This window comes from Chelonoidis abingdonii, chromosome 21 (genome assembly GCF_003597395.2).
Source record: "Chelonoidis abingdonii isolate Lonesome George chromosome 21, CheloAbing_2.0, whole genome shotgun sequence".
Classification (NCBI taxonomy): Eukaryota; Metazoa; Chordata; order Testudines; family Testudinidae; genus Chelonoidis; species Chelonoidis abingdonii.
Genome location: NC_133789.1, coordinates 6011762 through 6154470, shown reverse-complemented (window position 1 = coordinate 6154470; position 142709 = coordinate 6011762). Strand labels below are relative to the sequence as shown.

The following is a 142709-nucleotide window of genomic DNA, read 5'->3' as shown; positions in this document are numbered from 1 at the left end:
GACAGGATTTCAACATGGGACTTGAATGGTCCTTAAAGATGAGGGCCATTCCTGGAATTATCCTTGGAAAGTGAAGTTGGATTCCTTAGAGTTGCAGACTAATTGTCTGGCTCTTTGTTCACAGGTCATGTGGCTTCAGAGCAGTGCAAATCTGTCCTGAGGTTTTCTCCAGCAGTTGAACAGGGACCTTAGTACTACTTTGACTAGGATAAAAATAAGGGTCATCTCCCTGAGGACACTCATGGATTTAGTAGACTATATTGAGGCTCAGATGCTACATTTCTAATCCCTTCCAGACCACCTCATATTTATAGTTATCATGCCAGGCAAGTCCTCCTACGGCTGATTTGGGTTTGAAACAGTTCATGCCTGCACGGCTTTGTGCACGATTGTAAACATGAAGAAGAATATGGTGGCCTGGACCCAAATTTTAGACAAAGGTGTTGTGATTTCCCTTTGATGGTCCACTAGAGGGTGTCACTAGACCTTTTTGTTATTACTTGGATAGGCATGATTTTTGGTGTTTATTTCACTAGTGAGTGTTGTATAAAACTGTACCCCTGCCCAGCATTGGGAAATGAGATCATGTAGGACATGACACTTTTTGGAATATTTTCGTTTTCATGTGTGATATCTTTTTGTAGGTCAAAACAGCAAGATACAAAAAGCTGGTGTTTCTGTGTTATTGACACTCAGATGGTGAATCATGAAATAACCTATACAGAAGGATGGATGGCGGGCATCTTTTTCTTATATTGCTTGTGTCTCATAGATCTTGACTGGGGCTTCTAGGTGCTACCTTATTGCAAATAAGAATGTAGTTGAGATCCCCCCATCCCCAAATTTTCTATTTGAAACCTCCTTTCATGGTTTATATATCTAGGGACATCCTTAAATAAAATTACCTTGTGGTGAAATTTGGCATGCCAAATCCCGGCTGACATGGGAAAGACTGAGAGTGGGGCAGAGAAAGTGGCAGAACTTAAAGTGTAAATAAATAGGAATTATTGAAACTGGCTTCTGAACAAGAGACGAGGTTTGTGATACTTAAAGGAATTATTCTCTTTTAATTCCAAAGGTGTTTCTGGTTTGTTGTTGTCAGGTGTGTTTGTTTATATACCTTGCAAGGGGTCACACAACTCACCTGTACCTGATTGAGACCTTTGCTTACTCACCTGAGACCTGACTGCAGCACCTGTCAACGAAGTGCTCTCATTGTCTGTTAGGGCAGGGGTTCTCAGCTGTTTTCTTTCTGAGGCCCCCCCAACATGCTATAAAAACTCCACAGCCCACTTGTGCCACATATAAAAGCCAGGGCTGGCTTTCAGGGGTAGCAAGCGGGGCAGTTGCCTGGGGCCCCATACCACAGGGGCACGTAAAAAGCTACATTGCTCAGGCTTTGGCTTCAGCCCCATGCAGTGGGCCTTTGACTTTCTGTCCTGGGCCCCAGTGCATCCAGGGGCTCCCAAACCCCTCGTTTACAACCACTGGGCTAGGGCATAGTACCAACATCTACAATTGTGAGTCACGCAATCAAGGTTATAAGGAAAGCAAATCATGATAAAAGAATTCAGGGCACATTATTTCAAACCTTTTTTTTACTGTGACCCTCTTACAGTGTCTGTTCACAAAGTTTAATATCTATTGCTTCTGATGTGGTTGTGTGTGTGTTCATCACACATTTTGTGTAACATGTGGGAGTGCTGAAAAGCCAAGAATTTCATGGGTAATTGAGCCATAATGAGAATCAGAACACTATCCTGCTTGTTTTCGAGACACAAAATGTGCTATGCTCATGAAGAACAAATTCTGAACAACCAGAAAGTTCTTTCTATATTATTAAGCTGCTTTTTTCCCCTTTACCCTCTCTACATCCAGAATTGCTCCTTTACTGTTCCAAACAACCATGCTGCTATAGCATTTGTTTTACAGTGACACCTAGTGGCTCCTAGCGGTAAGTGCTTAGGTGCATTACCGACGCAAAGTAGCAGACAATCTAGTCCTCAAACAACTAACAATCTACAGAGGCAAGGGGGAGGAAGTGACATACTCCCATCAGCTGCAGAGCCAGGAATGGAACCAAGGTCTGCTGATCCCAGATCAGTTGCTCCAGCCACAAGCCCCCTGTATCTCTCCATGATCATCTCTTTCTGTCCTAGACATGGGATGACACTGAGTTTCTTTGTTCTTGTCCTTTTCTATCGAGACCATCAGCCGGAAAAATGACAGACAATGGGCTCTACGCCTCTCATTACTGTACGACTCGGGAAGAAGCAGCCGCATGCAAACGCTGTCCGAATGAGACATAAGGGCCCAGCCTGGAGTAGCAGCCACATGATGCGCTCCCATAGTGAGGCTCTGGCAGTGACCTTCACGTGCAAGCAACACACCATTGTGTCTCCACCCAGGGACAGGGCAGGCAAAAGGGAGACAGAGCCACTCTTAATGCTGTTCAAAGTAGCTTTAATCTCTGATCTGTGATGAATTCTAACTCCCCGCCGAACATTCATCCAGACACTGGGAGACCACTAGTAGCCCAGACACCACATCAACCTGGTTTCCAGAGATGGAGGGATGGGACCACTGCCAAGGGACAAACACTCCATATCGCTGCTCTGAGAGCTGTAATGTTATGGCCAGGTTTCTCCCATAATTAGGGCAGCCCTTCCACATGCTCAATCTCATCACTACCTTGGCGAGGGCAAGAATGACTTGGGGTTTAATCAGCCTTGTCCATTTTTTAATGTAACATTCCCCCTATTTGAGATCATTCTCCTACTTATTCTGTCTGCTGGTGGTGGTTGCGGATGTCAGCAGGGTTATGGGTGAAGATTGATTCCAGATGTTCTTTCCACATTGCAGTAGAACCTCATTGTTACGTCCTAGGGAATGGAGGTTGTTCGTAACTCTAAAATGGTCATAACTCTGAACAAAATGTTCTAGTTGATCTTTCAAAAGTTTTCAGCTGAACATTGACTCAATACAGCTTTGAAACTTTACTACGCTGAAGAAAAGTGTGGATTTTAACCATCTTAATTTAAATGAAACAAGCACAGAAACAGTATCCTCGCTTTGTCAAAAAGAAATTTTTAACTTCTTTCTTTCTTTCTTTCTAGTTCATATTTAACATGCTATTTTACTGTACTTATGTTTTTTTCTTTGTCTCTGTGCTGCCTCATTGGGTACTTCTGGTTCCAAATGAGGTGTATGGTTAACTGGTCAGTTTGTAACTCTGTTGTTCCTGACTCTGAGGTGCTACTGTAGTAGTTTTCTTATATTTGAAAGATTCATTTTAAAAAAAATATGTAATTTTCCCCCTTCTGTGGGTTTTTCTACAGAAGGGGATGGATTCCTAGATGTTAAGGTCAGAAGGACCCACAATGATCATGGTCTGCTGCACATCACAGGCCTTAGTGGAAGTATTGTGATTAGGGGATTAGGCTAGTACTTAAGAGAGCTAGGTTTCAACCCTTAATCTGCTATTGACTTTCTGTATGACTTTAGCTTAGTCACTTAGCTTGGCTGCAAAATGGGAATATTAGCAATTCTCTATTGTGTGGGATTGTTGCGAGGATAAATGCGTTAAAGATTGTGTGGCACTTAGATACTATGATGATACAGGCTCCCTTACTACTTCAGGCAGAATTTCACCATGTTGTTCATGCCATGGAAGGAGTTATTCTTCCCTGAACACTCTGAAACCCAATAACTCACTGTTGAACTGTTTCAGAAAAACATTGTAGATACCGAGATTGTAAACTCTTGGGGGCAGAAACCATCTTTTTGTTCTGTGTTTGTACAGTATCTAGCACACCATAGGTTCTTGGTCTACGACTGTGGCCCCTTGATGCTATCCAATGAAACTAATAAATAATAACATCCAATAACTATTTAAATATCCCTTTCCATGTTTTGAGCCCATGCATTGTGTGTTGCCAGACTGCTTTCCACCCATTTTAAAATACTACATTTATTAAAGGTGTCATGCTGTCCTGTCTGGGGGATGTAGCGAGGCAATGACTCACTGGTGTGGTGCCTCCTGCTGGTCATCTTGGGAATTAGCTCTCCAGCATATGGAGTGCCCTCTGCAGGCTGGTGTCTCACCTGCTGCTGGCCCGTCTCGCTCCTGGAACCTGGTGCTCTTTACCTCAGGGTTCTGCCCCAGCAATACCCCCACACTTTGGATCTCCTCTCCCAGGAGATCCCCCACCCCTCTATACCCACCTTGCCTCAGTGGCTTCTGCCAGTCGTCATCCGGCCCCTGCTCACTGGGGCAGACTGTAGTCTGTAAAGGCCACTCATCCTTAGCAAGGGCTAGGATCCGCTGCCTCACCTAACCCCAGGCTGCACCTCTGCAACCCCAGTACCTGTTTAGGGGGGTTTACCAGGCTGGAGCTCCCCAGCTCCCTTGCCCTATTCCCCAGCACTGCTCTAGTTTCAGGTACTGTATGTTCCCCAGCAGCTAGGCCTGGTGACACACTCTCTACCTTCTGGCCCACAACCCTCTTATCAGGGACAGCTGGGCCCTAACTGAGCTGGCCACAGCTGTGGTTGCTACTCCAGTCAGCCTAGGTTGGCTGTTTTAACCCTTTTTCCCCAGTCGTCTCCAGGGCTGCTTTTACTGTCGGCTACCCAGGGCTGTTTTAATCCCTTCAGGGTTGGAGATGGGTAACCACCCTGCTACAGGGGATCATAGGTGATTTGTTTGGAATCTTTTGTAATATTCCTCTTCATCAGTAGATCAACTAGACACCTATATGCCAGGCTGAACAAAGCTGCTCACCCTTCAATCAATAAATGTTTCCACTTAGCGGAGTGACCTTTGATAGATCATGATAGAGTCTTCCAATAAATCAGTTATGCAACTGCTGCTACAAATCGCTTAACTGGATCTCTCTCTAACCATATATACTAACTCTGGGCAAAGGTTTTCTCTGGGCAAATATGAAATTTATGACCTTCCTGGTCACGGGAGTTCCATGCTAACTGCAGATGTAAGAGAGTAAACTAGGAGTTCATGTTTTGTATGCGTGAGTGTTTCATTAAAGTACCTCGTAAATTCATCCAGGCTTTAATGTGTTTGTCTTTGCTTCTATGTTATAGTGGGGTGGGTGTTGTTGGTTTTTGCCTTTCCAAAGCACCTCATTTTGATTGATATTGATTTAAGCTCTGTTCCATAGAGTTGGGTACACAATATTTATGCTTGTGTGAGTTAAATAAGGGTAATTTCTTGTCATATAAGATGAGAAAAAATGCTCAGTGATGTGATATCCCTTATAGTAACATGATGGCCTATATCTTCAAAGGTGACAAGTGATTTTGCATGCCCCGGTCTTCAAAAAAAGCAAGGTTCTGGCACAGCCTTCCAATAAACATAGTGGGGGTGAGGGGGAAAGAACCTACCTAGTTTTAAGGTGGAATTGTGTCTTTGGCAGGCCAGGTGCCAGTTCATGCCAATGTCCCCATGTCTCTACTGGACACTAGCAGAAACATTGCTGGAATCTGTCTGGCTCACTTGTGGGTTAATATTGATAAAATATAGATTAGAAATATAAGTAAGTGTTTAGATGCTCTTGCATGCTTGCGAGTTGCTTCCTGCATTAATCTTACTCATAATATTTGTGATGCATACTGTAATATGCTGTTTGAGCGGTTGTATTGTGAGCCTCTGTGACCCTATCACTCAGCCTACAGAAAAGGGACATTCATTAGTGTAAAAAACTGCTCTTCTACAGAAATTGTTATGCCCCTCCCGAAAGAGGAGACCCATCAATGCCAGAAGGGTTCTGGTTGGATCTTACAACTGGAAACGCTCTACATCTGGATTGAGGAATCGTCAACAACAGGTTTACATACTTTTATTGCTCTGCTCTCCTCCCTGTGAAGATGAGTCATGCAAATGAACTCCTCCCAACAGCTGCGTTTGCAGCTCAGAGCACATGGCAGGAGGGGGATAAAAAACCCGAAACAAAAGGAATTATGTGGCTGTATGATGCTTGGACTCTGGAGGAGCAAGGTGTTTCTAAGCATAAGCAAAAGATCCTCCTCTGCTTAGCATGAGTTAGCCCTAAAGGACAAATGAAGCTTGCTGATTATAGAGACCTATATTCACTTTTGAAACCTAAGACTGTAATTCATAGAATCATAGAAATGTAGGACTAGAAGGGACCTTGACAGGTCATATAGTCCAATCTCATGCACTGAGGCAGGACCAAGTATTATCTAGACCCTCCCTGGGAGGTTTTTGTCTAAACAGTTCTTAAAAACCTCCAGTGATAGAAATTCCACAGCCTCCCTAGGTAATTTGTTTCAGTGCTTAACTACACTTCTAGTTAGGAAGTTTTTCCTAATGTCTAACCTAAATCTTCCTTGCTGCAATTTAAGCCCATTGCTTCTTGTCTTGTCGGCAATGGATGAGAACAATTTATCACCTTCCTCTTTATAACCACCTTTTATTGTCTCCCCTCAGTCTTCTCTTTCCCAGACGAAACAAACCCACTTTTTTCAATCTTTCCTCGTAGGTCATGTTTTCTAGACCTTTTATCATTTTTGTTGCTCTCCTTTGTACTTTCTCCAATTTATCCACATCTTTCCCAAAGTGTGGTGCCCAGAACTGGACACAGTACTCCAGTTCAGGCCTTACCAGTGATGAGTAGAGAGGAAGAATTACTTCTAGTGTCTTGTTTTCAACATTCCTTCTAATACATCCCAGAATGAAGTTTGGTTTTTTTTCTTATTCTTTTTTGGTGCAACAGTCTTACATTGTTGACTCATATTTTGTTTGTGATCCACTATAACCCCCACACTCTATTCTGCAGTACTCCTTCCTAGACAGTCATTTTCCATTTTGTTTTTGTGCGACTGATTATTTCTTTCTAAGTATAGTACTTTGCATTTGTCCTTATTGAATTTCATCCTGTTTATTTCAGACCATTTCCCTAGCCTGTCAAGACCATTTTGAATTCTAATCCAGTCTTCCAAAGCACTTGCAACCCCTCACAGCTTGGTATACTTTATAAGTGTGCTTCATATGCCATTGTCCAAATAATTTCTAAAGCTATTGAATAGAAGCAGGCCCAGGATAGATCCCTGTGGGATCCCATTCAATTTGCCCTTCCAGCTCAATTGTGAACCACTGTGAACTTCTCTCTGAGTATGCTTGTCCAACCAGTTGGGCACCCACCTTACAGTAACTTCAAGTAGGGTAAGTTATATTTTTCTAGTTTGTTTATGAGATAGTCACATGAGACTGTACCAAAAGCCTTACTAAAGTCGAGATATACCACATCTACCACTTCCCCCCATCCACAAGGCTTGTTACACTGTCAGAGAAGATATTTGGTTGGTTTGACATGATTTGTTCTTGACAAATCCATGCTGACTGTTACTTATCCCCTTATTTTCTGCTAGATGCTTACCAGCTGAATGGTTATTTGCACCATTATCTTTCCGGTTACCGAAGTTAACCTGACTGGTCTATAATTCTCTGGATTGTCCTTATTCCTATTTTTATAAATAGGCATTATCTTGGCCCTTTTCCAGACCTCTGGGATCTCCCTGTCCTCCACAAGTTCTCAATGATACTCACTAATGGCTCAGAGATCTCTTTAGCTAAGTCCCTAAGTATTCTAGGATGCCCTGCTGACTTGAAGACATCTAATGTCTCTTTTAGGCTCCCTGGAAAATCCCACCTTAAACAAGCACTAGATGTTATCATGACTAATTTTTATGATTAAAAATATCATAACTGACTATGAAATAGGAGGCTAAAACTGGAGAGCTGCTCAGGAGGCTGGATTTATCACATTGCATAAAACATTCATCAGCATGATTGAGCTTCCTGTTACCTCTTTACAGCTTGCTGGGTGAAAGTTGAGAGTAGACTTTGCCCAGGCTCTGAAACCCACAGAGGTAAAGGTGCTCCTGATTGTTATCGCTGTTCTCTAGACTTCAAGGAGTTAACTCCTGACTTGACTCTGTCTCCATCGCTCCCCTTGTGAATTTTATGGGCTCCTTTAACTCACAGCACAGAGATTTGACACTCTGGCCTTTTAAAATAATCCTCTCACTCATGTTATTTCTTCTGGAAACGTCTCTTGCTGGCCTGTGCCATAAAGCCCACATTCCAGTCCTCCCGGGCCAAGGTGGTTTGATCTGAGCCTTGCTTTCCTTTTGCACTTAACTCTTAGCAAGAATGAGAGAGAGACAAGCACTCAGGATTTTTTACCATGGTTTTCTACATTTATTTTCCTAATACCCCTTCTCTCATCACTCACCAACAACTTTGATCATAGCCTAGCAGCAGGACCCCAGCGGGAATAAACAGACATCACTCCATGCCCAGACATTTGTATTTGTAATTTCAGTTTCCCACACACTCTTCTTGAAATAGCCACCAAGCCACGAGGGTTCATCAGCTGTTTAATCACACATCATAATGGTGCTGGTGGGCCCTGTACTCTGATGAAGCATTTAGGTTCCCAGCCCAGTAAATACTTAAGCTTAACTTCATGTTTAACTTCATGCATATGAGTAATGCCATTGAAACCAACAGGACTACTCATATGCTCAAAAACAACCACATGGATCATGACCTTAGTTCAGAAGAGAGTAGTACTGATGAAAAATACCTAGCTCTTGTATAGTGCTTTTCATCAGTAGATCTCAAAGCTCTGTACAAAGAAGCTCAGTATCTTTATCTCCATTTTACAGATAGGAAAGCTGAGGCCTAGATCAGGGAAAGTAACTTGCCCATAGTGACTCAGCAGGCCAATGACAGAGCCAGAATAGAACTCCTGATCAGCACCTTATCCACCATACCACACTGGCCATCTCTATTTCAGATCAAGCGGTGTGTGTTTTAAGTGCAGGAGAGCATGTTGCTTTAAATAAAACAAAATGTGTGGCTGCAATCAACTATTTTGGAACATTTTGATAGCTAGCTGCATACAGGTGTGCATGTGTTTTCCAGAGAATGTACATGCGCCTAGAGTTTCAGAGAGACTCTTTTAATTATATCAAAATAAATGAAGTAATTTAGTTCATCGATTAAATGGGAGCGTCATGAAAAGAAAAGATTAACTCCAATAATTAGGTCACTTGCTTGTTGTGGCCAATTAGAAAAAAAATCTTCTAGTTATTTTGACGGTTTCCATTTAACTGCAAATAAAAGCAATTTGTAATTACAGAGTGCTGCATGGTAAATAAATACAAACCTTTCCCCTCCTCCTTTTTGCAATCTTACAAAACCTTCCTCCACCACTATAATTGAGTCCTGGCTTGGAGAGGGCAGCGAATGACAAGAGACATCTGACCAAGGCCTTTAATTTACCAGTGTGCCGCCGTTCAGTTTTAATCAGAGACTGCCCCCTCCTGGACTCAGAAGGGAATTCATGTCCCACACTCTTGCAATCTCTCCAAAGTCTTGGTTGTATCACCCTAAACCTCTCTCAGACAATCTGTTAGGTGAAGGGAGAATTCACCAGCATTATTGACAGTTTGGCTTCCCTGGATGTGACCTGGGAAGAGATCACCCTCTGCTGGACTGGGAAGGTCCCCTACTGTCACATTTTACACTTGAGAACTGTGTTAAACCAAAAGTCCATTAGAGTCAGCCGGTGACGCTGATCTTATGGAACTATTGATTACAATGACATTGATGATACTCACATATGTCTCTGTCTTTGCCTCTCCCTCTCTGGCTTTGTCTGCACTAGAGATATTTAACACATTAGCCACTGTTTGGTTCCCCTGGCACATTTGCAGCACACATTCAAAAGTTTGAAGCACATAGATGGTCCAACCACCATGCGAAACAGCCATGCAGTGCTAACCAGCATGTGATCCTCCAGCACACCAATTTTCCACCACTCCACTGCCAGCATCGATGGAGATCTTGGGTGCAATGGTCCCAACAGTTGTGAATAGTCCTACAACAGCAGTCTTACAGCCTCCTAGTGGCTGGTCTGAATTATGCTGATTGTGAGTCCTTCCTGGCTGTGCCATTAACTTGCTCTGTGCCTCAGTTTCCCCATCTGAATAGTGGAGGAGAATAACATTTACCTACTTCACAGGGGGATTGTTAGGTGTGAATGAAGTTTCATAATGTGATTTGAGCTCATCAGTTGACAGATGCTATAGAAATGCAAAATTATATTCTTTAGGTGTTTGTTCATTATAATTGAAGCTGAAATCTCCATTTGGCCACTGTCCTGGTGCCCTAGAGAGCTAGTCTGATATGAAACAGATTTTTTAAATGTTGTTGTTTGTGTAAGGGCACCATCAGGAGAGAAAGCCCATTTCTCTGCCTAATGGTGCTTCAAACACTCCTGTGAAGTTGAATTAACACCACTAAAGGGAAAGATTAGAAGTCTCTTTAAAACGGCTCTTGGGAAAGTTTTCAACCCAATCTATCTGCACCCATGACACAGTATAAAGATCCAGATAATGTGAGTGCAATAAAGCCATAAACACAAGCAGCCTTGGTTTTAAATTAACAGGAGCGTTATTTACATCTGGGCAATTGGATACAGTAGGGCTATTGCATAATTTCCATTATTTTAGAGAGGATTTTTTTTTTCCATGTGTGCAGGGAATGTTCAGGTTTGTTAATTAAAAAGGCAATATAGAAACTTTAGTGGGGAAGGGGGTGATTTCCCCCTTTTCCTCTTTTTTTAATTGAGTGCTTCATTTTTATTAAGGTTGGTTGGTTTCTGTCTAGGTCAATACATAATACCAGCATTTAATTCTCAAAGGAGCAGCTGGATAGGAAGCTAATAACATTAAAATGATAATAAATCAGCCCCACGGTAGGTTTTATCATCTCATTTTGGTTCAATTTTCTTAATGAACAAGTCAGGCTTTCCATCCACCAAATAGCTTTTCAGTCAGAGGTTTCTTTACTGAAGCTAGTTTGCCTTTTTGGGCCTTTCTGGCCCAAATCTTCAGGTATTTAGGCTCCTAACTGCTACAGAAATCAGGGGCAGTTAGGAGCCTACATATGTCTGAGGATCTGGGCCTTTCTCCTCTCCCCAGCTGCAGCCTGATCCAAAGCCCAATGATGGCAACTGGAGTCTTTCCATTGACTTCCATAGATTTTGTATCAGGTCCTATATTAATTTCTGCTTCATGTCATACAGGAAATGTAATTGCCTGGATTAGTGCTTCATGTGAAGGAAGAGGTTAGTAGGAACATAGGAACTGCCATACAGTTCTCAACATTTTTCCTACTGGGAACCCCACTCCTGGCATCATCCTCCCACATAGCTGGGCCCGCTCTCCCATTTAGCCATATGGAAAGGGAAGTGAGTGTTTGCAAGGCCCTGACACCTGTCTGTGACTCACCCATGTCATGCGCTCTACATCTGCAGTGGGACCCATGTAGACCAGCCTTTTGACACCAACCGTGACCAATGCCACTTAACTTCACTGAAAGCTGCAAGTGGGCAACTATGGCATAACCTGTCCTGAAGGGAAGTTTCTTCCTAACAGACTGACTTGTGTCACTTAGGGGTTGGCTTATGCCCTGAGACAACTAATGAGCCAACTGATGAAAACAAATGACTGGGTCTACCTGCATTGCATTGCATATGAGGCTGGATCAAACCCCTTGCATTCCATTTTGGAGTGTTCTTTTATCATATTTATTAGTGGCTGGCGATTTCAAAAGTATACACAAGTTGATCTGGGACCTAACACCTGTAGCATCCCCATAATGAGCCAGGGTAAGCCTGCCATTACGCACTATCTATTCACTCAGGCCCAGTTCAGCAGAGGACTTATTACGCATGTGTTTAGATTAGCTTCCAAGGGACTTAAGCATTTGCTTAAAGTTAAGCACATTCTTAAGCCATTTGCAAAATGGGGGCCTAAAAAAGGATGTGAAGGTAGACAGCCAGACCTAATAATGTGTTTATGAAAGGCCTGGTGAACAAAATCTTGCCACTCACCTTGGGCCTTAGGTTTTTCCTGAAGTCTTTCCATTTACTTCAATGGACTTGGGGTCTGTCCCAGACAGAGAGGTTAGACCGCAAGGAATTTTTTGAATATACATTGTGGCAGGTGTGTGTACTCTCTGCTATGCCTGTTTATGCCTGTGTCATAGTTAATGGTTCTGTTGTGAAACGTGTGTTAGATCTCTTGCTTTCTTTTATGTCATAGACACATTCCTCCAGAGACATTACAAATACATTTTCAAAGCAAATTTATGGGCCATTATTTTATCTGAATGCATCAAAGCAAAGAATCAAAAAAGAAGTAGAGAAAAAAAAAGGTGGGGTTTTGTGCCAGCCACTTAAACCAAATTGCCTTGAATAAGATTACAAGTGCACTGGGACATGGCCTTTGGAGTGTTTGGATTACTGTCGTTTGAATCCTATTGCTGCACAATCTTTTCATGTAAATCAAGATAAATCCAGCATGAAATCCCGATGAAAGCACTGGTAATCTTTTAGCTCTGATTTGTTTCCTTGCTTCAGGTTTGTGCTCTGGATTGGTAAACCTTTCTCGAATTAATTAAACTGAAACCAGGGCGCCCTCTAGCGTCGCCCCGCTCTCAAACTGCAGTTAGCAAAGACTTGGAACGCATTCGAAACCTCAAGTTTTTGCATCTCCTTTCCACTCAGTGGAAACCTGAGCCATAAAACGAAAGAAAATTATACTAGACCCAGTGTTAGGGGAAAGTGCCGCATTTCAGCAAGGGCAGCGATATGTATTTTTCGCTCTCACTGTTTACCGCAGTCCAAAGAATTCAGCAACTGTTGGACCTGTAATGATTTGGTATGTACTGTGGCCTAAAGTTGTCTTTGCTTTCTGGTGTCACGTGTATTGCATGGGCCGACGTACACCTTTCCCATGCACAAATCTGTATACCCAAACCCCAGCTGAAAAGGTCTCGCTAGTAACTGCCCTGTAGTGATAATAATTGGAACAAACTTGCCTCTAAAAAAGGATATAAGTAGGATTGGAAGGATTAGATTTTTGTAGGTAAATGTTTCATCGTACATACACAAACTGATGTTTCCCGCCGCCCCCCCAGCCCCAGTAAGGATCAAAATATAAAGGTAGTCACAGTAAGAAAAGTGTTGCTTGAGAGCTTATTAGAGTTTGATTTAAGGCTATTACCTTAACATCTTTGGACATGTGACATTGGCAATTTGTCTTTAAATTATAAGGCTTTAACTCTTTCAATCTCAGTGTCTACTGTCATTAAGTCACTATTGTCTGATCCCTGATGCAGGACCCCTGCCCCATAATTTCCCACAACTATGAAAATGTAAATTGGAAAAAAATGAGGGGAAATGCCTAAAACCCATAATTCTGCGCAGCTGTGAAAATGTAAATCAATGCAAATAAAAATTAAAAAATAACTCAACATAAGCATTATCCACTGGAATTATATATATATGTGTGTGTGTATAAACATTGGATTCTGACAAGCCTGCATATAAAATGTAAAGGAAAGATTGAGACCACAGGCTGACGACAAGAATTTGAAACAGGCAAAGGAATAACTGGGTAATGGCAAACCAGAAGATTGGCTGCAAATGTAGCAATAATTCACACGTCATTCTGCACTGTGTAAACAATAAACAGCGACAAAAATTCTCCTTACACTTATTTTCCTCCAGCTGTATCTGTAAAATCAATTTCTCCGAACAGTAAAGAGAAGTGGAGGGACTGTGTGCTTGTATGCATGACTCTGTCTGTGTGTATCTAGGATGTATGTGCAGGACTTAATACTTAATCGGGTTTCGTTGCACAGAGTCTGGACTAGATGACCCCTTGAGCTCCCTTCCAGCTCTATATTTCTACGATTTCAGTGACTGTATGTGTACGTAGGAACATAGGACTCGCCATCCTGGCCGGACCAGTGACTCATTTAGCCCAGTATCCTGTCCCCAAAGGGCCCAGTGCTAGATGCCTCAGAGGAAGGTGTAAAAACCCACAGTAGGCGGTTGAGGGGTAATCCTAAGGGTGATGGGACCAGGGGCAGTGCAGGCTGGCACCCTCACAATGGAAACACTGTGACGGGCTGATCTGTTCTCATCCCCACGCCAGTTGTTTCACATGATCAGGCCAGGTGGGACTCTGCAGCTGCTGGGGGCAGAGGTGAGAGTGGGACCTGGAGGGGTAGGGTGACCATATGTCCCATTTAGGCCAGGACAGTCCCCTTTTTAAGCCATGTACCAGACATCCTAACTTCTCTGGCAAAACTGGACAATTGTCCCATTTTCCCTTGCCCAGTGGGGGTATGGAGGAATTTTTCAGGCAAGCGCAAATAGGACAAATGCCCAGTTTTGCCAAAAAAGTCCTGACATCCATCTGTTATGTCAGTTCAGGCAAGGAGTGATGCCAGGCGGCTCGGGTGGATGGTCCCGCATGGCAGAGCTCAGGCAATCAGTGACACCAGGTGGCTGAAGCTAGCCCTGTGTGGTTTACCCAGTGCCCCCTTTTCAGCTGAGGGAAATATGGTCACCCTACGGATGGGCTGAATCTAACCCCACAGTGTCCAGGAACAAGTAGGCACCAGGGTGACAGGGCCGAGCCTGGGAGCAGCTACCCACCCTGCCAGCCCCCTGTCCATATCTCCCCCTCCCAAGTGTCAGTGGTGGCATCTCTCATTTACCATGCTGAGCACCCACTCCACTCTCCTTCCTATCCCTGACAGCCCTCCCTCTCTACCCCTGACTCACCCTGGTTCTCATCCCAACTTCCCCCAGCACCCTGTCTTCCCCCCGCTACCCCTCACTCTCCCTGGTTCCCACCTCTATTTCCCCCAACACTCTGTTTCCCGCCCCCTACCCATGACTCCCCCTGGTTCCCACCCCAACTTCCCGTCTTCCCCCCTCTGCCCCTCACTCTCCCACCCTGCTCCTCATACTTCATACAGAACTGTAGCATGTTTAGATTTCAGTATGCACCTCTGCCCCTCACATCCCCCATTCAAAGCGAGTTTCGTTAAGTCTCTAATAGAGATTGGTTTTAAACCGTAAAGCACATGCAGGTTAGTAGCCGACACAAGAGTTTTTGTTAGCTGTAGCAGCGATAGCCTTGGATATACTTGTTACCCATACAAATGTCCAGTCCCATTTTTAGACGTGCTAAATTCTTTCCTCTTGTGTATGGATGACTATATATGTGTGTGTATGCGTGTAGCATGTGTATGCATGACATGATATTCTGTGTGTGTGTGTCTGTATGTGTGTTGCTGACTGTCTGCCTTCACCGTCTAATCTCTGGAGGTCACAGCTATCAGGGCTTCCTTCAAAAGAAAGGAGAGTGACATTAACTTTTTCAAATATTTTTCCTCAGCTGATACCTGATAACTGCAGTGTTCTGAATGATCTTTGGAAGTATAGTTCCTACCATTGCTCTCCTTGCCTTGATAAACTCCTTGATCAACCCAGTCATGTCAATGGAGCTACCCTGATTTACATCATCTGAGCGACTCGCCCAGTCAGTTCTGGTTTACTGCAATTTTCAGGTGTACTGAATGCTCTTTCTCTGAAAGCAACTTACTATTTGTCGCTAAACAAGAAGCAAACCCACCATTTCTTCTTCAAATAATCCAGTGTGCAGTGTGAAGAAAGGTGACTGCATAGTGCCAGCCAGCATCTGCCACCGTTAAAGATACGACAATAGCTACCTCAGATATTTATACCTCAATATCTACCTGCACATGTGTGAAATACAGGGAGACAGTTTTATGCAATTCATCAGCCTCCTAGTTCTTCAAATATGTACGCATGTGTTTAATTTTAATGCAATTGAACACAGTGGGAATACTCGCCTGCATAAAGTTAAGCAGCTACTTAACTAATTGCAGGAGTGGGCCCAAATGGCTTCAGTGATATACACTGGTACTCAGCTCTCCTGAAAATCAGACCATAACATTATAAAATTACTTATTTTTCAAAGGGTACATTAAGCTCCTGGTCCTGCATGCACTCAAGCACCCGAGTAACTTCAATTTATGCGAGTAGCCCCATGGAACTTGATAGAACTCCTCATCTATATAAAGCTACGCATATGGGTAACAGTGTAAAGGATGTGGACTTGGTGAACGGTGCCTAATTAAACAATCCTGGAGAGTGAAGTCCTCTTTGTCCTCAAACTGGTACCTTTCAGATGACTCAGACATTAAATATACTCCATTCCTGATTTGGAGGGACCACCTCTAGGGATGCCTATAGAGAATTCAGTTTTCTTGGCCCACTCACTCCCTTGGGCTCTTTGCTGAGACAACATAGGGCAATTTCTAATTGTGATTTGTACACAAGAATTCCTCTCCAAACTGGACTGGCATTGCCAGTTCATTTTCACATAAACAACCTACCAGTCATGAACTGGCAACAATTTTTGGTCCTATATGTTTCGTGTCTCTGTAACCCTTACCAAGCTCCTAAACCATTAGAACTCATGGAAAGGTGCATCACTGCTGATTGAAGTAGTTTTGTGTTGTTTAATATAGGGCTTTAATCATTGAATTTCTGTGACATCCACCTCTCTCCACTTGGGAATATTTATGATACTTGTAATACCTTCATGTACAGACCTAGCACCATTTGCAAACATGAAAGAAGTTTCACAACAATGCTGTAAAGGAGGCATGTATCATTATCACCATTTCACAGGTGAGGAAACTGAGGCACAGAATGGTGATGTGATTTGCCTAGGGCAGCACAGTAATCCCATAGCCCAGTGGGAAGAGAAGAAGGGTGTTTGTGTAGGGAGGCCATTGGACAGGGATTTAGGATGCATGGACTTGGCTACTGGTTCTCCCACAAACTTCCTGGGGGACCTTGGGTGCATCACTTCATCTTTCTTGCCCTCTATAAAATGGGGATAATGATGCTTCCTTTCCCCTAGCAGTGTATTTAGAATAAAATCCATGTCAGTTAGGCACCTAAATATCTTTGAGGATCTGGGCCTAAACTCTGTGGGCAGAATTCTCTTTCTCTGTGTCTGTACCTAACCCAATGAGACCCTCTTCTCAGCTGTAGCCACTGAGCCCTCCTAGCACACAAATAATAAATAATAAGATCTTGTGGCTCCAGCCCTCTTTCCCTCTCCCCCTCACACCTCCAGCAAATGTGTCAACATGTTTATTTTGCTTTATCTGCAGGTATTTGATCACCTTGAGGACTCCGAGGTCCATAATTCTTGAGGGCGGAGTCTGGTTCTAGTACGGAACAAAAGGGGTTCTTTTTGTTGGCAGCCTGGCTAGTCCAACTTAGTCTTCTGTAAGAGTCTGTTCCTTATTCAAGACCATGACCTGTGACCTTCAAGGTCAGACATTTCTAATCCCAAGAACAACTATCCTTGGTCAACTGGGGATTCTGTCTCCAAATTCCTAGCAATGGAAGGAGCTGTCTATACAAATCCCACCCCCTACACAAGAGAGAACAACCTCACATTAGCCCAAATAACATATGAGAGCCAGTGGTGTTTGGGGAGGGGGGGGGAAAGAGTCTTTTCAAAGACCCCATTTCAGAGAGATGCTTGTTAAATAGTTTCAGGGTGATGTAGTGGATTGGCCCTCCGCCACTGAAGTAGACAACCAGCCAGCCTGAAACTCCTGGAGGTTCTCTGTGCCTATGGATTTTTGGATCCGCCTTTTTATTTTATTTTATTTTTCATGGAGGAAAAGAGGAAATCCATACGCCTTCCTGACTAGAGAGCGGAACTAGAGATTGAGAAGCTAGATACGGCCAAGTTTAGCCGCCTGTCTGCTCGGTACGCAGCTCTGTAGTAACAAGGGTCCATTCCACTTTAGGTGCGGCGAAGCTTTGACACTGCACAGGGAGGAATCATAAAAACTCCCAGGGAAGGACCTCAGACGAAGCAGGGGAGGAGAGCAAAAGAGGGCTCAAATCTCTTCACTTTAAAGAGGACTTTAGCTATGGTTTTTGTTTGTTTTTTTTTTTTATGGCATCGGCCTTAAAAGGAAGGATCAAAGACACCTTTTGCAGAAGTCATGGCGTCTGAGCCACAGGAGGAAAAAAATGTATCTGATTACTTTCCTGCTCGAGGTGTTGAAACTGTGGCTGGTTGAGGTGTTCTTCTGGTTATTATTTTCCTCCTCCTTTTCCCTGCCTTGAGGCTGATTCGAGTGGCAAGCTAAAGGCTGAAAATCCACCCAGCTGAGAGCAGGATTCAACGCCAGATGTTCAGACAATACTGCGGTTTCAGACCAAATCGCGAGTCAATTCCCGTTGAAAGGTTTGAGTGTTTAAATTCGTGCTAAATCTCTAGGCATCTGAGTGAAAAATCAAACGCACAAAGAGAGAAAAAGTTAAATGAACGAATGATATGAAACTGTGTCCCGTAACTTGGGTCATAAAATAATTGTTACCTTGTAGTTTTCGGTGTAAAACTCAGGTAATGTGACTTTTTACAAGAAAGATTTGTGAGTTTGGTTTTTGTTTTTTGTTTTTTTAAAAAACAGGCCTCTAGCTTTAAAGATTACACCCCTTTAGTGAGAGCCGTGGCTATGATAGACAGATAGATAGGATATTTCTAATATAGGCAAGATATTTTAATACTTTAGTTACCATCACAGTTTGCCAATGAAAGCAGTTTAAGGACTTACATTTTAGGCTGGAAATGAAGTCTTAGTCAGAAGCAACTTTGTCAACATCTGTTTTCTGATTATCATGTGGCATCATTTTCAAAACCCTGCACTTTCCATGTCTTCAGAGCAGCTCAGTAGACCCTTGCAAAGGGTGGAGGTGGGGGAGGGAATCCACTGAGAAAAAGGAGGATATTTAAAATGTTACGTGAACAACGTCAAACAAATCGTTTCAACATGTCCTATATGATATAATCTCCCGTGCTTGATCAAGTAGCAAGTCTATAATATAATGTAATGTAATATAATATAATACGGATCACAAGAATATCTGTCGATTCTCAGAAGTGTGACTCCATGCGGGGAGAGGGTGGAGGGAGATTAAAGACTGTGGAATTAGTGGGTAATTAACTGGCCGGCTGCAATCGGAATACGGCCCATTGTGGAGTGTGTCCATTTAGCGATGACCATCATGTGACTAGACTCTACCGTCTGCTTCACCGAATGTCACAGGGGTAGTAGATTTGCTAAGATTTCGATTTTCGTAGTCAAAAGCTTAGTTTAAAAGGGGAGGGGAAGGCTGCTTTTAAAATAAAATTACTTTCCTCTTGCCTTCTGCTACTGGAATACAGGCGCTTTTATTAATATTGATCCGTCCCCCGTCTTTCAAAGTATAGATTTTTTGATGAACTTGAAGGGGATAATTAAATTATAAGGCGAGATGGTTTTCTTCTTCTTCTAGTAAGGCCAATAGCAATGCTATGTCATAGATTTCCCCAGGCTATCCCCTTTCCTGGATCTTGTCCAATTACCTTCCTCGCTCCCCCCTCCAGAAAAATTAACTGCTAAAAATGTCTGCCACACTAACAGATTTGTACGGGTCATTCAGAAAACACATCGAGTTGAATACGCTCTGAAAAATTTGCAATACTTATCCGCCACGTATAACCATATCTGGTGGCACGAGTGTACTTCATGCTGAGGGATACTCTTAATTCTCTTTATCATGTTGCTACCCTTAAACCAGATTGAGATGATATTTTGAGACACAAAGTAAGCCTGCAAAGTAACTCAAAACTTTTGTTAGCAGCAAAGGCCCGATCCCGAAGGCAAAACTCTCGCTGAACTACAGAGTCCAGCATCCAAGTGTTCTGATGGGAACGGGTGTTTGGAAAGGTCCGACCATTAGAGAAAATGTTTTGTCTATGTTTGCAAAATCCCGTGTAGACAGCAAAGGCGGAGATATTTTTGACCCAAGAACGCCTAGAAAGTAAACACTGTAGTGGGGGGAAAAAAAACTTCCACCGGGTGTGTGTAGTTTGCAGCCACGATTTAAATACATTTATTAGAGTCAGTTACTAATTATCCTTAATTTAAGACTATTTTAAATTCTTCTAATTGCCAGAAATCTATTATCTAAGTAGGAAAATCTCACCCATGAACGCCTTCTTCACATTCCGTGTCCGAAGCATTAATTCAACATTCAGTGTTAATATTAACAAAATATCTCATATGCAGTCTGGATCAGTTTGAAGCATTTAAAAATTATACTTTAGAGGCGAACGACAACTAGAGGATTCTGTGCACAGGCACGGCTAGTTTATAACCAATGCTTTGCTTCTCTGGGAAGTTTTGTTAAATAGTTTGTCGAGTTCTCAAACAGCTAGGCAGATTGTCTTTCTTTGAGTGTATTAGCCGCTGCGATTTACTAATCTCTTACTTTTTAAAAGACTCAGATAAAATAACCCTATGTGTGTGTGAGAGGGAGAGAGAACAAGTAAGACATCACATGTTATCGCAAGATTAGCTTCAATCAATCTGCGGCGAAATATCTTCCCTACCTGCTTATTCCTTAGAGGGCGGCTGTATTTAAAGACGAAATTGGATAAGCAGTTTCCAAAGATTGCCTCCATCCTGCAGTTTATAACTCTCTGATCCAAACTGCTGAGTTTGGAAAGTGCCCATTCAACCACCTGAAAACCTAAAGTTTTTTCAATGAGAGCAGGGGGAGGATTTTGTCACGGATATCTTTTTTTTTCTCAGTAGCAGAGTTAGGATTCATTCCGAAAGTTTTTTAAATGGCCTGTGCGGGCCCTCGTCGAAACCTACATATAATTCATTAAAAAAAATGCACACGTATAATACATACTTCTGTAGGGAGTGCAGAACTTGGCTTCCTTCTTTCTTCCAAGGCAAGATTTCTATTTTTTTAAAAAAAGAAAGATACAATCTGAAGCAGTTTATGCAACAAATGCGTTTCTCATAGGGGCTGGCTCTGATCCAGTGTTAGTGGGTTTACACCTCCATTACTCTATTTATTTCATCGGGGTTATTGCTGATTTACATAGATCGGAGGTCAGAATCAGACCCGCAGCGTTTGCCGTTGCTAGAGCATTGAACTTTTCTTATTTTTGCGCTATGTCTTGGACAATCGGCCAAGACCTTGAATTTCTGTGGGGAGTTAATTAAGAAAGTTAGCCTATTGCAAAAACCAATGGGAATAAATATGCACATACCAAGTGAGACCATTTCTCTGTGTGAGTCTATTAGGGACTAAAATCTACGTAGCGCCACCACAAATATTTATACTGAAATTTAACACTTGTTTCATTTCACAGTCCAGCCATCGTAAATACATAATGGCCTGCTCCCAAAAGTATTAGAATTCTTTTTTGCTGACATGCTCAATTCCAGCTGCTCATAACTAACAACGGTGGAAAAAACAGCTAGATGATCCAGAAAAAAAACTACATCAGGGAATGCAGGACGAGTCACTCCGCCTTTTCTATAGCGAAAAACTTTCCGAAGGGGGATTAGTTTTAAAAATGCAATTATTTACTTATTGGTTCATTTATATAGTCCCCATCAGTATGGAAAATGAAAAAAAATATAAGACAAATTCAGAATAGGAGGCCGCGTCATCTTGACTTTAATGTGCTAGGTACAGTTTGTATGGGCCATATGAGTATATATTTAATGCGTGTTCCAGTTGTATGTCTATTTTAATAGTTATACCATAGGTGTATGTATATTTCTCTCTTTGCATGTGTGGCTAAAGCTAATGAATTGTTAAGGTTACCTTCTCCATTCAGTTCCTTTAACCCTAACTTCCAAAGGCAGGGTTAAAAACCTATGACTGGGAAATCAACGTCTTGTTAAGATTTAGTTCTGTGTACAGGGAAGAGGTCTGCAGTCCATGATCAGATATACATTCCCGCCCTCTTCACAGCTCAGATCCCTTCTCCTTTTCCCATCAAAGGTTTCATGCAATAAGCCTTTCCTAAAAAAAACCCAGTAACATCCCATAATATTATTGGGGAGGTTAATAATAATTGTACTGGAGTCACGCGCCTGGAGGCAGAGACAAGGAGAAGCTCAACTTTAGCTACAGATGTTTGCTTTTTGGGAGGGGAAACACCCTAGTCCTCTTGAAAAAAAAAAAACTAGTTAAGTTTCCCATTAAAATTGACACCATGGGGATGGCCCTAGCGGTCATGTCCACCTCGGATTGGCTCGCTCACCGGAAGTTGCTCGCAGACGCCTTTTCTAGCAGATAAGTCAACTGCCAGAGACCCTTTTTCCCTTCCTCCAAAAGTATACTTTGTCACAGCCTCAGCCCCACAGATCCCGGTGCAGCTCCTCCTGCAGCCTACCCTCCCATCGGTGCCAGTACCCAAAGCAAATAGTGACAGCTGCTTCTCGGCCCCCATCTTCCCCCACTTCACACTCCCCTTCTTCCCATTGCAAACTGGGGGGGAAACATTTCCCCTTACCTCCTTTGGGAGTGAGATGAGTCGCCACCAGCCAGGACTGCTGCGGTACCTTCCGCCGTCCTTCCACCCAGGTTGGGGGGACCCGGCAGGGCACGGTGGCCCGGAGCACAGAGATCCCTGTGGGTGTGCACCCAGAGGCAAAGACGAGGCGTCCAGTTTGGGATCTAATGCTGCGAACTATCCAGCCCCCCAGGCAGAGGGGGCCATCTTCTCCAGGCTTGAGTCCACCACCAGCCCCGGGACTGGACCTTGTCAACGCATCGGCAGCTCTTCACAGCCTCAGGTAGCCATCAAGCCAGCAGATTCCCAGGTGCTGTCGTTGCCTACTGATTTCACCCCCCCTGCCGCTAATGGGCATCGGCGAGAAAGTAGTCCTTCGTCATCCTGCTCGGACTCTGTAGAGGGGGATTATGAAGCGTCCATTAGACTGAAACCCGGCTCTGGGTCATCTGGGAAGGGTAAAACGGAAGAGCAGCGTTTTTTTCTCCAGGAGGCTCCACTGTTAGACAGGCCTAAAGACGACATAACATCGCAAGAAATACGAGGTGGGTACAGAAAGAAAAGAAATGCCACTGTATAGCGAAAGAAGGTAAAAAAGCAGGTTTGCAGTCAAAACAAGGTGATTTTAGCCAGACTGCCAAGGAGCGAGGGGTGACGTGGGGGGGGAAAGGGGCTTCCCCCCCTGCTAACACAATGATCCTTTAGTTTAAAATTAATTTACAGCACCCAAGCATGCATGCCAGACTCAGTTACAGCCCTCATTCCTGAGTGGGCCCATCGGAAAGATTTCAAAATAAAATAAAATAACCCAGCGCTTGGAAAGAATGATTTTTTTCGCGATGGCTAGGCGGTACCCTGAACGAAAAAAGCATTTCCCCCCGTGATATTCTTCTAGCTAAGAAGAATATCTTAGCCAAAGTCACAGGCAGACAGGTAAGTCAGTTATGGACACGGTACATTTGGAATAAAGGTGAGTAGGCGACCGGGGAACTAATTTGGAGGGTTTGTTTCATAACCTGCTGAGCGCTGGTCATTTCCCATGTGTAAAGTCCAAAGAATATTGCATTCTTCTCATCAGACTTGCAGTCACCTGTGTAGGAAACTCCAAGGCAGTTTAGCCACGTGCACTGCCAGTTAGACCTGATCTTTTTAATGATCATTTCGTTCCAATTCTCCGAAATATTTACCTAAAGCCACCCTTGCCTTCCTTTTCCCCCAGTGTCAGGATCTGAGGCAAAATTCCCACCCCATTTTTGTCTCCGTTAGCGTGTCTGTATTTGGGGGAGAGGGAGGTCATCGTTCCAGTCCATAATCAAACATGGCTTTAAAAAAAAACCAAACTATCTCTTTCGACTCTAGAAATCGAATTAAAATGAAATAACCAAGGCTATGCAAAAATGTGGACTCGTCCCAACTATTTAAATGCCAAAAGAGGACTTTTCTACCGCGGGGTGTATGTGAGGGTGGGGATTTCTTAAACTGCAACCAGGATCTTCATCATAAAAATACCAAATAAGAAATTGTGAGGTTGCACTTTTAATGGACTACCTAGCTTTAACCAAGTTCTCTTTTTTATTTTCACGAAGCCATCCTAATGTCTTTTGCTTTCTGATATATTTTTAACGACGCTCTTTATACTGGTTATTTCATTGCTGTCATTTTAGTGGACAAGAAGGACTGGCTCTCAGTTTAGACTTGAAACGATGCGGTCATTTCAACTGGACTGCCAAGTCCACTTACTTCGGGAGAACTAGTCCGGCTCATGTTCCTCTCCATGTCTATAGTGCCGTTTCTCCATAAAGCTAAGCTAGTCGATATACATTTGCTTCATTATTCTTGTAACTTTAAATTCAATTTCCTGGCAGTTCCCTACTTCTTATAGTTTTCCACTAAGCAATGAAAACCGCGAAAAAGACCTCTTAGTGCAACCAGATTATTTAAACAAATTAATCTATGAATTCTTAACTGTATTCCTCTCTGAACCTAACCCGACGTTGGAAATTCGACTATTTTATTGAAATGAGCATCGTTTTGTATGTTAACTTGAATGCCTTTCAGCATTTCTAATTCTTGACAACGGGGAATTATTAGAAAGATTTTAAACCTCTGTTAAAAATATCCCTGGAATCAATGTAACTGAATGAAGGTAATGGAAGCAAAAAAGCCGACCCTGAAAATAGATAATAGTGTGATCGTTCGATTTTTTATTTTTTTTTAGTAGGTTAAGGCCTGGGAAAAAAAAAAGTCTGCACTATGATCCCTTGAGGCTATATGTGAAGCAACTAGACTAAAAGTTTAATTTGATGAAGTTAAATGTACAGATTGACTGCTCATTGGATCATAAAATAAGTTTGTTTAAAACATTTTGGTAAGTTCCTTTATTTAATGGCAATCAACCTAATGTTTCCTATATTATGCTGTACCTGCTGCTAAATTACTTTTTAAGGCTTAGCCACTGTGCTAAAATACTCTACTACTAATTAAAGAACATTTCAATTGACTGAGTCAGTAACTTTGCAGCATCTGCAGAGACCAATAAAGATTTAAAAATAAAGTTTGGTTGAGTTTTTTTTCCTTCACACGGAGAGCTCGATCCTACCAAGCACATGAAATACTTTACTCATGTGAGTTGTCTAAAGTTCCGTGCTGAATTTAAGGATTGGAGTTCATATGACAATCAATTTAACCCCAACTGCATTTAAAACTCAATTATTTATGTTTAAATCAGTCCATATTAGCCACAGAAACAAGGCTATTGACCTCTAAGACATTAAAAAGAAAGCAGCAAACAAAACCTGAAGGATGCTGCTGCTGGAATGTAGTTTAGTGTTTGTGCTTTGCTATAGAGGAACATTTTTTTTTATCTTCCTTACAAAGCGTTCACTTATATTTAGCGTCTGCGGACAATAAGAGATGTATTCTGAGAAAACTTAACTGTAACGGAACCACGTCCATAGGTTTCTTTTTTATATATTTCTTAGTGTCTGAGAAATCCCTCCCCCTCCCCCGCAGCTGGGAGACCTGATTTTGCTCTTCTGTACAATATATCCCGGAGAGCAGAATTTACTCCCACTTTTCGATTTGCTTAATTCTTCAGATCCTGGGGGGCCGTGATCATGCTATCATGACATATCAAGTATGGGTCGGATTCTAGGATTTTCTATCCAGAAAATGACTCAGTCTAGAAATGATTTTAGTCCCTGGAAACATATTTACTGACAGCTGTTTTTCAATATGTTCAGGTGTATGCCGGACGGACCAAAATGGCGTGTCGAATGGCTTCCTATTCTGTTCTTTGACTCCCTTAAATGGACACCGTCGCTTTTTTTAAAAAAATTACTCTTTTCTCTGAATCATATTGGCTTTCTATTGTTGCACCTATCTCCTAAAATGACTAAAAGACATTAGACTGAGAATTTTAACTGGGGTTATTTGACAGCAGCAACTTGTGTCTAGTCAGGTTCACTTTTCATAGTCAATTTCTCCGTTGCTTTGTGGAAAACTTTCCCACCACAGGAGGTCAAATATTATTACTATTAATAATGGTTTAGAAGATAATAAAATATATATCTGAAACCTCTTAATAATTATTAACATGTAATTGTAAAGCCACAAAAAAATTGGCAGGGGGATTCAGGAGCAGCTCTAATACCTGAAGCTACCTTTAGCTCTTTTCTTTAAAAAATGACCAAAAATTACAAACTGATAGTCTCTTTCAATTTTACAAAGATGACATTGTATCTTTCCCCCCCTCCATTTTTTTCCACCACTCTTTTATTCTGGCACATGTTCACATAAAGATGGGGTATGACATTTTATACTGGATATGATTTTCACTGATTCTCGGAGTCTTACATAGTCTGTGGACATTTCCAGCCAATCTTTTTCGCTTCTAAATTTCGGGGATGAAGGCTGTGTGGCGTCATTATCTCTGATCATGGTTATTTCACTGCGCACCTTGTATTAATTTGCTAACCGCCATGTGTGTTAGTCTTTGAGTCTGTATTGCAAGACTGGCCCTCGCAAACTGTGACGCATTTGCTTATTTTATGTACGTCTGAACATCAGTGAATTAATAATATAATAAAGTGGCTTGCGCTGGTAAAAAGAAAAAGGTAAAAATATGCAGTTGTGTAATATAAAGGCTTCTGGTTTAAATTTAATTCCTGGGTTGCTATCTCATGTAAAACTGCTTGTGACTGGAAAATCTTGGTTATTCCATGCCGTACAGAAACTTTTTTTAAAAGCATAATTCAATTTCGTTTATCTTGGGTTTAGAACAGATACCTGAGTTCAGTGAAAAAGGAGCTAACAGACTGTTATTGACAGTCTAAATTCAAGAACCTTCCTCTGAATTTGGTTCACAGAGAGCTAATTTTGATTTTTAAGTGGACAAATTAGTCGCTTTTTCTGATTTTTTTTAATGAATAGAAAATTAATCTAATTTTGTCCAAGTCATTTTCTTTCTTTCTTTCTTTCTTTCTTTCCTTCCATCAAAACACAGTTACACATGTTTGTCTTATACTTGGCAGAGGATACAAAAGCTGAACCTATAGCTGGCAGCTGGCTGACTGCAAAGGGTGGAAAGGAAAGAAAAGAAGCCCTTATACTAAATACCAGACGCTGGAGCTGGGAAAGAAATTCTTCTTTATGTATTTGAACAGAGAGCGCCGCCTAGAGGTCAGACGAAGTGTCAACTTCACAGATTAGACAAGTCAAAATCTGGTTCCAAAACCGCAGGATGAAACTGAGAAAAAACGACTAGAGATAATAGGGTACTACCAGAATTAAACAGCTCAGTTCTCATTGTGACAAGTGACTAAATAAAACCAACGCAAATCAATTTGGGGGGAAGAAAGGGAGGGGTAATATTTATTTATGTTGTTGTTACCGCGGCTGTAAAAATGTTAAGAGGTTTCAGATATATATTTTATTATCTTCTAAACCATGTGGTTAAGAAATATTCCGACGTAGGGCTTTTTTGTTTGTGAAAGCAGAGATAAAAAGAATTAACTCTAAAGTAATAGCCCCGCTGACATTTCTTTGGAATGGAGCTCGTAGAACGCTAGACTGTAAGGGTTTTTTTTTTTTTAAGCCAACTTTTTAATCTTATCCATATAAATGCGATAAGCGCCTTCCATATGTAACATATTCTGGTTGAAAATATTTCACCACTCTTACGGAACTGATGACAAATACTCCCAGAGGCTATTTCTGATGGATGGGAACCTTGACAAACAGCTGTTATAACAATATTTCAATAAAAACATAGCGTTGTGAAGGTCTAAATAAAGCACAAGGAAACCCATAATGAGAACTTGAGAGTCAAAAGCATATATATATATATATATATATATATATATAAGAAACATACACAGATATACAGATATTGATATAAACGCATACACTTTCATTTCCCCTTGCCTATTGATTATGTTAGCACATATCTCTTGATGAGTAGAAGTTGTCCTATAGCTAAGATACCTATTAACTATGTAAGGGCACTAGCTGGGCTGTGATGCCTAAATTTAAAACATTTTGAAGAACTTTCGCAACAGCCAGGGGGGAGGAGGGGAGGTCGGGAGTCCCATTATTGTAAAGTGTTATTCCAGCTCAAGGATTAAACCCGATATACAGTTTACGTAGCTTTATGATGATTATTATTAAACTCTACGTTATTTATTTTAAACCTGGTCCTGAAACTATATGGCACAGGAAGTTTTGTATTTCACACTTATCTAGATCGTTTCAGTCTGTAATTTGATGGGGGGAGGGTGTCTTTAATTTCCAAATTTGAGCAGCGAAAGCTCAATTATAAACATATTCTTCCTGCTTGTTGTTTTGTATAAGTGGATGAGTTCTCAGTACCAAAGTCACTCTAGTGCTGGAAGCTTCGAAGAAGGGGAATGAAAATGTCTGATCTAGTGGTTTCAATTTTTAAAAAGTCTCTGTAGCAAATAGAATTCAATATAGACATTTTGACACGTGTGGGGTGCGGATTATTTGTCAGTGACACGCAAATAAAGTTTGATGGTAATACAGCCTTTTGATTTTTCCCCAGAGTTTGATTTAAACTTGAACCTGCTCCTTCTCTGGTGCACAATCATGACTATGGTCAAAAGTGAAATGATGCATTTGAAATAAAAAGTACATCTTGATTTTAAATCGCAGTCGCCGCCTAAGGTGTCTACTAATATTTTTTTCCCTCTGTCTTGTAATTTTCAAAAAGAGGTCTAATATTGCACAGAAATAAAAACCCAGCATGCTTAATATTCTGATCCTAAGTTATTTCCCCTTTTATAATATATGGTTGGATGGTGGTGTTGCGGTGTTTTCTTTTAAATCTGTGTTTTCTTTCTCTTCACCGCCTGATGGGATGTAAACTGTTTGAAGCTGAAGTTCAACAACATGGCTAAGTTTTATTGTATTTCCGGTACAATAGATTTATACACCACCCCAGCCAGTCTTTTAAAGGCTTTGCTAATGAAATGAAGCTAAGTTATAGTCAAGTTTCAGGCTCCTCCCTGCATCTCTTGAACTCGGACTCGTTGTGGTGCGTCTGGTTTGTTTGGTTTTTCTTCTAATGAACTTTTAAACGCTAGGAAACTTTAGAAACACGGCTATCTTTGCTTTATTGCCTTTCGAGTGAGTTGGTTTATTTATTTAATCCACTTATAGAAGTATACAGCACACGAGGTAAGACATTTAATTTATATTTTAGAACACTTAAAAATGATGGCAGCGGGAAAACTGAAGTAGAAAATTTCAGTGTTATAGATTTTGAAAGGAATCTATATTTAAATCGTGTCATGTGCTTGAAAAGTTCTAAGAGTCTTCTAAGAATTAAGGAAATCTCACAGAACCTTGAGCCTCAGCAAAAACTCCTTTTCCGGCTGTTATCCAACCACCTTCCCTCACCCTCTCTTCAGCTTACTAGGCGTAATGCTTCCCTTTTATAAAATTGGTAATTATTTTATATAATCACTATAAACACATCATTTATATAGTCAATGCAAAAAAGGGGCAAGTTCCTTAGAGTTGCTAAATTATAGCTATAGAATAGATGTGGTGATGCTTTTCCTATTGCTCCCATCGATTCAAACTTGATTGGATCAAGTTATATTTACTTTTTTGGGCTGTGTGAAAGAGAAATTAATTATGATTTTTGAAGTCCAGAATTCACTGTTTTTATGTTTTTGTAAGAAGGACATTATCCAAATACTTGAGGTTTTTAAAACAAAAAAATCAGATTATTCAAAAAATATTTCCACAATGGAAAAAGATGCTTTTATTAAAAGCTTGAGGAATTTTTGTGCTCTATTTATAGCTGAGACAATCGTTTGTTTCTCAAAGTCAATAGTATTTTACTGTTTCCTCTAGTCTATTTGTAAACTATTTGTAAACTCCTGCAGGACAGATCCGTTCTAGACACTGTACATAGGAAATAATCTGAATAGATATTTCGTGAAATCGTAGGGGTTTTTTGTCTTTGAAAAGATCCTTTTGTTGCTTTTGTTTCCTAGCAACTGTTTTCTATTATAAAAGTTCAGATTGCAAGTGATGTCAAACAAAATGGCCGCCCAGGCGCCTTTCTTGGTAATTTTAGCCTTTGACCCAGGAATGAACTAGAACTGCTTTGTGAATTAGGTAGTTTCATGTTGTTGGGGTTTTATTTTTAAACACAAGAACATAAAACTACCTGATTTACTCCAGTTATTCTCCTCGATTTTGTTTATTCAGGGCAGTTGGATCAGAGGAAAATGATAGGTACGTTTATTTATTTATTTATTTATTTATTTATTCATATTTATTTATTTATTTTCAGCTCAAGCTATATTAACGAATTTTTTAGCATCTAGGGGCTAAGCAAGTTGGCAACAGTCCCTATTAGTTTTGCAAAAAATAATAATAAAAATCAGAGATTATGTATGCAGGGTTGTTTGTTTTGTTTTTTTCAAAATTCTATTTCAGTACCATTTTGCAAGAATGTATAAGGATGCACAAAACAATTAACAACTTATAAAAGGCTCTATCCTACTCCTGCTAAATTCAGTGGGATCAGGATCCGTTCCCGACAGGAGACTTCTTAAAAAAATATTCTCTAATTTCTTTATGTAGATAAAGGAAAGGAAGTTTTTCATTTTTGGAATAAGAAATCCACATCTATGCTTAAATTATAAAATATTAGTTCAGGGAACACACTAAAATTCCCAATTTTTTTCAGTTGCCCCATATTATTAAGTTATGTTCATTATAAACCCTATTCTAAAAATGCATACAGCTATAACTTTCTATTTCAGTTATTTCACTATGATCAGACATAGTTTGAATGATAACATGCAGTCGGTTGTCTGTGAGTTTTCCTGTTTCTTCTCCACTTAAATTCGAAATAGACATGATAGCTACTATGTGTTTAACATAATATGGAGTATAGAAGATGCTACTTATGTACTCCAGATGCTATACAGCACATTGGTGTTTTCGATACTAATAAATGAAAAATATTGGTACAGGTGGGTACACACGCGCCTGCATGTGTGGCTGTAGATAATTTGCTTTCATTTTAGTAGTAAAACAAAAGTTTATCGTTTAACTTAAAACATATGATCTTCAAATGAAGCTAACCAAGAATAATGCATGCAAAAGTGTGTAAACACAAGCCTTCCACTGTGGTAGAAATATTGGTCAAAGTTATTTCTCGGTAACCTAAGATATTCCACGTTAGTAGGCTCCTAAAAACTATATCTATATACTATGTAACGATATCAAAGAATGGAAATACCTTTCTGTATATCAGTTTATGAAATGAGCATAAAAGTAAATATTATATCGTCTGGGACGAGATTTTTTTTTACACTCACACTTTGAGTTTCGAATTACTAAAGTTAGAGGTGATATACAAGCTTCGAATACCATCTGCTATTTCTTCTGTAGCCGAGGGATTGCTGTGAATTCAGTTTATTCTAGGGTAGGAATAGTAAAAAACTGTTTTATAGCCTTTAACCGAGGGCATGCTTCATCCCTGCAACTAGTGATTGTTGTAGGCAATGTGCCTATCTTCCCTATTAAACTAGCAGCCATTGAGAAAAAAAGGGGGGGGTCAGCATAAAACTATCTGCATTCCATACTTTTAACAAGTTCTGTGAGTCTTTCTAATAGAAACACGGTGATATTTATATTATCACCAGAACTTCGCGCCGGAAATGAACAATCTTGCAAAGTTAATAATCAGCGATTAGGTAACAGTATCCCCATAAGGCGAACACTAACCTGTCTTGTAAACGCATGGCCTCCAGATTTTGATCTCACTTGTACCAATGTAAAGACAGCAGCAAGGTTCATTGAAGCTGATGGAGTTACAGGGCTGTAACTGAGATCAGAATCTGCCCCCTCTCCCTCGCCCCCGGTTGAAAACAGAACCGAGTCTATTTCCCAAAGGGCGGTGGGAAGGAAAAAGGGGAAACATCCTATTTGTGAATTACACACTAGTTGCCATGATGCGTCTGATTTGCCTGGCTTATATCTGAAGCGGTTTGTTTTCTTTTCATTCCAAATCAGAAGGATAAGAGCGACTTCACCTGAAGAAGCAGCGATGTTGGGATTGCTACAGAAAGCTCCGCATAATAACTGATTCGCTTCCAAAATGAGATCAGCTCCTGCTTTCCTTCCCTCCACCCACCTCGCCACAAACACAAATGACAATGAACAACAACTGTTAAATGCAAAAATAAACCCCAACTTCTTTCGCAGTGCCTAAAATTCTCTCGACCCCATTCAGTATGAGTCTAAGCTGTTGGCAAAGTGCTGTAAAAATAGCTATTTGAAAGACCCCCCCCTTTTTTTTTTTGCAGGGTCTCATGCCATAGATTTTATTGAAGCAATTATTTAACTACCTAATTCTAGTGTGCTTTTCTTTTCCTTCTATCCCTGAATGGAAGCCACCGGCCTTCTCTCACTCCCAAGGCTTGTTAATTCCATTTCCCTCTTCCCCTCCAATAATATGTTTGGGTCCCAATTATGTCCCAAGTCCCAGTTCGGATCCCCACTAACCCAGCAGCCACTCTACTGAAGTCAATGGAGTTCCATGTGTGTGAAAATCCATACGCAACCAGAGGAGACGCAGAACCCCACTTATTTCAAACAACTTACAATACTATTTCAAAGGGGGAAAGACTCTAGCATCCACAATACTGGTTCAAAGCAACCATGCCACTTTATTTTAATTTTTTTCCCCCACAGCTTGTACTTTAAAAGGCACACAAGGTTTTACTGTACCAGAGGTCTCAATGGGTTATTAACTGCTAAGATTACAAACCTCATTTCGGATTGTGTTTTTAGCCAGAGTAAAGTTTCGTTACTTGGAAAATTGCCCACATGTGTAAGTTGTTTTGCTTCTCTTCAGACCAGGATTCCCCCGCCTCCCCTCACTCACCACTTGCGGATTTTGAACAGACGGCGGTATTCAGACTCAGAGGCAGCACAGGAAATGGTAAAGGTAGATCATTCTGCTTTTAGGCTACAGAAACTTATTTCACTTTTTTAAAGAAAGGTTTTACTCTTCAGGACCTTTTTGATGATGATGATGATGATTATTCGCCCTCCTCATGAGTTTTGCAAGCACCCCAGACTGAATTTCCTTTCATAACCTCTTAGATTTGTGTACATGTAAAAATTCTGTTTGTTTAATGCTGAGTTTTGATTTCTGTTTCCTGTCTCTTTTTATTCCTTTTCAATCAGTTATTAGCTGGATTATTTTTATTTAATGCTGAATGTTCTTCACAGCTGCAGAATGAACGCTAGGATATTTGGGATTTGGGGTTATCTTGGAATCTCGCCCTTCAATCTCTCGATAGCTATGAAGTTCACTCCCAACTTTTTATTCACTCTATGTTGCCCTTATCTACTGAAAAGAAAAACTACATGACACAGTGAATTTCTCTTAAATGAAAGGATAGGATACATATTGTGCACAGACGCCATATTGGCCTCTTGGCTCAGAAATCCTGGCTCAAATCCTACAATCCTTACCCAATTCTGGTTTAAGATAAAACTGTTATTGAGGTCAATGTTTTTATTTTGCCAGAGAAAGGAATACCTGATCAGAGCTTTTATGTCCGCAGAACTTTTCCATCTTCTTCAAGTGGATGTTAAGGAAGAAAAATCTCATGGAAAAAGGTGCCATTTCTAATAAATGACAACAACAGTTTTTTTCCTTTTCTTTTCTTTTCTTTTTAAATAGTGGTTAAATATGTTTCCGGTAAGCAATGGATCATCTGTTTTTTCTTGTGCCAGAGCTTATAAATCAGTAAAATGTGACTGTTACACAGAGTTACACTCTGCGTATTTAAAACACACTTTATATTTGTCTGTTTTCAACATAGAATTTTCAGCCCAAGTAGCTGGTTGTTCAGGGTGAAATTTGGCAGACGTGTATTTCAATGGGCAGAGCTATTTAGGAATTATTTCTTCCCCTCTCGCAAACAATAAATGTAATTTATAAACAGCATCTGGGTTAAAAAAGCTTTGGCTCTCCAGTTCAAGCACAAAATATTTAACATTTTTCCTCACAGCCAAAAAGATTTGGGAAGTTTGGCAGGGATGTTGAAAACAAAACAAAACAAAACAAAACAAAAAAGCTGCTCTTCTAGATTTCTGGGAAATAACTGTTCCCAGTTCCGCTTCCTGTATCCAGTTCATAAATGCACAGCTCTAAAATGAATCCAGCTAGTATATAAATCAAGCAGAACTTGTACATCGTCTGTGCAAATATATCAAAGTTGTACCAATGCAATGTACATGGGGAATCTCGAATGAGGTCAATTTCTCTTTTGCTTTTCCTGATCCAAGTTATTTGCAAAGCACTTAACTTTTCATGCAGTTCTTGGTGTGTGCCGTTATTATTATTCAATTCTCTAAAATGTACACCAAACAAAACAGTACACACACAAAAGTGCATTCTCACAACAGATAGATTTGGTATTAAAATATAGCTGTGAAGAAGAACACAGACTATCCTCCAACCCCCCGGTCCCCCCAAAAGGATACAAGAAGATGAAATATGGTGGTGTAAATTAAAAATAAACCAGTGGACAAACAGAAACCTCCAAAGTAGCCAAAATAGATTAATTCTGCAGCTCTCCTTGCGTGGTTTCCATTCACTAGGGATCGCAAGACCTTTGGATTCTGTTTCAGAGTTACACTTTTGCAGCCTTTGGGGTTTTAATTTATATACTACAGAAAAGTATCTACTCAGCAGCTGACATGCGTCATAATTATTTATAGGAAGTGCACTAGGATTTTTCCAAGAATATATTTATTACAGGTAAGACATGCTCAATTCATCTTGCAAACCCAGAACAGGTGTTTGGCTTCAATTAATGTTCAATAGGTTCATACACACTTATTCACCATCACCACCATCATTTATATCATAAACACGCTCCCACCAGCCAACCAAGTTTGAGCGGCACAATGCGCTTAAATCTGTCCACTCCTTTTCAAGCTATCATAACATTTCGAAAGTTCCTCCGAAACCGTTATGAGAGAGAGAGAGTTTTGGAAATCATTCCTGGAAGGCAATAAAGCTGAGGAAGATGACAAAGTGCGCAGCAAACTCGTATTTCACTTTTAATAACATGAGGGGTATTTTCATTTCGGAGCCTCTTCGACTCTTAGGGAAGTTTTAAAAACGCAAGGATTACCCAAGGCGTTTCATACAAACCCAGTTTGTTACTGGTACACACTGGAGATTGTTCCTGAAGGAGCCCGGTCCCGCACACTTACCCAAGAGAATAACTATGATTAGATGAGTAGCCCCATGGAACTCAGTGGGTCAGAATTCTGTTCTTCCATCGATTTATATCCAGTTGAAAATGGAGTTATTTCGGATTTACCCTGATGTGAGTGAGGGCAGAGTCTGAACCAGTGGGACTCCTCACCCGTGTAAACGTATTCACGGCACTGTTTCAAGATCCCAGACCAGTAGATATGAAAAATATTATAAAAGGGGCCGGCAAACCGTGAAAGAAATCGCGCTTTTGTTGTTATTGCCAGAGGTATGTATTGATGTGATTAAAAATATGAAATACAGGATTGAATATTTACTATCCTTACACACCCACCAGACCGATATATTTTAGACAAGAGTCTGTTTACTAACAAGAACTCATCTAGAAGAAGACACATCCAGGAGATTTAGACATGTCATTCTACACATTCTATAGCTGACTTGCATAAGACGCATTTTGTAGGAATTAAGGGAAAATGTAAAGGTTTGGAGGTTGGTTTTTAAGTACCTTTAGCATTTTCCACTAGTAAAATGCCTTTGTCTTGGAGATATTTCACGCACATCTATAGCTCTATCTCTATCTCTATAGTAAGAGAGAGAGAGGAGAAAGATTTGTTTTGTTTTCTCTTAATTTGAAGATGGTCACTTAATACCCAATATCTGATTATTAGTCCTCTCCTAAAGACATATCAAATATGCATCAGAGCCAATTTAGAAAATATTCTTAATGGGTAATATTAGCAAATTAGATTCTATTAACTTTAAAAATAATTCTGTGTTAGGAGAAGAACTCTAGAGAGATACAAGGAGGCAAATCCATCCAGACTGTAGCTCAGATGAAGTTCCGGGAATAATTTTGCACATAGTCACAATTAGAATTTAACCGACCTTTAAAATCTTAGTGTCACTCTCTTGCAAAGAATACACCTCACATAATTTGGCTGAACGGACGCTGTTGCCTCTGCGCTCCAGACTAGTGAGTAGCTGTATCTCGTTAAAGCCTGTTACTCATTTCCTGAGCTATTAGCAAAAAGAAATCCACCCCATTTAAAAAAAAATCATGTTTACATACAAGTGGGATATTTTTTCATATATGTGAATGTGGCGAGCCACAAGCTGCAGCCTAAAATGTGAAAGACTCCTTCCCCCACCCCTTTCTTTTCCACAGGCAATAAATTCGAGGCTATAAAAATCAAAGAAAGCAAATGTAAGTGTTATTAAACTATTTAACCGTCCCAAGTATAACGGGTTCTGTAACAATGCAGGATCCGTGCCACACTGTATTTTACTAGCCTTGTAAAGTTAAAGGAAAGCTTCAAGGTTCAAGCGGTGTATGCGACCATCTGAGCCCTAGCAACGCAATCCTGGGCTTACACTGGTGAAGTACAGAGACATACATTCTGACTTTTTCCATGTTAGACAAACCCAGCTATAGACAATGGAGGTATTATGGTCCGCCCGACAACGTTATGATGTCCGATACATTACAAGGACATATGAAATTTCAAAGATACTCTGGTCATTTTCCTGTCTTAAGAATCCAATTTTTGACCCATTCCAGACGGGTTAGTGCTTTATAACCAGCCCCTTCCCTAGTTTAACAGCGCATGAATCTCTCTCTTTAATAACTAACTTTTTGGCCGAATTGTACATATTCTCCGGCTTGTTACAGTTGCACATGGGTAACTGAATGGCAAAGAATTGCTTCCCCCTCTCTCTTCTCAGCCACCCAGCGGTTATTAAAGCCAGAGAGATCCGCGTGTTGGTGCTTTCCCCTCGTTTATATTTCAGAAGCAAAATGTATGAAGAAATATTAGCCCCACACTCTATGTTTCGTGGCTTTCTAAACTACTGACGTTTTGCAACATTGCATAAACATAAAACAATCCATCCTTGATATGGAATGCAAGGGCGAATGACAGCGCTGTTCAGCCCCCTCGCCTTCGATTGATTTACGTCTCTACTGACGCTTTATCAGGCGCACGAAAAAAGTTTGACCAATCATTTTGCTAGGAGCTCACAACACAGCAGCCCAACTGTACTTTGTTGTCTAGGAAGTTGGAGAAGGGGGTAGAGTACAAATCTAGATCTGTCCTATATATATAGATATATATATTATTTTTTTCCCTTCATTGAACCGTGCTTTGTATGATGTCTGAGAATGTCCATTTCTGGGACTCTTAGCAATTACTATGTCGACTCTATTATAAGTCATGACAGCGAAGATTCGCCTTCAGCTAAATTTTCAACTGGGCAATATACAAGTTCCAGGCAAGCTGGACATAATGAGCATCTAGAATTCCCCTCTTGTAGTTTCCAGCCAAAACCTCCAGTTTTCAGCGCCTCCTGGACTCCTTTGAATCCACATTCTTCTGGTACCCTTCCTTCGGTCTATCATCCATATATTCAACATCAAAGCGTCCCTTCTGATAGCAGGTATCTACGAAGCTGGCTGGATCCAGTGCCCAGAACAGAGAACATACCCGGGCAGGGATCAGTTAAATCAGAGCCTCTGCTGGGGCACCCCGGGGAAGTCCATAAACCCGGAGCACAGGAGTACAATTTAGAAACTTCTGCTGGAAGGGAGGCGATCGTTTCCAATCAAAGGCCCAGCTTCGAGGACAATAAAGTTTGTGAAGGAAGCGAGGACAAAGACAGGCCAGATCAAAGTAAGTTATAAAAGTGAGGAAGTAAACAGTATAAAAGCTGAGGCGGTGCCATAAAACGGGACAATGCAAAGCAAAGTTAAAAATCATGTCTGAAAAGAAAACGCTCAGATTACTGGTGCCAACCGAAAGGGCAGGAGAGGGTGGTGGTGGAAAGTGGTGGTGGTGCTGGGGTAGAGAATGGCATTGCTTTGATTAAAACTCCTTAAGCAGCGTCGAACCCAGAGCAAATGCAAAAAGCGTGGTCAAACCTTCCTCTTTGCTGCCATGCACTCAAAGCTCCACAGCCGTCGCTTTCCTAGCAAAGGGTGATTTTTGTGGGGAAAGGGAGGAAAAACGGAAATATTGGGAGGAAAGGGAATGGAGGCTGAAAAGTGGAATAAAGCCGAGGGAGGGGGTGAGAAAAGGAAAAGGTGGAAGAGTTCACGTGGAGAAGTAAACAGCAACAATGTCTATTTCATGCTAGCTGCTCTTATTTACCTTGAGAGATCCGAAGTTGACGGTCTGCCTCGTTGTTTCATCTGTCACGCTGCCTCTTTTTTTTTGTTTGTTTGTTTATGAAATGTAACGGTAGGGTCTGAATCCTTCAGAACCAGGTTTCCAAAGAGGAAAAGGGGGTCGGAACTTAATTAGGTCTTTATTTGTACTGTAGCAGATTGGTGAACTGTGCAACCTAACCATGTGCCTCTTTCGTGAATTGTTTTCTGCAAAGTGGAGCAAACGTTTGCATTTACAATACATGCATCTATCTATATAAAACTCTGCATTTATATGCACACACACACACAGCTCTAAATACAGAACAAGGACATTCAAGCAAAATATCACGCGTGTTAGCTTCTCGCTAGCTCCTGCTTCTTCATTGTACCTGAAAGGTAAAGCAGGGCTCCTCTCAGTCTAGAAAGAGGAGGGTGAAACCAGTCAGGATTGAGCACCGTTATCAATATTTTGCATGGAATGCACACGTTTTTAAAACGAACTTGACAGCCCAATTCATAGTGTATCCAGCCGCAATGCTTGCCGAAGGAATATCTCTCCAGCACGTTTGGCACGTGTAATTACACATTGATTTCTCCCCTCTCTTAAATTATCGTTATTATTTCTTTATTTGCAACGTGTAACAGATCTTGCAATTGCAACTACGTGATTACAAATAAAACTATACATTCTCCCGGTGTGCAGTGGTGGCGTTATGTCTATCAGTTAACTTAACCCCGTGCACAAAAAAGAAAGTCCTATTCTATTGTACTGGGCAGAGATCCAGAACAAACTGCGAGCGAGGTGAATGAGTTGAGAGAATTACAGAGCCCAGGCTCGGTGCTCAATGTCCCAGAAACGGAATAAATACAAATCTTGTCCAGGACAGCGTTATGAAAGTGCAGGCATCCACGCTAATAGGCTACTCTGTGGTTTCTACGGGTCGTGGTTAAGACGCAAATTTTGTTTTAAATAACAGTTTGATTTTGGTGGAGGTTGATAGAATGCCAGCAAAAACTCTGTAACAGGACTGGAAGAGGGAACTGTTTTTCAGAGAGCGTTCCCACTGGCTGTTTCAATTTTTCGAAAATATTACATAATAAGGACGCTAGTGCCGCCATAAGATTTTCATTTATTTGTTGGATTTTAAAATCATTTCTCATTGGCTTTCCTGATTAAAGGATTGTAGAGAGTCACGAGATCAACCTCTTTTCCTGTATAAAATGTCATGATTTTTCCAAGAAGATCTTTTATGAAGAAGAGCCTCTCCGTTGCTATTAAAAGATAGGTAGCAGGACTAACGGTATCAATTATTAACAGTTTTCTTCCTCTTTAATAATTAATTCTGCATATTAGATCAAGTCAATTACATTAAGGAAATAGCCGTGCAAATTTGTAAGATGCAGTACTTACAGTGGGACAGTAACAGGATTATTTTTAAAATATTCAATACCTTCCCTTTTACGTAGAGGAAGCATTCTGTTGGTGTGTTGTTGTTTTTTTAAATATAATACTCCATTTAATTTACTGTTAAGGTTTATGGCTTTATCTATAATTTCAGAAGAGGCAAAGGAAGTAAAACAGAAGAATGTGATCTGGTCATAATCTTTTCATTTTATTCCCCCAAGTAATTAGTAGAAGTGTGCAAAGCATTTCTTCCCCCCAAAAATATTTCAGCACACCTTCTCGGTGGCAAATTCACCAGCATGCCTTTGGCACCTAAAGCTGATGTGTGGTTAATGCGAATGGTCTAGGATACTGTATTCAGACTTTCTTTCTGATCTTTGTTCCAAAGCCTTTTTGTCTCCACCTTGATTAGATGAAATTATTGGGAAGTATTTATAAAATGTTCTTAGTTCCAATGCCACGTCAAGCGGGGAGGGGGATTATGCGTAGGCAACTTTGCTCTTTTCTATTGCATTACTTACATTTATAATACAACTGCAAATGCAATTGTGTTTCTGGAGAACATTGACCAGAGCCCACCGAAGTGGTGTTTATTATATTAGGACTATTGCTTGGCACTTAGCAAAAATAGGCATGATTTACTGATGCCTTTTTCAGAAGTAATCTATGTATTTCTTAAGTACAATGCAGATAGGAATGGATATAGTCATGCGTATACACACATATCTGCAAAATATGCCTATAGATGCATAAATGACTCTCTATCCATCCACAGACGCACATGTGTGTGGATTTATGCACAAACACACTTACATGCATCTATACACGTATAGGTCCCGATCCTGCAAACACTTTAGCGCGTGCTTAATTGTACTACCTTGGAAAACGCTGGGGTCGCTCCAGGTGGTCAAGTTAAGCACGTGCGTAATTGTTTCCAGGATCGGGGTCCTATACATCAGCCACACGCACAGGTGCGTGGATAGACTTTTGTGAACATATATGTTTTTCACGTAGCCTTTTCCCGGTAACTCATAACTCAGTGGACATTTATTCATATATATATATTTGATGGTATTATTGATTAAGACCATTCTGAGAAACGAACAGGATATAGAGTATTGATCTTGCTGCTTGTCTTTCAGCCAACCCAGCGGCCAACTGGCTCCATGCTCGCTCCTCCAGAAAAAAAAGATGCCCTTACACCAAATACCAGACCCTGGAGCTAGAGAAGGAATTTTTGTTCAATATGTACCTCACCAGGGACCGTAGACACGAAGTGGCCAGACTCCTCAACCTGAGTGAAAGACAAGTCAAAATCTGGTTTCAGAACCGAAGAATGAAAATGAAGAAAATGAACAAGGAACAGGGCAAAGAATAAGATACAGAAGGCAAAAGCCATGCTCTGTCTCACAGCTTACTCAATATTTATGGGTAATAGCTTCCGAACTATACTCATGATGATAAATAAAACATGGGGTGTCTTTTTGGTTCCAACTTCGCAAGCTGGAAGTTTATAATTTTTTTTTCTTATTGATGCCAGTTAGAAAGCTACTTATGTGAAGGTGCAAATCCTGATTTAGGACATATTCTGGGTTTTGTTTTTATTCCTTGTCTTTTTGTTTTGTTTTGTTTTGTTTTTTCATACAGTGTAGACATAGCAGGTCCATAGGCTGTATTGCCATCCGGATATGATGCCTCTATTTTTTAAATGAAAGACAAACAAAAAAAAATCCAACAACCACCACCACCTTGTCACAAATAAACACAATCCATGCCCATGACACATCCCATTGTCTTTCTGTAACCGCATTAAGGAGAATGATTGTGTCTCTTAACCGATCCCCACCACACACCCACATACATAAGTTGAAGTGGCAAAGAAACCAGACCATTTACTAGACGACAGACACATTCTTAAGATTTGAGTTTAATTGCATACAACAAAGCATTTTCAATTCACCAACTTTATAGCAGTGTAGTCGGATTAATGACAGTCAAATATCCCACTGCACCTCTGTTTTTGTTTATTTTATTTTATTGTTTTAATCGCTCTGTGGTGGATCAGTGACGTTGACCAGAGAATTTAATATAATCTTAGAAATAATCCTCCCAACCTGGTAGTTTTATACTGGATAATTTGAAAAGTCTATCAGAACAAAAGTGTTAATTGTTTAGCCAAAAAACAAACAAACAACCCCCCCCAAAAAAACCACAAATAAAAAGAAAAAAGAAAAACAAAAAAGACATCCCTTCCAACTTATTCCTAACTTTTAGAGGAGAAAACATGACATTTTTCTAGTTAAAAACAAACAGAAAACAAACAAAAAAAATCCTACCTAAGTAGATCTATAAGAGAAGGTAAACTTGTGTTCTTAGGGTTAGAGTATTTATAATTTATTGTGAAATGAATTTGCCTAAATAATTAGAATGTTTCAGAGGTAAAGTGCCAAGGCTGTTGGTTGTACATTGCTTTCCCCTGATATTTCAGATGAGAAGTTTATACTTGAATATTCCCTTCTGATCTGTTAGAAATGAGTTTTACACTTATACCTTGTTTACATGACATTATAATACGTGCTGTTGCATTTTCACACGAAAAAGAACACTCTTACTGGTGGCGTGACATAAAAGAATTGTGATTGTCTTGTGATTGCCTTTTTTTTGTGGGGGGGGTGCATTTAATGTAACAAATATGTATCCTAATTGTTTACAAAAGAGGTCTCATTTCATGCTGGAAGGAACTGAATTCTCATCTGAAAGATCTCCTGGAAGTTTCTCTATAACCAGTCCAACCAGGACTGTGATTCTCTTATCTCTCTGTAAGATTTAACTTTTTTGGGGGGGAGGGGGGACGGGATAAGGGTGGGAGAGGAGAGGGAGGGAGAGAGGGAGGTGGGGGAGTAACTTTAGTACAAGTTGACTATATGGTGGGTATTGTAAAATGTGTCTGTGATTGTGTTTCTGTGAACGTTGACGCTTGTTTTATGTTTCCAGTGTGGCTTTTTGAGTATATGTTGAGATCTTAAAGTGTTACTTTTCAAAGAACGATGACGAATATCAAAATAAACCTATCTTTTTTTTTCCGTGTGTACATTTGTATACCAAGCTACCAGAAGTCTTTCTAGGAATAACACAGTGTATGCTGGCAAGTTTCAATAGCAAAAAACCAAACAAACAAAGAAAAGAAATATATTTCTGGTGATGTGTGAGCAAAACAATACAAATCTAATTTCATAGACAAGAAAACTGCTTGTACTCTTAGGAGAAGATTTTTATACTACTTTTATCTGCTGATAAGCGATTGCCCTGTAGAGATTCCAGAGTGATATTGTCATTTTCGGAGAGTGTGCCTGCTTTTCAGATTGTCCAAAGATCAGAGGCAATGGCGGTGCATTTCTGTGCACTGCAATTTACACAAGTTTAGTTTCCCCCCATTTAAAAAAAAAATCTTTCAGGCGACTAGAAACCAGATCTAAAAATGTTTAAGCCCAATCTTCAAACACTTTTTAAGCCTACACTTTCTCACGTCAAACTTTCCATCTGTAGCTGCTAGGGAGCCACAGTGGGTTAAATCTAACCTAACTTCACATTGTATAGAAATTTTCTTTCTCAATAGAAATTCCAAAACCAGGATTTCCCCCCATTTTAAACTGAAAAAAAGGGGGAAAGGATCATTAGTCTAAATCTGGGTTTACTTTCAAAATCATCTGAAATGAAAAGCAACGACTGGGTCTGTTAAAGTTTGGGGTTTTATATTTTGTTTTCTCTCTCTCTTCATTTAACGAATGACAAATGAACCTAAAGTCTAGTTTTAACGGACTGAATATACTGTCTAAATCTGACGTATGGTTCTAAACTGATCCCAGACAGGCTTATCTAAACACTTACTATTTAAAAACAAACAAACGATCAAATACTACCCATAACTTAATTCACTGGACTCTAGGATATAACATCCCTTTTCACTTTCCTTAGCATTGTGGTAATGAGCGGATATCTTTAAGGCAACCATGAAATAAGCTTTTTAAATACGGTAAAAAAGTGTTACTTCATTTTAGTAGAGGATTTGTGTTTTTTTTAAAAGAACAGATTGTTGGAAAACCTGTTTTCTGTTGCACAAGCCCAAATGTATTTTCCACGGATGTTTAATGCTACAGAATAAAAATCGATTTTAGAACAACACCACCCATATCTCACTGTGTTATACTGCTTCATCTAAAATTTCAGAAATATTTCATGTGTGTTTCCCTGAGTTCTACAGTGGATCGTTAAGTGTATTATAAAGATCTTTTTTTTTTTTGCCTGTGTAGGGGAAAAAAAGTGTCCATGGAAGAAATGAAATGAATTAATTTCCAGGGTGTTAGGTCTTTCCTGGCTTCCACTTTAACCTACTCTGTTTCTAAGTCAGTTTCGTAAAGTATTTCTGAGACCTCCCTTTTTGGGTTAGATGCACCGTTATTTTAAACCCTGATAGGCTACAATGGCCCAGAGGTGAGTGGGGAGTTAAGAAAAATAATCTTTGCAAACGAAATAAAATATTCCCACCTTTGGTAGGAAAGATCAGAATCTATAACACAGGATTCCGTTCCCCTAGGACTGGATAAGTAACTCATGATTGAGAAGTCGTTTTTGCACGTTATGTCTCATGCAGACACATAAGTGCCTGGAAAGTAAAACAAACAAACAAACAAAAAATTAGACCCTAAAGTTCAGATCAGCGGGTAACAACGAGAAATACAGCCAAGAGTCTCTTTCCCCTCATTTTGTTAACATTGCTCTAAAAGGCAACATTTTACTTGTAAAAGCTGGGGGGCGGGAGAGGGAAGAAATCCTCTTTCTATGGGGTAGCCCAAAGAAAACAAAAGAAGTTGAAAGATTTTGGGAGCTTACTGGAGAAAGAGAGGAAAGGAAGTAACTTGTCATAAAAAAAATACGCGCAGTGCGCTGCAATAAAAGAATATGACCGCTATAAAACTTTACAGGGTATAAATTTCTGAAGGTTAAAGAACTAAACGGCTGTAAAGCAAACAGTGCAAGAAAACTTTCAGGAGCTCCTAAATTACCATCACGACTTGGGGATGTGGGGAAAGCCAACACGTAAATACTCTTCTTTCAGCCTCAATCACACACAAAGTTTTTGTTTAAGGGTTGTTTTTTTTAAGGGGTGGAGGTGGGGGGAAGGGAGTATGTTAATTTATTCTTCTTTATTCTTTTCTTGTAGATGCCGTGAAAATCCAGCACTCTGGATGCTTCCCTTTGTTCTTTCTTTCTTAGCCATTCCAGGCTGCCAGAATCCCGAGCCATAAACTCACAACAACAACAACACACATACACGCACACGCATATACACAGAAGTTCTGGCGAGACGTCTGGGCTTGGGAAGCTCTTTATCTGTTTACAGCCCTAGCCTTCCCCCTCCAGAGGAGAATGTTCAATTGTTTAGTCTCGGAATTTGGAACAATAGAGGTTTTCAGAAGCAAAATCATTTCCCCTGCTTTATTGCTGCTAAAATGACTGGATGGTAGGGATACTTTGCAGAAAACTCTGGGGCTTGCTTTTACTTTTTTATAACCATCTATCCGCAAAATTTCATTAACCGTTTCTTGATTTCCATGCTTCACCCCTCCCCCCCACAAATAAGTTTTCTCTCCCCGTCCCCACCCCCTCTATCGCTCCACCTTTCCTCTTGTCTATTTTTATTGGATTCATCTGTTTGTGTGGCTAGGGGGATTTTTAATTCGCGTGGTCGCTAGATGGCGTTGTTGCTCCATGTTAAAAATCACAGGCGGCCAGTTCCTCAGCATTAAGGCTTTTTAATAACACCTTGATTTCATTAGAAACAACAAACTGGATATTGCAGAAGAGTATGAATAATCCTGAGAGATAAAATATAGGGTTAATTATAGCTATTTTGCCGATTTTATAGGCTACATCTATTTTTTCCTCGAGTGTGTAAATTATATGAGATTTAAAAGAAGGTAAATCTGAGAATCTGGATGCTTGCAGGATTTGGGATGAAACACGCATCTATTTTAAACGTTCATCTGAAAAACAGCTATTTTTGTCTTCTACGCGATTAGTTCGGTTTGTTAGACGACAACATTTTAATTATGCTAACATCTAAGATTTACATTTTCAGAAATGAAAAAGAATGAATCAAAGATTTCGGGGGGGGCGTGTTTTTTTCTTTTAAAAATGCTTGCACGGTGTACTTTCTCATTTGTTTATTTAAAATTGTTTACAGTCGTGGACATTAAATTATTTATAAATAACACATGTTTTATGGGTATTGAACCACTGTATTTTTGCTCAACGGTTCGATTACATTGTTGATGGCTTGCTCAACTGATGCCCATAGATATTTAAGAAAATGTAAGAAAGGAGCCTAACCTCAGTATAAAGTTAATAAAAAATAGTAAATTTACCGTGCTGAAATACTTAGAAAGATTCCACTGCTCCAGCAACAACAACGATACAAAGTTTTGTATCTGTAAATTCATTTTCATTCTGATCTTTCCCCCTCTCCAAATTATAAAGCAATAATGGTTAAAATATAGTCTCACACATATAGCTAAGGAAGAAGCAAAACAAGGAAACACAATGATACAATTTTAATATAAGATTTCTTTGAAACTTTTATATCAAAACATTTTCCGGATAAATACTTCTCTTCACAGATACAACAAATTTATGACTTTTCAAGTAGAATTTTCTGGAACGGAATATAACAAAAGTAAAAGGATACATTACCGAAAGCAATAATTTTCCATGCAGAATTTAATATGTTGTTTACAAATCCAAAATTTAAATAGCTCTAAATTGTATTTAAATACGCTAAAAACCCCAATACATATTTAAATAGAAATACCTGTAAAATTAATAAAAGCCCATTCTATACACTCAATAAAATGCTAGATAATGAAAAGTTATGTTTTCCGTTGTATGCTTTTTTTCTCTGTTATTTCCTAATAAATCTTTCCTCTACTGGGTATTTATAAATTATCTTCTCTCTCTCTTGTTTTTTCTTATAATAGAAACATTTTCCTTTCATCAGGAATCACCAGTACAGTATATGAATGATTTAAGGTCGGCCATTGATTTCTGATGCATTGATGAGTTATACCACATGATGACTATAAAATTCTACTGCACTGGATAAAAATGTTAACTTCCAAGAACTACTGAAGTGACCTCTTCTCTGTCTCTATCTATACCAACATCTGAGTTAATAATATGTTTTATTTTATATAAATATATACAGACGCACAAGAACGTAAGTTCCTTTCTGAAAATACTTTTGCCTTTTTATTTGTGATTTTTGTTTGTCGCTGAAAATAATCATCCTAATTTTTCTAACAAAACACATACATACACACAAAACTCAGATGTTTTGCTGTTACTCAGGTGAACCATCTATCTATCTATCTAACTATCTAGTCAACTTCAACGATGAAAACAAACTGTACTCAATCGACAGTAAAATTGTCTAGAAAAATAAAATCTTTACTTGTCTTTTAGGGGAGAAAAAATCGTATTTATGCTTCTGCAAACACTCCAACAACAATCATTACCTGAAAAGGATTTTGGAATAGGATGAAATTATCCCTATGCAAAATAAAGGAAAAGAAATACTAAGAATGGTTTGCAACTTTTATTTTCTGATCTTAACTTTCTTTCTTTCTTTCTTTCGTAAAATGTTTCTACTGTCAGTTTTTAATGCAGGTTCTTACGCAAAACAGTAGAAAGAGTGACTGTCTAGCTGGAACATTTTAACTTTTTCTTATTAGCATTTTGGAAGCAGATGATTGAAAATTGTCCCCCAGTTTGAGGGTGGGCACGAAATAATGTTTCATTCACCTTTTGTGTGTAAGTATAAGGTAGTTAGATGGAACGGAAAGAAATTTACATGTAAGCAGGGCGGAAAGAAAGATACAGAAGTGTCTCTGTACATCCTATTGAAGGTTGAAAGACTGAAAAATATAGCTGAAAGTATATGGGGGATGTCAGGAGAGAGGGTGTTAGGGACACTGGGAAGCGTTTAAATTGGGAGGGTTTTGTGCAGTTATTATCTGAAATATGTTTCCGCAATATTTGCTGACTGCGATAAATGAATTTCAAAATCTACCCCCTGTGTGTTTATATTGTGGAAAACTGCAGCGTTGGCATGTTGGGGTAACTTTGCTCGGTTGTTACCAAATGTCAATAAAATAGAAAGTCTTTCTATCTCATTCCCCCCAATCCCACCCCCTCTTCTTCTCAGCTTCCGTAAGCACCATGTAAAAAAAATAAATAAAAGTTTAAGTTGGTGGGGGTGTGGAGATGGGGGACCAGGCATCAGTTAATGTCCATAAAGGTTCTGTTTTGGATGTGATAAGCGAAACAATTCTTTAATTTGCCATCATGCCCAGTCACATCTTCAACAAATCCTCTACGGTGGGAGGAAGGGAGGGGGAGATGGGATGGGGCGGGGGGAGCCACAAAAAGTCAATGTTATATATGAAAAACTATAATCATTTTAATTCAATATTGACACCCCAACATCTTGCAATAATGCGAAAGGTTCCAATCGAAACCTCTGTTTTATAGCAGTAGAGGAAGGAACTCGTAAAATCCTAACAGCTTTTATGTAGTGCGGTATAAACAACAACAACATCCCTGGCTTTATGGCGCTTTATAGTTTGTTAAACAGTTTACAGCCTTTTTTGGGGCTATTACAAATGCAATTCCCTTCATGTGATAGTTAAACCTTTATCAATAATAAGGAAATTGATCATTAAAATGTTAAATATGACTACCTCGTTTGTTTTAAAATATGTTTAGGATAAGAAGCTGTATGATTTGATAACTTGTATTAAAATACCAATTACATTTATAGGACCTTTTAAAACTGGTGGCAATTAAATCGTGTTCTTTTACAGTTTTCCAAAGCGACCCTGACATTTAAAAAGGCTAAAACTGCCTCGTTAAAATTTTGAAATTAACGACTGAGCGCGCCTCTCTTTGATTTTCCAACACTCCCCAAAAATCAATCTTTTGGGTGGTCTAGGTATTTGATTTGTTGTGAGGCGAGAGATATCTCATTAATGTAGGTAGTTAAACATATTTAATCCGTATATTCACCCCACCTCTCTTTCTCTCTCTCTCTCCCTCTCTCTCCCTCCCTCTCTCCCTCTCTGGCTTTTCCTTCTTTATTCTCTCACACTCTTCTTTTCACAATCATGCAGTGCAGAGTCCGTGTGGAGTAAGGAGAAGCCAATGGGATGAGGTTTTGGTAATAGATGCAAATGATCATGAAAAGACACTGCAAAATATGAAACAACTCATTTGCGCCGAAGTAAATCACTGAAAACTGTTTATGAACTGGCATCTCTTCTTGGAAATGTAAAGCGAGAACTCTATAAGTGGCGATTTTTTTAGGGGGGGGGAAGCGAGAATTCAATATCATGCAGGCTTAGAGTTTTGATTATATCCTCCTTTTATATTCCTGGAAATCACAAACTGTTGTTGCTTAGCATCTTAGCTCTTTCTGCGCTAATAGATTCCCGTGGTTTAAAAAAAAATTAAAATGAGCTCCTATTTTGTCAACTCACTGTTCTCCAAATACAAAACCGGGGACTCTCTGCGCCCCAACTACTATGACTGTGGCTTTGCTCAGGATCTTGGAGGTAGACCCACAGTTGTATATGGACCCAGCACTGGTGGTACCTTCCAGCATCCGACCCAAATTCAGGAGTTTTACCACGGAGCATCCTCTCTCTCCAGCTCCCCTTACCAACAGAATCCCTGCGCTGTAGCGTGCCATGGGGACCCAAGCAACTTCTATGGATACGACCCATTGCAAAGACAAAGCCTGTTCGGTGCCCAGGAATCGGACCTGGTGCAGTACACGGATTGCAAGCTAGCTTCCAGCGGCCTGGGGGAAGAGGCGGAGAATTCAGAGCAGAGTCCTTCTCCTACACAGCTTTTCCCTTGGATGCGACCGCAAGGTGAGGCGAAATAGAAAGGGCAGAGAGGAGGCATTTCCTGAACCCATAAAGTATCCCCTTTCCACAGTTACTTTTTTACTGCTTTATGGGGGTAAACTTTTGCACTTGTAAATTGCTTTATAGTTTAATTACCCTGAAGGAGACCTTTTCTTCTTCTTGTGGAGAGCTGGGCTTTCAATGTGGGGCGCTTCCCCTAAAGTTTATTGCACTTTTATAGCCTGAAAGCGCCTTCATTTGAGGGTGGGTTTTTTTGTGTTTCGCTTTGTTTTTGGTCTTCGCCCGGGCTCCAGCTATACGCTGTGCTTTGACTACAAAGGAGTGGGGAGAGATGATGATGATGATTTTTGCAAGTGAACCCATTTTTGCTAGCCCCGCTCTGGGAGGGTGGGTTGTGTGATTTTTCCACCCCCACGCGCTTTCCTTGAGAGTCACCCCCCCCCCTTTGTAATATTATAGAAGAGTCGGGTCTGTCTCTGTGTTTGTTTCCTGCTTTTGCTTCTGTCTCCGCTCTCCTCCCCCCACCCCTTTCTATTCCGGAGCCTGGTTTATGTATCTTTCAACCTCCTTCTCTTCTCCCCCATCCTTTGCCACCCCCCAGCAGCCGCTGGACGCAGAAGAGGGCGGCAGACCTACAGCCGTTACCAAACCCTGGAGCTGGAGAAGGAATTTCTCTTTAATCCCTACCTGACCCGCAAGCGGAGGATCGAGGTGTCGCACGCCCTGGGACTGACAGAAAGGCAGGTCAAAATCTGGTTCCAGAACAGGAGGATGAAATGGAAAAAGGAAAACAACAAAGACAAGTTTCCCAGCAGCAAATGCGAGCAGGAAGAACTGGAAAAACAGAAAATGGAAAGAGCCCAGGAGGTGGACGAGGAAGGGGACGGACAGAAGGGGGACAAGAAATAAGATTTTTAAGAACTGAGAGGCAAGCACTGAGGGTCTGATGGGATCCTGACTCTTACATTAATGGCAGTTAATGTAAGGGGTGGGGGGGAGGGGAACAATGCATAGAAAAGAGAAGAAAAAAACAACCCTTTTATTGCCGTAAAACAATATAGCTCTAAGCACCCACTTTTCCTGATTGTCCTTTGGTACAATGAACAGTATGCAAAAGAGATCCGGAGGTCTTTCTAGCCTTTCGCCAGTTATTAACTAGTGGTAGTGTATCGCAATAGCTTATGTAAAACATGTCTATGAATTTTCTCTCTCTCTCTTCTTTATTGGGGGGGTGGTGGTTGGTTAACTCTGCTTTCAGTGCTATAGGAGTTTATGTGGAATTATATTGTGCACTTTTGAATCCTCCTCCTTTTTGTTGTGGTTCACTGTATGTACCGGAGGTAGCTATTGAAACAGACATCCCGACAACATGAAACTGCCTATTTATGCTGTAGTTCTCTCTTCCTACTCTCTCGCTCTCTCCCGCTCTTTTAAGTCGATTATTTTGTCACGTTCCTTGCTTCTGTTCTTGGGTTTTGGTTTGGGGTTTGTTTGGTTTTTTTTTTTTTGTTTGTTTACAGTTTTGTGTCTCTTCCAAAAAGCCTTTTTTTTCTCTCTCTCCTTCTCTCTCTCTCCTTTAGTTAGCATGCGCACAGTGGAGCAAGTTGTAAAGTGATCCTTAGGTTTACTGTGAAAAAGAATGTATACTGTATACGTGAATTACTTTATGGGGGAACTAATGATATATTTTGTTGTTCTTTCATCACTTTGTTCTATTGTCTAAACCTGGAAGCGGCGGAAGAAAGTTACAATAAAGTTTACAAGCGAGAATCCCGTGACATCATTCATTTACCCTGCTTCATTTCCTCCAGGACTACTTTGATAGAAAGGAAATAAAAGTCAATTGTGTCAGAATTGCAGCCCTTGCAGTCACAGGATTGCTTAGCCTTTAGCGAGACTGGAGAGTTTAGGTTGCTGTTAAGGCTGGAGGAGGCAGTGGATGAAGTATGCTAGCAGGGTTTTTCTTCTTTCGGGGTGCGGGGAAGGGGGGGGGAGGCAATGGATTGTTTTGTTGTTGTTTTTTAACAGTTCATATATGTTGACAGATTAGGTGGCTGTGTGGAAATCCTTCCTCAAGGTAAATTTTTCTTTCATTGCTTACTCCCGGGTTCCCAGAGATGAATCCCAATCACTCAGAAATGAATCACCCCCCCCCACCCCAATCTGTTTGCAGAATTGTCAGTTGTGCAATTGAGTGGCTGACATGCTAACCCTTCCTGCTTTGCCTGATATCTTCCACCATGGAACTACTGAAGTGTATGTGCGTGAGGTTTGTTTTCCCTTTCAACATAACCTTGGGAAGGCGGAACAGCGAAAATCTGAGATGCAGATGAATCATCATCTTCTCATTTGCCAGTGATGCTTTGATTTAAAAAATGAGAAGGGGAGAGAGAGAGATAGGTTACTTTTTGGAAGATCTCCCTGCTTCCCCAGCAGAAAGCTAAGCAGCCAGCTGGTAACGCTTTACTTATAGCTGTAATTGGCTGTCCTAGAACCGCTGACAAGCTAAACAAGGGATCTGTATAGTCTTTATTTTTCGCAACAAGGAAAGCAAATGCCAGCTCAATGCGCAGCTCAACGCCTGTGGCACGAGAATGAATTCAATATACAGCTGAATAGCATTTTTTTTTTTTTCAAAAAACCCTCTAGTATGAGGTATCAATGAGGCATTTGTTTTTTTTTCAGGGCTACAGATAAGGGGTAGGGGGAAGGGTGTACACTCTCCCGAAAAAATTATGACAAAGACAGTGGAGAGCTTATGGGGCGAAGGAAGGAATTTTACACAGAATCAATAAAGGAATACATAGAACTCAGTTCATTTATTTCTCCCAGCAAAGAGAGAGAGAGAGAGAGAGAGAGATATGCTGTTTTATAACCAACGTGTTTCCACCCTGCTCCCCCACCCCTCTTCTTTCTTCGTCTCATTTGAAAACTGATTACAGGTTGCTTATCGACTCCGGCACAATTCCACCCCATTCTCGCATAGATCTTGGAGGGTTTATATCACATACATTATTTATCATATTTTATAAATCCAACAGCACTCCAATTTTTTTTCCACACTACCAGGAGCCAGTGGGGAAGCTGGCTGCTGATTGGAGCGGGCAAAATCACGTGCCCCGGAGTCACATGGTCAGGGAGGAAAAAGGGGGTCCTTTTTGGTGTAAATCTGGACTCTTAATTCCGTAATATATCACGGTACCTCGTAAAACCGACACTAAAACGTCCCGGCCTACAAATCACCCGGCCAAATTATGAGTTCATTGTATTATGCGAATGCTTTATTTTCTAAATATCAAGCTGCAAGTTCAGTTTTCCCATCCGGCGTCTTTCCTGAGCAAACTTCGTGCGCGTTTGCCTCCAATACCCAGCGAACGGGGTATGGATCTGGATCCAGCGCCTCTTTCGCTGCTTCCATGCCCGGGCTGTACGCCAATGGGAGTAGCATGCACCCCCAAACCTCTAGCATGTATTCCACCAGCTACGGCCTGGAAGCCAGTTCTTTCAACATGCACTGTTCTCCGTTTGAGCAAAACCTCTCGATTATGTGCCCGGGAGATGCCTCCAAGCAGACGTGCAGCAAAACGGATCAGAGGGACTCAGACTTGCAAAGCGAAAGCAACTTCCGGATCTATCCCTGGATGAGGAGTACAGGTAAGTCAGAAGGCTCCTTAAAGAAAGACGCCTTAGGGGGAAAAAATGTAAATTATTTTATGGCGTGCGGGAAGGGGTGGGGGGAAGGGGAGGGGGGAATTGTCCCCAACTCCTTTTATGACATTTCGCCGAAAATGAAGCACTCTTTTGCCCTGCCTTCTAGAGAGAGAGAGAGAGAGGGAGAGAGAGAGAGACACCCCCCCCTCCAAAGCCATCATTTTAGCTTTAAATATTTATTAGAGCTGCTGGTGCTGCGGTGTATGCGATGCAAGAGGCAGTTTGTCTTAGTGAGGAAAGGCAAGGCTGCAAAATCATTGCCATTAGCTTCTTGTCCCCATAGTTAACTCTGTTTAAAAAAAACAGTGTTTTTGTTTGCTTGTTCCTGAAGAAACTCTGTAGAGGCGGCTCGCAGGGGTTTTTTGATGTATTTATTTATTTGCTTGCTTGTTTAAAATTGCTAGATCTCTAATTGCCAGAGCCTTAGCATAACGTCCCAGACAGCGCAATTAAGCCCTGAATGTGACCATTAGTCTAATAGAAACGGCAACACATCCTTCCACTTGGCAATTAAATCCCTGCGTTCAAAATTCTGAAATTTCAGACGGGGAATAAACAATAAATAAATAAATGCAGGTCTCGTGTCAATCACGCAGCGGCTAGAACCCCTGGTTAATCAGTCGGCTTGTTTATGCTTTTGCATTGCCTGTTGGAGATGCTCTGGGTAAGGTGCTGATCCGCGGTCATGGAACTGCATTCGGGTTATTAGACAAAGTGCCTGGACCAGCTTCCAAAAGTTGTTAGACTCACATGATGCTGTCAGAGCGCTGAACAAACACGGGTCGTGGAACTGTGGATTCTGTTTCCTCACCACAAGATAAGGGGAGAGGGACAGGGTCTCATTGAGCGAAGATGCCTACTTAGCATATGTATTTAAAATACAAATCTGCCTAATGCACCCATCCCGGCTGGCATACGTATATTTCATTCACAAGCACGCTTCCTCTCAGCATATTAGTCCCAGTTAACATTTAATAAACACACTTATTCATTACAAGAGATAGTGTTCTAACATACCCTTGGTTTCCCAATAAACTGAAATCATTTCAAGAATTAAGAAATGCACGGGTTATAAGGCGTGAAAACGCTGGCCTGTCTTTTTTTTGTTGTTGTTGGACGAAATCACTTCTAATTCTTATCTTGTCTTTCTCAGATCACTACCTAGCAAACTGAAGTATTAATATCTCATTTTTACTCTAAATGGAAGTGTTGTTTTTTTTAAAAAGGATTGCTGCCCCATTGAAAGTAGTGTGGAACATGTGAGCTCATTTCGTTGCTACTCATAAGCTCTGGTTTTCCTATGATTTGCCAGGTTGCAACTTGATAGCCTCCTAACTAATGAGTTAACTTTAAGCCAGATAGTCTGAATGTGTCTTGGTAGGAAACTTTAGGGGAGAACAAACTCCGGCCCAGTGTATGTGCCAGTTGAAGGAAACCCAGTGCAAGCGCTTGATTCAAGCAGGAGTTTACCCTACACTTGTTTGTGGTTAGTATTTTCCATTACCTGCTCCATAATTCATTCACTTTTACAGTTGATGTATCAAAGACCAAATATTTCTGGTTGTGAACACTTCATCTCTGCCTTTCGATGTAAGGATCCCCCCCACTCTTTCTTTCTAGTGCCACTGGATATCGAGAAGACTAGGGAGGATTTTGGAGTACTGCGAATATGCTGGATTCCTGCGAATACAAGCCCTCCAAGATGCATATTTTGTGGTTTGCAGTGCCTAAAACTAAAACACTACCTGCTCCTAGAGATTTCCCCCACCCCAGCTTTACCCACTGTGTAATTGGGTTTGTGGAATTTCATCAGCGATGAAAAGATAGTATTGCCATTCCCATTCAACAACAGTTTATGGCTCTTCCCTCAACGGATTTTACAACCCACATTCCACAGAATTGCACATTTTACTTCCTTGCCTCTTTTACAGCTAGCCTGGCCATTTTCCTTTTCTTTTCTTTAATAACCGTCTTTTCTTCCTTACCCCCCGCCCCCAAAAAAAATCCACTGGAATGTTTTGGATGCATGTTGAGGGCTTGTACTGGCCATCCTGGGTATCAAGTGAATAGAAAAAAAATAGAAACCACAAACATGTTGCTGCATAATTATTTCCAATTGAATTCCAACAAATGGCACGAAAATGTGCTCTGGTTTCATTCCAGTCCCCTTTCACAGACAACTAAATAGTTGCGGGTAATGCCGGATGACTGCCGAGTCTTTGTTTCAGCCTGTTCCCATGTAGATAAAAATATTCCTCTTCAAAAACTTCTGGTTATGCAGCCCCATCTTTCTGACAGATTTTTTAAAAAAATACCCCACTTTCATCTGAGGAAGTAACATTATCCATGTCAACCGCTGACTGCGCGTTTCCAGTAGACCAGAGCAATGTAATACAGAAAGTATTCCGTTAAATAATTAAGACCATTGCGCAGTTTACAAACAGGGCTTAATGATGACAGCTTTAACAGAGGACAAATAATTGAGATGGTATATTTAGCAGATGCTTCTATCTAGGTAGGGAATGTATTTATTAATTTATTTATTCCCTTGTTAATGGAAAATGTCTTAGGTTAAAAAAAAATAAAAACATGCTTTCATATGAAAGTGGCAGCTGAAGTTCTCTCCTGCACAAACGCAATCTGAAAATAGGGAACACCTTCCACCCCCGCCCCCACCCAGATACAAAAATAATTCAATATGTGATGGATGTGTGGGTGTTCTGTTGGAATGATATGTTCTTCCAAAATAAAGGCTCAGATTCTAAGCCGATGTAAAATTGTCAGTGCTCTATTGAGGAAACAACTGGGGAATCTGCCGGTGGTGGATTAAATAGCTATGCTATTATGGACAACATCTAGAATAGGTTTGAACCAAAAAGACACACAAAAAAAGCAACCCAGCAACCACCCAGAGTTCATTTGATTCCAATTTATTGTTTCACAGGGACTGACAGAAAAAGAGGACGTCAGACCTACACCAGGTACCAAACCCTGGAACTGGAGAAAGAATTCCACTATAACCGCTATTTGACCAGAAGAAGACGCATCGAAATTGCTCATGCTTTGTGCCTGACAGAGAGGCAGATCAAAATCTGGTTCCAGAACAGACGCATGAAGTGGAAAAAAGAAAACAAAACGGCATGCACCGGTTCAAATAGCCAGGAGAAACCAGACGCGGAAGATGATGAAGAAGAATGAAAGGGATGGGCTTTGGGTGTAGGGGGACTTGAGTCCAGAAAGCGAATCCAGGAAACGTGAAACCTAAACATACGGGACTATATATATATAAATGAAATCAAAATAAAAAACAAGCCTGAGAATGATGCATTCTGTTTCCTGATACTGAAAAAAATACTACCTATATTACAGTCTTGGGTTTTTTTTGTACAATAGAATGGATAATAATATCTACCTATTAAATGTGGCTTTAGAGTCAGATAGATACATTTTTCTATGTGGGTCTTCATATCGTACAAGTATTTGTAAATCTCTCTGTTTGTATTTCCTTGTGTATTTTTTTGGTATGACGTAATGTGGTCGTGTTAGCACCTTTAATTAGAAAAAATGTGATCTGAAAGTATGAGGGGAAATTATACATAGCGTATATAGTACTCTGTACATAATATGAATGATCATTACCGCTTGTTCTGTTGTAACCTCTGTGGTTCTTTTCTGGTTGCGATGCTGTTTTGTCTGTGTATATTTTTACCTGGACCACTTCCTTGTTCAAGTCATTAGGAAAAAAAAAAGAATTAATATTGTGCTGAGTAAAGCGGTGTATATCAAAGTAGAAGATTATTTAATAGCGGCGCGTTTCTTTTTCCTGGTTTGTGATTATTATTCTTCAAAATAATAATAAAAAACACCCACCAATAGTCTAAAACGGTGTTCAGTTCATTGCACTTTTCTTATGTGTTTGCATTATTATAATTCAGTTGTTTATTTCAGGATATAAAGAAAATATCCCTTTTAATTTCCCCTGATACGTCATCTTATTCGTGCCCGATACTTTTCAGCATAACAGTCGTATTTAACATTTTAATGACATTTCTACAGAAGTTAATTATTTAAAACATTTAGCGAAATAAAACTCAGAGTCGGGTATAAAAAACAGTTGCCAAGAATATGGATTTGCAGATTTCACTCTTTTCCCTTCCTCCAAATATCTGCACAGATTAGTCTACTGGGAAAAAGACGGGAAAGGTAAAAGCAGAGAAGCAAGAAACAATTAAAAAAAAAACCCTATCTATATATTATATATAGATTCGTGTGACTAATCTGACCCTTTCCCAAGGACACAAGATATTTTGCGATGGTTTGGGGTTTGTTGTCCCCTCCCCCCCTTTCGAATGCTTTATTGTGGACTGTAACTATTTCATTAGCATCAAATAATGTTTAACATCAAAGCACACATAAAATAAATTAAGCCAATTAAACTCAGGAAAATCAACAATGCAAAACAATGGTAACTAATTTTAAGCACTTGCGAGCATCTCTCTCTCGCTCGCTCTCTTTAACATTTCCAGTGTGCGCAATAAACGACCATATTCTTCAAGTGGGAGATGTACGCAGTTTTAGAAATATGTGCGTAACAGGAATACGAATAAAGCAGACCGCGTGGAATTAGGTGTAGCTGTTAAATGGCTTCTTTCTTTCTTTCTTTCTTTCTTTCTCATCTCATCACGGAAGCTGAAACATTTAATAAAATATCTTTCTTTCATTTTAATCTCAGTACACACTTATTGAGACAGAAGCGTGGGATGCCGAAATAAGAATATAAAAGCTTTTAGATAAAAGAATGTAGCACATTACTGAAAAAAAATCATGGTGCTGGCCACTTATTATGTGTCTCATATATTATGGCGTTTACACAGAAATCCCACTTGATCAGAGAATAAAAGAAGGTGAAAACTAAAATTTCCCTTATCAAATTCCCCCCTTGTCATTTGTTTTCTTACGCACTCTTTCCAGAGCGAAAACTGAGTTCCAGAAAATTCCTATTGCTGGTGAAACGTGTTTTGCTGCATTGGGCCAGATCTATTGTCCCTGTGACATGTACCTCTGCAGCGCCTGGCATCTCCGAAATAAGGATTTTTTTAAAAAATCTCTATTCTGCTCAATCTATTGAAGCACATCTTATCAGCGTAATGCCCGCTGGTGATTTTCACACACAAAAATTACCTAGTGTCAGGGTTTCCAATTAATGTTCTGAGTGTGTGGGGTGCTTGATCCTAAACACGTAGTGCAACATAAATACATATGTTTAGATTATGGTATAGATACACTCAGCATTTCAATATATTTATCTTGATCTATTTCTAAATTCTCCGACGCCTGCAATGGCTAATCTTCTGTTTTAGCAGAAGGATTCGTAATTACACAGCTAAATCATGTTAAAATAAAACCCGCTGCTTTAACATCGCTTATCCTTTAAAAATCTTTTTTTAGCCTTATGTGTAAGGTGTGATTCAGACACCTCCATTAAATCCCCCACCAGGAGGCAAAAAAAGATCTTTGCATATTCTTTTATTTTTGTTTAAAAAGTAAAAGATGGCGGCTAAGAAAAAGACTGCTGTTAAAGCAGTCATGAAGAAATGCAATAAATTCCTTGTTGTTTTATGAAAATTTACAACTTTGTGATAGAACTTTATGAGTGGCTGGGTTCTGGGATTGGCCAGAGCCGGTCATGTGGACTGCTAACCGTGAACATGAACTTTTTATGATTTCCCATGTGGTTATATTGCACCATTCTTTTGGCCGCTGTACCTTGGGTCGGATCAGTGTCCTCTATAGGGCTCTTGCTTCTTTACATTTTTTTACTTTCGTGTATAAACTCGATAGGGCTAAACGGGGGAGGAGGTGGTGGAGGGGGGTAAACACATACACACACACTCTCACCCCCCAAAAGAGAGCGAGAGAGAGAGAGTTAAAAGATTTTTTTGTTTTTAATTCCTGTGTTAATTTGCCTGCTGATTTTGGAATCTCAGTAGTAATGGAGGGGCAGTGGAGATTCTGTGCCGAGTGGAGGCTGATATTTTTCAAAGAGGGAAGTTACTCCATTTTCTATGCAAATGACAGCAATGCAAGAAGCTATCACAAGTCAGAGAGACAATCGACGGCTCTCAGGTTGGGACAATATTTGTCAGCTAAAAGATAAACAAACGCTATTTGCTTAAAAAAAAAACTTATACCACAGAAATGGACATCAAAAGGTAAGGGAATAATATATGTTTCTCTTCGTTTGATTTTTTTTCCTTTCTGCTTTGAGAAAATGCAGTTATAAAACTCCCTCTCTCCCTCCCCCTCCCCCAAAAAGAAAGAAAGAAAGAATAACAGAGACAGTAAGACAGTAATATCACCTGGATATAGTAGATATCTGACTTGGAACCAAGGCTGCTTTGGACTTTGGTCACGGTGTCTTTTAGCTACTGCCTTAAAAAAATAATAACCAGCCAAACCCTATGTGGGTTGTTGCCGCGGATATATTTTATTTTTCACCCCTCCCGAGCAGAATTATCCTGCCAGTTTGCCTGTCTTCAGGCGAGCCCAGTCATTTGGCGAAGTTTGCATTGAAGCCAGTTGGGTTTTGTTTTGCTCTCCGGGGTCATTATTACGTGGGTGGTTTCTTCAAGGAGGGCAGTTCACCGCAGTCCTGGAGCACAAGGTTCTGGAAACCAGAAAACATAATAAGAATAATAACAGCTACCAGGCTGCAACGTTATGATCACATTTATTTTTGTAAAGTGAAACTCCCAAATGAAAGAGGACGCTGTGAGGGAATGAAGATGGGTGGGATTCACTGCGTTCTGCAATGCTCCTGTAAATGTAACGTGTCTGTGGAGCAGTAGGTCCCTAAATATCGTTTATTGTTTATTTATGTCTTCCTTTCCCTCCACTTGCTACTGTGTGGTGTGAAAATATCCTTTTATTTGAATATCTTCTCCTCTAAAGGAAATGGTTGCGTTGGCATTGAGAAAAGACTTCTTCGGGGATGCACGGCATTTTGAATGTTCCTTTTCATTATTGCAGGACTAAAAAAAAGACACGTTGCTACTGTTTTCTGATGCTTTTCAAATAACACTGTATACGAGGTTTGTGCATGGAAAGGGATATTGATTAAGGAAGGCATGTATATGAGTTAACCATTAAAAATAGATGACAGGGCGACTTATATCACCCGGCGTTACAATTCCTGAATATTGGGCGGGCAAGAGTCAATTATAGCAACAGTGGAAATAGCAAACAAAAATTAATTTTCAAAAGATATTTTGGAAGGAGCTGTTACGTGTTCCTGCATAACAGGAAAAAATAAAAGCTAGCTGAAGTGCTTTTTCTTTTAGGTCCATAAATGTTATACAATCCGTGGTTACCGCAGTTCTTAAAAAAAGGCAAATGATTATTTTATTTCATTTAAATAACATAATTCCAGAATCAATTTCTGCTGAAATTTTTAAAATGCGGTGTGAGAAACCACTTGTAGAACCCAAGAGATAAATGTCACTCCAAGTAAGTCTTTTTAATCACTTTACCCCGGGCACCCTTTAATGTCTGATTGTCTATGAAATCTAAATGTTTTCGCTAGGACATAGATAAGTTGCTAATTAAGGAATTCCTGTAGTTTAAACATCACCTACTTGTTTATTTTTAAAAACGGAAGGTCTATTTCTCTTTATGTCTTTTCTGTTATAAATTGCTTTCCAGCCCATTTTATGCTGTCTGCTGCCATCTACCGTCCAATGCAAGAAAACTTCCGTTTGCTTAAATATTTCTCGGTGATTAATCTCCCTTGAATCTGGTTAACAAATTCCGTTTTCTACATTTTTTTTTGAGTAGTGGATTATAAATGCATTGCATGTTTGTATATCTCCTGGAAATGGAACAAATGTGACCTCTCATTTGGTACAGGAACCTCAGACCAGATCCATTTTTATTCTGAGGCCTGCTACGTTGCCCAGGATTTCAAGTTATATATGTTCATTAACTACAAGTTATCAATTATGTAGTACAAAACCAAAAGAGGAAATTAAGCTGGCTAGTTCTTGACAGCAAACACAGCGAGTGAGCTTGTGAAAGGAGAGCCGTAATTAGATGAGGAGACAACAAGGCAGTGAGCAAATTATAAAGTCAATGAACTATTTCTTTGTTTGTTTGTTTATTGTTTCGAATGATCATTTTGGAGTGGTCTGTAAAAGGTAGGTCTAGTGGTGTGCACAAAGCTGAGGTGATGGTTGGGGCGGGGAGCAGAAAGTGATAGCGTAAGAGGAATCTTTTTTAAGATACAGTAGGCTTTGAAAGGACAATGCACGCCTGTTATTTTAAAAGTTCTCTCTCTCTCTCTCGTTTTCTCCTACTACCACACAGTTTCCTGGCAACTGTTTATGTCTAGACTAGTGACATTCCCCTATATGAAAGTGAGATGCCCAGAGACTATGTTAAAATAAATAAAAAGTTTCTCTTTTTGACTAATAACAGCCATGATTAACTTGTTCCATTCTGTAACTGCTCACACTCAGTAACATTCTCCAGGCAACCTACATGCTTCATGCTTTGATTTCTCTTCCACTCGTTCCTGTTCCCCTATTTTTAGTTTTCCTAGCAAGATTTCTTTCCCCTAAACCCTCTCAAGGTTTCCTTTAGCGGAAATAAGGTAATATGGATACATTTTTACAATCCCAAGGTCTTTCCCGCAACCCCCCCCCTCACTTTTTTTTTGTTAATTATTAGCTGCACTCTTTAATGGAACAATGGTAGATTATTATTGCTTCTTTTCAAAGATCCCATTAACGAGGTTATTATGCACTGCACGGGAAGTCAGGTAAATTAAACTTAAATTGCTGGAAATTAAGTTTCAAATGGTTATGTGCGGCTGGAGCGAGAATTATTTTTTAAACACCTTCAGGGGTCATTGTTTTAAATATGCCAACAATATAGAGAAAATAATCCTTGTGCCGTTTTTCTAATAGGAATTTGAGCGAGGATGTATATTAGATGAGCAATCGTCTCTGCTGTTAATAGCGTTATGTGTCTAAATACAGTATCAAGGCTTTTCAAATGTTGTCTTAGTGTTAGCTTGACTTTATGGCTGCAATAAGTCCCCTGATTGGGAAGGTCCTGCTGTGTTGTCACTTCAGAAGGCTTGAGAATTCCAGCTCTACACGAAAAAAGCGACTCATTTTTTTTTTTATTGGAACCAGCTCCACTTAACTTTCCACAAAGTTCTTAACTAGCTTAGCTTTTACACAAGCAATGCTCTGTTCTGTTTGCTTTTCGAAATATCTGTGTGCTGCTTTAATCCCCTCATTTATCTGCCTCTCTCTGCTTTGTGGAGTTGGCCTTTGCTAGCAGAAGAGCAAAAAATGGAGAAAAAGGCGCAACCAGCACTCTCTAAGCTAGAAAGCTGCGAATGTACTTGTTGTAAATAAGTCCCTTTATTTATACCCTGCCAGTAGAGTGATGTCAATCAGTAGGGAAAGATGGATTCTCAGTGCTAAATGAAACATTTTATACCCCCTTATGTTGTCTCTAGCAACTACACCGACTAGTGGTTTCTTTTCTTTTTAATAAAACCAAAGGCTTCTTACGTAAACCGAGGCCCAGTTCTGAATGAAAATATGCAAAGAAAATACGGTGGAAAGACACAGTGACGACACTGCAAGCTGTATCAGCAACCGTTCTGTTTAGGTCTCTGTGTTCCACTCCCCATGCCTGCTTGCCTTTAGAAACCTCCTTACACCAAATCTTTTCCACAAAAACCCGGCAGAGATTTATCTTAAAAGTTTAGCAAGCAACTCAGGGTATAGCCCAAGGATCTTTTTTAAACAAAATGAAGATACCTTTTGAAACAGCTATTAAAATGATATTAGACTCCGACTTGACACTAAAGCCACAATTCTATCTGTGATAGAATGCATTCTGAATACTCTGCTCCATCTTACAGATGGTAAACATGCCATCTTGCAGGTCTCAGTATATGGATGATGGACACTTTAAGATCTATAAATGTTTTCCAAAATGGAACAAAACCTTAATACACATTTTATACCAAGTTTTCTTTTTTTATTTTTCTCCCACTGAAAGTCCATGCATATTAAGTGAAGCGCTCTCTTCCTTTAGCAGGGCACAGCATATTATTCCAGTCTAAATAACCGACTAAATAATCAACAATAAGCAATTAGCAAGAGGCGAGTTTCGATTAGTGAATTTTATTTTTTTTTCTTTCACAATAAAAATAAAAATGACTACAGCCAAAAGGTAGGACAAGTTCTCCTTAGCCACAAACATGCTGAATGGAGCTTCTTTTCATAGAAATGCTACATCACCGTGGGTTGGGGAAACAGTCTTTAAACATACTTCTGGAGAAACATTTTCACAACTGTCATCATTAAAAAGAAGTAAAGAAAACGTTGCCAGCGATTTTACTCACTCATTTAATTATCAGGAATTCATACTTCAAAGCCCAGATTCCGCATGCTGTGCAAATCATCCCAGATGTTCCTGGTTTTATTCTGATACACATTTTGCGTAACTTTCTAAACAAATGTCTGAGTGTTTGCCTCCTGCAAAGCAACTAACTTCATTGTTCAATGCAGGTTTTTTTTTCTTCCCCCAATAGACAGTCAAGTTTCTCTTTTAATCTCACGTTCCCATGCCAATAAACAGATCTGCGTAGGTTTGGGTCCACTCCATACACAAAGGAAAACTCTGCAAGAACAAATATAATAGATTTCAGTCAGAAAGCAGGGGAGAGAAACTACTTCCTTTACGTGTTATTTCCTTGAATTATAAAGATTACAGTCGAATGCCCATTGCAGTGATGGCATGAAACAGTCTTAGCTTTGCTGCTGTAAACATGATGTTTAAAATAAATTAGTTCCTAATAAGATAACAGTTTCGTAAATACTTAACCCCCATCAGGGAAAATAGGCATTGGCAGTGACCATGTAATTATGTGTGATTCTAGACTAGGGGCATACACAAAAGTGTATTCATACATATAGGTGTGTACCTTGTGTGGTGTATAAATCTCATTGCATATTGTAGATAGATAGATAGATAGATAGATAGATAGATAGATAGATAGTAGGGTGTGTATGGGAATAGATAGATAGAGAGATAGAGTTGAGAAATGCACCTTAAACCAATCAATTCTCAGTTTTATCACGAAGGAAGTTTCTGAAGGACATGACACTTTTCCACAGCTAAAATGCATGGCAAAATATTTAAATCCAACCAGATCTTCCAAGCAGAGAAATCTGAAGAGGAGGTGACTAGCCACTGCGAAACACACCTACAGCTAATGAATAAAAGCAGAAGCCTGAGCCACCAAGCCCAGACCAAACTCGTTTCATTTGGTCTTTCGCCCCAGTTTGAAAAAAAAAATGACTCGGAATTTCGAGTTTATTCCTTAAGAGGTTTAAACTTTTTTTTTTTTATTTTTTAAATAGTTACCTCATGATGGGGCCAGAGACAAATGGAAAGGGTGATAAAATATGAAAGCAGGATCATCGCTCACTTTGTAGGCAATAGACACGCCAAACAACAGCCTTTAAAAAAAAAAATCTTGATCAGTGACAATCAATAAAGACACTTCTTGACCATAACCGAATGCTGCCTTTAACTGCGAAGAGTCGGACATAGATTTGTTTTTAACAATAAAACGCAAGAGGGCACAATTCGGTACATATATCTATATCTCTATATGTATTTAGTCCGGGATAAAGGTAATACTTCGATTCCCATTCATCTCATCGATTTGTAACTCTTTCACAAAATAACTAGGAAGCATAGAATTTGATGAGGCGGGCGAGTGACACTTTAAAGTGAAGCCTCTTCTCTGTCAATCTATGATAATTAGATAACCATGAGAAATAAGTTACCAACTCTGGCTTCTCTTCTCCCCCCAACACACGCACTTCCCATCCTAATCCCAAGCTAATTAAACAAATGAGATCTATTTACCCCACCCCTCAATGAAAAAAACCAAATAAACTAAACCTTTCTTTCTTATGTTAAAAAAAATGTCATAGCAATATTACCCAAATGGTCTGCAATCAATAACAGGCACCAGGGGTTAACTTTTCAGAATAAAGGGAAGGGATTTAACTTTTTTTCTCTGTGTTTATGTATATCTCTATATATAGATCTATCGCTCTATCTCTCTGTGTGTGTTTGGTATATTTTTTAATTATTGTTTGAAAGACTCCAAACGTTTGGGGATTTATCTTGCGCAGATAATACGTATTTGGTTAAGGGGGTGAGTTTTGTTGTTTAAAAGGGAGGAAAAAGAGGGGCTGGGTGGTTTGTTCTGGGGGTCCCTAGTGCAATGCAAACCCCTCATGGGTGCTATTTTGTAATCTCAGACTCTTGCTATTGGTCAGTCCATGATCAGATGGTTCTATTTCCTTGTGTCCCTCGCTGGCACCCAGCCATCCCCCTTCAGCTAAAACCCAATCTCCGATATACTACTAATAGCTAAACCACTTGGACTATAAAACACAACAAATCATAAAGCCAGGAAAGGACGGCTGCCTTCTCTCAATGAGTTCTTATTTTGTCAACTCTACCTTCCCGGTGAGCCTGGCTGCTGGACAGGAGCCCTTCCTGGGACAAATCCCGTTATATGCCTCAGGATATGCGGATCCTTTAAGACACTACCCCGCTACCTATGGAGCCACTAGCGTCCAAGATAAGGGTTATCCCTCCTCTTCTTATTACCAGCAAGCCAACGGAGCTTACAGCAGGACCACAGCCTGTGACTATGGGACAGCTGGTTTTTACAGAGAGAAGGACCCTGTCTGTGCCACCTCAAACCTAGATGACCATGTTCAGTTTGCCCCAGATCAGCGGAAGTCAGACTGCGCACAGACCAAAACTGTTTTCGGGGAAAGCGATGACCAGAAGTGCTCTACTCCAGTCTACCCCTGGATGCAGCGGATGAACTCTTGCAACAGTGAGTTACTCTTTTTTAATCTCTCTTTATTCATGTGTTTGTTCCCCCTCCTCCTCCCTTCCCCCGTTTCTTCTTTGCAAAAGAAACAGGAAAAGCTTAGTTAAGATCCAACTTCCAGCGGACAAGTCAGGCAAAGCACGAGACTCAAAGTTGTTTCTGACACAACCCCAAACTTTATGGCAGTTTTTTCCCTCTGTCCCAGTTCTTTAGCCAGATCCTTTCCAAAAAAATAAAAAAGTTGGTGCCATACTTAGACAAGCGCGTATCTTCTTTCTTTCTGCACGCTCTGATTCGTATGTCACTCAGTTACAATGATTTATCTCTCTCTGTGTGTCTTCTACACATACAGAGAGATATCTATTCACAAAAAAAAGAACAGGATGACTTCACACACACACACACACACACATCCTTTCTGGAGTTAAATAATGTAAAAGTGTTTAAATATTTGAAAGGAGAGAACTACATTTTTAATGAAACTCAACACATAATGAAAAGTCTGCCTGGGGAGAATTTTTTTCTCTCTGTGATGTATAGCTGGTATAAGTGCTATCTCTTCAATCCACAAAGAAGAAAAAAAAGTCACAGTGCTTCCATGTTTACATTCATTATTTGTTGCCTTTTAAGTTCCAAATTGATGTCCATTAGTGCAGGGACATGAAGCGTTGTATCCCCTTTAATGCACAGAGTTTATCTAGATCGATACACTTCATTATTGCTTAAATGCCCAGATCTATTACTGCTGCCGGTGAGGAGAAAAAATTGAAAGGTGTGGGGGGGGGCACCTTGAGATTTTACATAATGGAATAAGACAGGTCTAGCAATCTCTTCAAAGCATGGTCCTGGAATCTCTGGCAAGTTTTGCATTAACCCTTCTGCCCAGGTACCAGTGGAACTTCATTGCCTTTGAGTTAAGCAGCAGGAAGAAGCAGCAGGCATTGCAGAAACCCAAGACAAATTAGCAACTCTTTCCAAGGCGAACTAGCAAGTCAGGAGGTTTGCTAGAGGGCTGGCTTTGCAACAACAACAAAAAAAGGAGCCCTGAGCACTTTGGCTAGATGATTTTGGGTTAGTAAAAGTATTTAGCGGGGAAGGCGAAGGAAGCAAAAGGCGCTATCCCCCCTAAACACACACCCTTTACCAGTGCGCTAACTGGCCGGCTCCCTGGAATTATTATGTCCCTCTTAACTAGAATAAACCTTTGGGTATTTTCTCCCCCTCTTTTCCTTGCCGAACAGGTTCATCTTTTGGGCCAAGTGGCAGGAGAGGCCGGCAAACTTACACCCGCTACCAAACCCTGGAACTGGAGAAGGAGTTCCACTTTAACCGCTACTTGACCAGGCGTCGCCGGATCGAAATCGCACACGCACTTTGCCTGACAGAACGCCAGATCAAAATCTGGTTCCAGAACCGGAGGATGAAATGGAAAAAGGAAAACAAATTGCTCAACTCCACGCAGCTGAGCGCGGAGGAGGAGGAGGAGAAAGCAGCGGAGTGAAAGTATTATTTAAGAGAAAGAGAGAAATATCCCAACAGTTGGAGGAGGTAGAGGGTGGGGGGGAAGGGTTGGAGTGGAAGAGAAAAATGCACCCCAAGGGGTGCACTCTTTGTAAAATAACCGAGACGGTTTGAAGGTGGCGAGCCACCAACATACATTTGCACCGTTGGACTCGTGTTCAGTTAATCTGTCGCGTCAAAACAAAAATCAGGCTTCTAGTTGAGGTTTTTTCCCCCTCCCTTTCTATTCCTCCAAATATAATATAAAATAATGATAATAATTTGGAACTCTTACCTGTGTTTCTGCCCTTGGTGTCACTGTTAGTAACCCGCTAACTCTTGTATTTAATGGAGGTGCTGCAATATATGTCATTTTTGGTGTTTATTGTCTTAATTTTGTAAACTGTTTCATGCACGATTGACTTATAGATTCCCCCCCTTCCCGGTTGATTTTTCTTTTGGTAAATTAATCAAACCCTGGGGTCTTTGTAATTAGTTTCTTTTGTTTTGTTTTTTAAAGAGAAAACCTACTGAAGGAACAAGTACTACCTGAAAGGATGCAAAAGCAAAAACAGCAACAAAAATTATATTTTATTAATTTTTTGTACGTGTTGTGTTTGTAGTTTGTCTTAGGCATGGCCATGGAATACCCTAATAAAAGCAAAGTATTCGGACTCATCCACACCCCTCTGGTATTATTATCATGATTGTTATTCCTAGCTATGAAAATATGCCATTTATGTGGAGCTGAGAGGTTGTTAGCAAAGCGGGCGCTGCTGCTGTCTGCGTGCGACACTGTCTGCTAATCAGCAAGGACAAGCAACACGCAGCACACGGAAGTTACAGTTGAGAGATAAATCTGTTTTTCCTCCTTTTTTTTACCTAATCTTAAATGCAGGACCTTTCACCAGCGATATCTCCGAGCTGACACTCCGCTTTAAGATCGCTCTTTTTTGTTGTTACAGCCCAAAGAGTTATGAGGAAAAGCTCTCCATATACATAGTATATCAAAGAAAGAGGCCAAAATATGATCTCATCTATCTACCAAAGATACATAACGTTTGTCTAGCATCTTTCAAACATCTGGTCCCTTAGTTCACTTTCCAAAATCAGGGAGATGTGCACTGTAGACATTGCTAGATTTCGGACTTGCTGGGTTTTTTTGTTATTTTTTAGTTGAAACTTTATTCACTCCAAGACGACGGAAATTATTTAAGCACGAAAACAAAACAAAACAAAAAACAACAACCCAGTAAGCTAAGTACAGTTGGGTTGTTTCAAGTATATGTGCACATACACCCACCCCCCACCTTTTAAATGGCTCTTTTTACAATGTCATTTGACTCGGAGCCGGGCGTATGTCACTTCTGCGCTAAAGAATTAAGAGGCGTCTTGTAGTTGCGATGAAGTAAACTTTTCTTTGATTTTTTTTTAATTAAAAAAATGAACGAAAAGAAGTGCTTTTCTTCTTGGGATCAGCAGATTTAAAACAAAAATTGCTCAGCTCAATGCTAATAAAATTTCTGAAGCTTCACGAGAGAAAAAAATGCCTTTAAAAAGAACTACTCCTTCCCCCCCACCCCAAAATACCTATGTACGAGTGCATTCCCTCATGTCACAAGCTGGTTTAATGCCAGTCACTTTTAAAATCAATTCATGCAGAAGCTCCACAGCTGTAGGACATTTACCATTATTGCCACTCTTTTCATTGCCCGTAATTATTATAATTATATGTCACTTTCAATATGGCGCATAATTTCCAATGAGTTGCAGACAAGCATTTGAAATTCCTAAACTGCCTTGGAAAAAAAATAGCAGCCTTGAACAAAGCAAAACCCTGGTCAAATTTCAGGTTTTCATGGCTACCTAATATTTCTTGCAGGTTTGCAACGGGGTAGGGGGGAAGAGAACAATGCTCTATTTAAAGGGAGTGTGTGTGAGGGGGGGATATTCATGATCAAGAATATCTTAAAAGCAACATTGTCAACCAGTTTCAACGGCTGATCTCCCTTCCCGTCTCTTTTTTTCCCCTCCAGAATTACAAGGTGTTACTGTGTATTTGATAATATGATGAGAAGGTGAAGAAAGCCAATGAAAATAAATAAATTAAATAAATAAAGCACACATGTTTTTCTTTCAGCAGGCTCCGTTTTTTTCTCCCTAAGATATTCAAACACAGAACCTCCAGATCCAAAGGTGACTTACCCCCCCTCACCCTCCATCACCAACGTCATTATTATAAAAGAGTGGCAATAATTTAATGAAGATAACAACCCCCATGCAAAGACCACACAACTAAAACAGAATGTTGAGAATCATTCGAGCTAGGTCTGATAAGCATTTTTTCCCTCCATTTGCAGAATAAAATTAAAACTGAAAGGTGATTCCCGGGATGAAAACGGGGTATTTGAGCATTATTATTTTTCAAAAAGTACAAATGTATGAAGAATGCAAATTGCCACTAAATGACTTTAAAAAAAAAATTAAGGGTGGGTAGTCACCCTCCATGGCTGCTAAGTCACCCTGTCCCCAGTAGGTGGCGCAGTCCGCCAACATGGAGCAATCTCTGTCTTCTGAATTTTTTTTTTTTTTTGAAGCCTTGCATTGACTTGGGCCTAACGATTCTCAGATCGTCATTATTTGTAACCATAGAGCATGAATTACCTCTTGAGGTCATCAGTGAGAATTTACGACTGGTCAACAAAAGCACGTGATTACCAAACGCCCCCCCACCCCCCATATTTGGCCGCATACATAGCAAAAACGAAGTACAGTGCATTGCTATAATTCATTAATACATCATAAATCGTCAAGCACCGGGTTATAACGACCACGAGCCACAAATCAAGCCCTCCAAAATAACCCAAATGAGCTCTTACTTTGTAAACTCGTTCTCAGGGCGCTATCCAAATGGCCCCGACTATCAGTTGCTAAATTATGGGACCAGCAGTTCTATGAACGGTTCGTACAGAGATTCAAGCACCATGCATTCCAGCTCTTATGGCTACAACTACAATGGGATGGACCTTAGCATCAACCGCTCAACCTCCTCTAGCCACTTTGGGGCTGTGGGAGAAAGCTCCCGCAGCTTCCCTTCGCCCGCTCAGGAGAGCAGGTTTAGGCAAGCGTCTAGCTGTTCCTTGTCCTCTCCCGAGTCCCTTCCCTGCTCCAACAGCGACAACCATGGAGGCAAACCCGCCCCGTCCCCCTCCGACCAGGCTACTTCTGCCAGCACCAACACAAATTTCACAGAAATAGACGAAACCAGCGCGTCTTCGGGAACCGAAGAAGGCACCCAAATAAACAGCAGCAATATTTCCAGGGCACAGACAGAGCCCGTCGCTACATCCACAGCAGCAACAGAAGGGCAGACACCACAAATATTCCCTTGGATGAGGAAGCTTCACATTAGCCATGGTACAGCTACTTTTTCATTTTTTTCCCCCTCCCTTCTTTTTTTCTTCCTTCCTTCCCCTGGCTTTCTTTGAAGGCGCCTGAGAATTAATCCAGCTATTTATCGCGTTGCATTCATTTATCTGATCGCTGATTTAAAACAGAAAACTGCCTTTGATGCTTGTTTTGGGGGGTAATAGATTTGTAACCCCTGCCGCTAAATGTGAGGTTATTTTATATATAGATATATATAGAGAGAGAAAAGGTCATTTAAAACTGCGGGGGTATTTGCGGATGGGGGAGGGAAGAGGGGTGAGAAAAAGGAAAGGAAAAAACTGATCATTAAAATAGGCTCTCTATGGACAGATGGGGCTCCCAACCTTTTATTAATTTTGCTGGTGTGTGTGTTCTTGACAATCTGCTAATTACAAAATAAAAAGCCAAGAGTAGATCCATTGCACCAGGAACAGTGGGGTTTTTTGTTTGTTTGTTTTGTTTTGTTTTTTTAAAGGACAATATTTAACAGATCCAAACACACACACGTAGGTGGAATTATTAGAGTTTTAGGCTGCGAGGTTAAATTGTGAATATTGAATTGCATATACCGGAACTGGGGGGTAGAGGGAGGGGGATCGACACGTGGGGGAGGGGGGTTATTTTGAAATAACCAAGTGAACGTTCATGATTGTCCTGGGAAGGTTAAATAATTTGCCTTTTTTTTTATACGAACAAAACCAAACACCAATGTTGTCCATATTATTCAGACATGACTGGACCAGACGGTAAAAGGGCAAGAACCGCCTACACTCGCTACCAGACCCTAGAATTGGAAAAGGAATTTCACTTCAATAGATATCTCACCCGCAGGAGGAGAATAGAAATCGCCCATGCTCTGTGCCTCTCCGAAAGGCAAATTAAAATCTGGTTCCAAAACAGAAGAATGAAATGGAAGAAAGATAATAAACTGAAAAGCATGAGTGTAGCCTCCGCGGGCAGCGCCTTCCAGCCATAAATTATAGAAAAAGGAGTATCAAAGAAAGAAAGAAGAGAAGAAAGGGGGTGGGGGGAGAGAGAAGCAGCACCATATCTTAGTCTCTGAGTACTGTACAGTAAGGCACCTTTTTTTCGGCATGTTGTTGATATTTTAAACAACTCCTATGGTACTGTTATCCCAGGACTGCGCTCCTGTTGTGTTTTTTATTTTTGTTTTAATTTTATTTTTTAATTATTATTAATTTTTTTAAATTTCCAGATGCTCCTCCACGCTCTTGATGTTCTTATAAATGTTTGTGCCAGTGCTATCTTGAGTCTTTCTGGAAAGCTAGCATGTTTTATGTGAGCCCTTTAAATGTTCTAACTTATTTATAAATTGATAACAGATACGGTGGTTTGTTTGGGTTGGTTTTGTTTTTTTTATCTGAGTTTACAGCTATTGGGAGGGTGGGGGGAATTTATTCTCTGCCTAAGCTAAAGTTGGGATTCCTGCACTAAAATAGCAGAAAAAAAATTCAAAAAACTGTAAAGAAAAAAATAAAACGCAAAAAAGCTCTTGTATCTTTTTGTCTGAAAATTGTCGAATCTGTGGTTTAGTTCAAATGTAAGGCCATGCTTTCTAGTTCCCAGGCTAATTCTGAGACGTGGGTAAACTTCACTATTAAAAACATGTATAAAATTGGACCAACCATAAAGTGTTCCAATGTCTGTAAATACTAGAAATATTTCTGATGTGACTAATAGACAGTTGGTAGTGGGCAGAGTGAATGCAGTGTTATGTGTAAAATGGCATCTGTCATGTCTAGCTGCCTGTTAGTATTTTGCCAATAAGCTTTTTGTATTTGTTTGTAGCTTTACTTCAAGTCAAATAAACATTTCTCCTATTCACAAAGGCTGCCATTCCTATTTTCTACACAACGCTTGAGTCTTAACGCTGATCATTCGCGGTACATTGTAAACACTTGGTTGCACAGAGCTTGTGCTGTGTTGGGAGCATTTGACAAACGCTACACGCTCCTCGCTCTTCTGCACAGCACTTTGGAAACTCTCAGAGGCCACAAAAATGTTAAGTTCACATCATAGAATCTCATTGCTGAGGAGGAAAGCAAACGCATTCTGCAAAGGAAATGCAACCTGTCATAATTTCAAAACTTTGTTTCGTCCAAAAAAAATCCAAATATCAAATAACACAAGCTGTTTTAAAGTAGCTTAAGTTACAATAACGAGATATAAATGCTTTGCAAAATATATTTATGTGCATTTGAGGAACGGGCCTATATTACTTTTTGGAAAATAAAGAGATCTATCTATCTATCCATGCGCTCTCTAATCTATAAACACCCCTCACCCTCAATCTCCTGAGCAAACTGTTTTTTATATCCTACTTTTCTGGCTCAACATGTAAATAACAGTTCTGTAACTACTGATACTCACTACAAAGCCTCATTTTCGCTGCAAATAATTTAACATAATCAAAGGTGGCAAATGTTTCTCTTTTGCTATTCAGGATTTCTTGCAAGGCACAAGATACTTCAGTTAAAGTCTCTCTGTTGGCAAAATGCGACTGACATATTTACAATATAGTTCAAGTTTTTGTTCGTATTAAGTAAAGTTGGATTTTATAAACTTACCAAACTTAATCTCCCGCTGTTTAGGTACTTCTGAGGTGATTTTTAGAAGAATATGAGGTGGACTGTCAGATCCAAAACCATTTGCTCGCCTTCCCTTGATATATAGCTCTCTCTATATATATTTTACCAATAGCAAACTATACCAAAAGTAGGTATGACATTTAGATGTCAAATGGATAGGGTTTTATCTAGAAGTTAGATCGTAAAAATCGCCCAGACCTCAGACAGATACCCCTCACTGGCTCTCAAAAGTCACGTGAGGTCCATAAAGTTAGTTTTATGGTTTTGGGGAGTTGACAATGTACAATATATTTCACATTCTCTAGAATGTTAAGTGACACTTTAACTGCTTGGTTTGGCTTGTAAGGGGCAGAAATGGGTGAGCACTTTTCCAGATGAGATAAACCTTTGCAATTGCTGGTATCATGCTTTGCTGGTCCGGTGTTCAGTCCAGAGGACCAATAGTTTGGGCTCCTGAAAGTAAGTCCTTCTGAAATATTATCTGATTAAACTGTTTTAAGGGTTATATTGCTAACGATTGAGCGGGGTGAAGGAGGGGGATCTCTCTCTCTCTCTCTCTTTCTTTCTCTCTCTCTCCAAAGCTTTACTGCTCACTTTTAAAAGGTCCAAATTCTTACACTCCCTAGATTTGATGTTTCATTATGTCTCAGCAAAGCTCTGAGGCCCATATGCAAGCAACGTAAACTTTGTGGAACGAGAGGAAATAGAATTCCGTAAAGATTAATTACGATTGCATTGCAAATGCCATCCAATCTTTGCCTAGGGGCATATGTACTTTAGACAAACTTTGTTTTATTCTTAGCCATGTCAATAGAGACTCAGTTATTGGAGATTGCTTTGGTGAGTTTTCTACTGATTACAGTCACGAGCAAATATGGGGCAAGGCTTTGGCATTTCAAGGCTCCTGTTGTATATTTATATTATTGGTTTCATTCACACCCTTTAAGAATTTTAATTCTTTTTTTATCCTGAGATGCAAGGAACATTTTTAGCCTTTTTCCTTGGCCTGGGTATAGACCAAAATATTCGTTCTAGGCGTTTTTTCTTTCTGTAGACAGTATCCTAATAGTTCCCTGGTTTGTTTGTACAATATGTGGACACTGGATTACTGCCGTTATGTCTTTCTTCAGCTGCCCTTTAAGTGACTACAAAAATAATAAAAATCAAAAAATCAAACATGCTGCTGTTTGCATAATAGGGGTGGATTCGATTAACTTTAAACCCTATATATGTCGAGTATATATGTCGAGTATATGTATTCCTAAGGTATTGTTTTTGCTTTTATAAAGAAGGGACAGTTCTGAAAAAAAAACCTAATTAAAACAGCTTTTTCTTTGAGAAAATAAGCAAGTTATCAGCGAAGGGAGAAAAAGTGAGCTGCACTGAGTATTTACCATGGCTGGGACATCAGCTAGTAGAGGCAAAGTCCTGGTGATGTGTCTATTTTCCTTTATGTTTATAAGGCTACAACCCAAAACGCCTGTCACAAAGTCGCGTTCAGGAATCTTAACATGAAACACTCTGTCCAACGGCAATCGAGCCTCACTAAACTTAGACTGAAAAGATTTTTAACTAATGGGTCCCCCCCACACCCCATCAACTGATTTTTTTTTTACCAGCACAAACAAATCCTCAGAGAAGTGAGGGCTGCTTTTAAAAAAAAACAACTCTAGGTGTTTAAATTTACATTGGGGGAAAAAGAATCTGTGTCTGCCCACTCACATCTGTAATTCTGTTCCTGTATCTTTAAAAAGGTTAAAAGAAAATATACTGTGGGGAGGGATTTTCTTTTCCTTGGATCCCAGAATGCTGCTGCAGCCACTAACCTTCCATTTCCCTTCTTAAGCTGGATTTTTTTTTTTTTAATGGCAGAGCAACATTTGGTGGACACATGTCCGTCTCTTTCACACAGAGCAAAAGAACTCCACCATTTTGCGCAGTTTGGGGATAGTTTTTCTTTGGGCTGTTTTTCCTGTCCTGGTCCATGTGTCTGATGTTATCTTTACTGGCACAATTTCAACTTCTAGATTCTATTTGACCCAATCCACTGACTATCCTAGAACTCCTGGCTAATATTCTGATACAAAATCAAAATTCTGGCAAGGGAGACTTGGGGTGATTGGGGGCGGGAGAGTGATAGGTAGTTGAGTCATTTGAATTTTAACATCCTAACCTGATTATCTGACCGAGTCGTATGCTTCTTTATCAGCTCATAATAAAGGCATTCGCTGGCTTCTAGACACGTGAATGAAACGAGTCTAAAGTGTGAAGTTTGCAGTCAACACACCACAGGTTACAGAAATCTTGCCTACACAGCAAGAGAAATGTTTACTGAAGGTAAATAGGGTGTAGGTATGATGGGGTGGTACCAAATTACTGACCTGAACATTCTTTGGCCATCTGGTTTATATTGATGTTAAGAAATAATGTTGACTGATGCAAATTGTTACCACCAAACTAGGTGTGTACTGTCATTCACCTACCCTAGTACTGGAATGACAATATAACTGCAAGGAAATATATATTTGACAATGACAGTATAACTGCAGGGGAATTATATATATTTTACATTAATCCAAAACTTTTACTCTATCTATCTATCCCTGTACACTCCCCCTATCTATCTGTCTATCTATCTATCTATCTAGCCATCCCTATACACCTCCCATATCTATCTATCTGAATTTGGATTAATGTCATATTCCCGTATCCTGATTCGAAAGGCAAAAAGCTTGCACATTAGGGTTTCAGTATTTGTATATTATCCCAGTCAAACTTTCCTTTAAAATCAGGTCTAATGACCCAAAGCATACAATATATCACCCCCCTTTTTAATTACATGGAATATGCAACATGTTAATGGGATGGAAAGAACAATCCAAGACAGATAGGATACGTAGAAAGTCCATCTTCACTTAGAAATGCAGACTGAACCCCAGGTCGGTTTATTCTTTCTGCATAATCTTCCATATCACTACATTGATATTAAGGAGTTAGTTTAGCACAGGTGAAAGCAGAATGGAAACAATGCTTATATGATTTCCATTTTTATCCCAGTCATTCTTTGCTACAGTACCAGATAACCTCATTTATTTCAGGAATCTCAACCTTTTACAAAAGTTTGTAGTAGGTATGGGACTGGGCCTTATTACCTCACCTAAGCATGTTTTAGAAATTATATTCCTGACACATTAAAATCCTGTCCCCTTCTTCTGCACTTTAAAAAATCCTGCTTTCTACCTATATTGCTTTCTCTGTCTCTTACAGGCTGGGTTCATTTGTGTTGTTCTAGTCTCCCCAGCTTCCTGTGTGGCTACTGTGTACAACTGGTTACCACTTTAAAGCAAGGAAGGATTCACAGGCTCAGAATCTTTCTCTCCTCCCCCCCCCACCCCGCCCTCACGTCCTTAAAAACAACAACAACACCTCCCTTTGCTGGTGAACTGAGGAAGTATAAGAAGAGGAAACAGGAAAACAGAACTCTGACCGTTCAGATAGGCGAGGGCTCCCATTGCATTTTTCATCCTTTCCCTCCCTTTAATGGTATACATCAGACAGTGGAACAATTAGTTCTTCAGCAGCTGTAGAACATAGAATAAATATGAGATATTTTACTACTAGGTGTGTATGTGCGTGTGTGTGAGTGTTTCTCATGAAAATTATTTGAAAATTGATTGAAAATAATTGATTTGAAAATAAAACAGCCCATTTATATTTCTTTAAACTTCCCTTAAGGTTTTTTCTATTCCATTCCCCACGGCTGCATATATATATATATATATATATATATATATAAAGAATCTGGTTTTACAAATATATATCTAGAAGGTAGTATGCTTGACCAGCAACATACAGGGCCAGACCCAAAGCCCACTGATTCAGTGAATCCAGTTGGGCCTATAAGGAGCCCATTAATTTACTACTTCCACTGGAAATGCTATGGCTAATAAAAATGGGCACATGGGTCTACATTTTCTTTTTGATTGTCAGCTTTAGAATTTCTTTCCACTCTTGAAGGATCTCAATGGAGTTGAGAAACAAAGTAAAAGTGTTTCCTGCTCTTGAAATTAAAATATTCTTCACATATGGCAGATTAGTGGAGGATCCAGGGCATAATAATGTATCCATACCAGTGTCAATCTTCTGAGAGGGCAATGTTGAACACCTATATTAATTAACAAAACCGTCCCCCCCATGCACACCCTTTCAAAAGTGACTTTTTAAACATACAGTGAATGTTCAGAATTCTATGTTTCTACATTCTCTGTATAAACAGCGTAGACAGCACTCAGACAACCCTTCTCTCAGAAAGTATCTGCTCTATCCACTCAGCAGATCAATCAGCTATTTAAAAGAGATGTGTCAAAGAAAAAATAGACAGTAAAGTGAAAATTCAATATTAAAATATCCTGCTAACCTTCTGGCTTTGGTTAAGCAATAAGTAGAAGACCCTGGTAGAAACAACACTCATTAGATGTATAGATAGATACAGCAATAGAAACGTTCAAGCAAAAGGCAATGCAGTATCACTGTGCCCTTTCCAGACTACCTAGAGTATCATGGCATAGAAGGCTTGATTGCTTTTTAAAAAAAACAACCAAGTAAATTCTTAAACTAAACGTTTTGTGTGGCTTTTTAGCCTTTTCCTGTAGGCGTTTTTTATGTGGATGTAAAACGGAAGCAGTAGAGATGAAATAATTTTATTTCACCCTTCTTTAAAAAAAAACCAAACAAACTTAGAAGCCAAACAAAACTTACCAAGGTAACCTAGTTACCGATGTGTCTGAGGTCTTATTTTATTCAACAAAAAAAAAAATAATTAAAATCTGTTAAAGGGTTTAATTAAGAGAATTAAATGAAAAGGAAGGGGGCACAAATGGGTTGGGGGGGAAAAAAGCAAAGCTATTCTAAACGATTAAATCGCCATTTTAACAGTATAATGGGGTTTGCATACTGAAGAGAGAAATCAGAGCTCATATCTCATCAATAATTCATTGGAACCCGGGATCATTCGGAGGTCAGCAGACGAGTCAGAGCGGCTTCCACCGAGGAGCGCTAAGACACCCCTATCAAAATACAATAGTTACATCTCACACGTACCCGGGGGTCTGCAGGTCACAGGTTTAAGAACAGCCTAAACTGCCTTTTTTTTTTTTTTTTGGAAAGAAAAAAAGCTCGACAACAACTCACGAATCAAATGGATTGGTTGTTAGAATAGCAAAAAGGGTTTTTTGGGGGGGAAAAAGCCATCAGTTTGGAGATGGTCAACAATAACAAACGGGACAAATACATTTTTTTTTGGCAAGCCAAACGGGTCATTTTGCAACACACCACCCCAAATTCTCCCTCTCTTTATTTAAAAAAATAATATTGGAATAATATTGTTTCTATTTATCTGGGCAAAGATAATCTGGAGGGGAAATGAAGGAGTAGCTGTAATTCACTGATTTTTTTAACTGATTATCTATTCGTTTGTAATAGTCTTGTGAATCATCCCAACCTACACAAAAATACCCTATATCTGAGGGTTTCACTGCACTGTTTCACAGAAACCAACCCCCTTTCCTACAAGCTCTCTCCAGAAAACGCAACAATAGAATTGCAGTTTCACAGTCATTTCTCATGTCTTCCCACCATTTTAAAAAAATACAATTATCATTGTTGTTGTTTTCATTATTATTATTATTCGTTAGAACTGAAAGGAGCTAAGTTACCTAATTATTTAAAATTCACGTGATAAAAGATCGTTCCGCAATTAGGAAACCCAAGAATTGTCGAAGTGATTTCTTTCGGCTTGTATCTTCCTCTGGGGTCTCTGTCAACTCATGGATTTAATTTAAGAATAAAACTTTATTTAAGAATACTGGAAAGTTCTGAATATTTCTATCGAATATCTGAGTCACCCTCTAGCATGTTTTCTCCCATCGTGTTAAATAATGGCAGTTTAAAGGGGGCACTGAAAACTTAACTCTAGAGGTGTCTACCCTGTGCAGTTTTCCCATGTCCCCTTAGCCTAACTAGCTTTAAAAAGAAACTATTTTGACAGGAAGCGTTGAAAGAATAAGACTGTATGTGTTCTCTTTTCTCTCTTCCTCTCTTTTGATGTATGTCTTTTTAACATGTATAGATATACATACATATCTTAGCCCGTCGTGTCAAAACAAATTACAGATTTTTTTTAACAAAAGGGACGATGTAGTTAGCTTAGTGGCCAATTCATTAAAAAAAATCTTTAATTTTTTTGAAGATTTAAAACAGTATAAATCGGAGGGAAACTGATTTGGGGAGAAAATTTGGTGAATCTTTGCGCCTGTAACGTCCCCAAGCAACCAGCAGAGCTCGCTTCAGACCAAGTTCACAGTCATGATAGGGTGTCTTTGAGTTGCTCGCTATCGTAGCTAGAGCTTGGCTTTTGGTCTCTGTCGGTTCTTTTTGTGCCACAACAGATTCCTCCCCTCACCCCCCGTCATTCCCGCCCCAACACAGCCCCACACAAACTTCTCTCTCAGACCTCCAGTCCCCCACAGATAACCAAAAGCTCCTCTAATCACCCAGTCCTCCAGCGCGGGAAAAGAAAAATTAGAACAGACTAATTAGTGCAGCCAACAACTCACCTAGTCAACAACTCACCTATTTGACATCCCATTAGGCAAATAAAACAGAAATAATTCAAAATGAGATGAATCCAGCTGTGGTTTAAGGGTCTTTTCTTTTCTCTTGCTCTTCTAAACACACAGAGATAAAAGAAAAGTGTAAAGGGCGGGGAGGGGGGGAATCCGACAGCCTATGAACCTGATGACTTGATGTAGAGGAACACATCTAATGTTTTCAAAGCCTGGACATTTTGTCCCCCACTTGACAAAGACGGAACCCAGAAATGTTAAGAGGGTTTTTAAAAAAAATTGGGGAATCTGTACAGCTTTTCTTTCTGGAGACGTAGAAGGTGACTATGGTCTTTGGGGGGCTTGTTAATACAGCATTATAGCTCGAGGGGTCAAAAAGTTGAGGGTCAAAAGTTTACCCTGTGCGTGACTCAGTCTTCTGTATAGCCTGATAGACTAGATGTCAGTGTTTAAAAAAAAAGGGGGGGGGGGATAGTGGTTTGGCTAAGTGGGTGGGGTGGAGAGAGGAAGGATCCTTTTCTTACGGGCAGAGATGTGAGAAAATGATAGCGAGGTAAGAGAGAGAAGGATAATAAGTTGCCAACCTAGAGAGAGAGAAACAGGCAGTGGGGGCTGGCAATTCAGAATGAGACTCCGGTAGAAAATAAGGTGGATGAATCAGGTTGAGCCTCCAGCGAGGACAAGTGTAGTGGCTTCTAAATACTTTGCTAAAAAAAGATAACCTTTGAAGCACCATATAGAAGCTAATTAAAAGAATACAAGAGCAAAATACATTTATTAAATTCAATTACATGGAAGTCCCTATAGGATATTAACATGAGCTGTTATGTATATATATGACTTTAGAATGAACATTCTTTTATATACATATATATTCATTCTGAAGTCATATATATACATTTTTATATACGCATAACAGCTCATATATATTTATATGAAAGTTTATATAGACTGAAGGTTTATACATCTTTATCTATATCTATAGATATACATTTTTATATATGCATAACAGCTCATATATGTATATAAACTTTCATCCTATAGTCACGTATATATTACATGTAAACAAATATGTAAAGAATGTTCATTTTACAGTCATTTTCATCATTTTAACCTCCAGACTGACTGTTCTGACGCTTTGAATATACACTAATGAAAATACTGTTTAAACAAGATCTAAAGGGCAAAATGAAGATTATTTATAGTGTATACAATTAGTGAGGGCATTTACACCTCAGCTGTATATAATCCCCAATGCCGCCTGCTATACACAATAAACAGGATGATGGTTAACAAAATATTAAACGCACATTAAGGCTTTTTTAAAGAGTATCCATTATGCTCTTTGGTCCAGTTTAACTATCTCATTTTGTTCTTCTCTATACTTTTCCTTCTGAATTTAAATTAAATGTGTTGTATTTATTGCTAGAAACGTGACTCCACTCTGGCCAGTTGCAAGCGTTTAATGAACTGATATAATAAATATTTCCCTTGGCATTTCACAGTTATTTCAACATACACTGTTGTGCTTTGCATCCCCAAACTTCAAATATTATTTTTATCGAGGCTGGGGGTGCAGAAAGCTACTTTTCAATGGCGTCTAAAGCAAATATTTGACGCTATGCCGACTCCTAAAAAAAATCTCAAATTTGCTTTTGTTCTCCTTCTAAAATATCTACAGTGACTAAATACTTATAACACGCATAATTTTTCTTGGAAAAAAAAGAGAAAGAGAATGTTAGAATCCTGGGAAAGGCATCCTGGATAACCCGTTTGCTTTGCCGATTTGAGTAGATTCATACAGTGGGTGAAATTTGAAAGAATGTAAAGCGTTTTGTTTCGCGTGATAAGGCTGGGGTTTAATTAATTACCACGAATTTGCTTGGTATTTATAAAATATCACTATACAAGAGCTACCGTTTAGTGCTAACTTGGGCCATCCATCTTTTTGCTCTTGTAATTACTATGCTTATCTCTATAGGACAGTCAGTTCAACTCGGGTTTATATAACAGGTAACGGATAACAACTGCCATTTGTTGTCGGGATATTAACAAAAGCAGGTATAATTTCGAGGCCATCCTAATAATAATAACCACGTTTAACTTTCAGTTTAGGAATGCAAATCTCTACGGTTCTCTAGAAGAGTCACTTGAAGTAACAAGTTTTTTTAAAACCCCCAAACCAAACCAAACAAACAAAAAACAAACAAACAAACAAACAAACAAAAAGAAGACCAGATGCACTTATTATTTGCAAGGATATTTCTAGTTTATTTACCTTGTTTCCCCCCGTTCCCCCGTGTCCGAGTGCGTGGATTTGTATATAACATAAACGCAGTCGAAATAAAATTAAAGGTGATTTCTTCAAAAACAGTAGATTAAAGGTGCTTCTAATCCCAATTTACTTTTCAAATTACTTGTTCTCTCACCGGAACAAGCACGATGCTACATTTAGAGTGTGTGTGTGTGTGCGTACTAACGATAGATAGATAGATAGATAGATAGATCGATCCCTGCAGGCGGCTTTAAAAAAAAGTATGTAGCCTATATGACTCAGATATCCTAGAGATTATTAAACTTTATCCCCTTAGTAATGCATACTACACCTATCATTTGGGTATTTAAAGGATGGGGGGGGGGAAATGTTGCAGTTCCTTCTTTCAAGTACAGATCTTTGTACATTTTTGTAAAGCGTTTAAAATAAAATGATACCCATAGTCGATCAGAAAACAGACGATTCAAATCTTCTATGAATCGTTTGCTTAGAGAGGAAAAACTGGGGTGAGCTGTTTTCCGTCCAAACTTACATTCATCCGATTTTTTTTATTATTAATTTTGTGGGCTAGATCAAGTTGACTCATTAAAAATCCCACCCTATAGAATCATCTCAGGCTTCCTGTTATGTAGAGGAAGTCCCTGCTTACTACGAGACACCCAAACGTCGATGCTTTCGATTGCAAAGAAAGCAGGACTGGCAGTCATAATTACTGGGTGACTAGGATTCCTTCAAAAAAAAAAATCTTCAAAGGGAAATTTACAAACAAAACGATGTACATTAAGCTCACTTGGAATTTCAAGCAATCGAGGAAAGGTCTGAGTAAAATTCTTTGCCCTGCCATTTTTCTCCAAAGTAATGACCTGGGTAAAATTCAATATGACCGAGAGAACTATGCAAGCGTATTATAAACCAGTGGGAGCGGCCCCCCGAGTGGGGTGAAACTCAGGTCAGAGCGTCTAACAAATATTAAAATGTTCAAGGGACGCGGGACACGCCTAGCTGTTTAACAAAGACTGACAAAGTATGAGATTAATACGAAAACTTGCGGGTTTCCAAACCCAAAATACTCAGAAGGGCCTATCGCTTGCTCACTGCCAGTAGCAGTTTTTTGTTTGTCTTTAAAGACAATAGCGGTGTATGCTGGAGGAGGAGGGGGGGCGAAAGAGGGGTTCTTATCGAGAAATGATCCCTCTTCAGGGGGGAGATAGCAGAGAGGAACTCGACTCTGGGCTTGGGGGTTCTGTTATTTGTTTGTTTTGCGCCCGGGAAGCTTTATGAACTTTTGAGGGCGCTTCCTCGAGTGCTATAGGAGATTGTTTTGAGCTGGGGACTGGGGATGGGCTTTTTATTTTTTTAAAGGTATGTATTGTTGCTTTTTTTTTTTTTTTGGCGTGGCACCTAGTGAGAGCGGGAATGGGAAGGCAAAGGGGTCGCTTTCAGAGGTCATGCACTCAACCTGTAGAACTGAAAGGTAAGAAAAACCTCTGTTGCAATCAGGGGGACAAGAGGGGGGCGGGGAGGAGAGATCGGATACAATTCTAGATGCCTTCTTGATCATTTTTTTTTCAAGGTAGGAGCTATTGATAGAAGTGAGTCAGAAAAGGGGCTGCTTAGGCAGGGGATTAAGGATGCATTTGGGGGGATTTTTGCCTTGGCAGGTGTCTCACCACTTCAGCGATCCTCTCCTCCGAAGCTCCTTCTCTCGGAGCCTTCTTTATAGTCTTAATGGTGCCTCCCGCCTGCTTTCCTTTTATTGTATAATATAAACAAACAGCGAAACGGCAGGGCGACCGCGCGAACAGTCGAAAGGGAGAGAGGTAGGTTTTGGATGGCGGCTAAGCGGCTTTCCCCCTTTGAAATGGAGAGCGAACATTAGCTAGATCTATCTTTCTAAACTTCCGAAACGTTAGACGTTTTTATGAGCGGAATAGAAAGTGTGAAGAAAAGTGCAGGCGTGTGTGTGTGTGTGTGTGTGTGTGTGTTGGGGCTGGGGCTGGGGGGTGAGCGCAGGGCAGTATCGTTTTCTTTTTAATTCGGGATCTGCAGCTGTTGTGTGAGACTTTTGGAGGCAAAAAAAAGATTTCTGGCAAACACTAGGGGTGCTGGTGCTGCTAAAACCCCTTTGTCTGTCATGGCAAAGGAAAATTAAAACGGGATGTTTTGGGGAGGGGACTATAAGGGAGGGGGTATCAATCCAGAATAGGCCCTACCTAGCTCTTTATGTTTAAGGTATAGGATTCACCGGTGTTGGTTAGGGTATTGCTGCTCTTGGGGAAATTAACAAAAGGACTCAGAGGCAGCTGGAATCAAAATATTCAAGTGAAGTCCAAAGGACTGTTTTGTTAGAATTGGTTTATTATAGTTTCAGTCTTTAGGTTGTTCTAGCAGATTGTATTTGGATTCTGACTAGAAGGCTGTCTATTTCTGAGTCACTGGCTGTTCCCCGGTACACTTGACGGGTTTGGGGGGCATTTATGCAGACTTGGGACATCCTTGTCCCGTGTGAAAGGCATTATAAAGAAACTCCCGAGATCTGCTTGGTGTGCAAAAAACTTTTTTTGTGAGTGTTAGACGCTTGGGAGCTTGCAGAGGGGTAGCTTTTACCAGTTCTCTTTGAGATGTGCTCTTGACTCTCTTACCTTGGCGATAGATATTGCGAGCGATACAGTCGACTCACCTTTAAGCAGCCGGAAAATCTTAACTCATGATGTGTCCCAAACAAGCGGTGTTCATTCATTCTCTGCCATAACAAGGTCTTTTTTTTTTAAGCTGTGCTATTTGAAATACATTTCCATACGAGGGGAGGGGGGAAACAATATTTCCAACCAATGAAAGGGGAAATGTAGCATCTTTATAGCATCGTCTGGGGCTGAGTGCTGTTAAAATATGATTAAATCGGAGATATTCGAACAAAAATGTGTGTTGCTCCCTTCTGATTTTTATTTTTATTTTTTGGTGGGGTTAGAGTGGAGGAGGGTGTTACACTTTTAATCTCTGGAGCTACTGGAATTTTAAACGAAGTCTCAATATGATGCTATTCTCATTCGTTCCGAATGAAGGTTCATTAGCTAGACAGTATGAATATTTTATTGCTTTCGGAAATGAAACTCCTTTGATCTTTTTCTCGGGTTATAAACAGAATTGCCTGTCATAAAAAAAAAGAATATCATCCCATCTGCCTTTATATTCTGTATTTATTTTCATCTGTTTCTCTCTCCGCCTCCCCCCATAATTTACTTTTATAACAAAAAAACTTTGGATGACCTTCAGAAACTCAAAAAAAAAATCTGAAATGGTTGTCTCTGTTGATCAGTGGATGATATTGAAACGACCACATCTGGAGGCAAAATTAACTATTACATTTAAATTTGAAATGAGTGATAATTTGGGACTCTCCTTGTGCTTTCAGATATAGTCTGGGTCTAACATATTTTTGGGGGGAATGTAATGCTAAAGTAATGTTCAGTGTATCAGTGAAGAGGTAGGAACGTATTGTATGACTTTTATAATCTAACAGTTACTAGCTCTGTGTTTCGAATGGGTGAATTTCATTATTTGTGTTTCCTCTGGAAAGTGGCAATTTTAACCATATTTATTGATAGATGAATTATTTGAGTAACAAAGCTCTTGTATTAAAAATAAATAATACTCATAAATTAAATCGAAGAGAATTATTACAGTTAAGTGAAGTTAGAAGATTTCTGACCAAGAAAGATGCATCTGTCTTCTATATGTACCCTGTAGATCCGAATTTGTGTAAAGGAAGTTGTGTCACAAATTCGTATCTAGGGGAATATGTAGTTGACACAAACACTACAGTCATTCCTGAAGAAAAAAAAACCTAAATAAAAGGATGAAAAGACGCCTTGGCGAGAAGATCGTTTTATAACCGAAAAGAAATATTTGGGTATTTACCTAAACTCCCGACTCTAGTACTCTTGTGGTAAACTTAATCACCTCGTTCTAATAAAAATCTGAGCTGCAATGGGTGTCAGAAGTATTACGTCACTGAAATGCAGGAGGAAAAACGCTGGTGCTTTAATCTGTATAATTGCTTAAATTACACTAGGCATAAATAATCCAGCGAAATGCTGTCCTGTTTCCTGATTTTTATGAAGGGATTATTAGGTGCTTCGATTTTAAACGCCCGTCCAAATGTTGCTTTTTTAATCATGTTTATTACAATGGGGGAGAAGGGAACAGCACTGAGACTAGTTAATTTTATCTTTAATTGTCCAGAAAGCCCTTTATTTCGTGTTCAGAGGAAGGGCTCTCTTTTCCACCCATGGCTGGAAAATGGCCAATCGAATACCGAAGCTAAATGTGATTTAGGAGCCTCAGTACCCCGAATTAGCTGATGAATTTTCTATCGATCCAAAACAAGCCCTATTTATCTCTGCCAGTATCTCACCGCAGAGTCGCTACTCAAACCGCTTCATATCACCAACATTAAGAACGAAATTTAAACACCAGCCAGAGGGATCTCAATGTATCGTCTACCAGCGCATTCATTTTGATCCGGAGTGGACTCCCCTCCCTCCCTCAAATTACTGAAAATAATCTCCCCCCCCCCCCGTAACACACAACTAAGCCAAGACACACCTACTGAAGGGAGTGGGGATTTGTTATCACGAGGGGTTAAGTAGTGACATTAGGGGTTTCGAGCCCGAGATGCTAATCTGGGTAAGTAACGTTGTGCAAGAGCACGAAATTTCACCCTGGCTGAAAATATGTAAATATTGGTGATTCAAAAAAAAAATCCTACAGGAGTAAGAATGTTCCTGTGTGAGGATATTTCCTTATCCGGGAATCGCAGGGAACCTCGCCATTGGCCGACGGTGTCACATGGATTCCTAACTTTGTTCACTTGACAGTCTGTAGGAGGGTTTTACGAAACAGGAAAACGAGTAGGGGGGAATAGGGATAAATTTTAGTATTTTTTTTTTGGTGTGTGTGTGTGTGTGTGTGCAAATCAAAGAAATTAATGGCCATGAGTTCGTTTTTGATCAACTCCAACTATGTGGATCCCAAGTTCCCACCCTGCGAAGAATATTCTCAGAATGATTACCTTCCCAATCACTCTCCGGGATATTACAGCAGCCAGAGGCGAGAGACCACTTTCCAACATGAGGCGATGTACCAGCCACGGTCAGCCTGCAACGAGCCGCCCTACCCAGCTTGTCAGGGCTCCGGCCACCAGCCAGCGGTGCTGTCCCCAAGGGGTCATGTTCATCCTTCTGCGGGACTTCAGAGCCACCTCTCAGAGCCAGATCACCGCTGTGAGTCGGTCACTCCCAGCCCTCCTCCACCCTCCTGTAGCCAAAACTCTATGAACCAAAGCCCATCTAATTCTTCTTGCAAAGAACCAGTAGTTTATCCCTGGATGAAAAAAGTCCATGTAAGCACGGGTAAGTCATCTAAAGTGGCTTTTGCTTTATACTAACTAGCACCTCAAAGTCTTGTGGAAAGCCTATTGCACCAGTTGTAAAATAACCATTCGTGGAGATTTACGATCGCCTGTTTGCAGAGCAGTATAATTACATCCTCCATAAATTTTTATGGCTCTACTTGCCCAAGTGCCTTTGAAGTCTCTGTTACCATCCTCCTCCAATTTCTTGCAGGCTACTTTTTTATGGCTGTTGAATCTTCGTAAGTTAAGTTTTATGCTTTTGTAATTTGTATTTAAATGGTGGGTTGAGTAAACTTTTACTATTTTTCCTCTCTTTTTTTTACGTGTTATTAAAAAGAGAGTGTGTATGTATGGGGGGTTATGGATTTTAAGGAGCATAGATGGTGTATATATATTTATATACACTATAATTGCACCATCTATGTTGTCAAGGGAAGTATGTTGTACAATATGTCTGGGGAAGTTTAAAACACATCTAAACATGGATGTACATCATGCAGTCAGGCTGGAGTGAGGGAGTTGGAGATGGGGTAAGTGTGTTTTTCTGGAAGATCGTAGTGTATCTTTCTGATTCCAGTAGTCTCCCAGCAAAACAGTGTGACACTTTAAAAACATTTAAAGGGACAGCTCAGTAATTCTTTTTTTTCTCTTCTTCCCCACTCCCTCCTTTGTGTTTGTTCAGTAAACCCCAGTTGCACAGGAGGGGAACCGAAGCGCTCCCGGACAGCTTATACCAGGCAGCAAGTCCTGGAACTGGAGAAAGAATTCCACTATAATCGCTATCTCACGCGGAGGCGCAGGGTCGAAATTGCCCATTCTCTTTGCCTGTCCGAGCGCCAGATCAAAATATGGTTCCAGAACAGGAGGATGAAATGGAAAAAAGATAATAAATTACCAAATACCAAGATCAGGTCTAATTCTTCCAACGCTTCTGCAAGCCTGCAGATACAAGGAGGTTCTCAGAACCGAGCCAACGCACCAGCCACCGGCCTATAATAGTTTCGTGTGTGTGTGTGTATGTGTGTGTGTGTGTGTGTGTGTGTGTAGGAGACACATGATAATATGTTTCCAGGGGCGTAAAGGGGGCATACTCTTTATTTATAGAAAAGGAGGGAAACTCAGCTGCAAGACAAACAAACAAACAAACAACAGAGATATGCTTTTGTACTCTCTCGCATTAAAAGAAGGCTGTAGATTGTAGTTTTCAAATTTGGCTAAGATGAATCCTTGTTTCATCTTTAATCACGCCAAACTCTGCCCCATTTGTCATGTTTACTCTCCCGTACAAAGGATGGACCTTATGCTCGCTATTACCTCGACAACCAGTGTTCGCTTTAATAAATGAGGCACAGTTTCTTCGAGAGAAACTGAATTTTCTTTTGCTGCCTACCAGCCACAAAGCGAAAGTTTCTATTCAGATCCCCAAGGGCACAGCAGTTCTGGCTACTGTAACACAGCCCTATAGACCAAAACCAACCAAACAACGACCTCTACTCCATGCGGTATGAGGACCATGGGTGCGGGGGGAGGGGTATAGATGTTGAGTGTTGTAGTGATCAGGGTGATACAGCTGGAGAAAGAAGAGATTGGCACCATTTAAAACAAACCGAGTGAAATTTGGTGTGGGGGGTTGGGAAGGAGACCAACATAATGGACACTTATGTAAGAAACCCCCTGCCATTTTTTGAGTCCAGCAGGTTAATTACCTCACTTGTAAATCTGGAGGGGGGGGCACTGTATTTAGTTTAGAAACTTGATGGTCAAATAAGGCCACCTGAATTTAAACGTTCGTCAAAGGCGATGTGGGGAGAGCGGGTTCTTTGTAAAAAGGACGCTTCTCCACTAAGATTCAGCCCATTTTTGTACTGAGCATATGAATAAAAAATGGAAGGTGGGGATCCCCCTCTTTCTTGATGGAAAAGGGGTTATGAACTTCGAACAGATTTTTTTTCTTTCCATGTTCTATAGTACTTGACATTCCTAGCTGATGGGATTTCAAAGAACTTTTGGGATCTTGGTTTCCCTCTTCCAGTTGTTCATTTGAATTACCTCCTATTGTTCTTTGTGATATTCATGATAACTTGTACATAGCAGAACTAAAGCAAATAGAAATAAAATTTTTGGTTGTGACTATAAACCGTGTGTGTTTAAAAAAAATTTTTTTAAATTGAAAATGTGTTAGTTTTATAAGGGTTTCTGTCAATTACACCTCGCTAATGAAAACAAAATATGTTTGACTATAGGGTATCTCAGCTTTAAGTACTGCTAAGCCTTACATATTGTGATTTATTTATTCTAAGCACATATTAATATGGTTGTATGATATGTTCACAAACTGGTTTCAGCAGTGTTGGTCATTACAGAGCTACGTTGTATTAAGGAATTAAAGCAGCAATGTATTCCTCAGGAGAGGCTATTTCATTTAAAAAATCTCCTTCTCCAAGGTATTTAATGCATTAATGAGTATAATTTTGGCACAGATGTTTCTCGGTGTTTGCAGGTTTTCTGTGTATTTTTATATTACAAAGGAGCTGGCTACTGCAATAGCTCAAACCCTGACAAGCAAATAGATAATCAAGAAGACAAATGGCTTCTTTTGTGAGCCACAGCTCTTGTATTAATTTTCATTTTCTTGCTCATAGAAAGTATCGAAAATACTGTTCAGGGCGAAATAACATTCCAGTTCTAAGTTACATTTAAAAAAAAAGGGGGAGGGAGTTGGGGGAAGGAAGCCTCTAGACCATACAAAGAAAATCACCATATTCTGAATCATTCCCTATAAGAAAACGGTTTTCGCTTATTTATGAGATTTTATGAATTTCTCTAAGTAATGATTAAAATACCTCACAACATTATTAAGAACAAAGACCTGACTTGGAGTATTTAAAGTGGTAGAATGGCTATTTCTGTTCTCAGGGTACTTAGCAATTTAACTCAGACCTTGCAAATAAACTGTGTTCAAAAGTTGTCCCTTCCTCCCCCACCTCAATAAATCGTCCATTACGTCTTTTATTCTATTGACTTTGTAACAGTTTGTAAGAAATATTTATGTGGTCATGTGATACAGAGCCGCTACACGTCTTGTGTTGGAAAAATGGAGTTGTGTATGTATTTGATTAACTTTTGCCCCTTTAAAGGCAAAAAGAGCAAACCTTCAGAGTTTTTATTTCGGTGAGGGGTGGTGGGGACTGCATTTATTTTGATGGCTGATTTTTTCCCCCTTTGATCTGCTTCCTATGTAAAGGCGATGCAATTTTCAGATAGAGGCTATGCTCTTAAGGGTACTAAAACAGTTCTTAAAAAGCATATGCTGTCAGGAATGCAACTTCTATAGAACAAAATCAAAGCTGGAAAGTATGAATAGAATTGGAGGGGGAGAAAAGAAGATTTCTATAGGACCTAAAAGTTCACAGCCATTATAAGCAGACAGAAGCCAAGAAAAATGCGAGAATTATACAGAAAATCATTAATCACTTCTTTTCTTTAAATACTTATCCTTTCCCCATTGTTATTCAACAGCAAATCTCCGCAGACCGTCTGTTGGGAAAAAAGTACCCGGAGTCCTACAAAAATCTTCAAGGGAAATAATAACAATAAAAAAATCCGGATCATAAAGTCGATTTTTTTAATTTTATTTGACTTTATTTTAATTTTTGGAAAACAAAACGAAACAAACAACAACTCTCACTTGGGAAGAATCCACTCAAACCATGAATACCGTCTGTGGGGCGCTGGAAAAAGGATGTGGGAAGGAACAAGGTAAAAGAACCGACTGCTTGGCATGCATTTTTTGATCGTTTATTGCCTGTTTTCAGGAGAAAGTTTTTTTTGGGGGGGGAACACATGAATCTTCTACGGGATTTTCCTCGGTTTCCTCATTTTATTTTGTCTGAGGGGGAGAGAGAAAAGGTAGCACACAGATTACATATAAAGGGGTGGATAAATCCCCTTATTTTTCCATTTTATGGTGTGAATCCTATACAGCTAGGCTAACTCTTATCTAATGGAATACAGAGGAAAAGCAGATAGCTAAGAAATTAGCCTTTTTGTGACCAAGGCAGCTGTGCTATTTCAACTTATGTTCCTCCATGTTCTATTTTGTCTTCTTTACGCGTTGAAACCTAAGTTAAAGGACTTTGTAGAAACGTCATGTGTGACTCTGGAAAGATCAAGCTGGTAGATGATTTCTTTTTTAGTGTGTCAGATGTTCCTTTGAGGAATAACAGTGTTCGACTCCTTTAGCCAAATCAGACTTTGGGGTTTCTCGTTTCTGGTTAGAAGAGCTGTTTTGTGGAAAGGTTTGGCTTTATAGACCGTGTTGGGGTGAGCTGGGCTTGTCTGCTTGCTGTTCGTTTCAAGACTCCCTGCATTTTACTGGGGAGACTGAAAGACAAAATAAACAAATAAATTGAGGCAAATTTCTGAGCTGCCGAGCACAGATCGCGTATAGGGTTCACCCAGAGGACACGTTTTCTAGCCGATTAGCTGAGTATTATAGCCGAGGATTGACCTCTCAAACCCCTTGACCCTTCCAAGACTGGACATTGTGCTGTGTAACATTTCCAGCGTCGAACTGGACGGGCCCCAGGCAAACTTTGCACCTCCGGAAAGGATCTTTTAAACCACTCGTGTTCATGGTTGTTTCTTAACGTTGCCATTGCTGGGCCATCGCGGGGAGTGCCGATGAAAGGCGTCCCAGGACGATCGGAATTTTTTGGTGTTTGGTTGGTTGGCTTTTAGTGTCTTAGTCGTTCTGTAGTTAAATCTGGCCAGGATGCGTTCTTTATCTTCTTGGCTTTGGGTTTCAATTGCAAGCACCCAGGGTCTCCAGTGTAAAAGACAAAGGGGGAGCTGGTTTTTTAGAGTTGGGAAGCTTGCGATCAGTGCACGGGGAGAGATCTCTGGGCTGGCTCGGACACTTGGGTTTGTTTCGTTTTGTTTTACCTCTCAGGAGGGCTTTCAAAAAAGGACCCCTAAGCTACCCCAGCCAAACGCCTCTCACTTTTCCTCAAACCTCAGTTACCTTCTCCTTTCTAGAAAATCCTTTGTTTCGGAGGCTCTCCTCTCTCCACTCCACCCCCCCTTGCTCCTAGCCCACAACACTCTCAAAAGCCCTTCACAGCTCGTCTGTATCTGCTAAAGGGGTGTGATATTTGCTGATGCAGCCAGGGATTTCTTTTTGATGGTGGTGGTTGGGGGGGGGGTACAGAAGGGCAGGCGATAAGGGTGTTTATCGGTGCGTGTTGTTGAAACCACCTCCCTCCTTTTAAAATTGCGGCCTTCTTCTGGGTCTCACGATGGCCCTTAGTCCTGATAGCGACCAACTCTTCTACTGAGCAGCGTTTACAGGGCCACTCCGGGGGAATGAGACATTCTAAAAGCTGAAGGAGGAAAAATTATTTGTGGGGTGACGTGCTCCGTCAGACATTTGGTAGCCATATCCCGGCCTCGCTGGCTACCTAGAATCGTTTCAATAAATGAGCTGACAGCCGTTACCTTTGTTTATATCGGCGCGGTTCTCAGCGCCTTTAGGAGCGACTCCGTTTCATAGCTGGGTCAGGGGCATTCCGGGAAACAAAGTGCAAACGACTCATGGTTCATGAGCTTATATTAAAGCCAGAGCCCCAGCCCCAGAAAGCCCAGGTGTCTTTTGGAGCCTCCGTTTAGCTCTCTATATGACACCTGATGTTTCGACTCATCGCTCGGAGGTTTTACTCTTCCGACCTAGTTCCTGATGGAAGAATGTAAATATTTTCCATCAGCATGAGTCTGAAAAGTGTCTCCTTGGGGCATGCCCTTTCTGTCCCATGCACTTCTTTGTTCGCTCCGCCTGCGTCCTGAAATCGAAGCCAGACCAAAAGTCTGTTGCATCAGACTAACTGGAATAGTGGTCTAATTGCCACTAGGATCTGAGATTTATTTACTAGGAAGCCAGAGCAAATATGTTTATAAAATACAGGGCGCGAGATTGTCTCTGTATAATATGAATATACTCGGGAGAAAGTATTTATATACAAATACTTTCAAACACACACCCGGACTATTTCTATATTATAGGTGTATCGACACCTTGTTGCAGTGTTGAGTTTCCTTCCAATGCTCCTCTCTGAGTGACTTAGCCGGAGAGAGCAGTTTGGGAGTTTCTCAGCATGAACACCTTCCCCCTGGCAGATTTATGATCGCCAATAAAAACTGCGTGTTTAAATTCGTAAATCAATCTCCCCTTCTCGCTAAATAAACGTTCATTTTATCTCTCGAAAGAAAGCGACTTTGATGATCGCACCTCGGAGTCTGAGGGTGCTGTTTATGGCCGCTGTTCCTATTCTTTGAACTTTTCGCGAAAGTTGCTCTTTAAAAAAATGCAGCCGGATTTTTTCTTTTTTGTTTGTTTATTTTGGGGCGGCGGCTGCGGGGGGAAGGGGGAAGGTTGGCAAGCAAAATTCGGATGCGGGATAGTTTGCTCTTTTTTAAAAAAAAGGTCTTTACTGAAGGAAAATGCATGACTTTTCCATTTACCCCCTCCTATTCTCATAATGTCCCAAATTGAAAAAAAATCATCTAATTCAACGGGTAAAGGAAGTTTGCTTTATTAGGTAACTGCTCCTCTATCAACATACAATGACACAGAAAGGATTAAAAAAACAGAATAAATTCACTTTGCCTTTTCACTGTCCCTCCCCTTCTGTATTATACCTTCACTCAGAATTTTTAGCCGAAGGGTTTATTTTTTTTAAAGCAATTTCTCACAATAAGGTCTATGCTTTTAAAACAAGTATACTTTTTCAGGCAATTGGCTTCAGGATTCATTTCCCCCAAGCTTTAAACAGCTCTTTCCTCTATCACAGCCACTTCAAAATGTAGCCTGGATTGAACGCTGGGTATGGATATTCTAGACTTTTATTAATTAGTGTTAAAAATATGCTTTTTCAGATAGATGTTTTCCTAGAGATTATTAAGCTCTGGACAACTCTCGCTAAACCTCCATGCGCATATTTATTTTATCTAAGTATTCCGGGGCTTGCAAATTTAGAGCTTTATATTCCAACGCATTCCACCTTGTTTGTTACTGAAGGTCTCTCACCGTCCTATTGTTTGATATTCAGTGTCTCCTTATGTACTGTATCCGTTCTATTGTTTGAGGACGTGAGACAGTCATCCTTGGCACCTGAAAAATAAGCATGCAGCACACCTACTCTAGATTGGTAAAAAAATAATAATCTTAGATTCCTTGTAGGGCTGAAAGGAAACCAGTGTCATAGCTAAGTCTGTACATGCGTGTGTCTGTGTTTATGTAAACATCTGTAAGTATGTTGATACATGCAGACGTGTGCACATTGTTTTGTGTCAGTGAGGCATTTGCCTAGTTGGCATTTGTTCCATAGGCAGCTCCTTGTGGATTCACTATAAGCAGCTTCCTTTGTTGGCCAGCCTTTCGCAGGATTCCGTTTTGGGGCATCTCAGCTCAGGGCCAAAACTGACTTCAAAATACAATAAAGACTCACAAAACAACAACAGCAGAAGCCACAAGCTCTGGCCCTGTATCATAATGGGAATTTTTTTTTTTAAATCTGGATCCATGAGCATAAATATCCTCAGAGGGCTTTGGAGCCTAAAACAGTTGTTCTATTCAGTGGAAGGCTGTAATAAAATGTCAGAGAGAAAAGCATAGTGTCTAGCAGGGCAAAGAGGCATCAGGGTTTGGGGAAAGTGTTTAAATATTCTAAACTTCGAGGGGAGTGGGGGTGAACACACTAACGTTGCGTCCTTTAACAGACGTGTGTATATTACAGTGTAATGTGCTGTGCATACACTCATCCCGCGTTCACACGCCTGTCTAAGTGTGCATATGTGTTTATAGAAATAACTAGTAGCCAGAGTACCTCTGTAGATCTAGAATGTTACATTCAATTATAAACTTATTTTTTGGGGAGCGGGGGGGAAACACTGTTCCAGTGGAAGGTCACAGTGGTCCTCTGAGTATGAAACTGAGAGACCCCCTTCCTCCCTTCCAGATCACGTGATTCATTAAATAATTAATGCAGAGGTTGCAGAATAGATATGTATTCGTCAGGAACATCGCAGACATGGTCTCCTTGTGTCTGACGTGAAATTCAACTGTCCTTTAAAAAACAAGCCTATAGCAGAGGGGGGGAAAAGAGAGAGAGAGAGAGAGGGAGAGAGAGAAAAGAGTCTGCAATAAAACAATTCTCAGGAAGAAAGAAGCCACGCCGAGGGTTGGATTGTTGTGAGTAGCAGGGTCTTCCCAATTCCTAGCGTGTCTATATGTCCATGTAAATTTATTGTTTGTTATTAATGTTATTGTCGTAAAATGTGACAAATAGCCGTCTTCATTTCCTCCCATTTCTCTTCACATGGTGGTGTGTGTGTTAATATCCATCGAGGCATTTCATTGATATTTTTAGGAATATTCCCTTCTCTCTCTCTCTCTCTCTCTCTCCTCACAACCTCTCTCTCTCTCTCTCTCTTTAAAGCCCCTTTCTTGATTTATTACAATAAGCATGTCAGCAGCAGTGCGGCTGCCATTGTGTGTGTGTGTTTGTGAGAGAGTTGTGTTGTTTATGGCAGTGTCCAAGATAAATCATTTCTCAAGTGAAAATGATGTGCAACCGATGATATTTTAGAGCGAGAATTTCCCTCTGCCTCACTCCCTGGAGTTGATTATTTCAGGCGATTTACAGTAATAGATCAGCGGCTAATATGAAAGCTCTATAGCTGGGGGTCTTAAATTACAGCATCTGTGATTACCAATTAAGGAGAGATTTGTATAAATTTGGTAAACCGGGAACGCCTCATTGGCATATAAACCTAGTCAAAGACCACGACCTTAATATAAAAATTACAGCTAGAAGTCTTGTATTGCAGCATCACTTTACTAGCTATTTCTCATTTTTCACCCTCTTGTCCCCTCTCTCTCTCCAATAAGGACTTTATCGCGCTATAAGCACAGGTTGTTGAAGTGCGTTTATGTTTGTTTTGAGCTTTTTAATTTATTTTGTTTTGGGTTGGGTTATTTTGTTTGTTTTTTAAGGCTGGACGTGTCCCATTTGTATGCCAGCTGATCAGGAAAAAAAAATCAGATAATTAACTACATTTGAAAATGAAAATCGAATTGCTGCAGGGAGTCAAAATGTACGGCTGCCTCTTAAATAGGGATAGCATTTGATCACAAGCAGAGAATGAAGTGACTTTGTCAATGGAGGACAGAACAATAGGTGAGCTTCCTTGCCTTCCAGACTAACTACACGGGTTCTAAGGTAATGGGGCAATGTTGTGGGGTTCGTTCTGAACCCTGAGCCTTTGACCCATTTATAATCCCCTTTTTGTTCACAAAAAGGAAGTGAATTCATCTCCAAATAATTTGTTATTCTCGTTATGCAAAGAGGAAATAGTTTACATCGCTTCATTGCTGCAAGATCTTGCTATGATAGGTAGGTAGGTAGGTAAATAATGTCCTTAGGATAAAAGTTTCAGAAGTTTAGATAACAAAGCACATTTCGTTAGTAACGAAGAGCCTGATTTCTGTGCTTTAGGGCAGTGTAAATTGGAAGTAAACCTACCCAGTCAATGGAATTACACGGATATAAAACTAGTATATATGACAGCAGAAGCTGGCCCTACGTCGTCAAGAAACTAGATAGGCAGAGTCTGCCAACAGATGTTAGCTTTTCACTGGCACTTGATATATAGAATATATATGAAATATAATAGGTAAATCCCTTTCAACCAATTGAGGCAGCGCAGTAAAGTTAAGACTTTGGGAAGCAGATTATTCTCCTAAAGAGCAGAGTTGATGGCTGAAAGACATAATGTTACCTGTTTAAAAAAGCAAAAGTGTATAGAGACTGAGAATTTGCCTCCTTGATAGAAAAGGGAAGGTCAAAAGTCAACCACTTTAGAATTTCCATTTTAAAACTTGACCAGATAGGTTAAAACCCTGAGTGTTGAAAGGGAAAGAGGAAGTGGGAAATAGCATTTTTAAAGATGTAACATGCAAGGAGTCGGTAAAACTGACAACAGGACTGAAGATTAAATGTTCACACCGGATTCTCAAAAGTGAATCCAACCCCATTTTCTGCACTTCCTTTAGTCCCCGTGAGCCAAGTTTAACACAGTCATGAGAGGTGATATTTAAATCTGTCTGCTAGGGTAAACCTTTGTGTAGGAAAATTAGAGCAACTCACCGACTTTCATTAAATATTAAGGGAGATCCAGGGACGGCGAATAAGTCAGGAATGCAATATCATTCTGTGTCAGGCATATATTAATTTAAATCGTTGGCTTCCAATTGATTTTGGCCACTTGTTTTTTAGGTTTGAGACGCTGAGCATGAAAAATTAGCCCGCTGAGGAAGGCTCCTGTAGTTACTAAGTTGTAAGGGGCGAAAATATTAATTTCACTCTCATTATCGTTATTATTACGGCTCCTTTGCTGTCATTAAAGCTTCAGACAGTGCATCACAGGTAACTCTATCGTCCAGCCCCATGCATTAGCCGCATAAAACCGAGGGATTGATCAATAGCAGGGAGTGTTATTCGGTTCTGGTTCCAGACGCCACTGTGCAAACGTCTCCCTTAAGTCAGATGTCAGGAAGAGCTTTGGTTACTGCAGGCTGTTGAATCGGACAAGGTGCAAACGTGTTTGCTTTTAACACCCTTGGCTATAATGAATCCCATTTTCCCATTCACCTGCATCATGTACTCTCCAAATCCCTTACTAACATCTCTATCTCTAGCCTTTTGATTTAAGGTGGGGTGGGGGGAGAGATGCCTATTTCAGATAACACCTACATTTCTGCCTTTCCTTTCTAGCTGGTTTCTACTGAAAGGGGAGGTAGCTGCAGAATTGTGATTTATCCGATGCAAAAGTTTTGGCTTGAGCTAAGCCTGGCTGTAGGATCTAATCATATTGGTAATGTTACCTTAGATCTTATTCGCTTCTACACTTCAAGTCAAAGACTTAGATTTTTATCAATGAACTGTGCAAATAAACAAGGCGAAAGTTTCTCTTTCTTTCTACTATAAATTTGCCACCGTTGTATCAAGCTGATATTTACCAAGAGCGGTTTCATTCTGCCTGGAACCGTCTCAGTAAATAGTCTCTTGTGTTTTTCTCTCTCTGTCCCTCCGATGGCTACAGATTATTTAGCATCGGATGACGTAATGCTATGAAAAGGGTTTCGTTGCGCCCAGATTTGGGCAGTCAAAGGCGCTCTCATTGTTCCTTTTGGTTGGTCAAACAATAACAGCAAAAACTCCTCTTACCCAACCACGATCTTTGTAACTCCCTGCCATACCTACCTCATTCAATCACACATATTTTCCCATTTGTGTTCATTATCGGTTTATTTATCGATGAGGTAATATAACTTCGCTGATTACCTCTCTCCTACGGACTAAAACTATGTGTAGATCGTAAATTGTATTTATTTATTTATTTCTGCAATATTTCTTTCTGAACTCAGTTAAACTGAATACATCAGAAAGCAGCGGGTGGAATATTCTTCCTTATGTTATAGTTATAAATGATATGAATGATAATCAAAATACTTGATCTTGTCATTCAGATAGTTCAGGTTATTATTGTTTCGTTCATTTCTGTGCAATAACCAGTTCTTCTTGCCGACTACCGTTTCAGAAAAGTTTGATCCACTTACATGAAGAATCAATATTTACTGTATCATATACCATCTCCAAAGGAAGCACTTCTCCCCCCCCTTCACACCCAGCCTCCCATACATAGACACACACCATTCCTTTCCCAGAGAAGCAGCTATTAACGTGGAAAATATAAGTCCAACAGCACCTTAGTTCATAATGTAGTGCATGCTGTAAAAGAGTGTTACCTAAGATTAAAGAATTATGGAAGGATAGGACTCTTTGGAACTGCTATGTAAGTAGGCCAGTAGGTAATGCAGAACAGGGTAATACCCGCAGTCAGTACATAAGCCTGTAGACTCAGTAAATGAGGTCTCAATATTTGAACAATGTATTTCCAGTACATAGTATTATAACTCTTATTCCTTATAAATTGTCCATTTTCTGTTTTAAAATAGTAAGATTCAGGAATCATGCATGGGTCATACATTTATTCCGGTTGGTCATTTAAAAACAAAAGGGTTTAACAAGAGATTGATATGACATTGTAAATACAAGATGACTATTGTTTGTTAAAATACCCGCCAGCCACACCGATAGCTGTAGCCTTGTCAAAGCAAATGAATTATTTTAACAAATCGTATTGTCTAAAAGAAGAAAAAGAAACAACAAACAAACAAACAAACATACAATTAGAGGAAAAAACCCACAATTAATGTCCGAAATAAGTATATGCTATACAGGCCTTAAAAACCGCCGATCGCCATAGGGCACTCCATTGCAAATCAGCTGATACATTTCTGTGTAAAAAGGGATTGGAAGGAGATTTATTTCGAGAAAAGTCAAAGGGAAAGAAGGCCTTTGCTTTCTGTTACATTGGCAAAGGGTTGGCTATAATGATGGGGTCCTTTGAAGTTCCGGGTGGGTGTTTTTTTTTAAGGGGCTAATAATCACATTTCAACACTTGACTGCGATAAACCAAATCAGGTGCTTTTTCAGAAAACCAGAGCCATAAATCAGAAGGGGTTGATTCCTTTTTGTTTAAAGCCAGAGAGGGGGCTAAATGAGGAATTTTCATTCAAGAACATTTAATATTTGGGGTTAAATCCAAGACGTCAGCCCTTATTGGCAGAAGTATCTATAGAGATGGGAAGAGAAAGAGACCAAAAAAAACAGGGTTAAATTCTCCCGAAGCGCAATTGCTCCGATGGAATCAATAGGAGTTGCCAGATTTCAGCCAGCAGTTTCTGAAGGGAGACTCTGGCAAGTCAAATGGCCAGCTGTGTCATGACATTTTAATAGGCAACTTTTGTCCTTTCCTGAAAATCAACCCAGGCCTTTCCATTCTCAATAGCCGTAACACATCAACATTCAGGGATCCCCAAAGCCCACTGAAGTCAATGGATGTTTTCCCATTAGGTCCACGGGAGTGATTCCATTAGGCCAGTGATGGCAGGCTCAGAATCTCCGTGATTTTAAAACAACACAAAACAATCGGTAAGGAGAATTCCCCCCTCCTCCCCCCCTTTTGGTGTGCCAAACCTTACCCCTCTCACCCTTCAGACAGATTTTTTGTTCACTCTTCAATTTTAGGTCAGGTTAAAAATACCCTACAGGATCATGTCCATTGACTCGTGTTACTTCACAGTCTCTATGATTAAACTCCAAAGTTGACAGGCTAAGATGAAATTCACAAATATTTAAAAGGATCGCAATGACACATCTCTATTTAAAAAAAAATGTCGAATGTATTGCTTAACGTTGCGTGTGTGTGAGTGTGTGTGTGTGTCGGGACATATGGAACCAATTTTGAATCTTGACATTGAAGACTGGCCAATTCCTACTGGCCTCTAAAACCAGAATCCATTTGGTTCTCCTCTCTCCGGCACCTCTTGTCACTCAGTATTACGCCCGTCTTGCAACATTTTAAATCTTTATAAAGAGAAATAGCTTTTCAGAGAGGTGCCAGGGATTTTTTCCCCCCCTACAGCAGGGAAAATAAGTACATGACCCGCGCTCCCCCACACCTCCCAGTATCTCTGGGCATCCTAGAAAGGAAAGGGGTCTGCATCCTTGCAACACTTAACGCGCTTTTGGAAGGTTTTTCTTCAGTCAAGGCAGTTCCGTTCGAAACGAGTGAGTCCAAAAATCAAAGCATCTTCGGAGGGGGAAGAGGGAGGAAGGGAGAGAAATCCGTCCGACAAAGCTGTCAGCAAGATCCACTGGGGTACAATAAAGTGGTTTCTTTTCTTCTCTTTAATTTGCTTGCTTCAGTTCAGATCCTTGCTGCAGCCAATTTCCCCCCTTCTCTCCTTCTTCCTGAAGTCCTTGGCGGCGAGCTAACACAGGTAAGAGGTAAAGGGGGGTGGGAAATTGATGCAACTTTGCCTTTCCGTACTCTACGAATTCCAGCGCTCTGAGATATAATTAATCGCTCCCAAAGCTTTGACGGGCTAGACACTTCTGTACTGGTCAACGTGAACTATAGCTGACTTTCCCTAACACCAATTTAAGACTGATCTCTCGGAAACGTAGCCAGGGAAGTTGAAGAGGAGCAAAATAATAATAATATATATAAAAATTATCGTGCGTGGTTCATGCCTAGATGGGATGCAGAAGCTTTCTTTAAAGTCCGTGTTTCCCAGCTTGGTTTCCCTGGGACACATTTGTTAAAGCGTTAGCACCTCTCTGCTGTTTGAAAAAAGAAACTACAAACGCTGCTTTGGAAAAGCGGGGTGTTAAACTGAAGAATGTATGTGAGTGTGATTTATGGCCCTCAGAAGTTTTGTTTACTTGGAGCAGCTCCTAATTACAAGTCTTTTCCTGGAAGCCCATGTCTTCTAAAAATTCCACTATGCTGATAGTTGATTCCCTCCCCACGACCCTCAAATTTTGCTTTTATTTGCCAGATGTGATTAACAAACATCTGGTTAGTTTCCTTGTTTTTCCCTTTAGCTGATCAATTTATTTTGGTGAGATGGGTGAGTATAAGAGGCTTCAACTTTTTATATCAGAAGAGTTAAAATGTTTTCAGACCATGAAAGGAGTTCCCAATCTGTTCGGGGTTTTGGAGAATCCATAATAAAGATTTATTTTGGAAATGTAATTTCTTCAATGGCCTCCATTTTAAAAGCAGGGGCGGGAAAAGAAAATTATTCATGCTGGAATATATGACCCAATATTTACTAGCGCTGTTTCATTATTCATTCTGGGGCTAAGAATCGGAAGAACTGGTCTCTTTGTTAAGGTCCGATGTGTATTTTAAGAGCGAGTTGCAACAAAACGAAGTTTATGTGGAAGCCAGAAAGACAAATTGGATTAAATTTGAAATTCTTTTTTTTTTTTTAAATGTGCTCCCTGTTCAGTTTGGCTGGGGTTTGTTTGTATCCTTTCGTACTTTGATAATAACTCAGTTCCTGGGACAAATTGTTAGCTATAAAAATGCCCTCGCACATTGTAAAACCGGAAAAGTTTAGACTCAATGTCTAATATTTCCCGAGGCAAGCTCGTGTATATTGGCAGAGAGCTACACAAGCGCCGGATTTTTTGCTGAAAATTGCTTTGCATTAAATTTCCTCAGCTCCAGAATTGTCTTTACTCCCCTCCAGCTAAACTTGAAATGTTTTTTTTTTTAATCAAGCGCGTGGTCTGTTGGCGAATAAAATCTGACGGGAACCACAAGGCCCTCAATGACCGTAATTTAATTGATTTCATCATAAATCATCAACTTCATGAAGAACCAAAGTTTTCATTGAAGTAAATTGATATTAATGGACGATTTTTGAAATTCCAACTCTCTCTCTATGTAGTTGAAATAGATGTGTTGGTGCGACTGTATCTGTTGATTTGGATTTCGTTCCACGCACCACTCTCACGACAAACTCATTACAAATTTGGGAGGGGGACCTTCTTTTTCTTGCTTTTGTAAGGATCAAATCGTAATGAGTCATCTGGGCAATTTTCAATCACAGACACACCACCGATCGGATTATTCTGGTTTGATGGTCCCTCCGAAAAGAAATGGGTTTCTTCAGAGAATCGGCCTTAAAGTGTGTGTGTGTGTGTGTGTGTGTGTGTGTGTGTGTGACAGAGAGAGAGAGATTATAGCCAGATCCAGTGGCCTTACATTTGTGCTGAACATCACTGGGAGTGACGCTGTTGCTTTTCAAATTACAAGTGTTTGTACTCATTTCATTGCTAAGCATGCACGAGCTAGAGTAGATTTTAAAACAGAACTAGAATCTAAAGTGCTGAGTTCCAGCTGTATCTCCCACAATAACGACGTGGTAACCCTGTTAAACCTTATCGTTCCGAATTATTTCTCCTCTAATTAAAAATTAACTATTTACTGCACTAAGAGACGGTTATAGACTATAGCCTTTTGATATGTTGATGAATATGAGAGCCCAAAGACCCTTACAAAATTACAGTATTTTAGCACAGCCAGTGATGGATTGATCTGTCTATATGGTCACGCTACGTGTGTCCTATGCATGTTATACGTACATATATATGTATGCTAATGTGTACATTTACATGCTATCTGTCTACTATGTGTGCTTAGATAGTGTATTTGTAGTATGTAATAAATACACTATACAATGAGAATGTAAAAGGAAAATATGTTCTTATTGTACCTAATTATACAACAGCTGCAGTATGCTATACAAGTTCGTGTATTTATATAGTGCATTTGTAGTATACAGTAAAAACATTACAACATGAGATTGCAAAACGAGAATATATTCTCATTGTATCTAGTTACACAACACACTACACAAACACGTAGAGACCCAGAAATATGATTCCTGAACGTAACTCTCTCTCTCTCTCTCTCTCTTTTCTCTCTGACATTCCTCCCTCAGAAATTGCTACCTATCTGTATGTGACATCAAATGAAGGCAGGTAAAATGGATCCCTTGTGCATCCCTTCTTCCCACCCATACCCCGCCCTGCATCATGCTTTCTTTTTTTTTTTTTTCAATTCAGAGGAATGTAGCTATAAAGTAACGGAATGTCTTCATTTTATAACAGAAACTGCCAAGTCAATAGATATTGGATGCTATCCAGGAGTCCTTTCAAGAGGAAAAATATATATCCTCATTTTCCCTCCTGATTTTTTTTTAAGTGACGTGAAACCTGGATAGCCGATAAGCAGCAGATCATGCGGGCAGCCAGTGGTGAATCTACCGCAAGGGAACACGCGTCCTCTTTCCAAGGGTCGAGAAAGGCTTTCACTGTAAATCCACTCGGTTAAGAGAGGGAGCGTGGGTGGCTAACTGCTCCAGCCTCCACACCAGCCCACAGCGTCTCTCTCTAGTAAAGTGCAGGAGCAGGTTATCAGCAGCAGATTCAAAACTGAGATCTTCAGAGATTTCAGTTGGTGTTGCTCGGAGCGGAGCAATCCTCTTTCTTTCTTTCTTTCTCTCTTTCTTTCCCCTCTAGTTCCTTCCCCCTCTTCTGGCATTTGGCTCGGGAGCTGAGACTTTGCAAGCTTGTGGTTTTGGCAAAGACTTCGCACCTCCGTTTCCCTCCTCTGCTTAGAGGACCGACCAACAACAACAACAACAAAATCAAAACAAAATATCTGAGGGGAATGACTGAGGAGGTGGGGAAAAAGAAAGCGACCGCTGGCAACTAAGTTTAGAGAATTCACTGGAAGGGGGGGGGATGCTGTGTGGGGGGAAGTTCATTTAACAATTCTGTACAGAATGGGTAAAAGGTTGACGTCTACCAGTCACGTGAGCGCATAATTCAAGTCATTATTTTGGCATTTAGAAAGGGGGGGGGTAATATGTGGAGAGGGCTGCTGTCCTCTCTAGTCTCACTGGGCACTAGCTTCCTAAATAACTATTTACAGCGCCCTAACCCTTCCCCCACTCTTAAAGAAAAAGATTACAGTATAGCAACATGTGTGGAGGAAAGACTTTTGGCGACCAGAGAATTTACAGAAGAGGAGAGGGATTCGGGGGGCGAAAAAAAAACAGCCAGGAATAGTGGGAGCCTGGGGGTTGTTGTTGTTTTGTATTTAGGGGGTAATTCAAAAGCACTTCCGCTGGTTGATCATTAACCCGGTGAGTTATTGCTCTTGTAAGCAAAGGTCATGGAGAGAAAGAGAGCTAATCTCTCAAAGACACTACACTCTCCGTTTTGATTTCTTATCCGGAGCTGGCTTCTGTTTAGACTTTGTGTGTGCGTGTGTGTGTGTGTGTGAGAGAGAGAGAGAGAGACACTTTTTCGAGTGTCCCTAATCCATCCCTCCTCAATTTTAGCGTTCCTACCCCTCACCTTCTTATGAGAGTAGGTGCGTTGGCCTTCGTAATTCGGATGCTGACATCTTAACTGTTACAAAGTAAATAAAAGGAAACGGAAGTGGATAGTGACCAGTCTTGCACGCTTGTTTATCTATCTATCTATCTGAGAAAGATAAATGTTCCTATTAAGATTCTAGTGCCTAATTTGAAAATACCCATAATTCACCACTAATATCTTTTAATAATGATACATAATGCATGAGCCTGTTGTTGGCAGGCAGGGGAAGAGGGAAGGAGCGAAGGGTAGTGATTTTATTTTCAATCCGGATCTCTCCAAATGTAGCAAAACCCCCTTTTGCTGGAGTCACTGAAAATCTTTCTCGGAGTCTTTATTTATTTTGTTTCTGTTTTGCCCTGGCTTCTCTAGTCATGCCAAATAAATGCTATTTTCCTCCTCTGTCCACCTCCTTTTGTTCAGCCCCCACCTCCACTTCCCTTTCTTCCAGGCCCCAATGTGGGTGGAACTTTTATAGAGACATATTTGGTGCGCTGAGGTTCATACCACATAAAGGGCGGTGGGGTTTTCTGTATCTTTATTTATAATCTACAGAGGGAATTAAAAACCCAAGTGAACCTGGTAAGGCTGTGATGTCAATGGAATATAGCCAACGTTGTGTATTAAAATGTGTGTGTGTGTAATCATTATCATCATCATAATAAATTATGGCTATAGGCCGCAGACCGGAGAGAGGTCAGCCTGGTGTGGGATTTATGTTACAGGAAAGTTGTCACAAGAAGGGTAGGGTGCGGGAGGAACATTTGATTTGAGATTAATAACACCAACAGACAGAACGGGAAACAAGATTATTAAAGCGAGGGAATGTTTCCCAAAACGAAAATAATTTTAAATGAGATTTTCCCCTTTCTTTCTTTCTGAATCAAATCGTGTCAAGGTTTCAGTGATAAATCTCGGTGTAGTTTTAAAGAGGTTTAAGCTAGTATCGTTAATCCTTTGATCGAATAACTTTTGTGTAAATGTTACCCACATATAACATAAAACATCTACTTTCTTTTTTTAATGAGGATCATTCAAGACAGTGAGCAAATTGGCTACATAGGAAAAGATGAGCTGTAAATATTTAAGCTTTTGTTGGCTCCCAGTAAAATCGTCTGGCGGTTTCCACAAGGCTTTCCGTCCGTCTTACCTAATTAACACGATACATTTCATTCTTAAAATGCACTTAACCTGGACTTACCAACCTCCTTGAACTGAAAACAATAAAAAGAGGTAAATGATGGATTGCAAAACAGCTCAGGGTTTTATTGGTTGTAGTAGTATTTATTTAAAACCAAAATTCACCAACAGGAAAATACTTTTGCATTTTACTACAGATAATTTCTACTGATAACTATTCCAGTGCAAAGCCTGAGTAGATACAAGGGATAAATAATTTCCCTCTAAGACCATTTCCAATGAGCAAGTGATATCCAAATGTTTGAGCTTCCAATTATTTTTTAAAAATACTCATCTGCATGTCTGCATGATACCAATCCTTCGTCTTGATGGTACTTGTGTGTGCGTGTGTGTGTGTGTGTGTGTGTGTGTGTGTGTGTGTATAAACAACTTTTGGGAAATGCTAAAACTCTGATGAAATGCCTTCTTCAGTTACATTGTTGAGAAAATACCTCAGATAGAGCAATGGATTTTTTTTTATTTAATTTTTGTCCGTTAGGAACGTTTTCCGACCATTACCACTGGAAGAGTTCTCTGTGTAATAAGTCCGATGTCCCATGCTGTTGTGATGGAAGTTTTGTCACTTTTCTGTTTTACAGTTCTCTTTCTTTCTCAAACTGCTGCGCTGTCTCATTTGTGCTGGACCAGACAACGGAGAATTGGTGAGTGTTATTAAACACGATGCCTGGTCGTTAGAAACTAAACATCTTAGAACCAGAAACCACTTTTTTTTTTTAAAGAGACAACTTTGTTTTCCTTTCACTACATTTATAAGGACGATTCTTGCCTTAACTTTCTGTGGAGTGTTTTCGTTTTGCTACTGGCTTGTCTTTAAACTTTGTGATTTATGGTTATAATTTTGGGTGAACATTTTAAATGGAAAATATTTTCGTATTCCCTTTGAAGGGACGTCGAAAATGACCAGGACTGCAACATTTGGGCTAATACAGTCACTTTTTAAAACAACACAAAACGTATAGGTGGAAATACAAGGTGATACGGAACCTAATATCTACTTACAAGACACTCAGTGTATAGAAATGCAGCTTTGGTTTTATGATTTTTTTAAATTCTCCAGTCATTTGAAAAAGAACCCAAAGTTGGTACTTCAGAAAAGTTCTTTGCAGAGTCAACGGTACCTCGGATATTCTAGATATTCGATCACAAGCCCTTGAGGTCCCATTTGCGAAAATCTATTGAGTGTTGCAAGAGTCTTTTTAAAAGGATAATACATGAATCCTATTCGTGTCTCCTCCACGCCGCTCTGTAGCCCTGGTGTTCCAACATCTCCTGTAGTTGAAGATGCGTGTCCAAGTAGTTCATAAAAAGTCAGAAGGAAAAACAATCTCAGTGAAAAATGAGACGATATTTCAATTACACAGTGGAACCCCCTCGCGACACAGGTTTGAAAACTGATGTTAGAACAATAGCTGGAAACACTATGCCCCCTAGTAAGTCTCTAGCCAGCACCTTGCAAGTTTTTCCCACCAGACACGTCCAGAAAGTAAGTGGTTGCAAAAGTAAACTCTTTATTTTCAATGGACACTCATCAAAAGGTGCGGAAGAGTGATGCAAACGGCACCAGTGGACACACCTTCCAAGCTGGATCCAAAGAGCTTTTGTGGCCGCTCCAGTTAAATTCCCCAGTCAGCACTTAACCCAAAGGGGTTGTGGGCAAGAATTAAAGGCGAGAAAAATCATTGCAATCTGGAACAATAACAGCAGGGGAAGGGGAAAAAAAAGTGCAGACACCTAAATTCTTTGCCCTGTCTTCCTCCCACGCTCCCTTTGCGACGCTTCCGTTCCCTGCACCTTCACCAAAAAGCACCAGGGAAAGTCTCCGCTAACAGCGGTAGTGTGCGCGCACCAGGAGGAATAACTCTTGCCTAGAGCTAACGGCAGCGCCTGGCATCATCATCATCATTAATACAAATTTTTATTGTTCAACCCCCTCCCTGAATGTTCCTTTCCAATATGATTTTACTCTCTGGCCCCTTTAGAAGTGCAAATTCCACCTCCTCCTCTCCACCAACCTACAGTAGGTGGGGGATCATGTAGCTACCAGCCAGAGAACTTTGACACGCAGACTTAATATTAAAGTTCCCCTCGGCTGTAGGCTTTGAGTTGCATCAACACAACGGATTCGTCCTTTTGTCACCTCCCTCCCTTCCCCCCACCGGTCTCCACTCCCTTTTAAAAAAAAAATCAGTCCCTGGCTGGCTGGCTGATCAGACCCCCCCACTTCCCTCCACCCCTTCCCCCAAAAGTATATGTCATAATTATTTCATATTAGGGACTCTTAACAGGAGACAAATCCAGCTGGAGGGAGAGACAAAATATATGAAGCGGTTATTGAAAGAAAGGCGGTTCTAACTGTGAGGGGGTGGGGGGGAAGGAGTATGACTATGTTGAAAGGGTTTATTAACATAAATTGACACCTAATTGTTAAATACGTGAATCAAAGGAAAGCTTTGCTATCTTTCTGTCTAGGCCTCGGTCCACCACGTCTGCAATTAGCATAATTTTTCACTAGTGACGCTGTTTGGGAGGCTGTTGGCTTTGCCCAGCGCTCCAAAGCAAATCTTGATTATTTTTTTTTAAATACCACCTAGCTTTATTCCCCCCCCCCCGCGCCTCCTCACCCCCACCCCTCTCTACCCCGGCTCATTATTATGACTATTCTTATTTTTAATCCTAGCCAAACCGTGCCTAGTTAAAGGTTTCGCGTTCAAGCTTTTCTTTCTTTCCCTTTTTTCCCTCCTTCCCTTCTTCCCCTCTGCCGTGGCCATTGTTATCAGTGAGCAGGGCGTACCAGTCTATAGGGCAACTAGAATCTCAGGGTTTGTCCATGCAAAGCCCTGAGCTTTTCTACACATCTTGGAAGCTGTAAAGATCTTGCTTTTTTTTTTTTTTTCTTCTTCCCCAAACGAAGAGAAAGAGAGGGAGGGAGAGAGAATTTGAGCAGCCGTAACCGAAAGCTACACTGGTTTAACCCTCTCCTTTGGCTTTATTACAGGATTTTTCTTTTTTTTCCTCCACGCACACTCACACACTTCTATCTATGTATCCTTTACCATTTTTTTAAAGGAAGAGGGTGGCATCACCTTGCTTATTGATTGCTTTGGTGCTGGATGTGAAAACATATTATGTCTGCCTGTGCTTTGCTCGTCAGAGACTAAGGTAAGCTGGACTCAAATAGGCTTTCACTTTGTGAATGGCGGAGTCTATGTCCCAATGATTTATGACCATATGACTCCAATCTCGGTTCAAGAAGAGTTCACAAGCTTTAAGCTTCCTTCCACGCAGCGACTGTTTTGCAGCCCTCATCCAGGGGCCTTTTTTTCCCCCCTGCTTTTCAACTGGGGGGTTCTGCTTGGGGGTGATGATGATGGAGGGGAGGGAAATTTTAGGAATGTGTCTCTATTTTCTAGGCATATTCACCGCAAGGCAGTCGCTGGAATTTGAGGTGCCTCTCAGCACCAGCCTATTGTTAAGGGGCATGTCGATAGGTTTCTTATTTTAAACTAAAAATGGGTTTATTCTGTCTTTTGCGTGGTCTGTGAAACATACCTTAGGCGGGGGAGAGGAGAAATGAGCTGCTTTTCTTCCTAAACAGAGTCAGGTTGTGAATTTAGGATTTCCAACATGGAGGGAATCGCTTTAAAGGGACACAAATAGGCTTAGATCTGTTCCCATCCTCTCCCCCAATCTTCCTACGAACCTTTTGACATAGATCCCTTTTCCTTCTCCCTCTAGATATTCACAGTTTTTTTTTTTCCAATCGCCTCTAAATCTTTCCCAGTAAAAGTTCCCAGGCAGGGTGTTGTGTCTTTAATGTTGTTATCCTTCGCAAAGTGAAACTTGGACGGTGGGGAAACATACCAGAGTTGATCCTGCGATAGTTAATTGGAACATGATATAATCTAATATTTATTATTCTGCCTGAGATTTAAAAAAAAAACAACACCACAATTCCTTGGAGTAAATAATTAGGATTCCGGCCGTCTTCGGGAAGATAAATGACCGGCACTTGTGACGCGTTGAGAGATGACCTACAAAAGCAAATCTCTTCTGTTGAAGCTCCAAACCTCGTTTTTTGGGGTAGAGAAGGCGGTTACAATTATTTTATGTAATTTTTTGAAAATCACCGCTGTTCTTTTTAGCTGCTTTTGAGACGCCGCTTGGGCATTTAAAAGAAGAAATAGAAGATTTAAAAAAGAAGAAGGAGAAGGAAAGCCGTGTAAAGCAGGAAGGCCTGAGAGATTTCCACCTCTTTGCACTCCTAGTCAATTTCAGCCACCCTAGTCATAATAAATGTACCGCTGGTTGTTAATTAATTCACAGCTCTTCAGCTCGGGGAGAGGAGTCTACTTTTTAATATTTATCATGACGAGGAAATAAAACCCGAGCACTCCCTCCAATCATTCTCCGCAAAATTAGTGTTGGCTCTTTTTCGACAAAAATAAATAAATAATCTATCTCCGTGAAAGCTATCGCACAGATTTGGGAAAGTAGATGGGATTGAGTTGATGTATAAAAGCTAAATCAATCTTCCATGTGTGCATTGGCGAGGAGTGTGTTGTTTGAAGTGCAGTCTGACATAACCACAAACACACCAAAGTCGGGGGGAAGAAAAATTGGAGTGTAATTTATTGGAAATCTGTGCATTGTGTTAAAGCTTTAGTATTTGAAAACATCTCATTAGACCTTATTTACATACAGTTTATTTTAAAAAGTGAGACCATTACATTTAAAAATGGATCTATATATCAAAACAAATCCATCCTCGCAAAATCTGAGTAGGAATGGGGGAAATCCACCGGGTTTTTAAAATACATTTGCTGCTTGGTTGACCCCCCAGATACCAAATTATTTTCTGATCAGTGTCGATTCTTCTTGGTTTTCTCCCCCCATCCCATGCACAGAAAGTTCATGCTTTGGGCAAAAGGAGGTAGAGAAGGCTGTTTTTCCGGCTTTGTGGAACTTTTGGGCTTGGATTGGAAAGCAAATCTAAACAGAGAGTGGCGGGGAATGATGACAAGTCAAAGGGATAGAAAGCTAGAACCAAATGGCCTAGTGACAATTTTTTTTTTAAAGAAAATAAACCAAACCAAAACACAATGAAACTGGGTTTGGAAGCAATTCTTTTCAATGGCAGTTCCAGATTCAAGATTTGAAAGAAATGAGGCTGAGGAGTGTCCAAAACACAATAGGCAAATAGGCCAAAGGAAAAGCGTTTTGTTTGTTGTTGTTGTTGTTGAATGGATGGACCAATATCTATTTAAAATATTTTCTCCAGAATTGCAAAGAGAGCGTGTGTTACTGTGGAAGCAGCAAATCGAGCTAAATGAGTCAAGAAATCCTTACCTGAATAAAATAGAGGGACTGTTTGCCATTCTTGGTTTAAAATCAAACATTCCCTAGAGCAGTCCTACCATAAAGCAGCAGAACTCCATAGTATCTGACCCTCCAAACCTTCGTTTCGGGACACATCATAACCTTTCTTTTATTCTTGGGAACTGCTTATTGCATGGACTGGATTATGATGGCGGGTGAAAAGGCGTGATATATATTTGTGGTTAGCAGAGATCCATTCTGTGTTCTTGTTCTTATTATTTTAATGTGTGTGTGTTTATGTGTATGTATGTATGCATATGAAATCACCTGTGCTTAGACGTATTTATGCATACACGGTGCAATGCTGTTCAGAAAAATGCATTGAACTTTGAAAAATAAACTTTGAAACAGTTGATGAGCCTTGGGAGGAGGAACACAGGACAAATCTGTTCAAAGCATCTGTTAGCTCTGTTCTGTAGGACCCTATTCATGTCATGTGCTTTTCACGACCTAAGATGGATTCATAGCCAGGCCACTATCATTGTGTGTTTCTTCTAACCTTTCAGGTCAGCTTCCAAAAGACAACGGATTGTCACGTGACCTTGGGGTGCCAATGTTCTTCCGTAAGGGTCTCAAGACCCTGGTAGTCGGTAAAAATATTTGTTGGGAATCCCAGAGATGCAGAAAACAACATACTACGAAAGTTCAACGCTGTTTGGAGGCTATTCCTACCAGGGTGCTAATGGGTTTGGTTATGATGGCCCTCAACAGCCTTTCGAGCCTTCTTCTCACGTGGAGAATGACTACCAGAGGTCTGCCTGCTCCCTCCAATCTCTTGGCAACACTGCCCCACATTCAAAAAGTAAAGACCTGAATGGAAGCTGCATGCGTCCAAGTTTGCCCCGGGAGAATCATCAAGCCCCACCTGTCTCACCACCCCCAAACTCTGTCACCAACAGCAACAGTAGCAACAGCAATAGCCAGTCAGGGAGCAGTAAAACTGCCCCCAGCAAATCAAATCTCAGTTCAAACGCAACTCTTACCAAACAGATTTTCCCCTGGATGAAAGAATCGAGACAAAACTCCAAACAGAAAAACAGCTCCCCTACCACAGGTATAAAGTTCTGCTTTTGTAACCACCCACTTTCCTAAACAGCGAGGTAATGGAGCCACCAGCCTGAATGTTCTTGTCTGAAAGTGGAAAAATACATGCATGGAAAACACTGCTATTGTTGGAGTAGCCAATCCATTCAATCGCTATTCAAGCAAACCTCCTGGTGATTTCAATGGGAGTTTGGCCTGAATAAAGCCTACCGGATTTGGCCCATTATGAAGATTTAGCTGGGTACATGTTATTTATGTATTTAGTTATTTTAAAAGCCGTAATACTGTAGCAAAATGCACCAAATAAATTGTACATAGCTAAAGGTGGCTGAAGCATCGAATGCATGTAGTTACTCATAAATGCATATGTATAACCATTGCAGCATATTTATCAATATTAAAGACATTTCATAGTATCATGTATCAGAGGGGTAGCCGTGTTAGTCTGGATCTGTAAAAGCAGCAAAGAATCCTGTGGCACCTTCTAGACTAACAGACGAAGTGGCTATTCACCCACGAAAGCTCATGCTCCAGAACGTCTGTTAGTCTATAAGGTGCCACAGGATTCCACAGTATATTACTTATCCATCTATTTATCGATTAACAGATAGATAGATAGAACACCACCGTGGAATCGCTCTTATATATAATATAATCATATATAGTTGTACATACATACACATAAACAGATATATACGTGTGTGTATATATATGTGTGTGTTTTAATATAGTATTTGTGTTATATATGCATATATATTCTATAAGTGCAATTATATATATGCATGTACATTAAAGGCACAAATATACGTGTGTGGCTATGCGTGCGTGTAATCACATATATTAAATACACACCGGCATTTATACAAAACACACACATATGCCTGTGAGTATAAAATATACACACATGAAAACACAATACACACATCGCTGGCACCCGGGTTTATATTAATTTGCTTTTCAAAACACTCCCCCCTGCCAAATTTTATTGTCTCCAAATTATCTGCTGAAAATAATCGACTCCTAAATAAATGGCCCTGGAATCCTTTTCTGCGTGACATGATCAAATTTTCATAAAGCAGGGGCAGCTTTGGAGAACAGAACTCTTAATAAATGACATGATTATAGAGAGCAGACTAATGTGAAAGGGGTGGGGGGTGGGGGTTTTGAAGTCCGCGTGCCTGTTACAGGATTTATTAGGAAACGGTACATTCAATTTCTGCATGTAAGTAATTATCTTTTATTTCATTTCGGGCCGGTAGAAAGCTGCAGCGGCGAGAGAAGCCCTCCAGGGTCTTCTGCCTCCAAACGAGCCCGCACTGCCTACACCAGCGCGCAGCTGGTGGAGCTGGAGAAGGAATTCCACTTCAACCGCTACCTTTGCAGGCCCCGCCGAGTGGAGATGGCCAACCTGCTCAACCTCAGCGAAAGGCAGATCAAGATCTGGTTCCAGAACCGGAGGATGAAGTATAAAAAAGATCAGAAGTCGAAAGGCATGGGGTCTTCCTCGGGGGGGCCCTCCCCAACGGGCAGCCCGCCCCAGGCCATGCAGTCCTCAGCAGGATTTATGAATGCCTTGCACACCCTGACTAGTAACTACGATGACCCATCGCCTCCTTCCTTCAATAAGCCCCACCAGAATGCCTATGCCATGTCCACTACCTACCAAAACCCCATCAAAGGGTGCCCCTCGCAACAGAAGTATGCCAACACCGCGCCGGAGTACGAACCCCACATATTACAGGGCAATGGGAGCACATATGGAACTCCTAGTATGCAAGGCAGCCCTGTATACGTTGGAAGCAGCTATGTGGATTCTTTGCCTGCTTCAGGACCCTCCCTTTACAGCCTCAATCACCTGCCACACCACCACTCTGCCAACATGGACTACAACGGGGCTCCACAGATGCCAACCAGCCAGCACCATGGACCATGTGAGACCCACCCGACCTACACAGACCTTTCCACGCACCACGCCTCTTCTCAGGGCCGAATCCAAGAGGCGCCCAAACTCACCCACCTGTGATAGGGTGGGGGCAGGGTGGGTTGGGAGGAGGGCAGGACAGACTCGTGAGAAATTTGTGGAGCACTGAAGTGGGGTAGTGAATCCGCAGTGGGATTTGGTTCAGAAACATTTGTGTTGAGCCCTTAAGATATTTATTTGGTGGTCTGTCTAGTTAGCCCTTCAAGCGGAGAAATTTCTGGCTTTTCCTGGTTTTATTAAGCCCATTAGGCACAACTTCTGATGATTAATTCTATTTATTTGCAAGATGCATCTATCTATCCCATGCACACCTCACTATCTATCTATCCCCATACACACCTCACTATCTAATCTAATCTATCTACCTGTCTAAACGCTGGATAGATATACCTTCTAATGCTTCAACACAAATGCTTTTGAATATATTTGGTGTAGTTTTATGGAAATCTAGCAAGATACAAAACCAAAACAACCTGATATATTTAAAGAAGGTACAAAGATTCCTCGGACATTGATAATGGCAGCATACTGTCTACCCACCAAATCTATACAATTGGCCTATTAAGAACAGATACATTTTTTTAATCTAAACAGATTCAAAGAAAACTACACCCTCCAAATCTCCCTCCAAAGAATCTTACCTTTTCCTTTCCAGTCTAACTCTTGAGATGAAGAACATCTTCTTTTGCTGAGTAATTCCTCCCCCACCCTATCAGCTGAAAATATACATATCTGCCAACATTTGGAAATCTAACCTTTCTTCCTCCTCCTCTTCACACGGTCCTCAAATAGGCTTAAGAGTTGCAAAGGTTCTGGAAATAAATTTCTGCAACAAAGCTGATTTTATATATATATATATATTTTTAAAGAGGCCAAAGAGAGGAAGATAAAGTTGACAGGTCTGGATATTTTTAACCTTTGCCTCTTATGGAGTGAAGTCTCCATTCGGTTAGATGGTTTTTGGTTTAGGGTTCATTAACAAAAAAGCAATCTTAAGACTTAGAAATCCTGCATTTTGTTCCTCCTTCTCTCTTGACTTAACGTGAAAACAGGGTATTTTTGAACAAACAGTATGTCCTCCAAAAGAAGCAGAAGCGAATGGACCTTTGGTATTGGCTAATGCTTTCTTGTCTGGACATCTTTGTTGCACTTAGAGTTTACATTCGATGGGTATAAAGCAACTTTGAAGGGCGTTCATCCACTAAATCCTGACGTCTTTCAAAAGCTGTGTGTTCTGGTGAACATTCATATATATTTATTGGTTATAGCCAGTTTAAAATATTTTTCCTTTTTTTGTATTATTTATCCCCCACATCATGTATTTATATGAGAAAAAGAATCAAACTGTACTTTTTTTTAGTATTGACTTGTTATAAAGGACATTGTGTTTCCTTGTCATTGTACAACAAGCTTATTTTAGTTATTGTAATTTAGAAAGACCGGTAGTTTTATGTTACCCTCGTACTTATGAATAACGTAATTAGTTTTACTGGAGGCATGAGAGCAGATCCAGACTGTAATTGTATAGTCCTGAATTAGAAGAACTATAGCTAACCCCCCTCCCACGTCACCCCTCCTCTTTGGAGATCTTTCTTTGTTCCTATAGTAGTTATTTTATTTCCTTGCTTAAGGGTTGTCTGTTGAACAATTCTTGAATAAACTTTCTGTTATCAATTTGGATCTTGTCCTATTAGTCGGATCTAAAAGCGAAAAATAAAATAAAGACCACGTAGTCAAAACACAAGCTTAAATATCCCAGGGACTAAAGACAGATAGATGGGTATCTATATTCTCTCCTCCATGGCGCACCCCTCTGGTTATAATCCAATTTGTTTTACAGCGCAGGTTATAAACTGTTGACACGTTCCTAGACTACAATATTTAATTAAAAAGTTAATAGCTAGTCTCTATTTCCCTCACCTCACCCCACCCATTCGCCCCTTGGAAGCCTGTTTAAAATTCTCCCAAGCAGACTAAAGTTCACAGTCCTCTTCTGAGGTTACAAAGAGAGGAGATCACGTGTCACCCGAACGATACAGCCATTGGGCCTAAAATGAAAACAAAGGAAAATGATTAATCACAAAAAGGCAAAGAGGGATTTTAATACTGAAGTGAAATTAAATCACTGAAGAAGCAGACGAATAAAACCTTGGCGCTGGGAGAGAGATGCTGTGATAGGGTTAAACAGCTAGGGAGGAGAGAGGGAAAAGATGTGCCAGAGCAAAAGCAAATAGAAGATAATGCTCTGGATAATTTGTCTTTTATGCTCCAGAGCCTTAAGAAAACTTGTTTTATAAGCGATGTGGGTCAATAAAAGTTTTATGATGCTGGAACGGGATACAAACTGTCTGTCCAGCACAAAATCGCCCTATTTGCATTGCTCTAACCAATAAGCAAGGAGAAAGGTCTGAGAGGGAAGGTGATACTGAAACCCTGACACTGTTCTTGATGGGGGGGAAAAAAGATGGAAAAGCACTGAATACTAACATCATTTCGGTTGGAAACAATGGTTTAAATTTATTATTTAGCGGCGTGTAGTGCCTGTCTGTACAGTCTTCTTGATTAGGACACACACACACACACGTTGTGTTTATGTATGTATATATGGTCGAATGAAGACTTCACACGAGCAATTATTTTCAGTTCATTTTATCTTTGATTTCTTTTTAACACACGAAAGGCCAGGTTAGTCATTCTAGCCTTTGTGCAGTCGTCAATAATAACTAACCAAATAAGCAAAAAAAAAAAAAAAAAAGAGAGAGGAAGAAGAAGAAATTTGCTTTTCTACACCGGACTGTAACTGGATCATATCCATCCATGCAGGAAGAAATTTAAGATTCGGTGATGCTACGATTTAACAGGAAGCTTTGATTGAGATCAGATCAAATAACAATATTCAAGGTTTTGGGGGCTTCCCCCCATATAATTTTCTGGGAGATGTAACTGAATCTAAAAGAGTGGGCGCCATATTGTTCGGTTTTGCTCCGAACTAGTTTCAAAATAAGCGAAAGTGAATCCACCAACAGACCCATGTCACATTTCATGGTTCAGACTGATGTTGTTTCTTTTGCCCTTCCCCCCCTCTCCTCCCGCCCCACCCTGCAGCGTCCCATGTTCTCAGTTTTATTTTGCAAATGATTGTATTAAAGACTACTTGTCTTTGCCTTTAAAAAGAAGTTTGCATTTGCCTTTAAGGTTCAGTATACATGTAAGGTAGTTATCTAACAGAAGGAAAAGAAAGAAAGAAAGACTTTCCCCTTCAAAAAGGAAAAAAAATTCATATCTGATCACTCCATGTGAAATACTGAGCAAAAAAAATGTTCCCCCAACAGGTTTTATGGCTGTAACGTTAGTGTTAGAAAGGAAGAAGAAAAAAATGAAAGAAGTTCTAGTCACTTTCCAAGTTATTTCAGCATGTCCCACACCTCTTATAAACTAATCTGTCTCCCGGGCAATAGAAAATACTGTCCTGTTTTATTATTAAAACTAAGATTCAAATAAAACTAGATTTTAAATTGTTTTGATTCTGATCTCTTCTGATTTTCCCATTGTTCTTTACCTTTTTTCCTGATCTCAGCAGAAATCGAATCAAATAGATTGGGAGAGTATTTTTCCAAAACGTCCCAAACTTTAAGCCCATGTCCGGGTTGCAGCCATCTATTTTCCCACTGTTTTATTTTCCTCTCCTTTTTGCTGCCCTGCAATTCTGCTTGGCTGTAGATTTCTGTGTTTCTTTTTAAATGCTTACCACCCACACGGATGTTTGAACTGACAAACGTTTCTAGGCTTTACTGCCTGCATGACTGCAGTTTGCCAGCCCTTCTTTCCTACAAGATGCGGGAAAATAGATCTTGAACCAACAAACTAAAAACCTTCTAAGCTTTCAGAATCCTTTATTATTTTTTTTCTTTTTTTCCTCCAGAATTGTTCGTGGTCTAATCTTTCTTATTTTGCTCTTCTCTAGGTTAAAGTTTTCGAATAATTCCTCTCACAATAACTCTAATAAAAGCCAAATTTCTTTGGTAAATTGGTTAAGGCCCAGCTGTCAAAAGGCTTTCGAACAAAAGATTGATCGTCTCTCTCTCTCTCTCTTTCGGTATGTGTGAAGCTGCTGGCTTTAAAAGAAAAAATCTTACTGGGAAATGACTTTTAATTTAATTATTTTTTCCTAAACTATTAAAGGGGAGCTATTTAGCGACATAAATCTGATTTCAAAGATATCAGTGATCTTAAAACACGTTTTTCCTCTTGCAGCAAAGTTTAAAGCATCCATTAGGTCTCACTTAGGAGTGGGGAGTTAAGGTAATTTATCAAGCTAAGATTTTTCTAGTCAACTTTTAATGCTTGCTTTATGACTTCAAAGGATCTAAAATGTTCTTAAGAACCTCTAGCTGCCTAAAAAATAAACCTCTGAATTAAACTTGCATACTGACCTGAACTCTTTTAAAAATCCCAACTCCAGATATTGGTAAATCTGAGAGTCCAATTTGCCTCATTGATTAGGTTTAGTCTTCCCTGGCTGTTAATGGAGACTGCCTCTGCCTTAATTTAGGAAAGTTCTTTTCTATTCCTGATTTCAATTCGTTGTCAAAACTTTAAAAAGAGTAATGAGCTCGATTCTTAATTGCGCCTGTCTTCCAGAATGTGCTAATCAGCCACTCTTTTCCCAGGGAGGGTAAGAGTTAAATAGGCAAATCCTACCCTCATTCCCACTCTTCCCTGCCTTACAGGCATCTCCACTTTTGCACCATCGAGGTAAACCTATTTAAATGCCCAAGTCCTTCTAAAAGGGGGGCAAAGGATGTTTCCTAAGGAACATTTTTATTTTAAAGAAAATAATGCTTTCTGTTTTCCAGCAGGCCCCGCCTGCCATTGGCCAAGGCTGGTCATGTGACCAGGAATTGGCTGCATTTTCGGCTCAGTCTCCAGTTTAATAGAGCAAGGTCCCCATACGCCTGTATTATCAGCAATATAACAATTATAAAAGCCTGAGAATCGTCATCATAACAATAAAAAAACTGGGTCCCTAAGATTTCCTCCCTCCTCCTTCTCCACCTCCCCTCCCTTTTCCACTGGGCCCTGGAAAAGCCATGAATTTTGAATTTGAGAGGGAGATCGGGTTTATAAATAGCCAGCCTTCGCTCGCAGAGTGCCTGACGTCTCTTCCCGCTGTCCTGGAGACATTTCAAACTTCATCAATCAAGGACTCGACATTAATTCCACCTCCTTTTGAGCAAACCCTCCTCAGCCTGAATCCTTGTTCCAGCAGCCAGGCGAGATCAAGAAGCCAAAAAAGAACAACCCATGGCCTGGTCCAGCAGCGCCCAATCCAGCTTGGCCCTTTGGCCGCAGAATTCCCCTGGATGAAAGAGAAGAAATCAACCAAGAAAGCTGCCCAGGCTCCATCCTCCTCTTCCTCTTCGCCATCCTCTTCCTCCTTCCCGGGATCTGCGGCTGGATCTCCTGCAGGTTTGTACAATGCAGGGGTGAGGGTGATGGGGGTGTTTAGTGGGGTTGGAGAGGATTCAAATAATAAACATGTTGGCATCATTTCGCCCCTCACCTACCCTCCTTCCCCCGTCCATCCATCCATCCCTGAAACGGTGTTACGCAATAAAATACATCGCAGCGATATGCAACCTTATTTTTGGAGTCTTCCCCCCGCCCCAGTACAAAGCAAAGATGGAATCATTGCTGGTTCTGCAAATCTTTCCGAGGGAATAAACCTACAAGCTACAGTAACATCCGTTTGAATCGGAAACCAAATTCTAATATGTCAGGGCTCGATTTTTGTTATTCCCGCAAGTCTAGAAATGTTTTTTCCCCCTATTTACAGCCTGCTAGGGAGCTGGTGGGAGGGGGGGAGAGATTTGCTGAAGCTTTTGTGTGTGTGCCTGCCGTGGAGGAGGGGGAAAGAGATAGAATTTGCCTTATCGGTATCCATTAGGAACATGCAAAATAAAATAAAAGAAGCCACAGAGAGCAAAATAACGCAACAGCCCTTTCAACGTGTTCTTAGTAAAATAATCTTCCCCAAAATATCGGATTTTCTTTTTCTGGAGGCCCAAAGGGCAGAACCTTTCAGAGTGTGTTGGGAGGGAGTATGTGATTTCTTTTTTTTTTTTTTTTTTTTTTTACAGAAAAGCATTATTCCGGTAAATTATACCACCACGACAACCTGTGAAACGGGCGGTATTTTCCCGGTGTCCACTGAGTCCGCCCCCCCCCCCAAAGATTTAGAGTTTCCAAACTGTTGGCAACAAATGTACAAGGGGGAAGAAATTCCCCCCTTCCTTTGGGGGCGGGGAGGACAGGGATATTTTTTTCCTTGGGGTGGGGGGATTGGGGGAGTGAATCGTTTTCTTTGAGGGTAGGGGAAGGGACCATGAGGGTGATTTGGGAGGATGGTAAATTCTGTTTTCTCCTGTGGCAGCTTATTTCTGCCCCTTGCTTATCACCGAGCACCGTTCTGCCTTGCCCTGCAATGGGAAGCTAAGGGATGTAGCTCATTCACGATGGTTGTTCCAACCCCCTCTCTCTCTCTTTTTCCCCCTCCTCGTCCCTTTTTAAATGGGCGGTTGTGTGTGTGTTGTGAAGACACCCAGGGGCTCCCAGAGACCAACGCGGGCGGCTCCCGGCGGCTCCGGACTGCCTACACCAACACGCAGCTCCTGGAGCTGGAGAAGGAATTCCACTTCAACAAATACCTGTGCAGGCCCCGTCGGGTGGAGATCGCGGCGCTGCTGGACCTGACCGAACGGCAGGTCAAGGTGTGGTTTCAGAACCGCCGGATGAAACACAAGCGGCAGACCCAGCACCAAGACCCCTCAGACGGGGACCTCGGCTACCCCAACCTGGAAGAATGCAACGACGAGGCGGAGGAGAACTCCCCGTTTGGCCAAGCCCTGGAGACCCCCTGCCCTTTTCAAACCAAAACCCAGGCGAGCCAGGAGCCGCCCAGCACTCAGCAGCTGCCCGCAGAGCCCCAGAGCCCCGGTTACCCAACGCCCACCGCAGAGCCAGGGTCCATAATGGAGCCGAGCAGGGCAGCGGGCAGCGCGGACAATGCCTTCCCGGAGAGGCAGGAGTCTCCTTTGTTGCCAGATCTGAGCATCTTCTCCACAGATTCCAGCCTCCAGGGCTCCCTGCAGAGCCCCGTCCACTTCTCGGAGGAAGACCTGGACTTTTTTACAAGCACACTGTGTACTATAGACCTGCAGCATCTGAATTTCCCATAACAGTCCCACCCAGGTCTCTCTGCCTTGGCCGTGTCGCCCCTTTCACACGCACCTCCACCAGCCCCCCACTCGACACCAGACTATTTCTATCATGGAGCCATGTACTTTCTCAGACCCCGTCTCCCCTCGCCCCCGCCCCCTTTAAAATTCGTTCTAATGTGGAAGCTAGATCATAAGAATGGTCCATCCTTTAAACAGTGATTCCCATAGCCTCAAAAAATAAAAGGATCCTATGTGTTTACTAAATCAAGGTATTTTATTACACTTCTATTCTTATTTATTTAAAAGAAATAAACAAACAACCCCCCCGCACACACTCCACCCCTCACGCACACACCCGAGAGAAAACATTTGTAAATCCTTCAAGTGACTTTCTCAGGAATCCGAACGAAACTTTTAGATTTCTTAATAAAAATAAATAATAAGAATGAAAAAAACCTGGAGGAATTTTGTTTCCTCCTTTAAGTTTTAGATCTAGACTATTTATTCAAATCCTTTAATAGTAAATGGCAAATTATTTATTGTACATTATTTTCATAGATTAAATAAATGTCTTTATAAAAATTCAAACAATGTGTTGCCATTTTTATATCTCCTCTTTGAGAGCCTTGTTCATTTCCCCCCAGAGGTTAGAACCTCCGCTTTCTTTGCGACTATCTGCTGGTTTTTTTATTCTCTTGTGTAGACTGGGAGGGTAAGAAGAAATGTGACCTCATAAATAACATTTTTTTTTCATAGAAAGCGGGTCTCAATCAGGAATACTGTATTAAACTTCCTTGTTCGATTTCCCTGCACTGGGTTTTTGTTCAAAGAATAAAGCAAAGCAAGCCATTCGCTTCGAATTTTATATTCATTCTTTAAACATCCCATTCCCACTCTTCTAGTAAAAATATTGTTAGCTAAAAATCGAGGGACGTAAAATATCAATGCAAAGATCCCACAGTTTAAAATCTCAGCGCTACACAATACTTTCAAGAACCACCCCTCGGTCCTGAGAACACACGCGTCCGGCGCACTCTGATTAGAAACGTTTGCTGTTTAGAAGTTTGCTATAAATATTTCCCGGCTCCAGTGAGTGTTAACACCACAGCAAATGACAATCCAGAAAGACAAAATCCAATCCTCCATATCTCATCCTCTGAGGCAAAAAATTGCCGATTAAAAAGGCCCCATGCTACACAAGGGGGGGGGGGGGAAGAATAAATAGATTCAAAAAATACTCCATGGGTGCATCCTGACTACATATTTTTAAGCAGCAGTTCAGTGATATAAAGGAAAGAAGAGGGGAGACAATACATGTAAAAGTGGAGGAGTTAAGCGGGGGGAGGGGAAATACGCCAGAAAAAACCCCAAGACTAATAAATCTGGGGTGATTTCGAGAGCAATTTGTGCTGCTCTGTCCTGGCTCGCGCGTCCTTTTAGGAAAGCTTTCGTCCAACATGTAATTTTAAACACAAAACTCATATATCAAAAGGGGGTGGGGGCTTGTTATGAATGAAAAGGGGTCAGCGGAGGAATCAATCGCGGTGACACAAAAAATAAATCATATTACGTCTTTGCTAAGTCAGTGGTGTTTCCCCAGACACGGCAGAAATTTGGTAGGCGTTCAAGTCGAGTTTGTGTGAAAGTAGCATTGAAACCCAGAAGACTAGGGGCGGGGGAAAGCGTGGGAGTGGGGAGGGAGGAAGAGAAGGGAGCTCTTCTTTCTTCCCTGACTGCTTAAAATGGCGCAGGAATCTGTGGCCAGACAAGGAAAACAGGCCGCCATGATAGAAGCTATATTTATATTGTGCAATTTCTTAGGGGCTAAGGAAGGGTGGGAGTCTGGGGAGGTAAATAATCCCTTCTGTCAACGCAGTTGTAGTACAGAGGAGGATAGATTTCTCTCTCTCTCTCTGGTACAACAAAGAGAACATTCTACCCCACCAGATCTGTGCCTCTTCTCGACGAAGATTTAAGATTTTGCCTAGCCTTCATTTTACTACTAGAATTCACATATCAGAAAGGTGCAGGAAGACATATCATTGTCATCTCCCGTTGCTTTGGCAGTGGCGGGGGGGGGGATGGTTAAGAACTTCAAATTTAGCCAACCTTAAAACAGTTGGGTAAGAAAGACACAAGTTTTGAAATTGCGGTTAGGAAAAAAAACCCCAGACATTTCTGCCAATTACAGCAGGGAATTGTGCTTTCCAGTCTACACGTTTTAGTCTTAATGCTAACAACACTTTGCTTTTCCAGAACCAATGCTCCGCTATATTTTTAAATGAAAACGCTGCTACTGCACTATGTTACTGCGGGACTGAAAATGTTTACGCTGAAAATCGAACTATATTGCAATTCAAATATTCGACCACCTCTTACTCAACAAATACATACCAGTAAAAACACCGACCCTCCTATTAATGCCATGAGCTTCCTCTTCTAGAAGTCAACCATCTCCCCTTTCACTAGCCACTCCTGTCCGCTCTGAAAGTCCCGGCAGAACGAGCCTTTCCAAAGTACCACAGAAGGCTATTCATTATCTTTAAGTTTATTTAATATCTCTAGTTGCTGGAACACACTCAAGTACAGACCTGGCACTGCCAGACGCTGTTTATCAAAGGGCCATTTGTTCCAACGCCTCACATCTCTTCCCCTCCCCCGTCCCCCTCTCCGTGCAATCCTGCATACAATCTTGCAGGGGAATATTAAGGAATTCGTGATACCTAGTCAATATCAGCTGAACATAGTAAAAATGGATACATCCAACATACAGAGTAACTTTCCCTATCTGAAAAAACACTAAAGGCATTTTTTGCGCAGGCGCGCGCGCGCACACACACTCTCCCCCATTAGTTGAGCCATTTTCAGTGCAGGAGGTAACACGTTTCTCCGTATCTTTTATGTGCCTTTCCCCATTTGCCTCCCCAGAGAAGGTTGCTCCTCATGCAGCAGGCGATCTCCAAGCAACTCAATCCTTCTGCTGATTCCCCTCACCCACTTTGGAAGGAGGAGAGAATAAGGGACATCTTGTTTTGGGCAGGCGGCCCCTCCCCAGGATGGCGTTTTTGTGGTGATGGCTGGGTTCTTTCCAACATCTACCAGGGAGGAGGTGAGGCAGGGCCGAGGAGGAGAGAACGGAGCTCTACACGCTCGCCAATGCAAATACTGACACCTTATCAATACAAATCTCTAACAATGGCCCTTCTGCAGATCATAATGACTTCTCAGAGTTGTTGCAGGTCTAGAAAACCTGCCAGTCACAGTCACAAATCAATTCCACACCCGCGGAAAGCGACTTAATAAACGGACCCTCGCCAGATATTATCCTCCTTCCCAGCCACCGTTCTTATTTGTCCTAATTAGCAAGACTGAAATGTCGGAGGAAAGAAGGGCGATATTCAATAAAATCTAAGTTATTGAATGGCTGTAAGACTTCATCATTAGTCCAGCCATTCTTTACCTTCTTCAAAATGTCAAACAAACGGAGCATGTGTTTTCTGAAACCTTCCCCTTCTGTTCTCCGCAACTGGAGGGCATCTATTAAGCAAATTCTGCCCCCTGATCGTTGTCCAAACACCGCAACTGACTAGCGATTATTAACCTGGGAACATGTAAATAGGATGCACTCACACGTGTTGTAATGATGCTAAAGTCATATCTATCTGGTGCCGATCTAGTCTGGGCATATGTTTGCTAAAGAGCTACTTGAGGCCCTGAAGATGTTGAGCTAGCGAATATGGTCATGGGAAGGACCAGGGGACAATGCACCTGGAAACAAAATAGGAACTAAAGTGCGCATCCCAGGAGGCGGGTATGTGCTGCCACAAGTGGAACAAGGCGCGCCCATTACCTTGTCTTGGGAAATTACCCCAAACTTCCTCAAAACTGTTGAGACCAGAATCTGAACAAAGCCTAGACAATCTCTCATGAACAGATCGCTTCTCTCGCGTTATCTAGCTTGCATGGAACCTATCTCCGGATATCCCTATTATTAGACATCTATGTTTGTATGCATCATAATACCAATCTCTGCTGTTACATCTGCTTGTAATCCTAGACGCAACGCCGCGTTGTTTTATATTGCATCGGGAGTGTCTAGCATCTCAATTTCTTCCACGGTCACACAGGAACAAGCCAGCAGGGTTTGCCCACGGCTCCGACAGTTTAAAGCCCTGTGCGCTCCTTAGCAGTCAATAGCCATTATATCCCTTTGCACAACTGCGCTCTTCTCATGTCATGCACCGTTATTGACCAACCCAACCGTTCGCCTTTTCCTCTCTTCGATACTTTCCTACAAGACCGTGAAAATATGAAAGGAGATTATATCTGAGCTAAACAAACTCTTTAAAGTAACTGTGATAGGGTAGGTAATCCCTCGCAATTCTAGATGGATCCTTTATTATCTCCTCCCCAACCTCAAAGGAAATATCCGTATTGCAGGTCTGGTTTCAAGAGAAACAAGCTCATAGGACCCTGTTCTGCAAGATGCTGAGCGCTAGTGTAAATCGCCTTGAAACCAAGGAGTGTTGTTAAATTCCTGGGCAAACTGGGCTCCCCTTACTCATAATGGTGTCCCACTGAGGTCCAGCCGAAGGAATTAATTCATGTCCTGAGGAAGCGCTCACCAATGAGTGTATGGGTTGCACAGTGATCACTATTCCAGTACTACCTACGGACTCCATTGTACTGGGCACTGCACAAACACATACCAAGATGTCCTATGCTCCTGCCTTTACGCGTTTTACAATTTACTAGAGGGAAGGGAAACAGAGGCACGGGAAGAGCAAGTGAGTCGCCAAAGGTCACCCAGAACGTCAGTGGCAGAGGAGAAGGTTTCCCAAGTCCCAATCCTGTTTTCTCCACGGGACTGCAGTCTAGTCCCTAATGAGGGATGCGTGACTCAGTCTGAGCATCTGAGTCTCTCCCACAGGTTGTAAAAAGAAACCATTAACACAGATACCCATCTACCCCCCTCGCCACTTAACTCTCACCCAGCTGGAAAGTTTTAAAGGCGTCTGAGTAAATTCAAACCGATGTTTTGGCAGCCGTTGTGAGTCCACAGATTTTCAGTTCTGAAAAGGATCCAGGCTCACAACAGAAAGGTAGAACTGGATCAAACAGCCAATGGAGAAGAGCTTTTCATCCGCGTGGCTTGACACTTTTTCTTGAAACGGAAATCCATACCCAGGCACCTCTGGCTCAGATCCTCCACTCAGCAAGTTATCGCTCCGAATAGCAACAATGGGGGGTATATTCATTTTTTGAAGCCTACCCTTAGCCAATTCAATCCACAGTTAAGCACTTGAACCAAAGAGGAGTCTTCCCCTCCCCCGGAATGTTGAGCACCTGTATCTCCCATTAACTTGCATATACTTAGCACCTTTGAAAATGAGTCCGTTTGTATGTGGGTACCTGAGTATGGATTTAGATGCGTAACTCCAGGCTCCAAATTATCTGCTGGTGGGGAAAAAAAAGCGAAACTACAGCGTCCTCAAAGGAGAGTTTTGTCCATTTACCCCAGCTGCAAGGAGCTATCAACGCACAGAATGGAGTTACAATTATTTATTTATCGCCCCAAACACGGTCTCCCTGGAAATCCCCTGGTCTGAATTAATACCCAATCCTATACTTGTTGCTTTATGGAGCACAACAGGTAAGAATTAAAACGTACCTTCTTCTTCCTTCACAACAACAGAGCATCATTTTCAGTCTGGGAGGGTAATGAACCATCGCGGCTGTGTCCCATTCTCCACCACTGACCATTTATATTAAGATTGGATTTTTTTTTTAGCTCAAAACCGAATTACTTTGGAGGAGCGCTTTGGCCTGTGTTATGGGGAAGTCAGAGTAAATACCACAATGGCCCGTGTTCTGGTGTCGGGGTCTACGAACAGCGATGCTCAGAGGATCTCGCCAATATTTCTTTGGATCGCAACCTCTGAAGTGGGTTTCCCACTCCCCCCTTCCTTTTTGGACCCAAATATCACAAAAAGAGGAGGTGCTGTAAAAATCACTGACAAAATACCTAACTCTAAAAAAAAAAGGCCAAATCCAATATTTTTATACGGATGTCCGAAAGCCACCGATTGATCAGCATTGTTCCTTATGAATCAAATAACGGAGAAGCCCGACGTGACGTTTCCTAGGGGCGGGGGAACAAACTTTCTCTGCTAACCCTTATATTGATCTTCAAAATAAAAGAGTCTGTCTCAGTGCCCTGAAACCTTGGAAATGTTTAACTTTCGATGGCAGAGCCTCTTTCAAATGGATACCTTTAAAAGACCCACTCCACTTCCGTTAAGATCTTGCCACAAAAGACTTTGCTATAGATTTTCCCTTTCTTTCTTTCTTTCTTTCTAGTATCAAATATGTCAAACAAACTGTCTAAAACCAAGCAATCGCTCAAGAAAGAGCGCGAAACCTTCCCTTTTCAGATCAACATACCAGTAGGTTCCATGGGACCCCTTTTTGTGCCTAGGGGATGTCCTGTTAGACAAGTATTTGAGGGGTAGCCGTGTTAGTCTGGATCTATAAAAGCAGCAAAGAGTCCTGTGGCACCTTACAGACTAACAGATGTTTTGGAGCATGAGCTTCCGTGGGTGAATACCCACTTCCTTGGATGCATGTAGTGGACATTTCCAGGGGCAGGTATAGTATATGCAAGCAAGAAGCAAGGTTAACAAGGTTTTTTTAAGGGCTCCCATAAAGCCTGGGAAATCATAGGCATGGCGGTGGCGGGGGGGGGACTAAATGGTTCTCCCTGGCTGGATTTCTTTCCTACGCAGTTACAGGGCAGCTGCTGCGGTTGTTTACGACAAGGGAAGCCCATCAGATGAATAATCACCCATGAACTGCCCGCGAGGCTGCGGTAGGAAATTCCCTGCCTCTTCCTGCGCGCCCCGTAGCATAATGTTACGCAATTATATGCGTCGCGAGTGTGTTTCTGGCGGGGTGTGCGTAGGGTACAGGGAGTGTCTGCCACTGAAGAATTCCGCATTGGTCACTGCTGGAGATGGACCATTGGAGCGTGCTAAGGGAAACCCCCAAGACCACTCACCTCATATAAAGCCTATAGTTAGGATTAGTCATTAGCTCCGGGAAAAAATGAGACCTGCAGGCCCGGATTCATAAATCAGGAGTACAAAATTCAGCTAGGGCGGAGGAGATCCTCCTCTATGGAATATTCAGTACTTAAAGGGAGATAAAGGATCTGGAGTCTGGGCCAGCAATTAATACGCTTGTTCTTGCCGCTAATCGGTGCAAGCAACCGATGTGCAATTCTCCTGGTGAGGTTGGACTCTTTCCCCTCCCCCACGAACAGAAGAATTAAAACGGCCCCTCCCCCAGCCTCAAAAATCCTCAGCAAATTTTTGTTTGTTTGTTTTAATTCCATCCAGCGAAAAACCAGCAGCATCTGCAAGTCTTTGTCGGTCGTTGTGCTTTAGGGGATAGATGAAGCAATAAATAGAATAGAATATAATTAATTAATATATCTAATATAGTGAAGCAATACATATAATTAAAGGGTAATGACTAATCAAGTATTTGGGGGAAGAAAAGAAGGAGAGGGACCAGAGATTTGATGGACTAAACCGCTTTCCCCTGATGGGATCCCCATTCTTCTGTTGCTTCAGCAAGTTCTGTAGCCTCTCTTCTCTCAAGAAGCAGCTGCCCATAATATGACCTGCGAACACCAGAGATTTTTTGTACTTTTTGGTAGTTACCAATGATCGGATGTCTCCTTTCTCTGATGGGGCTGAAGGTCTTGTCCTGAAGTGGGGCCCTCATCTTCTCCACTGGGTAAAATAAAACGAAGTAACATGTAAAACCATCACCAGTTGTGCGAGGGTCTGGAAAAGGAAACCGATTTAGGAGCTCAAGTCGCATTGAAAGTCAGGTAGGCGATTTGGAAAGCCCCACTCCATAACTGCACGTGATCCATTGACCCCGATTTGGAGTTGAAATGCAGGCATGGCTGCTATGTGGTGTAAAAGCATAAGCCACTTTTTGCTAGCAATGGGGATGAGATTTTGATACGTTTGTGTGGTCTAGCACCTTCCTTCACGAGTCAATGGGATCCCACTTGAAGGTGGAGGGGTGCCACCGAACTGGAGTTACAGACAGTATCGAAAACTGTAGCCCTGGGGAAGGTGCTTTTTCACTACAGGAACAACAGCAAAATAAAAGCTTATGACGGGGCTATTTTAACCCCAGCGCCTTTGATCTCACCCTTAGCCCCAGATATCTATCCGGGACGCTGTGAATACTTGGCACATGGGTTCCAGAGAGCAGATAAGAAGAAAGCTAAGTGATGCATCCTTATGGGGGTGACAGGGCCTAGGCTAACAGAGAGGAGCAGATGGCGAACGGCCATAGAGTTCCAAAGGGTGGGGGTGGGGGGAAAAGAGGATTCAGGATCCTCTTTCTTAAAATAACCCCCCCAATTAAATGCTTTCTTTTGTGTCCAGGGCCGGAAGTGTTATGCTATACATGGCCATTGCTTGATCTCACTAAGAAGGCGTTTTAATGTCTTCTCTTAACTTGACATCGCGACCAAACTCTGGAAAAGTACAACTCTCAGCTCTGATAACTTGGCTTGGTTTTCACTAAGAGAGCTTTCATTGGGGTGGGGGGGATACCGACTACAGCCTGTCTTCCCCTCCACATGGCCGCAATAGTGAGATCTCCTTGAGGCAATCCGGGAAACTCTCGAATGTTTCTGTATTTTAAATAGAATAAAACTTACTCTGTTTGATAAGAATAGAAAATGATCAGAGCGGTTGTATAAAACCGGTTCAGTGATGGAATACGTTGATTCTTTAAAAATAATAATAATCCAGGAGTGATCTAAGTATTATTTAAATATAATAAATTAATTTCCTCTCCCTCCTCATCCCCCGCCCCAACCCCAAATAAGTACTGTATAATATAGAAAAACCTCGCCTGGCTTTAAATTAAACATGTATTTCATTTTCAAAAAGAATCATGTGTTCATTTTCTTCGGTTTTGATAATTAGTTTACTTATGTGTTATTCAAAGTCGGGTGTTCTAAACACCACAGTACACGTGCAACTCAAAGAATCTGCCTAACTGATACCTCGTCATAAATAGTATTCACGAACAGAAATCAGGTGATGTAGGAAACTTTTTCATAAGTCCATTAGTTCATCAGGAGAAATAGAACTAGCTAAAACATTCAGTTTCTCTTTGGAGGCTTTAAAGGAGAAGGGACCCTGCTCTGGTCACATCTATCCCTGTTTCTGTAACAAAAGTGTCCCTGTTCCAAAAGTGTTACATCAGCCAAACCTCTGGACTAAAGAACTTGTATATATGTCTTAAAGTGAACTTTTGGCCTAAAAAACTCCTGCTTCTTCTTAAAGGCTGAGTAACCAGTAAATATCCTGACAGGTAACAAATGGCTGTGGGCGTCATATTGTTAGATGTTCTTGTCTCCCATGTGCTAACAAGTAAATAAATGTTGCCTACCTCTGTTTCCATAATATTAACAGTGGAAGCAGCAGAGAATCCTGTGGCACCTTATAGACTAACAGACGTTTAGGGGCGTGAGCTTTCGTGGGTGAATACCCACTTCGTCAGACGCAGGTAGTGGAAATTTAACAGTGGAGTGGTAAGTCTGACTTCAGTTTCTTTCTCTTTGTACCTACCCACAATTTGGACGGTGCCACAAGAAGACCTTGCTATAATAAATGAATCAGAAAGAGACCAAATTATGTTTGTAACTGAAAAAAAGAGCAGCTGAAAGTCCTAGCATTTATTAAACGCTTTCAAAAGAAACTTCTCCCAAGTAGTGAGCTGTAGCTCACGAAAGCTCATGCTGAAATAAATTTGTTAGTCTCTAAGGTGCCACAAGTACTCCTGTTCTTTCTCCTTTTCTATGATTAGATAGATAGATGTTTTCAATCCCATTCTTCATTTTATTATACTGTGCACTGTGGTGTTTCTCCAACAAAGACATTCTGTCTTTCAAAGTTTATTTCATCCGCTCATTAGAATATTGATTGAATTAATTAGCTTTTACCCACACTGGTTCTGGACACAAAGCTAGGGTAGTAAGATAAAAGTACAGATGGGTTTGGTTTGGTTTTTTTTAGCCTTTTCATCCAAGCAAACTCCAAACACGATCGTGCCACTTTGCAGAGAACGTTTTAAAAGGAAGAAAAAAAGAGCATATTTATAGTAGAAAAAGTAATGAAACCTCCCTACCTCTGTCTCTGTCTCACATGGAACTGGATGGAGTTGGGGGGAAAAAACTTCTTTTTATTTGGGGGAAAAAGTTCTGACGAAGTTGATCACATTTTATAATGGTGAGGGCCTTTTTAACACTTAAAACGGTCTTGAATAATTCTAACTCTCTGCTCCCCCCCCCCCACTCCCTTCTCTCTTTTAAAGTCTTTGAGGAAAGATTTTGACATATACGTGTTGTTATCAGATTGATGGGCAGGGTTTGATTGAAGTTTCTTTGTCATGCAAATACCAGGGGCTTGATGGATGAGCGCAGATATCTGACAAACTTCAGGAGGTCTTTGCTCATTGGATTCGTGGCGAACCACGTGGTTCCACCCCCCAACTCCCCCCCTTTCGGAAGGCTCTGGAGGTTCGAAGGCTAGCGATCCATGGATGGAAGTTTTACAGCTTTGACATACTATCTAAAGGTTGTAGGGCAGGCGAAATCCCCCCAAAACAGGTTGACCCTCCTCCATCACTGGCAGATGGACAATACTAGGATGAACTCCTTCTTAGAGTATGCAATTTGTAACCGTGGGACGAGCGCCTACTCACCCAAGGGCTACCATCATTTAGAGCAAGGGGCAACCTCCTTCCCTGCTTGCTCAGGTACACCCAGAAGTGACAGTTATAATGGAGACGGACGCTTTGTAGTAGCTGGGAGCGCTACGGTGCCCAGCCATCCTGCTCAGCCGAACCCAGGCTACCATCACCCCCACCCTTCAGGGCTTGGCCTCCCCTTCTCGGGCTCTGCATCAGCAGGGTACCCGCCCCAAGCCTGCAATCCCAGCTACGGGCATCACCAGTTCTACCTCAGCCAGCAGGAAACGGATGGCGTGTATTTCCAATCTGCCCCCGCTGGATCTAACCTCAGCTCTGGGTCAGACGGCTACTGCCCCGCCCTGTCAGGGTCTGGACAGTACCAACACCACCCCTATGGCCAGGAGCAGCAAGGCTACTTGCAGGGAGCTTACAGCCACCTCTCGTCTGCTTTAAACGAAGACAAAGATCACTCCTGTTCCTCTGAGCTCTGCCCCACCACCAGCCTCACACAGACCTTCGACTGGATGAAAGTGAAAAGGAATCCTCCCAAAACAGGTGAGTTTGACAACTCGGCGATCGTTATATTTTAAAGTGTGTGTGTGTGTGTGTGTGTGTGTGTGTGTGTGTGTGTGTGTGGACAGAGAGGTGGGAGAAGAAGTCTTTTGTGGGTTGGCTGTGAGAGAGAGAGCTTGTGACTTTGGGGAGGGGGGACAAGGAAGGAGCTCAAGGGAGAATGGAACAGATCAACATCATGGCTGCAGGAGTGGTAGACAGAGGTCCTGAAAGCTGCGCATTCTGCTGGAGTGATGTAGAGCTGCTGAATTTCTGTGCTAGGCCCGGAGCGATTTAAATCTTGCCTTAAGTAGGGAATGACAGGGGCTTCCGGTCCCTCCAAATTTTCCCCTTCCACTCCCCTATTGTTCAGCTTCCTTCCCTAGAACCCCCCTTAAATCCCAACCTCCCTCCCTCATGAAAGTTTCCAGAGAACTGAGAAAACAGTGACTCGCAAAAGCGGACTATTTGGAAGAGAGCAGGTGAGCTGTTCATCTCAGAAGGGAGCCTTCCGGTGCTGGAGGGACCCGTGCAGGTACAGAGAGAGCTCGGGCCCTGCAGTGGATGGAGCTAAGGGCGAGAAACTGGCCCGGATGCTGAAGTGGTGTGTGGCTGGGTGATGGATGGCTGGAGAGAGAGCGGGAGAGAGCCTCGCTTATCATGTGTCAGCCCTCCCCACTGCTTTAACGCGTTACGCTTTGCTGCTGCTTCCTGTGTGTGTTTGCTCATTAACAGCTAAAGTGTCTGAATATGGACTGGTCGGGTCCCCCAATGCCATCCGGACCAACTTCACCACGAAGCAGCTGACGGAGCTGGAGAAGGAGTTTCACTTTAACAAGTACCTCACCCGGGCCAGGCGAGTGGAAATCGCCGCCACCTTGGAACTCAACGAAACCCAGGTGAAGATCTGGTTCCAGAACCGGCGGATGAAGCAGAAAAAGCGGGAGAAGGAAGGCCTGGCCCCCGCTCCTGCCCCCAGGGCTGCTAAGGAAGTAGGCGAAGCCTCGGACCAGTCCAACTTCACCTCACCTGAGGCCTCTCCCAACTCCGTTTCCTCCTGAAACGGTCCCTTCAAGGCGCAGGAAGGATAAGGCCCTCTCCCTGCAAACTGAGCCAAGGCACGGATACCCAGCCCACGTACACTCCCACACGTCCATACACACACTCCAGCCCGGCCCACACCCCACTCCACTGACTGGTACCCCGTTGCCGGAGTTGTGATGGTTCCAGCCCTGCTTGCATTTCTCTGTCCTTCCCTCTTACTTCATGAGCCCGTCCCGCAGGAACAGTTCACTCCAAAAAGGAGGGGCTGGCTGTGTCTTTAACCTACATTCCTGGCAAGACCCATTTGTCTCAGGGACGTTTCCATCCCAAGTTTGGGGATTGCACTTTCAACCAGAGAAACTTTTGAAACTAATTTAATAATTTCCATTCCCCCCCCCTAAAAAAAATCCACCCCACAATGTGCACAATGACTTTGGGCTGTAAGAATTCGTTGCTTGATGTAATTATTTTTCCCCTGTGTCCTTCCTTCCCACAGGATTGTAAAAAGTGTTTCCCCCCCACCCCCACTTTTAAACTTTGTATATCTTGGAGTGGGACTTGCCCTATTAATAAGCCAGAGGCCTTTGAGAAAAGAACACCAACCTTTCCCCTCGTTTTGCACTATCGCGGCTTTCCGTACTGTTCAAATGTTTCTTTGTTTGGGTTTTTTTTTTTTTTAATTTGCATGGAGTTTGGATGCTGCCAGCCACACAAAAAAGAATGTAGGAAAAGTCTGACCTCCGGGTACTTTTGGGGGGTGATTTTGTTAGCTAGTGTGCCATGCTTAGCGGAACCAGATATTGACCGTTCGGTTACACTGCTGGATTCAAATGATATTTATTGTCTATTGTGATAGCCTGAACTCTTAAAGGAAAGTAGCATCCCTGCCCTCCTTTCTCTGAGCCCGAGCGAAACTCTATTTAATAATGGAAAATACAGTGTAATTATCGCCCCCCTCCAAGAAACTTTTGCATAGACCAGCATTAAGAACGTGGAGTGAGTTTGTTTCGTTTCGTTTCGTTTTAAGGAGAAAATTACATAGGAAAAAAGCCAGTCGGGGTTTCCCCTCCCCCCTTCTGTATTCTTACATGCAACTACCTCAGTCTAATAAAGTTTAATTTTTCAGAGTCTAGTCCTCTTGGTTGTTAGTTACATGGAAATTTCTCATGCCCCGCCAGCGGGCTGAGTGTGATGGGACCGGGGAGCGAAGGGTGGAAGGTTTCTTAACGCCGCTCAGTCTTTCCAACGACAGGCCCGATCCTGCTTCGGTTTTAGATCAAATGGCAAATCTCCCCTTGGCTTCTACAGATGCAGGATCGGGCCCCATAGATACCTTTTCACCGCTTCTAAGGGCAAAAGTTAACGCTAGTGTATTGAGGACCTGCAAAGCGGATCGCTTCACTTCAAGTGAAGGTGTTTGGCATGAAGCAATCAGCTTCTCCTCTAGCCACTTCGCGATTAAAAAAATCACGTTGTATTTAATCAGTGAACGATCTCAGATGAATAGGATTCTCTCTCTCTCGTTTAAGCATACACATTTCAGGAACTATACGGTACCCATGTTCTTGAAATAGAAGCATCGACTGGAATGAACAGTGTGTGGGGGTGTGTAATATTTAAATAAAGAGGGTTTCTGGCTCTAAAGCAAATCCAATGACTTTAGAAGTAAGGTCAAGAGGGGTATTTTCCCCTTTCCCCGCACGCCCCCAAATGGAGACACCGATTGAGGAATGATTGCTCTCCAAATGAAAAGCGGTAATAATGGCTGCATCATCTTTGGGGGCTGGAGCCTGATTCCACCAGGCGATGATACATTTCCCGTTGATTTCTCTGGGCGCAAGATCGGACACTCTATTCTATAATCTTAATATTTTTTGGAGGATGAGAAGTTGGGGGAGGGAGAAGGTGGGGGAGGGGGAAGAGGCCCTTTAGCTCTGACCTTTTTACCTCGAAACGCCTCTGGGATTTCTAAACAAGTAAACAGAGAGGCTACCAGGAGAATCTATTGTCCTGGCCTCAGCTGAAATTTGCAAACCCTCTCTTTTGTTTTGCAGGGTGGGGAAGCAACTTACCAAAGTACCTGTTGTAAATTAAATGTATGAATTTGCCTATATCGAAGTCTTAAACGCTGCTCAATGCTGTTTTAAAGAACTGGGCCCAGATCATCGGAGGGTTCTAAGGAAACTCGCCCAGGCTGTGTAACCACCCTCTTCTCGCCTTTCTAACGGGGATCGTGGGGAACACAGCTTGAATGGGTCTAAAAAAAATTTTCGGAGTTAGTCTAGGACAGGGCTGGGAAAGGAATACAATAGCTTAAAAGAGAAGGCTTTTTGCTAAAAGTAATAACTTGCATATCATCTACTTTGACGGGGAAAAAAGTTTAGAAAAAGAAAAGGAAGAAAGAAAAGAGTTGGATGCTTTGATAACCCATTTGACTGAAGGAAACTTTCTTTGAAAGTGTCCAGTTAAAGCTGGGTCTTACTCGTCATAATGTTGGGGCATTTCCACCAAAGAGAGGTCCCACGTCTCTTTACATCTTCGATTAGAAACAGATGCAAGGGATGAGTCCCATTTGCCCAAGGCTGACAGGTGAGAATGGACATTAGCCGTTTCCACTGGATCAGAGCTGGGCGAGCTCGGGGTCCTGTCCAGGACGGGAAGGCGGGTGGAGCTGAGCAGAAAGGACAGGAGGTTACTGATATGTCACGATGTCGGGCACTCCAAAGGCCTAGAAAACTCGCATTTAAAACTCAAAGGCAGACCCCGGAAGGGGCCGTAGCGCCTGTGTTGACGAGCCCTTACATATGTAAACCCCTTCCGACCTATTCCCATCTATGAGAGGGTTCGTTTCATCTCTCTCTCTTCCCTCCTCCCCCGCCTCTCAATTTCGTCCTTCATTCTCACACTGGCTTTTAAAAAAATCACCACACACTTTCTTTCGTGTGCCCCCCATCAGATTTCTCACACTTCCTCTTCTTTTTCTGGAAGTCAACAGACAGAAACTCACGGTTGTGAACTAGAAAACGTCGCAAAAATACCAGCTTGGTGAATTAATTGGTAGAAAGAAAGAAAGAAAGAAAGAAAGTCTCTGTATCTCATATATGTATATACATACAGACACACAGAGACACTCATATATGTGTACATGCTATTATAGATATTAAATTACATACATTTCATATAAATACATGTTTATAGATAAACACACTTGTAACATTGCACGCATATCTATACATATATATGGATGGATTTATCTTATCTGTGTTTGTACATAGGTGTATGCGTATAGTTGTATTAGAGATATGTGTATGTATATGATTGACGGATATACACAGACATGTATCTATCTATATATACACTCACATATCTCACATCTATCTATCTCTGGAGCATCTGGTATGCTATTTTTCCTGAGCAGGAAAATCACTTCAATGTCAATGCAAACATATATATGTAACATATAAGCACGCACATCTGTCTGTCTGTCTGTCTATCTACGTAATGGAGATTTATTCTTTTAATATCCCAAAGGAAGAGGACATTTCCCAGTTTAGAAATTCTTGTAAATTATTTATGACAATAGCCTTGTTTGAGATACGTCTCTTCTGCGAGAGGAGGAGATGTTAGGCAAGGGATATTGAACAGACTCCTGTCTTCTAGCCATGCTCACAGATAACAGACCTGGTGAGAAGGCCAGGAGTCCTGGCCCTTCTTGGCAGATATTTCAGGGCCATGTGTTCCTTACCTCTTGGTGTGAAATTTTTCTTCTCTCCCTAAAGCGTTTGTTCTCACAATATGAGGCCTTTTGATCTCAGAAGAGCACATTCTATTTTTCAGAAAAAAGAAAGAAAAGAAAAGAAAAGAAAAGAAACCAGAAGATTTTCTTACTTTCAACTCCATTTCGCTCTATTATTAACTTTCTCCCCAGAGCTGATCGGGGCTGGAGGTGTGAAAACCCTCTGAAGCTCACTACCCTGCCTGGGGAAACGACTTAATAACAGTACCGCGGGACTGGAAAGAGAAATATCTTTCCTAATGCAAAGCCTCTGATGCCCTTAAAATGAGAAGATGAAAGTTGTGAGTAGTTTCATGTTTATCCAGCTCTCATATGTCACACAGCAAAAACAAACGGGGCTGGGGGTTGCAGCTAGAAGGAACACAAATTCTTTATTTGAAAAATGAAGCAAATCAGAGTTGATCTCTAGTTGAATTTCACTTTGTGTAAGTGATTCATCAATACCCTGATTCAGCAACAAGCCCATCCCTAAGAATGTGAGTAATCATCCTTATTCAGTAAAGAACTTAAGCGTGTGCTTAATTAAACTTGAAGTATGCCGCTGAAGTCAACGGATTGTCCAGGTTCTTACAGTTAACTCTGTGCTTTGCTAAATAAGGGTGAGCCTACATGATCATGGAGTCAAGGTGGGTGAGGTAATATCTTTTATTGGACCAACTTCAGCTGGTGAGAGAGAGAGAGAAGCTTTGGAGCTTACACAGAGCTCTTCAGGTCTGCGAAACTAACTAACTCTCTAATATCCTGGGACCAACAGGGCTACCACAACACTGCCTACGTGCTCAAAGGTAAGCATCTGCTTAAGTGCTTTGCTGAACTGAAGCCTAAAGCAGCCCACTTATTTTTCCTTAATCCTTTTAATACAAACAGGTTTAAGTCAGTGCTTCTATATCATGATGCCAACGTTTCCCAACCTAGTGCTAAAAATTTCCCAAATCTGGTGAAAAATTCCCAGATAAAGTTTTTTTACAGTGTTTCTATAGCCTGGGAAATTTCCCAGAACCTGGGGATGCGTGAGTAAAATGTTTCAACTTGGGAAAATTGGGAATTTTTCATTAAAAAATTTTACTCACAAATTCCCAGATTATGGGAAATTTCCCAGGCTATAGAAGCACTGGTTCAAGTCACACTAAGAAAATAATGCAGGGTAGAGTGGTTCTGGGTGAGACCAGTTTGAAGGAATGTGCAACCATCCCCATTTCCCCAGACTTTGACTGTGAGCCAAATTCAGATACTCTCACTCATGTTGGGTAGTACCTTAGGGCTAGGTCCTGGAGTAAACTGGGCTCCTGAAGGGGTGCTGGAACAATTTTTATAGTAAGGTTGCTGAGACCGGTTGAACCAAACTGTAAACCCTGTATATAATGAAAACCACTTCAAGCCATTGGGTGTGGCAAACCCCTAGTTCCAGCACTGATGGCTCCCTGCAGGCTCACTGGTGTACCTGAGCAGATCTTTTTGCAGGATCCAGCCCTGTGTTCACAAGTAGTCTCTTATCCTTCAGTAAGATGCTATTCAATGTAAAGGTATCTGGTACCTGTCCCATTCATGTTACATAAGCAAATCCATGAACAAACAAGTTGTGTTCTAATGGGGCCTAGGGACTGCAATCAAAGATCATTGCCCTATTGTGCTGGGCACTGTACACATATAACAAAAAAGATGATCCCTGCCCTCAAGGGGTTTACGGTCTCACCTGTGGTAAAACATGCAGGACTGGGGCCTTGGCACTTATGTCATAACCCCTGGGTGTAACCTTGGGGCCCTCTTGGGGCCCTCCTTAGCCTTCCCCACCGAAAAACAAAACACAAAAAGCCCTACAGCTGATCATTTTCAAGGTTGCTTCACTCTTTGAGGCAGGTGAGTTGGAACTGGGGAGTCAGCTCAGGAGGAGAGGACACAACTGAAGAAGTATACAGAACATCCCCTTACTCTTCAGAGGCCTCACCTATCCTTTCAGTTTACATGGCCTGACAGCTTCATTTCAGCCCCAGCCTTCACATGGACTTGTTCAATATTTACTCAGGCTGATAGGTTTGCCCAGAGCTTTCCTCCATCAGCCTTGCCCTGCCGGCTCCCCTTCCCCTCAGGCCCAGGTTCACAGAAAGTTCAGCCTGAAATGAATTCACCAAAGGATGGGCCCAGGCTGTCCTGAGGACCAGAGATGAGGTCAAGCCTGGGTCTCTGTGCCCCACTAGAGCCTTGCAAGGCCCAGCACTCAGCACTCCAGGCAAGAAGTCTGCTTTGAAAAATTATTTTGGGTTAAAAAAGAAAAGCACTGGCTGGTAAGAAGAGAACACCAAGCATAGCCGGGGTTGGCTTTCAATGCACAGAGCAGAGGTCAAGCCTTCAGGGAAGGCGAGAATAGTTCACGAACATTAACCATGCCTGGAAGTCGGTAAGATACAGGAGGTGTAATCTTCCAAACTTAATAAAACGTATCTATTTCTGTGGGAGGAAAAGGAGACATTTTTTTTACTTAAAACCAGAGTTGATTTCAAGCAGAATATTTTCTGACTGAAGCAGCAAAAGGTAATATAACTTTGTGTCATGACAAATTTCAACCCTTGTCAAAAATTTTTTTTAATCTTTTGGTATAAAGAAACATTCTGGACAACAAATCAAACTTAGTGGGTATAAAAATAAAAAAGAGATAGGAGGAGCATTTCTGGGCTGTTCAGAACCTCATGGCTTTGTGGGGCCAAATTTTCCAAAGAGCTCAAGTGTAAAATTTTCAAAAGTACCTAAGCCCATGTCTCACTAACTGGGGTCCCTCTGGTGGGGTTGGAAGCTCACTGCCAGGTACAGAAGTAAGGTGACCAGATGTCCTGATTTTATAGGGACAGTCCCTATTTTGAGGGCTTTTTCTTATTACCCCCCACTCCCTGTCCTGATTTTTCACACTTGCTGTCTGGTCATCCTATGCAGAAGAGACATACCCTTGGGATCCTATTTTCAAAAGTCACTTAGGCTTCTTAGGAGCCTAAGTCCTATTGACCTGGAAGGATAGTGAGGAGTCTAGGTGTCTGAACTAATTTTAAGAATGGGACTTAGATGCTTTTGAAAATTTTGACACAAGGTCAGATTTTCAAAAAAGCCACTTGCATGGTGACACTTGGGTCTAGATTTTCAAAGGAGCTGGGCACCCAGCATCCTGAGCTGTTTTGAAAATGTGGCTACTCATTTTGAGGCTTCAACAGGGTCAGTGCAAACAAAAATAATAAAGGTTAGATACTAGTGCTAAGATGAAATTTGGATCACACCCATCTTGGAAGTTAGGAATTCACTCAGAAAATTTATTCCACAAGAGAGATCCATCTAAGAGGGGAAAAAAAGAGGAAAAAAATAAAATAAAGCAAGCAACAACACAACCATACACACACACTGACCACTGTGAAGCCATTATCCCCTCTCCCCTCCCCTGCAAAAGAGGGGAAAGTTGCTACTGGATTCTACTACAGGACCTTTCCATTAATATGATGCAAATTAAGAGGACAAAGTAGAGAGACTGGAAACAAGTTGCCCTAGAACTGTGGATTGGGTGATGCTGAGATTGCCACTGTGTGTGTCTTTCCGAGGGCTCTGCTTTTCAACTGGAAAGTTTTACGGTTGTTCTT

At 41.0% G+C, this 142709-nt stretch overlaps 9 protein-coding genes across 13 annotated transcripts; all 9 read left to right on the top strand.

The window, feature by feature from the left end:
- The first annotated feature begins 37225 nt into the window (after positions 1-37225).
- Positions 37226-41306, top strand: HOXB9 (homeobox B9). The gene is made up of 2 exons (XM_032791444.2): positions 37226-37800; positions 40824-41306. Exons 1-2 carry the CDS (start codon positions 37293-37295, stop codon positions 41057-41059), a joined length of 744 nt encoding a protein of 247 aa, XP_032647335.1. The 5' UTR covers positions 37226-37292; the 3' UTR covers positions 41060-41306.
- A 7592-nt stretch (positions 41307-48898) lies between these two features.
- Positions 48899-50599, top strand: HOXB8 (homeobox B8). Its single transcript, XM_032791438.1, has 2 exons — positions 48899-49667; positions 50266-50599. Exons 1-2 carry the CDS (start codon positions 49247-49249, stop codon positions 50571-50573), a joined length of 729 nt encoding a protein of 242 aa, XP_032647329.1. The 5' UTR covers positions 48899-49246; the 3' UTR covers positions 50574-50599.
- Positions 50600-51522: 923 nt separating this feature from the next.
- Positions 51523-57488, top strand: HOXB7 (homeobox B7). 2 transcript variants are annotated; one of them, XM_032791443.2, is made up of 3 exons: positions 51523-51608; positions 53146-53318; positions 56320-57488. In XM_032791443.2, exons 1-3 carry the CDS (start codon positions 51604-51606, stop codon positions 56571-56573), a joined length of 432 nt encoding a protein of 143 aa, XP_032647334.1. In that variant the 5' UTR covers positions 51523-51603; the 3' UTR covers positions 56574-57488. The 2 variants fall into 2 exon arrangements, with proteins under 2 accessions (XP_032647334.1, XP_032647333.1); XM_032791442.2 differs by lacking the exon at positions 51523-51608 and having other exon boundaries at positions 51803-53318.
- Positions 57489-65693: 8205 nt separating this feature from the next.
- HOXB6 (homeobox B6) lies at positions 65694-68499 on the top strand. Of its 2 annotated transcripts, XM_032791441.2 has the most exons (3): positions 65694-66324; positions 67563-67824; positions 68342-68499. In XM_032791441.2, the coding sequence occupies exons 1-2, from the start codon at positions 65913-65915 to the stop codon at positions 67820-67822; spliced, it is 672 nt and encodes a 223-aa protein (XP_032647332.1). In that variant the 5' UTR covers positions 65694-65912; the 3' UTR covers positions 67823-67824; positions 68342-68499. The 2 variants fall into 2 exon arrangements, with proteins under 2 accessions (XP_032647332.1, XP_032647331.1); XM_032791440.2 differs by having other exon boundaries at positions 65695-66324; positions 67563-68499.
- Positions 68500-70627: 2128 nt separating this feature from the next.
- On the top strand, positions 70628-72707 carry HOXB5 (homeobox B5). The gene is made up of 2 exons (XM_032791436.2): positions 70628-71238; positions 71979-72707. Exons 1-2 carry the CDS (start codon positions 70689-70691, stop codon positions 72224-72226), a joined length of 798 nt encoding a protein of 265 aa, XP_032647327.1. The 5' UTR covers positions 70628-70688; the 3' UTR covers positions 72227-72707.
- Positions 72708-87676: 14969 nt separating this feature from the next.
- On the top strand, positions 87677-91923 carry HOXB4 (homeobox B4). Of its 2 annotated transcripts, XR_012654663.1 has the most exons (3): positions 87677-88168; positions 88853-89672; positions 91690-91923. XR_012654663.1 is itself a non-coding variant. In XM_032791437.2 (2 exons), the coding sequence occupies exons 1-2, from the start codon at positions 87745-87747 to the stop codon at positions 89164-89166; spliced, it is 738 nt and encodes a 245-aa protein (XP_032647328.1). In that variant the 5' UTR covers positions 87677-87744; the 3' UTR covers positions 89167-91380. The 2 variants fall into 2 exon arrangements, 1 of the variants encoding a protein (XP_032647328.1); XM_032791437.2 differs by lacking the exon at positions 91690-91923 and having other exon boundaries at positions 88853-91380.
- Positions 91924-107873: 15950 nt separating this feature from the next.
- On the top strand, positions 107874-115990 carry HOXB3 (homeobox B3). 2 transcript variants are annotated; one of them, XM_075059708.1, is made up of 4 exons: positions 107874-107935; positions 110361-110453; positions 113177-113724; positions 114974-115990. In XM_075059708.1, exons 3-4 carry the CDS (start codon positions 113289-113291, stop codon positions 115735-115737), a joined length of 1200 nt encoding a protein of 399 aa, XP_074915809.1. In that variant the 5' UTR covers positions 107874-107935; positions 110361-110453; positions 113177-113288; the 3' UTR covers positions 115738-115990. The 2 variants fall into 2 exon arrangements, with proteins under 2 accessions (XP_074915809.1, XP_032647326.1); XM_032791435.2 differs by lacking the exon at positions 110361-110453.
- A 4673-nt stretch (positions 115991-120663) lies between these two features.
- Positions 120664-123439, top strand: HOXB2 (homeobox B2). The gene is made up of 2 exons (XM_032791266.2): positions 120664-121164; positions 122293-123439. The coding sequence occupies exons 1-2, from the start codon at positions 120786-120788 to the stop codon at positions 122931-122933; spliced, it is 1020 nt and encodes a 339-aa protein (XP_032647157.1). The 5' UTR covers positions 120664-120785; the 3' UTR covers positions 122934-123439.
- Positions 123440-133549: 10110 nt separating this feature from the next.
- HOXB1 (homeobox B1) lies at positions 133550-135403 on the top strand. Its single transcript, XM_032791265.2, has 2 exons — positions 133550-134258; positions 134991-135403. Exons 1-2 carry the CDS (start codon positions 133550-133552, stop codon positions 135314-135316), a joined length of 1035 nt encoding a protein of 344 aa, XP_032647156.2. The 3' UTR covers positions 135317-135403.
- Positions 135404-142709: the final 7306 nt, after the last annotated feature.

Coding starts and splice junctions, on each gene's coding strand:
- HOXB6 (XM_032791441.2), top strand. CDS start 65,913: ATGAGTTCTTATTTTGTCAACTCTACCTTCCCGGTGAGCCTGGCTGCT. Junction 66,325..67,562: donor GCGGATGAACTCTTGCAACA/GTGAGTTACTCT, acceptor CTTGCCGAACAG/GTTCATCTTTTGGGCCAAGT.
- HOXB2 (XM_032791266.2), top strand. CDS start 120,786: ATGAATTTTGAATTTGAGAGGGAGATCGGGTTTATAAATAGCCAGCCT. Junction 121,165..122,292: donor TGCGGCTGGATCTCCTGCAG/GTTTGTACAATG, acceptor TGTGTTGTGAAG/ACACCCAGGGGCTCCCAGAG.
- HOXB3 (XM_032791435.2), top strand. CDS start 113,289: ATGCAGAAAACAACATACTACGAAAGTTCAACGCTGTTTGGAGGCTAT. Junction 113,725..114,973: donor AAACAGCTCCCCTACCACAG/GTATAAAGTTCT, acceptor TCGGGCCGGTAG/AAAGCTGCAGCGGCGAGAGA.
- HOXB9 (XM_032791444.2), top strand. CDS start 37,293: ATGTCCATTTCTGGGACTCTTAGCAATTACTATGTCGACTCTATTATA. Junction 37,801..40,823: donor CAAAGACAGGCCAGATCAAA/GTAAGTTATAAA, acceptor CTTGTCTTTCAG/CCAACCCAGCGGCCAACTGG.
- HOXB4 (XM_032791437.2), top strand. CDS start 87,745: ATGGCCATGAGTTCGTTTTTGATCAACTCCAACTATGTGGATCCCAAG. Junction 88,169..88,852: donor AAAAGTCCATGTAAGCACGG/GTAAGTCATCTA, acceptor GTGTTTGTTCAG/TAAACCCCAGTTGCACAGGA.
- HOXB7 (XM_032791442.2), top strand. CDS start 52,919: ATGAGTTCATTGTATTATGCGAATGCTTTATTTTCTAAATATCAAGCT. Junction 53,319..56,319: donor TCCCTGGATGAGGAGTACAG/GTAAGTCAGAAG, acceptor ATTGTTTCACAG/GGACTGACAGAAAAAGAGGA.
- HOXB1 (XM_032791265.2), top strand. CDS start 133,550: ATGGATGGAAGTTTTACAGCTTTGACATACTATCTAAAGGTTGTAGGG. Junction 134,259..134,990: donor AAGGAATCCTCCCAAAACAG/GTGAGTTTGACA, acceptor GCTCATTAACAG/CTAAAGTGTCTGAATATGGA.
- HOXB5 (XM_032791436.2), top strand. CDS start 70,689: ATGAGCTCTTACTTTGTAAACTCGTTCTCAGGGCGCTATCCAAATGGC. Junction 71,239..71,978: donor GAAGCTTCACATTAGCCATG/GTACAGCTACTT, acceptor CATATTATTCAG/ACATGACTGGACCAGACGGT.
- HOXB8 (XM_032791438.1), top strand. CDS start 49,247: ATGAGCTCCTATTTTGTCAACTCACTGTTCTCCAAATACAAAACCGGG. Junction 49,668..50,265: donor CCCTTGGATGCGACCGCAAG/GTGAGGCGAAAT, acceptor GCCACCCCCCAG/CAGCCGCTGGACGCAGAAGA.